Raw genomic sequence first — 126,432 nt, 5'->3', positions numbered from 1 at the left:
GTTGAGGCTGTGTTGGCAGTAGCGCTATAATGGGGGTAGTTGTCGTTCGGTGGCGGGCTCGGGAGGATGGAGTTTCCATTGGTCGGGGAGCAGCTGAGCTGAAGCCTCCGCAGGTACTCGGCGTGGACAGGTTTGTGGCTCTGCAGTACTTTGATGGCCTCTTCCACTGTGAACCATTCCCGCTTACGGCCTGCAGAGGGAGATAGACATCAATGCATGAGTTCCCCCAAATCTGATGCAATACTAAAGCCATAACATCTCTGTGTTCCACCAAATATACTAGTTTAATAAGCCCTACATAAACAAAGAGGCTACATGCTTTTTTGTGTTTCCAAAGTTACATTTTGAACAGTTTCAGAGCTATTTCTTCTAGTATTTGTCCTACAAAGGTCAAGGACATGATTAAGTTTTAAGTGTGAGTAACATGTTGATGTCTCCACTGCAACATAGGAGGAACTGTGTAATTAAATGTCAAGCTCAACCTAAATAAGATTAATTGAGGCAAAGTGAAGGTAGAATGTGCATGAACACACATAAATGTATTTGTCTGCACAAGAAAACACATACATGCACATACCAAAACATGTACATCCTCATTCAAATTTCAAAATGAGAACATAAGAAATTCACCCGGCTTTGCATCCTCCACCAATACATGGAGGATGCTCGCTGCTGAGCACATAAATTAAGGCTGGGTACTGGCGTCCAAGCTACTGACAGTTGATATACTGTATACTGCAGAGAAGCACCACTGCACTAAGATCTGTGGCCCAGATTTATAGGCACCTGTTGTCACTGCATACCCCAGTGCACATGTAGTCTCCATGCAGAACAGCAGCCTCCACATAAATAAAAATAAAGAGTTTTTTGTAAAGGGTGAACCAGCGTCTCAGCAGAGCACATATAGACACGCGCATACCACAGCAGCTGCATGTGCAAACATTGACGAGAAGGTGAAGAGAAACTCTACCTATGTTGACAGAGTCTTCCCAGGCCTCCAGGGTTTCTGTCACAGTCAACACATACACGTACGTCCGGTGCTTTCGGTCTTGGTTTTGCTTTGAGGAAGACCAGGAAAAGAATAATTAAAATTGAATATGTGAAAACAAAACGAAACCATAAACACACACAAATGCAATAACCTCGGTGAGAGAGTAGTATTTAGAACTGCATAGTTTTTGCATGCGTCTCAGTTTACCTAATGTCTGTGCATGTGTAAATGTAAACACAGAGATACTGACAAACTTAATTGAGTGATTTGTCATTGGATTAGCATCTGTTGGAGTCAATAATGAATTGTTATTAAACTACACCATTCAATGTAAAATACAGTACATATATACAATATATACATCCTTATGTGATAGGCTTACCTCAAACACACCAAGCAGGCGTCCTAGCTTACCCTTCACACCAGCCTGAGGAATGAAGAGAAAACATTAAAAAGGAGGTTTATTTCACTGCACAGTCAAGACGACAGATAACACTTCTGTGTTTAGAGTAGCTGTGGCCTTACAGCACAGTCAGCCGCAATGATGAAGAGAAGACAAAAACAATAGGAAAGCAATGTGCCAACCACAAACAAAACACTGAATATTGTGCATTACATCTCAGCGTTTTCAAGAAGTGCAGGTCCACCTCTATGTGCTGAACTCAACTGCAGCTCCTTGAGGCGTTCTCATCCAGACAATGCTTGGCAAACAATTACTCAAGCATGAAAATGTTCATGAACTGAACTGCAGAATATATCCACGTGTCAAGCCCGAGATATTTTTAGAGCTCATTTCTGTACTCTGTGGCCTTACAGCTTTTTCAATTTTTTAGACAGGCACCATTTGCAGTTATTAGTAATATCACTGAAACAAAATCTAAAAAAGAATTATTACAGAAATGTATTCAACAAACAGAAACAACAAACAGTTGTTTTATTAATTCAGATGCACTACGCAGGCTTCACGTTACTGCCAAGACATATGACATCTGTCCTTTCCCCTGCTCAGCATACTTCACAAGTGTCACTCTGTCCAACTGATGTGTCGTGCAGGCTGGGCTGCAGGGTCTGTGAATGCACAGGAATCCGACGAGGATCCAAGTTTAGACCTCTGACGGGGCTGAGAACACAAGGTTCTCAACCAGTGGGACCTCTGGAATACCAGTGAGCTCCTCAGCCACCCAGACGCTGACATGGTTCTTTAAGATTCTCGCCCTTAACAAGCGCAATGATGCAACCACGCGACTCATTTCAGCACTTGATTTTTTTTTTTTTTTAACTGGAAATGAACCCCGGCATTGGCACGAGAGAGTCACGCGTAACTCAGACGAGGGACAGATGTGAACGTGAGCCATTTTACGAGATTTCCAACACGTGCACACAAACAACCAGGTTTACCATTCTATGTGGAAATGTCTAGTGTGGGTATATATAGATATATAAACATGGTTTCTTTTAGAAAAGTCGTGACACTTGTAGCATCATGACAACTGCCTATTAAAATGCAAATGCTGAAACTGAAAATGAAATCTCTTGCAGTTTGAATGCAGACAATTGCAGAAACAGGGGACTTTTATAACAGAACAGCTGTAACACCAAGACATTTGCAAACAGGCTGTTTTAAATCCCTGTAATGTAATAAGAATGTGGTCTCTGGATGAGGATTATATCATTAACCCCAATAAAACACAGTATTATACAGCAAAATAAAATGTTGTTGCTGAGTACAACATCCTGTGCCTAGTCTCATCATTTGCTCATTTTGGAGTCAGTAATATGACAAAAATAAAATTAATTCATAGACTTATTCACCTCCTCGAAAACCTCTCGTACTGCAGCACCACATGGCTCCTCCTCTGGCTCCATCCCTCCTCCAGGGACAATCCACTGGTCCGGGTGTCGACTGCTGCTGACCAGCAGGACCTGTCAAAGAAAACACAACTTTAATTTCGGTTTTAGAGTTAAACCTGCTGTTTCAGGGGCATTTCTGCATCCCCAATTGCTAATTCAGATGTAACCCCTCTTTTCTGTGGCCTCAATTTGAAATAATCTACAGCCTCTTGACCCTTGACCCCTTATTCTTACTTACAGGATGCTAAATCTATCAATGTACATGTTTAATGTTTAAAGAGACTCTACAGTCTCTTTAAACATGTAAACAGACTCAAACAAGTGCACAGAAGCATTGGAAATAAAATACTAATCAGATTAATGCCATGTACACCAATTTTTGTAATATATTCTTTAAAATACAATAGATTTAACATATCACACAACTGTATAGCAGTGATCTGAGATAAGCAGAAGTTAACTAGCTAATTAAAAACAACAACACATTATTCCAGTCTAGTGATCAAACTCAATCTGATTCCGACATGAATCAAGCCACCACTGCATGGAAAACCAGGCATGAGTCACTCTGTGATGTGCACCCTGTGAATGTTTGAATTGCACTATGGTTGCAGTGTACTCTGATATTCACAGATGAAATGTGTCGGTGGCTTCTGTCAGTATTTATATAGCAGCCACAATGGACACGAGTACACCTGCTGTAAATAGCACCTATGAATGGAGCAAACACATTAACACATTGTTTTCAGTCCAGGATTTATTCTGTGCCCAAGAAGTGAATGTCAGGATACATGTATTGAAAAGAAACGCATGTTAAGCATCTTGTACAACAGATGGTGACATCTACCTCTGCCACCCATCCGATCATTATATCCAGTAATCTGCCACAGGAGTCAGGCTGTCACTTAATCCTAACTCAGCTTTTGTATAGCTTCCCTTGTAATGAGATTGTGGCTACACTAAGGGCCAAACCGATTCAATGGCATGTGCCTAGTGCAGGGACAGTGAGCGCTGTCAGCTGCCGTCTTCCTCACGTGCAACGACTCACCCGCAGCGGCCACCTTAGGTTAAGATGAAGGGCAAGAGATGCTATATGGAACAAATGTCAAGTATGAAAATGTGGATTAAGTGTGTGCACACTCAATAAACACATCCTGCAGATAAAACACTAAAAGAAAAACACACACACACGGAGCAGGTGTTAATCCTACACAACAGACGTATGTCTTATATAGTGTGCAATAAATGACATCTGTTGAAGAAAGGGATATTTACTCTGCTAGTGTGGGACATGACCATCTCCTCAGCCAAGAAATATGCAACCTCATAGCGTGCTTGAGTCAGCTCTTTGAGCAACAGGATGGCATTTGCCTGTGTGAATGTTTAATGTTGGTACTTTAAAACAACAACTACAGGGAAAAGATGGGAAATGTTGTGTCTTTACTTGGAACACTCTGGAGACCTTATTGATTTTGTTGTCTAGGAACATGTGTGTCACTTCTTGGGCTATTTCAGCGGTGCAAAGTGTTTGTGTTTCATGTGTATTTGGATTTCAGACTGCTACTACCCCCAGCCCTCACTGTCGGACTGTGTCTATGTGCTGAGCTGCAGCCAGCAAAGGCTTAAAGGCAGATCACTGGTGTAAACGTGTCCTAAGCTGACTGTGTGAGATGTATACAAAACAAAAGCCACAGTGCTTCCGGGGCAGAGAGGATAAAGCAGATTTCTGCTCCGCTTGTTCCATTTTCGTCTTTTTGTTGTGGCCCCAGAGGAACAGCTCGGACTTGTCCATCCTCACAACACAGAGCAGACTACATTTAGTTTGGTCTTTATGAATGGAGGAATGTAGAGCACTGAATCAACATATTACTAATTGTAAATAATTCTGATAGGAATACAGCTACATGGATACAGCAGGGGTGGGAGCCACAAAACAAAACCGACCCTGTAAGCTTCTTTTTTTTTTTAAGTGATGGATAAAGTTTAGCAACTACTACTTCAACCTTTTATCCATTACTTTAGCCATGTCAACGACTTTTATTATCCATTATTTCTTGTCATTTCTTTCTCTACTTTTTGCTTTGTCACCATTTATCCAGTGCTGTTCATTTCAGTTAACATACTGCTATTTGTTTTCAATTCTGCTCTACAATCTCTAGTATGGTGAACTACTAACTAACATAATAAGTAATATTCAGTTCTTCATTCTTTATGAATTTTCCTGTAATTAATGACAAACAAAAAAAGGCTAAGTTATGTTAATGCTTTCACCTCTAGCCTATGGGCTAAAACCAAAACAGAAAATCTCCCACTGTCTGGATATATAGGTCAGCAGTGAGCTGACAGCTGGAGTGTGAGCACAGAAAACCCACTTATATTTGGAAAGTGAGGCAGGGTGAAGGAGAAGCCCCAACACACACACACACACACACACACACACACACACACACACACACACACACACACACACACACACACACACACACACACACACACACACACACACACACACACACACACACACACACACACACACACCACCACCACTTCTCAGAGACCCCAATTTATGTACAATAAATCTCTGTACAATAAAAAACATTTTAGACAAATATCGGACACACCTGGCGTTAGCTGACAACTTCATTATTCAGAATCAATACAGAGTTTTCTAAGAACTAGCTTCAAGTCGTTGAGCAACATGACATAAACACGTTCATCATCATCATCAACATCATTCTTAGCTAAATTTCTGACATTGATGGTAAAAACATAGGCTATGATGGTAAGGCCTGTGGCGTGGCCTCCAACAGGGACAGCAGGCAGAAATATTCTAGAGGACATAAACACCTCCTCATCTCTAAGGAGAAACGCCAGTAGTTCATATGAGTTCAAATAAAAAAAAGCTCCAAATGCCAGCCCAGGCTGGCTGCCGAGAAGAGACAATGATAGTAAGTCTCCGATGTGAAAGAACAAGAGCACACAGGCAGAATCAATAACGCTAAGACAGTAACATAGTTGCTGCATTACACAGGAATCCGCAAATGACAGGAGTCATTAGGAGGAAAAGTGAGAGACAAACAGCTGGAGACAGTAAGAGAGATTTGAAATAATGAAAACTTGTTCCTGCCATTCCAGTTTGACATTATTTACAATCCGCTGCATCTTCAATACGAACAATTAGGTTCTAATCTGCCAAACACAGAGGCTAAGGCCAGAACAGCAGTTTCAATCAGAAATCATTTCTCTCACTCCACTGATGAGTGTGAGGGAGTGTGTGACACATTACCAAAACAAACAAAAACAAACAAGTTAATATTCCCATTTAGAAATTAGAATTATGAGTCAATTTAAACCTGCATCAAGTGATTTTTCCTACTTGTGGGAAGCAAAAACAAGCTGTGATCATACTATCACCTTACAAAGTTGATATAGTGAATCAATAGTTGTTTATTTACTTGGAGTAACATTACCATTATTTTAGAGTAGTGTTCATGTCCACCTGGCTGCTGCTAAATACTCCAGCTGAATGCCAAATTGCGTTTGTCTCCCTTTTTGCTGTGAGGCAGGTAGCATACAGTTGCATTTTAGAGCATTCATGCTGAAAACAGCTGCTTGCTGCTGCTGGAAACGACACAGATTAAAGCTGTCAACCAAACCAAAAAAATGTTAAAGTCGTCACACCAAAGCAAGAAAGTGGCAGACAGTAAAACTGTGTATAGTAGAGAGGAAGTTTCTATGTTACACATTCAATTGATTGATTTATTAATACAAAAACTACTGATTATAACTACAACTGGATTGTTCCTGAGCACCAATTATGAGAGAAAGTTCTGTGAAATGATTTCATAATCTGGTTTTTACTGCACTCTTCACATTATACAATATCATGGAGACAATTGAGTCAAGGAATATGCTAATTAAATCTATACAAAAAAAACAACAACAAAAAAACAGGGTATTTATTTAATTATGGGTTTCTACAACCTGTCACTGCACTGTTATGATGTCAAATATTTAAGGACACTCTCTTGGCACAGACCCCAAACAGCTCTTATACTGTTAAATTCAGCTTTTGCTGCTCTCCATCTGCACTGTCAGATTCCCACTTTCCCTGTTTAATTGCTGTCATATAGTACCTTACCCTGAGGGCTCAGCTTTCTCCTTTTCTCTCCGAAACAGTTCAGCAACATGTACAGCTCCTATTTCACCACAGTTGGTTCTCCTATATCTAGGAGCTGATTGTTTGAGTGTAGACATGTGTTTAAGGAGAGTATTGATAGCACCAAGGTGCATCTCTCCAGCTTCTTTAGGCAGAAAACTGGTCATGACCAGATTGATCATGACCAGCTTGGTTCTCTAACTGCAGGCACTGTCATTTCTGTGATTGCATGAACAGACATGCCCGTGAAAAGCCTGAAAATCTCAAGAGTGGTGGTCACACCTACACACTTGTGTTGTCACAATATTCTCAGAATGTCCTTTCCCTGTAATTATGAGCTGTAAGAAACAAATCACAGCATATAAACAGGTTCTTGGGAAAAACAGGTAGTCAATAGGAGCGCAATAGCACAGGTACAAATTTTTATAACAACTCATACAAACCTCTAATTATAACCAAGTCTAGAAAAATCTCATCCATGGTGCAACACATATGTAGAGGAGTGGATATGCTTCTGTGATCTTCTGCGTGTTGTACAGCCAAACACCAGAGGACCTGGTCACAGCACTCTGGGTCTGTTTAGTGACAACACACTGAGCAATTTTCACTGTAGACTGTGTTACCATTTGTTTATGCCACGCTCAAAGAAGAGGCTAAATTTAAACTGGTAAGAATATTCCATAATAACAGAGATATGGACGTTAGTTTTGGGCGTACAGCCTGGTCGATAAGCATTTGAACACAATTTAACTGTTTGGTATCTGTGTGCACCACTGCGAGTCTGAAATTAAACAATCAATGTGTAACTAAAGTGCAGGCTGTCAGCTTTATTTATTAAGGGTTTTTTCTAGAGGGGAGAAGAGGAAATGTAAAATTATGTTATAGGTCTGCTTGTACTTCTGTTTTTTTTTTTTTTTCTTTCCAAGAAGCATTGTGGATTATCAAGGAGGTCTTTAAAATTCAGTTGCGCTTCAATGAATTTTGAGGTGAGAACACACAACACTACATATGGAGCAGAAAGGGCACAGTGACCAACATGGAAACATCACCCTTAGAGTGAAGTATGGAGGGGGGAGCATCATGAGATGGGGCTTCTTTGCTACCTCTCGGCCAATGACACCTTGTCATTGAGTAGGGTAGAATGAACCTTGAGTTTATTAAGGTATCCTGTGGCTAAGGCACAGGCGAAAGCCAGGTGATGTAGCACAACAATGGCCCCCAAATCAAAGTAAATCTACTACAGAATGACTTCGAAGCCCAGATCTATGGCTGAGCTGAAGCAGTTCTCTAAGGAAGAGTGGACTCAAGTTCCCCCTGAAGTCGGTGCTGATCTAATCCACAGCTACAGACGGCGCTTCCCAGAGGTTTTTGGTGCCAAAGGTGGTTAAACCAGTTATGATAACACTGTTGTTACCACTTTTTCCAACCATGACTCTGTATATTCGATGGGTGTGTTCAATGGAGACATGCAAGACAACGATTGCTTGTCATTTTATCAGCTTAGGATATATTGTTTTTGTTGACATTTGTGACTTTGGTGAAGATCAGATCGTATTTCACCACCAATTTATGAGAAAACAGTACAATTTCTGACAGAAGTTGACTCACTGAGAGCTTCCCATATCTCACAGCTGTTTTTAACAAAGTTAAATATGTCTTCCGTATTGTAGATCACGGAGAAAAGTCTAAAGGAGAACAATATACTCCTCGTCTTTCGTTCCACATCCATTATTTACTTGTTGAAGGCTCCTTTAAATCCTCATCCCCAGGATTTCTACGCAGCTGCCCGCTCCAGGCCGGCGGGATGCAGCGCAGTCATGAATGGTCACCGTCTATTCGCGGATGCTTGCCGTGTTGTGACATTAAACGCGGTGATGTGACGCCACGTTTGAAAGATATATTTAGTTTGAGATGTGTGCCGTATCATTTTTTTACTCCTCACTCAACACAAGCCGGCGTTAACCCCGCTATTAACGGAGACGTTCAATGGAGCACCTCGCCCCCTGTGTGTTAGCTCATTTAAGCTAGCAACAAGCCAGCGGGAAGTGGAGTGTAGTTGTCTTCAAAATAAGAGTCGTACGTTCGCTGAATGAACAGTTTCCAATGGGTGCTCTTACTTGGGGCTTTTATTTAGAAAGTCGTAAACGTTAGCCGCGTGTTGCTAATCACAGTTAGCTCGACAACTGTCAGATTCGTCTTCTCCCTACGTGCTCCTGAAACTAGCCTAAACTGGATGGCCCCAGGCGCATCAGCAGCCGCAGCAACAGCACGGAAACACAAACTAAACCAGTGGTGTTGGGGGAAAACACAAGCACCGTGTGCACGCCAGCCACAAATCAAACGTCATGTGAATCATTAAAGGATATATGGTCGTGTTGCGTGAATGAACCGGGGGCTGACTAGGCCACAAAGTCCTGCACAGCCGCTGCACACTGCTCATTTAGTGCAGTTGTAAATAACGATGCACTGCGGGATTTTCTTTCTTACCTCTTCCTCGCGTTCGTTCTTGAAGCACAGACATGCAGCTCGTTTCTTGAAGCCCTCGCCGTCGTACGTCCTGGTCTGGTTCGGTTTGAGTTTCATCCTGGATTTGCTCTGCCTCCGTCAGATAGAACCGGCAAAAACACAGACGGTGTGTGTGTGGGGGGGGGGGGGGATCCGACGAGTTAACAGCGGGGCTGCCACATCGTAGCTGCTCTCTGCATCCAATAGACAGTCCGGAGAGGAGGAGGGAGTGTTGCTGGAGATATCCCAAGGTGCCCGTCAGATTTAATGTTGTCCTTGTAAAGTCGGTGCGTGGATGAAATGCGCACGTCAAAGCTCCAGATGCTGCCTGTGAGAGCTCCTGTCGGCTGTGTGTGTGTGCAATCCCGCAGGCTGAGATCTTATGTAGACTACAGCCTACACAGCACAGCCCTCTTCTGGCTCTGGATCAATTTGCGCATGGCCGCTGACTCAGTACAATGAACCGGCGTTTAACAGATCCACATCTCTCCAATGAGGCAGGAGTGAGCGCATTGGTTGGACAGGTCTCAGTGGGAGGGACTACAGCCAGGGTCAAAACAGTGCTGATAAACCAACTGGTGCAAACTAACAATATGTGCAAACTAACAATATGTGCAAACTAACAATATGTGCAAACTAACAATATGTGCAAACTAACAATATGTGCAATATGTGTAGGTAGACCTGTCAGCTTACAGGTGATACAGACTCCCCGTGTGCCATCACACTGTCAAAGTGAACATGGGCCACTTGAAACAGACATAGTTATTGCAATGATTTTGCACAGGATCACGTATTACAGTTCAGTAGTTCATGTTATAGTCACATTAAATGGGAAATTGGGAAATCAAACACCAACTCCCACCTTCTATTGAATTACCATCACAACTGAGATCATTTTCTGAGTGTTTTTGTCCTACTCAGCATTAAAAAAAAAAAAAGGGAAGATGCATTTAAGCATGTTTGAAAGTATGTTGAATGAGTTATCTGCAGTTTGTGAAAGCTTGGGTGTTTAAACTTAAGTCAGAGGTCTCTGTGTTGTAATGCAGTGTGATAGAGGGGAAAGCAGTGTGATTAAGCACCACTCCTGACTGCTCCCCCTGATTAAACACATTAAAGTAATATCTATCTCAAATCATATCTGCTGGTGTGACTGGGTTTATGTTAATGTAATATAACATAAGCTGAATGAATGATGCCACCCTCCCAATCTGTGATTACTCCATAGGTGGGGCTTTAGAAGCAGCTATTGCACCGAAGCCTGCTGTAACTTATTAACTAATTAAATAATGACGGCTGCCATTTAATTTCCACTTGCTATGAGTGGCGTTGAGCACAGCAGATAATTGAATGACAGTTTAATAATGATGTAGGAGCAATGCATGAGATATGATCAAATCTGAGTCCAGGTGCTTTAACGTCTCCCTTTACCCAAAGTTCACCTTTGATCTGCAGGCGTCACATGTTGTAACTCCCCAGATAACGCCAAGTGACCTCTAGGAGACAAAGACTGATCAAAGAATGACAGTGATCAAACTGGGTCAAAGAGTGAGACAATCCACTTGTTTCTGAAAAGTAAACAAATGTTGCTGCTATCTTGACTTGTATAGGATATGTGACATGTCAGAGCTGACTCTACACAATATTCATTTAATGTTCAAAATCAAATACACGGTATTTTATTTTAATAATGTTTTACTATTTGGAAAAGTAGAGCTACTAATATTTATATTTTGGGCACTCTTAATATGCACTGACTCTAATCTTTCACCCATGTACCATTTAACAGCGGTTTGGAGATTCCCGATGAGCTCACTGACTCAACCAAACTGTGCTTGAAGGTTTCTGCGTGTCAATAACCCTCATTTACAGATATTTCCCCCTTGTTGCACACACATCCTCGTAACTGCTCTGCAAATAGGTGATGAAATGAAATCGCTATATATGAAAGTCATGTTATTATTTTAGCAGTGATTGTCAGCTGCATCAGGTCGTCATAGGACTGGAAGTCATGCAGCATCATCATCTTGTTTTAGCAGTGTTATACTGGCATTACACTGATGTGGCTATGATCTGATTACTATAATATTACTTGCAACATATTACAAATGTTGTAAAACCATAGAAATCATGATAAAAACATGTATAAAACAACAGTATAGTTATGATGTTTGAGATATAAACTTCTAAGGGAACTAAAGAATCAAAAAATAACAATTACAATTCATTTACTGATGATGTAAGAGATAAGATTAAAAAAGAAAAATCACCGTATATAGTACTTTAATGTTGTTTGCTTGTAACACATGGCAAGTACTTTATAAATCGATTAAAATTAGAAAGTCACCCACTGAACTTAATCTTGCTTCCAATTATAACAACAGATGTTCCGACATACTATCTTCATGGCATCACCAGAAGTAAATACAGTTTTCTATCATCAAGCTTCTTGTGGTTGAAGTGCTTTTTCATTATCTTCGTTTGCAAATAAAGACAATTAAAGGCACCCTTTTAGCCAAGGTGTGATGAGAACAGAGGGATTCGATTTCTCCTGTCTCACGTCGAGACAGATGGAGTTGCTGAAGGAGCCGGAACTGAACGTCTGCGTATCACTGTCCTCACTTTATCCGCAGAGTCAGACGACATCTGCCTTCTGACAACACAGTGAGCTCAAACTACACATAAATGATAATAATACACAGAAACACTCACTCACAAATACATACATGTGTAGTTACTTACAGGTATGCACACGTATATACAGACATCCCACACAGAGCCTAATCTGTCTCTTCATTTGCTTGTGATCCCCTCTGTGTTTGCAGCCAACTCAGATTACGTGTATAAAATCCTGAGCTGATTAGCTCACCCGTAAGGCTCATCTTTGACCTCAGCACCGAGCCTTCAGACGTGAGGCATGTGAGGCAATGGATACTTGCCAGACAGGGAAAACTGGAGCCATAAAACTGAAATCCCAGTGTTAATGGTGTATCATTTATTTCCCTCTAAATGTACTTCATGAATAATCATGCAGTAGCTATGAGGCTAATTTTAGTTTTGACCATCTGTCTGTACAATTTCTAATATTAGCCGCTGAGGTTAAAATAGAGCTTTACTAAGGGCATAATTTGCAGATCCACTATGGTAAATAAAATAGGTCAGTTCATTCGGTGCAGGTGAATGTCTCCATGGGATAAAGTGAGGTCCTGACAGCTGGTCAAGGCTGCTAAGATGGATGTAAGCGGCTGTCATTGCTGAATATACAGCCTGTACCGCATCTGCCAATGGAGCTGTGCCCTTTGTAAAGGTGTGTCTTCATCAAGGTACTGTAGCAACAATGAGGTCAGAGAACCTGCTGCTAGTTTATTCAAAACCTCAATCTCAAGTTCACTGACTTTATATGACTTTAATATTAAGCTATATCCCTGGTACCTTGCCATCGTTAGGCAGTAAATGGAAATCCTCCATCCGTTGTAAACATCTAGTCCAGAATTATGCTAATGAAAATCTAATGAGCCACTATGATTTTTAAATTGTGATTACTGCTAAATCATTTATCTTTGTGTCAGTTACATCAATAACAAGTGGGAGCTGACTGTGCCAGTGCTTTGCACTTCTAAATGGGACAGTACAATACCCAACATGGCAGATCAGACCAGTCATCTTGAAAGCCCTGCATAAATTCAATCTGGATTACTTCTAAAGTGTGTGACTGTAGCCTATGTGTTTAATTAACATTATGGGTCGTGTCTGGATTCGATCTGGAGATAATTGCGAATAATGGGTTGGTTCCGGTACCAAGTGGGGTGGATGCGGTTTTACGAAATTGGACCAGGGCACGATTCTTTTGTGAACATAGCAAATAGTTGCTGACTTACACATGCAGCAGACGGGGTGCAACATTAGTAATTGGTTGGAGATGGGTTTTTGGTGCAGCATTGAGTTTCAACAAAAAGATGCTAAATGCTCCACTGTGTTTACCAGCTTTTCATTAACTTTGTCAGTGTGCCTTTCAATGCTGTGTAGGTGGTGTGGAGTGGGATTAGCAGAGCTTTTTCTCTAAACAGAGAAGCTGCAGGCCACAAAATAAGAGGAGTGAGCTGAAACATGCTGTGCTGCTATGGGGGAACTGTAGGGCTGGCAATAATGCTCTGTGGATGTGTCATCTGACTCATTGGTAATATAAAGATATTGATTAGTGCAGCTTTAATTTACTCACATAGTGCTGCTGGCATAACAGCTACAAAGTCTGTACTCAATATAGCTGCATATGTATAAAAGTCTAAAAGATCCTAACCTTTTTCCAGTCTGTGCCCCATGAGATCACAGTGGAAAACAGCTCACATCAACATCTCTCGTAGCAGTTTATATAACAGAATAAATACGAGGTCTCAAGGCTACACATGCGAGAATGACAGTAACAGGGTTGCGAGGGCTGAAGGGCACAATGGGTGATTGTTGGTGCACATTGAAGCCTGTTATTACGATAGCTGAACATAAAACAGACGCAACACAGGTAAACATCACTTAGGGACGAATTGCCTGGTGCAATCAACAGACAGAGAGAGATAGGGTGGGGTTGACAGAAAGGCAGCATTTCTTAATTCATATGTGTGTAACTCCTTTTTGGCCAGATCGAAACTGTAAAGTTTTAAGTATGATAAAAGACTTTACTATGTAGTTCTGCCGTTACTGCTGAGGATCTATGTGGGCAAGTGTTTCTCTTACAATGATGCCTCTGTCTAATTGAGGTAGAACAAAAAAAAAAAAAAAAAAACTCAGACACTCTGTAATCATGTGAGCATTAGGCTTTAAGGGGCATAAACAAACCCAGACAGTGACAGTGTGATTGCCCGATTGTGGGAAAGTTGTCTGAAACAGATCCCCAGAGGTGATGAGGACACACCGGCTGAAAAAGATGTCACTCACCCACAGGTTCAAACTCTAAATATGACTGTGGTGAAGCCTGTGGCAGGGATGAAGAAGAGGAAACTGACTTAAACATTATCTAAGAGAACGTGCCCTGCTCAAAGGAAAGTAAGTGATAACGCAGGACACTGAAAATGCTAACCTTCTTGATACTGTACTGCTCCAATGAGATAATCTTAGAGAAAACACTGGCCTTGCTTTTTTCTTTTTTTTTTTTTATAGAGGGAACAAACACCAGTGACAAAAATACAAATGTTTATTTCAAGAGAACATCATCAGTTGTATTGATACAAAAGCAAAGCCAGGAAAAACCTATGATAAGTCACCATGGGCCAGAAAACAGCCGGCCATGAGTGTGTTCAATAATATGTGACCCGACAGGCCTCGTTTTGTTTTGACCTCGTACTGAACTGAACTTCGTTAGAACCATTCATCGAATGTGTGGACCCTCAAATACCTACTTTATTTCCTGCCCTTACTGAATGTGGGCAGAACAAGTAATACAGAACACTTCAGTCCAACCAGACTGTCACAGATCCATCAGACTGTACATCACTGCACGTCCGGATATCGCTCTGAAACATCACTGATGAAGAAATTAAAGAAGAATCTATATCTGTCAATCCATGAATTTATTGTCGTATTCCTGTTTCTTCTGTTTGATGACTGGTTTTTTTTTTTTTTTTGGCCTGTGGTGAATTTGGCTCTACTTATCTTCATTTATAAGATAAACTGTGTCATGCTGATGTGTTTTCTGTTTGTGTATTCCTTTGTTGCTTTGTCATTTCAACATTGATTTCACCTCAGTTCAGAGTTCTTTTTCTCTGTTCCACACTTTATTTCTTGTTCCTACTCCTCACATACCCTGAGCATACACAACTCCATCTAAACTTCACTACTATTTATGAATAGCAGTAACATGAAATCTGAATTAAATGTCATTACAGTCCATGCAGTTTATAGATTGAACCTCAACCAACTGTCCTCTACTGGAAGTGAAGACTCATCAACTCCTGCTCCTCTTGACTTGACTACACCTACAATGTTTATTCATCTCAGTTGCAGTAAATACACTGCACCGTCGCTGTGACATGACATCACACAGCTATTCACACTGCAGCAGACATTTTCTATACGTCTGCTGCGTAAAGCCTTTACCTCATCCCCTCTCTGAAACGCGGCGCTGTTTTATGAATGAGCTGTTACGCAAGAAAAAGTGACCTGAATACAGACAAACAGGGAGCGAGTGAGGGGGGGGTGTGGTAGGGTTGGAAGGAGGACTGGGAGTGCAGCATGGTTGCAGCTCAAGTGACATCACTGTGTTGAGAAAGAAAAAAAAAAGTCCCACATCATATGATTCATTTTTGCTGTGGTTGTTTGCTAAATGACAACTGCTGTGAATTAGGTCACATTACATATAAATATGTGTTGTAGCTGCAGAAGGTATAATCATCGTAAAGACCCGATAATACGCCGATTCTGTGGTTAACTCAGCCAGACAGAGCCAAGGAAACAGGGTTTAGGTGCATGTGAAAATCTGCTACTCACCAACTCACAGGGCAATACTTGAACTTTGTCTGCAGTCTTACAAAGCAAATCCACTTAAGCTGACATCGTTGCCAGCAGCAGATTTTTCTCTCGTTACTGAGGCTGATCGGACTGTGGAAGGGAAAGTGTTGTGAATACAGTTGTTAAACAATGAGCTAAATAATGTTTTACAAATGATTTAAGCGCAGAGATGTTTCCAACAGATACCTACACATAGTCTAAACCTTTCTATGCCTGTTTTGTTATCTTTGACCCAAATCCCACCTTATCTCTGTGTGTCGAGCGCATTCTTGGTTTGCTGTTTGAGCGAAGCATGAAATATGTGGTGCTACTCATCAGTCCGAGTTTGTCTTTAATAGGTTTTATGTTATTTTGGAAACATATTAATCAACTCTTATGATGTTAAGGTGATAGTTTACAGAGATGCTGGTGCTACTGATGCTGAAGAGCTGAAATGTGTTGTTGGATACTGGCTATTGACACACAGTGTTCCATCTAATCTCTCCTTTCAAGCACAACTTGGTCAAACAGACAAGATATATTGAACCGTGAGTGCTAAAACATTATGATATTATTGATCAGCAACAGCCTAATATAGACTGGTCTCTGGACTTCCTCTTATACTGTCACCTGTCATTTGTCTGTGTGCAATCATGAATTTATTTTTAAATCTGGGCAGTGGTTTTACCTGCTCAGCCCCCATAAAGATGAAAAGTTAATTATTTACAATGAATTTGTTGGGCGAGGCTACCACCCTGCCTATACTGACTAACATCTGACGTGATCAGCTCAGTCATGACTATTTGTATCAGAAGACCAGGCCCCTGAACAAGTCCAGGCTGATTTCTGAGTATCTGTGTTGGCACGAAGAGGAAAAAAAGTGTTAGGAATGAGGGAGGAGGGTTCCTCCGCTGTGTTGTCAGTAAAAGTTCAGCAATCTTTACAGGACGTGCGGTTATTTCACTATAAAATGATGAGTGCGTTACAAACTGCTACTATTACTTACTACAGGGACAGTGTGGCACCACTGCACAGAACAAAAAAAAAAAAAACAACAACCCTACATTTATATCCAGAGGCCTTTTTCAGGCACATAAAAGCACACGTACTTACGCACACATATACAAACACATTGTTCCCCCCACTGGCTGTTGTAGAGAGAGGGAAGGGAAGTGATGCATGGACCAGGACAGCCTGTTCTCACTATGGATGAAAAACACACAGAAGAGGAATTCCCGTCTGATGACGCAAACAGGAGAAGGGAGATATGCTGTCCTGTAAAGTCTCTGTGTGTATAAAGCTATTGCAATCAGTGTTTCCAAATAGTGAGCATGAATCATTCATTGTAGATACTGTGTGTTACATTAATTGAATTACCAGAAAATGTGTAAGATTTACATCAATACTGGGACGTTTTTTAGTGTTTATTATTCTTCATTCCTCAGTATTTTTGGTTTTACAGCGCTACATCACTTGTCCCACTGCGCTGCTACATGTTTTAAAATGGACCTTCATGAATAATTTGGAGTGGACTCAAACTGGGGGACTAACCGCAATTCCAAATGAGGAAGATCATATGATGTGATCAAGCGCTCCAGATCTTAAAGGGACCTTGTGGTGAGGCCGTTTTCTCAACTGCTGTATTCAAGGTTAAAAATTAGTTTGACAAAAACAGTGCTTCTTATTTGCATTCACAACAAAACAAGCACTTCCTGCATTAGTATTCCACTGCAGCTGTGATATAATCCACCAAAATGCAGAAAGAGTCGCTCACAGACACTGAAAATAAGACTCAGGTCAGTCCAGGTACCAGCTGTGGTCAAAAGAGAGGAATACCTTTTAGGCTGATTTTATTTTTATGCATGAGAGAGTAAAAAGGATGGTTGCATAACATCAGGAAGCTTCAGGTGAGAGGGCTCTGACTGCAGTCCCCCTTTATCTGCAGAGGAGAGGAGAGGAGAGGAGAGGAGAGGAGGAGAGGAGAGGAGAGGAGAGGAGAGGAGAGGAGAGGAGAGGAGAGGAGAGGAGAGGAGAGGAGAGGAGAGGAGAGGAGAGGGAGGCAGAAGGACTCAGGGGTAAGAGAGGGAAAAAGAAAGAAAATGAGTGAGGGTAAGAAAGGCAATTAAAGGAAGGGAAAGTTAATAAAGGGGGAGGGATTTTGCAGAGAGGGAAGAAGGAAAGAAATTAGATTGTAAGAAAGAAGGAGACATGAGAGCAGGAATGGAAAGGAGATGATGAAGGAGAGAGAGAAGAGTAGTTTTTACTTTTCTAGGAAGAGGAGATGGTTTACTGCAGAATGAGTGAAATGAGAGGAGGGACAGACGAGGAGGAGGATGATGATAGGGGAAATAAACAGAGTAAAAGAAGAGGAAGAGAGGGAAAAAGGATAAGAGAAAGAAAGAAAAGTGGAAGTCAAAGGACAGGACACTAAAACAAACAGACATCAGCTCTCTAAACAAATTTCCACACACTCTCCACCCAGAAAACGGACCTGTTTCCCAATACTACCGACCCACACGGGTGTGTTATTTCAAATAAGTGCTGACGCCGATGACACGCGACATCCAAAACAGGATGTTTGTCGTAACCTGACGGCTCGACGTCACCATCATGTGATGAGAATGTTTTCACCTGCGGTCAGCAATCACAGCGAGAGATGATCTGCCCTGTCAGAGGAGCAGGGCTATGTTTAGGATGCAGCTCCGTGTCATCTGTGGCTGTAATTACTGTAGCTCTGTATTGTCATGTGCTTACATGATGCATTACACTGTTTTCATGCTGTTTGCAACACAGTCTTCAAGTGAATATCTGTTTACAATCTCCAGATGACTTGTACGTGTTAAATGGACTTTTACCAGCATAGAACCACATTATGATGTGTTATTTTTGCTTATTAACCCTGACTGGGGCACTGAAATGGACGCTTAAATATGTGTTGATTAAAGATTAAAGATTGTCTAATAGTCGATCATTAATCAGCATTTGACATGATGGCATTTTATACATAAATATTCAGATTTGTAAAAGTATTTCTTTAACTAATTTGTACTTGAAACAGCATTTAAGCAGAATTTGTGATATTCCAGGAAGGTGTCAGTATTTCTGTGACAGTGAAGGTCTCTCTTATGCTGCTGCCTCTTGTTCTATGTTCATTTTCTTTTCAGAGACGACCTCTGAGATTAGTTAATGTTTTCTCAAATATTGTAGATAACGTGGGGGAATTGTTTCCTGCAATTCTACTCCAACAATGGCTGCATACCAAGCTACATGACTCAGTGTTGTCATCTAAACCAAGCCATGATCACAGGCGGATACATGACAGATACAAGCTTTTAGGACAGGTGTCTCCTGCAGAAGGACAAACACTGTAGGCGTTGACCACGAGTCAAAGGATTTGTTTAAAGACTGTATTTGACACCTTAACTAATCGATTTAAGCCCAAAGGTAGAGCACATGCCAAAGTCTGAAGTTTGAAAATGAGCGATGAACTAATAGCAGCAAAGTGTCAGAAAGCTTATTTTTAGAAGGTTCCTCAGTTACAGTTTGCAGCTTGATTTGACTGTAGCACCATCTTGTGAAATGATAAAGAACAACAGGAGGAGAGGGCGTGGTGGATTATTTTTTATTCCGATATTATGCTGCACAGGTGTCGCTAACAATATTAACATAACGACGACTGTGTTGAGCCAGTCCGACGGAGACACCGCTTCCTAAGCGATTTTCAGTTATGTAAGGAAAGAAAGGACCATGGTCCAGTTGTATGTTGTACAGATCAGTTGAGGCAAACTTGGAATTTAGATTTTTCTGAATTAAATCTGATTTGCTTTGACTTGAATATACTCATTTAAACATTGGACTGTTTCATTTTCTGAATAAGGTCTTTATTCAAGTCAAACATCAAAGATTCCCAAATGTATTTCCCTTTATTCCTAATGTAAAGTGTGTGAATCTTTGGTTGTAATCATCTCCAAAGCTTCTTGCATTTGCACAGCAGTGAATCTCTAAATCATCGAATCTCTCTGTAAGCAAGAATAAGCTCATCTTTCTGTGTGACTCATGATGTTGTTAGCGTCAATGCCTCCCTAAGCTGGACACAAATGGTCCTAGTCTGTGTACGTCAAGTGTGTTGCAGGATTGCTTTACGTCATAGTATCCACGCAAAACTTAGAGGTTCCCTAGGAAAAACACATAAAAGGATGATATTTGTTGCACTATAACTTTAAAATGCATAAACCCTCACCTTTGGGAACAGAAATTCCACACAACATGAACCAGACGAGCCTCTACGTACTTACTCAACTGAGTTTATTTACAGAGTTTTTGAAGAGCCATTTATGCAAATGTACTGAAATTACTGACAGAACTCTTCTTCTTTTTTTTCTTTTTCTTTTTTACACATAGGGAACTTGATCTCTTAATATTTTGATCTAGATGCTTTGAAAATCCAGTGAGTGACTGTTTCTTATTTTAGATAACTGTCAATATATTAACCCACTTTTATTCCACCTTCCAGACTTGAGTAAATGCAGCGGTTAGAAACGTGATATTTCTGGGTGGCAAACAAACTCTAAGCAACACCAAGCCAGCGGTAAGAGCAAGAAAAGAGATCAAGAAGAGATGCTCAACAAAAAATAGTTTTACTACAACATAACATTACAGTCCTCCCTAAGATGAGCCATACAGAAGCAATGTGACGATGGAGGTCTAAGCTACTGGACGCTGAGCGCTTATAGCCACGATCTGACGCTGATCCCTCAAACGCATCAATACAGTATGTTTTAAAAGGACAGTTGAAGGATTTTTAGAGGCGTTTTCTACATGTCAAAGCAAATCCCAATTGAGAATTTGATTTGATTTCCTGTTGATTTGACTCTTGATTTCTAGCCAATAGAAAAAGTGTAATAGCGTCATGAGATCATTTAACTTTAAACACTTTTTTTTATTTTTAATATCACTTTTTCTGCTGCAACAATAACCCAATTTCCCCTCAATAATCACTGGAAATATCCTGCATAATCATAACAAATCAGTATCATAGAAAGAGCTGAAGCAGGTAAACATGGTGAAAAACAACTTTGATGAAGAAAAAAAAAAAAGCCTCAACTATTCCTTTAAAGAAAATTTAACACCTCAGCTTTCATGAACTCCCCATAAGGTGACTAGTCTGAACTGTCTTTAAAAAAAAGTTGAAACACTGAAAATAAAACAGAACAGGCAACATAGATAGCATGAACAGACATTAAAAGAAGGAAATTAAAAACCAAAACAGCTTAACTTCCTACACTCTTTAAAAAAAAAAAAAAAAAAAAGAAGTGTGTGGAACTGACGTGTTCACCCTCCCCAAACTGTCCAGAGTCTTTATTCTACTCCAAATTGTATAGATGATGAATGAATGAAACCAACTCTACATCCAGAGTTTCTCAGGAACTTTTAACATTTCATACTACAACCAGACAGACTGCTGGACCTGATCCTGAAAAACACTATTTTACATACAACAATGAGATTTTAGATGGTTATAGGTGCAGTTCTCATTACAGTGATACTAATCTGGCTAACAAACCAAGACCTTAAGCAGTAGTAAATAATATAAGAGCTATAATTACATCTGCTGTAGCCATATGTTGTTTAAGTACTGTGTATTCCCTACTAGCAAATTTGGCATCTGTGCAACAGGACTGAGATTGAGCCGCTTCAGTTGCCTGCAAATTAAAATGCACATTAGCATGTCACTAATTACACTTTTTTTTAATCTGACTGCTGAAGTTAGTTAATAGTTGAAGAAAGGTTTGTGGAAGCATTTCCCTGTGTGCAATTAATAAGCTAGTTTTTATGTCCAACTCGATAAATAAATCACCTTTTATGTGGCAAGTTTCCCCTGTGTTCAATCTTAAGTGCCCCATGTGCTCTTGAGGTGATGCTCATCTACAGCGGCTTCACCAACTAATAGTGCTGTGAAGTATTTGTATGCGCAGACACACAGGTGTGGAAATCAAACTAACCTTTTTTGTTGACTGTATGGGCTTATTTCCCACAAGTGCATCATATTCCCTAAAAGGAGTAAAGAGACATTTCATCATTCGCGTTCAGATTTGTTTGTCTGCTTACTACTAGTAGGGGGAAAAAACAACAGCTGTACGCTTTTATATGCTACAATAACAGAATGTCATCTCACAAAAAGACATACAGATGTGTTGACAAATGATGCATGTGTTAAAAGAAGGACAGCTTTAATAGATGTATATTTTGCAAACGTACCAGTATGTGCCTAGTTCAAGACAACATATTGCATGTCATTTTTAAGACTGTGGTGGGGAGGGTGTCGTTCTGTCCATGCACTTAAATAGCAACACAGGAAAAACAAAAGGCTAACACACATTTAACGCGTCTTAGAGAGGAAAATAAGTCACTCAGAGGTCTGCAGCAGTAAATCTTGTCATTTCTTTCAAATAGATTTTGGACTTATAATGTTTTGTTTTTTGTTTTTTTATCTCTTTTTTTGTGTCCGTTAAATTCAAATGTTGACAGAATAGGAGTACATTTTGTGGATCACATTCAGACGCCTCGTCTCTCTTCTTCTATACTTCGGTGTTGCCCGCGTAGAGCCTGGTCCATGTTCGGGCTGAGGGAGACACAAAGATAAAAGAGTTGTGGGAGGTGTACAGGTATCAAAATGGTGATAAGCATACACAGACATGCTAGATGCACAAACCGCAGGAACAAAAGCTTCCTAAAGTAAAGTAAAGAAATGTCATTTAACAGAATTAATAATGTGTAAATGTTAACATATACAGATTGCTTGTTTGATTCTACCAACAGTTCAAAATAGAGATTCAGAGGAATGAAACAGAGATACTCATTTTATAGGGTAGTTTGGGACATTTTTCCTTAGAAAAAAATGACTTCAATTATTGCTGCTCGGTTTTGGACTGTTGCTTGAACAAAACACATAACTCAAATATTAATTAGTAATAAAATAATTATTAATTGTAGACCAAAACCACAACACAAATTCAATTACATTTATAGGGCATTTTAGTTCACGGCACTGTTCTGAAGCTTTTTAGCACCAGTCTCAGACTGATTAAGACAAACCGATGTACAGAATTGTTAAATTACAGAATAAACTGTATCACTGAAAAGACTTGCCCAAAAGCTATATTTTAACAGATGTCTTTACAAGCAGTTAAAACCTGTATTGACCTGTGCACCATCAAAGCAAGTCGATTAGCTTCCTTGATTTTAATCATCCAGCACCAAAATGACCATGATACAAACAATTACAAATTCTTACAGAACCTCTTAGATTCTGTCAAAGTCATTTTTAATAAACTGACTTTAAAAGACTGACATTTAAATAAGACTGCAGACTTGGGAACTGCATCCATTCAAGGCTTATTGCCATATTTGTCTCCATTTCTAATCAGATCAGGTCACCAACCCAGTCTCACATACAAAGCTGCTGACAGACTTTATTTTCTCCAACAAGGTAAACTGCCACTCTTTAGAGCAAGACCTGAACGTTGATAATTTACAGAATTCAACATGTGGGTGGCAACTCAAAGGTCTCGAATTGAATGAATGGTTGATGCCATCTGGCAAAACGCCTCTCATACTGGAAATATGTGACATTTCAGTACAGCTGATCCTACACTTCTGTTAAACACTGTTCAGCTAAAACATGAATCTACTCATCACCTGTCTCAATGGCATGGCTTTCGTTTTTCTTCCACTGCTCTGCGACATCATTTGCCAGGGGATCATCTGGATTGGGAGCACTTAATAATGCCTGGATGGATAGCAACACTGTACGGATCTGCAGGGCTGGAGACCACTTATCTGCAAGACGAAAAAGGTTGGAGAAAGATGCCGGAAAAGACAAAATTAAAGTTTACAAGTCAAATTTAGCAAATGTGAAAAAAAAAACAAACAAAATCTATGTTAGGTTTATTGGTTTTAGTGCATAAAAATGAGCAAGCTGATCAGGAAAGGCTCTCTGGTCTATTTTCCGTGAGAAACTTCACGTTAACAGATCAGTGTACCTACAAATCACAGTCAGCCGCAATATGTCATTTAACACATCTAGCAATCCCCCTGTTGTTGTTGGGTCTGCTCTTCCCAAATAAACATCTCTTTGAGTCTGTTTACTTCAAAACTTGATTTTATGGCTGTAATCAAGTCTGCTTCCTGAGGCTTCGCCGGCTGCGCTCAGCCAATCTCATAGTGTAAAAAGGTCATTTCTCATCTTTTACTATACTCTGGTCATGAGCATAAAAACAATAACAATAAACCTATCCCTTAGACAGCTGGTGTGATACTAATTTAGCACCTGTGGATTATATAAACCTGTCTATCAGATGTAAAGAAAGTAAATGTATGGCTGCACTTGTTGATTTCATTTCCTAATTAAGAACTACTATTATATTTGTATGTTAACTTCCCAATGGTAATGTTAATTTCTATGTTCTATGTTGTCCTGTCTGGATATTCACCACCTGAACATACATCCAGAATATAAATAAGTTACATTTTTACAGGACTGTGGACTCCTACAGTCAAAGGTACTACTTTATATGCCTGTCAGAAATATTTTAGATGTCAACGTCAAGTCAAATGGTGCAGCTGACAGTACCAGTAATAACACTGAGATTATTCACTTTATTATATTCATGTTTTTGTTCGCCAGCCCACATTTAGACTCTAATAAGCTAAAAAGGCTCTTTGATGCATGTCTAGATACAGTCTCCAAGTGGCAGTCATAACAAATTAGCAATTATATTATCAATTATAACATCTGTGCTAAATGCGAATTTACAATTCTGCAACATGTAGACAAGGTAATTCTAAACAACCACGAATAAATATCACACATATACAATAACTCTATAACAACTGATTAATTACACCATGTTCCCTTACCTTTCAAAATGTCTAAACATATTCTTCCCAGTTTGTCGACATTGGGGTGGTAGATTTTGGTCATGAATCGCACTTTGGGAGCTGCCATGGGATACTCTTCTGGAAGAAATAGTTCAAGTTTAAATGTGCCTCCTTCAAAAGGAGAGTCTTGAGGCCCTGCAATGACCACATGGAAGTAACGTGCGTTCCCTTCATCAGGCGTAGCAGTGATCCCTGGAACAGGCTCTGCCATCAACCGCTGTGTCTCCTGAGTGTGGTTGGAAGGAGAAACACAAACAGTTTTGTTAACATTTCATTGTATTAAAAAATAGTGCTGCAGGGAGAACTGTGGAGGTGTCAGCAGTCAACACACTTTCAAGTATATAATGGATCAGAACGTACAATTTCACCCTGCTTAGTCACACATACACTTTCATCCTCACCCACATACGGACAAAACAACATTCCACAAGTTACTGTTTGTGACAGAAGCTAAAAGGCAGCTGAGCACTAGAGTATTTATCACATATCGTACAACAACTTACTTTGATTAAAACATACACAGAACCCCCCACCAATGCATACTGTGGTGTCTTCAATAAATTTAACAATTCAGGGGCTAAAACTAATAACTACTTCCATTACAAATAAACCTCCAAACTATTTTGTGAAATTATTATCAACTCGTTCGTGTGGATGGTGATAAAACAATCAAAAATGTCCACTATAGTTTCTTAAAGCAGCTTGTTTTGTTGGTCTTATTTCCAAAATCAAGAGGCATCATGTTTATTTTTATGAGTTTATTTACATATGACTGTCTAAATTTATTTAATTTAAGTGTTGGAAGCCATACATTTCTAGCATTAGTCACTTAAACATGACAAATAAGGATTAGTGACGTATGAAAACAGTTGCCAATAAATGTTCTGCCATTGCACAGTTTCAGCTTTAAAAAAGGCTTATGATCCATTCTTTATACACACTTGCTTAAATTATTACAGTCTAATAAATTTGACTTGTACTCCAAGAATCTTGACTTCTACTGCAAGTCATTAGCGTATTGTGCAACACTAAGGGAAACCAAAATCTAAAGGAGGAAGTGGAACATTTTTTTCATATTTCTGCATTAGATTAGTCAGGTGCACCGAAAACATCTGCAGTCAACAGGAAGAAACTGGTTTAATCTTGTAACAACTGTTTCTTCGTGTTGATCGGCACCCAACTTTAGGCTCCTATAATAAAACGATGAGTCGTGTTTTAACTATGTCAGCGTTATGTCGCTGGCTGCGAAACCGGCTCAACCTGAGAAATAGCTGCTGGATGTGGCGGAAAAGGGCGATCGCGCCCACCGCCGGGCCTGGCCCAGCGAAGTTGCGGTGAGGTTGAGGGAGGAGACCGCAGTACAACAGGCCTCACGTTACTGCCTCATTTCACGTTTCGTTTTCATGCAAAGAAAACAATACTAACGCGATGGCTTGATTGCAAGTGTTTAAATGTTTCTAACACACAAGGGCAGCGTTTCCCCCCCATCAGCGCCAGACATGTGTACAAATCACCCAACGCTACAGCAGCTAGCTTAGCTTACTTAGCGAAATCCATTCATATGGCGACTAGGAGAAATTGTCATAATTTGTCGGTTAACGCTAGAAATTAGCAACACGGGGGTGATACAACCACAATATAATACCGACAATAAATCCACTCGTATGAAATTTCAGCCACAGGTAGAGCAGAAGGGAGTAAACGGAAGTGGCAAACAAAACACTTGCAGACACGGAGCAGGGGCTAGCTCGATAAGAGCTAACGGAGCTAACCGTGCTAACGTCAAGCTACACGCTGGAAGGCAGCAAGTCTACTTTCATAATCGCATTATATTATTATATTCACAATACCCACACACGGGCTTATTAAAACGTACACATACTACCCGGTGAAAATTGTACCTTTATAATCCTACGAGGCAAACCGGCCATCTTGTGTTAGCTATTGTATTTTTAGCCGTGGACTCGCCTTCTCTTCGGGTCGGACTGACTGAGCTCCCGGGGCGGGGACAGATAACTCGCTCTTCCGGTGGCTTCAGATGACGTAAGAAACTATGATAACCATTTCTTTTCTTTCTTTTTTATTTTAGTGGTCTAAAATAAAATTAAATGTACAATTTGTGTATTTCTCTTTTATTATATCAGCATTTTACATTTCTAAATTAAAAACTGCAAGTTATAATTATCCTTTGTTGTTATATTATTACTCCTTTATCTAATGTGAACAAGTAAAAATGAATGTTATTTTTTATTTTCACCGTTTGTTGTAAATGTAATCTGCCTTTATTCATATTACATACTTGCCTAATTCAGTGTTTTTTGTTTTGATCTTCCTTTTAACATTAACACGTCTCACATGACAAAAATCAATGTCATTTGCTTTCTGTTTTCTCTTGTGAGAGTTTGTTCACTGGCATCAAATCTGATCTTTTCACAGTGCTTTAAAATCTACAGTGAAGAGCAGTGTCTGAGGTGGATGAATGAGGATACCTGAAAGTGTGTGCTCAGACCAACTTAATGAAACCGTACATGTATTTTCACGCAGTAAAGATAATTATCTGCATCTTGTGTTATGCAATATCACGCTACACAAGTGCGTTGCAGCTGCATTGGTGGTGTCTTCCAACCCACTAGGAAGGTGGCACTTTGTCTTCATTCTGTCTCTCAGATATAAGTCAGCATGTACACTAGAATACATTTATATTTACAACATTATGAATTATTAAAAGTGCATTTTATTTAGATTCACTAGTCTGCCCTCTCTTGGATGCATTTTTAATTTCTGCTGCAGGAACTCTGAAGATAGAAAGCATCTAGCAGCAGATTTTTGTTCACTTGTTAAATTTATTTTAAACTTTGGTTTGTTATTTTAAACTAAGCTAAATGCATCATTAAACACAAATAAATAGCTAAATAATATAATAATGCAGTGATACTAAAGACTCTGGATGTCCCATTGACAGTTTTAAAAAGAAATTTCTGATTAGCTTAATGGAGCCTTACTAGTTAGTATATAAAACTGAGTTATGGTGCCAACTGGCGCCAGTCTTTTATTACATAGATTTGTATTTGCAGGACAAATTAAGGCCCTTGAATGTAGTGCAGTAGATTTCTGCAGAATCACAATAAATAAAAAAAAATCTGTCAAGTATGTCTTCAAAGGTATATAAGTGACTCACAGACTTATGACAACCAAGTCAATATTTAACAGTTTATTATACATATTGTGATAATAACACAAAAAAAAAAAAACATAATTTGCAGTTTTGTGACCTTGCTCTTCAACTATCTGTCCTTAGGAGGATTCTTATTTCTGCGTCTTGTGTGGTACCTGAAAAAAGTTAAATAAACAAAAAAAGATAAATAAATCACATTTTTAAAGCTTTATTGTTATGAAAAGGTCCAAATACTTTCTGAGCCAAGTGTGTTTTCTTTTAGCTCGCCCTTACAATCACATGAACAAAAAATAATAACTATGACAAGCTACCATGTATCCTCATCTGTGTACTTACTGTCCAACTGGAAACCATCGGTGTTTGGTGGTGAAAAACATCTTGCTCAGCTCCTCGATAGTGGGCCCCTTTTTGTCCTTCAGCACCTCCTTGCTGAGGTGGGCTTTTAAAACCTGGTCATGGGTCTCAACTGGGTTGGTCAAGGGGTCTGGTCGTTCTATAGGCTGCAACAATTTACTATCATGAGCAAGGTCACCTCCTATACTTTTAAAATACTTAATTTCCAGAATCCCCGAAACTAGAAACTATCTTTCAATGGGATAAAATTGATAGCACTGGTCATAGTACTTCAAATATTTGCAACATCTTGTGACTTTATCTTGTACCAACAGTTTTGTAAATGTTCTTCAAAATAAGAGTTACAAACCTCATGTGACACTTCCTCGTGAATAGGCTTCTTTTAAGCATAAGCATATAGACCAAAGAGCTTATCTCAAAAAACAAAGATAGCTTGTGTCATGAAACAGCTGACATGTGGATAATCTCTTACCTGTGTAAACTCATAGGGAATGTCGACACTGGGATGGTAGCACACTATGGTTTTCCCATCTGAGGTCACACCGATTTCCACGTTACTATATCCAAATAATTTTCAGATTATTGGCCTGATTATTGGATCATAATTAAACAACAAACAACAAAAAAGCAGAAGATGGCACCTAACATCCTTGAGCCTGGATTACAAAACTGGACTGACTAAACCACACATATAATGAACATATATAAATAAATAGTAAAATGAAATCCTAACTATTACTTTGAAAGATAAATAGTAGCCCTGTAAATGTATATAATTTCCAGTTTTAAATTTACTTAAGCAATCTAGTTGACGTTCTATTTCTTCTGCATGTTAGTGCACAAATGTCACGTAACAAAGCAGCCTCGTTTGCACAATCTAATATTTATAAGATATAAACAACTACTTTATTTCAATGTATTAAACAATCGTGTAAAGTAAGTTTGATATTTACAAGTGTTTTCTTAACATATTTCCTATTTATTCATTCTTAGTTGTGTGTCTATAGCAGATATAGATGCACTTTATCTTATTTTCAGTACAGATAGTTTGAACATACCAGTTTGGGCCATCAAGTGAAGGACCACTGACACTGGACCTCTGCCGAACTGGCACCAAACATGCTGCAATAGAAAACAAACAAGTAAGAGACGGATATCATTCATTTATCACGATGGATGGGACGCATGGGCACATTTCACCATCTCATCTAGAGAATAAACTTCAATTTGAAAGCATGACAATCGCATTAATGTTATTTTTTATTACATCAGTGGTTGTTGTTGGATGTTCCCGTGTTCAACCTTTGTTTCTTTTCATTCAATAATAATAATGTACTCTGCCACATTTTTATCAATGAAATAAATATAAATACAAACAAATTTAACGCTAGCCAAATGTCAGTGCTCATCTACTGTATGCTCAAGGTTAGCTGCTGTTAGGTTTCGGTGCCACCTTAGCTGCATTTTTATTTTTGTAAACGATAAACTCTAAATAAAAATATAACCTCCAACAAATGCCTTGTTAAACAGGTGACAACAAAAACTTACTTTGTGTGTGTCGTAGCGTGTTGGCATTAGAAAGCCGCGTTAGCAGACTGTGTAGCTTACACAAGCGACCCGACGCCATGCTCAATTATTAAGGTGTGCGTCACTGTGATAGTTCCGTCTCTGCGCTGCGACTCACTCACATTAGTTCCACTGAACCAGCTACCGGCAGTTTTTAACTTTAAAGAGATTATGAATCAAAAGAAATCATATCAGTGTCTGCTGTTGTACAAAATAAAAATATAATCAAAAATGAGACATTTACTGTAAAACTAAAAGAAACATGGATGAAAACTAGCATAAGAAACCACTTATAAAACATTCAGACACCAAAACATACCACAAATTCATAATCTATTAAATATGTGTAGTTTAGCTTAAGTTCACATGAACATGAAAGTTTACATATTTTATAAATGTATTTATTAATTGATTACATTTTTAAGAGTATACATTTGTACACAGATTTTTGCACGGTGGTACTTACTCCTATTTCCTTTTACTTTTTAATTATTACCAGCCAGACATGATATATCACAATATAAATCAGTCTCTTGTGTAGTTCATGAGAAAATAGGATTAGCATATTACATTTGAAAATGTAAACAGAAAGGCAAATTGAAAAGGATATCAGAAGATATCAAAAATTCAAACACAGCAATTCAAATGCTGAATCACTGCTTCCACCAACAACATAAAAAAACTAATTCCTGGAAATATTCATTAACATGAATATTAGAAACATGGTCTTTTCTTAACACATCTTTGAATGTGCAAAGCCACCGTTATTTGACAACCTGATCAAACTTTATCATTTTCAGGTGTTTGAGCCACAGTATGCACTATTCATTTCATCATGAAACAAAGCTTGGCGCTGTGAGGGACACAGCAACAAACAGCTCGATGTGCTTCCAGATAAGCTCAGTTTATTCAGGCCTACATGTTGTTGTTGCATCCAGAGCATTGCTAAGAGACTTCCATTTCTGCCGTTGCTGCACTGCTGGATGCTTGAGATCCTGTGTTCACCACCAAGCGCTCTCGACTGCCAAACACCTCAGCAACTGAAGGCAAACACAGCAACATGTGAGTATCATTAAATTAACAACTACCTTATTGTTAAGCATTGTATATTCTGCATTTGCTTAGCAGGAAATGTATTCACACGACAGTAATCAACAAATTGAATAGGAAAAAAAATTGTTGTTAAGTATTAATCAAGTGTAAATTAAATTTATACCTGCTGCAACATCACTTATATTCCAAACCCTCAAGCCATCCTTCTGTCCCCCAAAAGTGTAGACGAAGGGCAGATCAGGGCAACATGAAGCACAGAACAGCACTCCCTGTTCACAGGTGACAAAAAACATAGTTATAACACCTTTAACAACTACAAACGTCATAATGTTGGTGAAGTAACTCCACCATGGAGTGATACCCTTCAGTCCTCAGTGATAGGGTGATCTTACCATCTTCATATCCCGTGAGTGCACCAGGTTCGGTTTGTTGCCCAAAATGTCCCAAATCTTAACGTGTTTGTCTGCTGATGAAGTTACCAGACATCCTTTAATCTGGCTGCTAAGGGCCAAACCTGCAGAAATATTTAGACACAAGTTTGAATGGCACAGGCCATTTCATCCGTTTCCTAAACCTGCACCTGCTGCATTTTGATGCAAGTGAAAGTCATAAACATGCTACGACTGACAAGCAAGTCAGCTAAAAACACTGTTAATAGCTATAAGTGTAAATTGGAAATTACAAAGTTTAATAAAAGCTGATGGTTGTTTAAATGTAGAGTTAAACATGAGTTTTACAAAATACTGTGTTTGTGTAGTATAGGACTATACTACTACTACTACTACTACTGCTACTACTACTACTGCTACTACTACTACTACTAATACTACTACTACTACTACTACTACACTAAATGATGTCAAAAACACTGAAAACAAGCCAGTCATGACTTTACCCACATTTCTTTATGAGCTCTGCAACGCAAAACCACAACCTCATCCTTCCTAGGTGACTCACAATCTACAGCCTCAACACTTCCTCACACTACAGAAGAATAAGTGTTAAAACATTTGTGATGTCTGATTTATGATCTGCTGCTCTGATGGAAGGACTGCACATGCAGACAAAGTTATACTTGTGAGAACATTCTTTGACATAATGCTGTCCTCAGCCTTTTACCCTATCTTTAACTACCACTACTAATACATCTAACCCCAACACTTATCTTAAAACCTCTTCTTAAAAGTATTAACTGTAAAAAAATTTGTGGAGACACACACACACACACACACACACACACACACACACACACACACACACACACACACACACACAAGCACACCTGCCTACCCACCTGACACTTCTTCATCGTGTGCTCTCAGTGTGAAAACAGGTTTATCTGAGCGAGCATCCAGGCAATAGACAAAACCATCCTCTGTGCTGGCCTAAAATATATACACACACACATACACACACAGAGAAAAAAAAAACAAATGCATTAGCTAGATTCATAATTGTTTTTTACAACCATTAAGCAGCTTTTCACTCTGGCTGCACTTTTGTATAATTATTGTTACCCCTCAACCAATAAATGAAAAACACTGTACCAGATGCCTGCAACATGTGGTGCAGGGAAAAGAGATTTTCCTGCAAACACACTGGAGGTATTCCTATAAAACAAATACGCTGGTTTACATGAGTAACCCACAGTTCCATATGTACACACCAGAAAGTTGCAGGGTGAAAAATGGTTCCAGAGCAGACGCTCCACCTGACCGCTAAACCTCCAGGTCCGATAGCTGTTGTCTGGACTGCGGCAGTCGTACAGGATAGCTGTCCTGAAAAGAGACTATGTTAATCTCCAACCCTCTGTAAAACTTTATTTACAACCTGAAGGACACTTACTTGTCATATGATCCTGATAGCAGAGTCTGTGCCTCAAACGGGTGGAATGATAACGTCTGAACCTGAAAGACAAATGAGACCGTTTTCTAGAAGCTGAAGTCTGTAAACACTGGATATGTAATAACTGTATACACTGTGAATTACATTTAGACTTGTGATTTAAGTCACTGTATACCTTATCAGTGTGTCTGTGCAGAGTTGTGGCTGGTTTGCCTTGAGAAATATCCCACAATATAACTGTCTCATCTGCTGAGCCACTGGCCAACACATTCCTAAGTAAGAGAAAGCATATTCACTTTGCTGTACTCTGATATTGGGATGTAGAAAATCTCGTTATAACAAGTTAGGATTGAACAAAAACATCAGTTTAACACTCCCCTGCTCTACACTGAATACTGACCTGACCAGTTTGTTCCAGGATAAATCCAGCACTGCATCAGTGTGGCCCTCAACTGGCTCTGCTGTTGCCCCCTGATGTGAACAAGAACAAACAGGCAGGTATTTATGATGTCCAAAAACAGCAATATACCACAGGTGTACAGAGAATAACTGTACAGAAAAAAGGGCTGGCACCTTTTTGCTCTTTTTTTTCTTCTTGGAGGCTTTTTTGCTCCCCAGTGAGAAAGCTGGCTCTAAACAGTCCACCACGTCCAGGTCCCACACATCTATCTGAGGAGTCATGTTGCCCACCGCAGCATAGTTCGCTGCAGAAAAGACACACAAAGCAGAACGAAGCCAGGTAAGGGTGGTTTCTTTTGCATTAGATACATCTTAGAACTTCTGTTGTCAGTAATTCATTATTGTCAAGTGATCTGCAGGCTGATTGACGAATGGAGTCACTGATGTTTGGTTTCTCAACACACAACACATTCTGATCAATTTCCTTACCTGTTCCTTCTCCGGGGCTGGGGTCAAAGTCGAGCCACTCCACACAAAGTGGGTAAGCTGGCAGCAGAATGTCATGATGAACATACAGAGAGTCCTCCTCAGAGTTATAAACTGTAAAGTAAGAAATCGCAAAATATATTTTAAAGAATTTGTGATAACTGTCCGGGCCGAAGAGTCACAGTAATTCTAATTTCTGACATGCACACCTTTTATAAATTTAGCGTATACAAAAATCTGTGTCAGAATAACAGAATTACAACAGAAGATATTTTCCCAATGTTTAAGAAATTCTCAAAATCATTTTATCATGTTACATATGAAAATACTCACCATAGATCTCCAGATTGCAACAGTCCTTCTCTGCCCTTCCTGCCAGGATGAGGTTGTCACTGGGCTTGATTTGGAAATCTTCTCGTTCATACTGGTCCTAGATTGTAGTGATTGTTTTTGGTTTCAGTCCAACTTTTGCTAAATTGTGTAGATTATTCTTCTACAAATTTAATGTCACATTTCATAATAAGCATTTGGTACTTGAAGCAGACCCACAGTTAATCTATGATCACTGAGTACTCACTGTATCTTTGAGGGTGATATAAGGATCCTCCTCATTAGAGCTGAACACAGTGAGCCCGGCCAGACTGTCGCCAAGGTTAGCGGTCACTAAATCAAACAAGGACAAACAGTAAATGCAGGGTCAGTCTGAACAAACTCTCAGTGAAGCTAACATTGACAAAAAAATTTGTTTTGTCAGAAGTTCCCAAAGAACTGTGCACAAACATCCTCACCTATATCCTCTTCATCATATTTATCCAGGCCGTATTCTGCTAGCTCATCTTCCTCCTTTCCTTCTTCATTCTCATTCTTTGGACCTTCAGCAACATCAGCTGTAGCATCACTGGCACTCTCTCCCTCAGGAGCCATTGTTTCATTATCCTCTTCTTCATCCTCAGCTGCTAGGTCTCTGATAAACCACAGGAAATTAAAAACAGCACTGAATCAGCGTCAGATATTTAACAAAGATTATTTAATATAAGGCTATGACTGATTATTATCTGTATTAATCTATGTGCCATTTATTTTCTTGGTTTGTCTAATAAACAGTCTGTAACTGTATATTTGCATGTAGGGAAGGAAAAAGCAAATTCTCACATTTGAAAACTGGAACCAATTGATCAAGTAAATACCTTCCACGCTAAAAAATAGTGAAGGCTAAACCTTGGAATTAATCTACTTAATGGAACGAATTGAGAAGGTTGTCTTATGTAGTCTTAAAAACAAATTCTACAATGAAATGTAATATATACAATATAACATGATACATTCACAGAGTGAAGAGTTCATTTTTTGTTCCCCAGCACTGAAAGGATTTTAGGAAGGGATCTCTGGAAGCCCTGTGTTCCAAGAAAACCCTATAGGCTCATGAATGTTGTTTTAAGACAAAGTTGAATCTATCCTTTCCTGATATTAAAATACACTGACAATGATAAGGGGTCAAACACAGAAGAGCACAGACTGAGGTTATGTGTGTGTTTTTGATACCAACATACCCCAATTCTTCTTTTGCTTCAGTTATGATGCGCTGAAGCTCCTCCTGAGTCAACTCAACCTGAAGTGAAACAAAAGTCAAATGTCTGAAACAAACTAATAACCTGATATCTGACTACTATTGTTAATTCTTATATTCATATTTGGTTAAATGTCTAAATTCACATTGCGAAACACTGTAAAATTGAAATATTACGAGCATCAGACTAGTGAACACAGAAAAGTTTGACTCGTCATTGTATTTGGAAATCTAATGAGCAATAACTCACATGTTTATATAATTATCTCATTGACCTATCCAGAACATCTGTCTTCAATAAGACACTAATTATTCTACCAGTTTACAGGTCTTTAAAGACAGTTCATTATCCACTGTCTTTAATGAAACAGTTTCTTAATTATACCTTCTTGAATAAAGAACAGCATCTGTGAAATCCTGTACTACCTCACCATCAAATAGACATGAAAGCCAAACGTGACATATTAAACTGTGGTCATTTAAACACCACGCTCGTTCCTGCCATGTTGACAGATTAGCCGCCGGAGGCTAACGTTAGCTAGCATGTTACTTACTTTGTCAGGGGTTTTCTTGGCCACGCCTCGCTTCACCCACCCGACACAAGTGATCTGGGAACTCATTCTGAAGAAACAATGTAGTTGCTCGATTAAATACAATAAAACCTCTCAACTACTAGTCCAGACTACTTCAGGTACGCACACAGTTGGAGTACATGCGAGTTAAATGGGTCCTGTGTCGCATCTTGATGGCGTCATCAGAGCGTTGGAGAATCTGCCTGATTAAAATTATAGACGCACACTAGAAACACAAGAGTGATGGAGAAAGCTGTAAACATCGCTTGTTGACTTATGTGACTTATTTTTATTTTCTTAAAAAAAAAAAAAAAAACAATGGCACATTTTAATTGGATTCACCTTTCTGCAGCCAGTTAACATCCTATGTGTTAACATCATTCCTTGAAAAAAGATTTTTCTTATCTAAAATTCTTCTAATGTTGATGACCTGCAGGTGGCTGGTCCTGTCAGGGTCTGTCATGTCACCCTAAGCATGATTATCAGCTGATAATCAGCAGTGTGGGAGGAGATATTGGTGGACAAACCTGTCGAGCAGCAGTCTGTCGAACATATTCAATAACCAGTTGTTGTTATTAACTGTATAGTCTGTGTTTTACTCATACTGTTCTGCGCTCCTTGTGAATTGTTCAGAGCTTCCTCTCCAGTTTCTTCCTGTAGGTGCAGTAGAGCCTAGACAGCTTTGATCGCCTGTGGTTTATTGCTGGGGAAACACTGTCTGTCTCTGTGGGCAGATTAACCTCCACACATGTTAAAGTACTCTGCCGTGCGGTTTATTACACCACTGACATTCAGACAATTGATCAAGAGAAACAAACACTGGCACTAGCTGCAGTAAAATGTTTGTTGTGTGTTTTTTTTTAATACAACCTTTTTATGTGCTTCAGTAATAATCAGTGCTGGTGAACTAACTAAACAGGTAGTTTAACTGCTACTCGTTTTTATGTAGGTAGTTCAACTACATTCATATTTACATAGCAATTCAAGTTAAATTACTGTAAACTACTTTTAATTTCAATGTCTTTTTGTTTACACAGCAACTTATTTGAGAGATTCTACTTGGTTTGCTGACTTCCAAGAGGTACTTACAGATGCAGCACGCTGTATTTACATCAGAACAGCAAGGACAGAGAAAGACAAACTAAATAAAACATACAATTTAAAAGCTTTTATATAAAACTATTCACATACAATGTACAAAAACTATGCATCAGACCTGGCTGTATATGATACTGTTTATATACAAGTGGTACCATTGTTTAAATCATAAGGTGAAGCAGAGGTGTTGGTCATGCTAGGAATGACACAGGAGAAGATTAAATGAATGTATAACCTACATGACAAGAAATACCATGCGATCAAAACGTGCAGTGCAGTGGTCATGGCACAGGATAAAACAAGGCAACAACAGTAGAAATAAATAAACACATAAAGAAATGACATTCATATAATCAACTAAGCCACTAATTAACCCATTCAGTTATTAAACTTCATTCGGTTTAACAATTACAAGTAACATTGCATTCTTGATATATGTTTTTTTTTATCTGTGTCAGTTGAATTTTCACCCAAATGAAACTGTTTCTAAAGCTTATACAGTGTCACCCGAGGTACATTTAATTTGTGTGACATTGTGATACGTTTTGATGAAAGATGGAAGTGGAAAAAAATCACTTACCAACATTAAAAAAGTTTTAAATGTTTTGTATGTAATAATACTGCTATGTCATGACAGCATTTCACCAAAACAATTGTCCAGCAGTGCAGCTCCTGAAATGTAGTTCACTGGTCAGAGTGAGACACTGATAGTGCCACTAATGCAGGCTGATAAGCAAGTGAAATTTGATATACAGCATACACTATGAAAACAAATGTTTGTCAAACACAAATCCCAACGTAAGGTCTACAAGAGCCCCATTTTAGTGACCAATTAAAAAATATTAAATAAAATGTAACACAGCTTTATAAATACAGCTTACAGTATAGTGTGGATATAATAATAAAACCATGATGTGTAATTTATTATATGTCTGTCAGTATAAAATACTGTGAGTTTTAGGACTCAGTTTAAGATTTCGCGTCTTAATTTTAAAGACATGTATGGCTGCTCTCCTGTGTACATGATCCTGATCGCTGTCTGAGATCCTTATAATGGTCTTACTAAAGGTGAGCAAGCGTTTACTCTGCCTGTTAGTGAATATCTAATTTAGATGTGATAAATTCTTATCAACTCTGACCATAACCCCAAAAACAAGTTGACCTAGTGCCGATGTAAGGTAGTGCAAAGAACTGCTGTATCAACTGGTCGTCCCACTATTAGTTTCTTCACTGGTGCTTTCAGCCTAACACACTGAGAGGGTCCAGAGTGTGAGTATAATAGCAGTTTCTTCAGCCCCATTAAGAAATGCAGAAGTCCTCTTTCCTACTAGTTTCTAGTTCCCTAACAAGTCCGTATTTTTGTCAGTTTCTTCACAAGGTATTGATTTGTGATTTAACAGGAGTGGAGAGGCATTATATTCCTGTTAGAAATCAAGGTCCATCCCCTCCTTTGACACGTCGTCCTCCGTGTTCTTGGTCGTCTCATCATCATCCAACTTCATATGTTTTGTCACCAGCTTGAGGTTGGTCTCATGGAGGATTTTTTGGGTCAAGTATTTCTCCCGTTTGATCTGTTCTTTGACAGAATATGGGACGTCAGGGATCACGTAGGACAGGATGAACTTGGTAAAGTAAACAATGTGCTGTGAAGAGAAGAAACATCACAATTAATATATTTTAGTAATGAATGTTAGTGTCAGGAAGATTTACTTTAATTTTTATACCCACCTCTACAACTATTATAAAAGCCATTTTGGCAGCAATCACATGCCAGTAGTAGACATTGTACTCATACTGCCTGGGGTGCCCTGGGGGATACCGGAAATCGCGATACCTAAAAAAGAAAAACACTATTTTCTTCAGAATACAAACATTGTTTGTGACCCAACTGCTCCATAAATTGCCACCTTCAGCATTTCTCCAGTCTGCATTGTCCCAACAAAGCTCAGCATATCACACACTGATGGGCCAATCTTTATACCTGCAGGTGGTGATGTTGTAAGACTCCTGGGGCATGCTATCCTCTGTGAAATCACTGGTATTGAAAATAGACAGGGAGCTGTTGATGTAGCCCTGCATGGTGTGATTTGCATGTCCTCCATATGGGTACACAGAGAAAGACCAGTAGTAGACCAACCGCGGAATCATGTCGGAGGTAAACGCCATGATCATGGCCTGTGGAAACACACGGGCACAACAGTTTCATGTCAGGAAAAACTTTGCATAAATGTAAATAATGACTTTTTAATACTTTTAGCAGCCTGATATGATATAACTACAGTGAGTCACTGCTTAAACAGATAAGTAAATGTCCTGCCAGAGATCCTGCTTTTCATGTTTTTAAAGTGAGGTGTAGATTCAAATATATGGTCATTTTTAAGGCTGCAGTTTAAAAAAGTAGAATTAACTGTGTTGTATTAGATTGCACTAATCTAATACAGCAATCCTAATGACTAATATTAGAGGTAAACAGTAAGTTACATTTGTGGCAACAGCCAAGATGGTGATGCCTTGTAGAATTGGCTGCCAGGCCCCTATGTCCTGGGCCTTCTCTGGCACAATGCGACGAAACTGAGTAAGAATTTTCCAAGCATCGACGCGAATCTCAAAAAGATTGTTGACCAAAGCCAGGGCCGGGGCCAGAGGGAAGGAGGCCACAAACAGGGTCACAAAGCCAAACTGGATGACTGAAAGACAAGACAAATTCCCTCATACACATTCTTAATTACTACTTCTTCACTAAATTAAAAACAAAGATTAAATATTTCTTGTTTCTCTGTTTAGTAATCCTGGTATCTTAACACTAGCTTGAGGCAAGTTTGTGCAAATGTAAATATGGCTCTTCAGAAGACTTTTGTCCACCTACCCATTTCAAGATATTCATAGAAAAGTCCTAGGTTTGAAAAGGGCTGGAGGCGGTAGTCCTGTTCCCAGCGAGGAATCGTACTTTCTGCATCCCCCCGTTTGCAGTGACGTAAAATCAAATTCTTCACCCACCTATGGACAATGTTATAATGACACTGACTCTGAATAACGTGTACTGTCATGGTGACATGCTGTTATTGTGTTAATGTTACTTCTTTATATGTGACAATGAATAGGTTTCAGATTGTGCTTACGGTAGCAAGACCTCCTGGATGTTGTTCCAAATGGCTTTTCCACCCATGATAATAGACAGCTGAGTTGTCAACTCAAACAGGCAACCACCAGGATCACACTGCGGAAACAAGACAAAGATCAAGAGTCAGAACAACAAGTGTCCACTGTGCTGGTGGACATGTAACGGCTAAATAGATAATTAGTTACCTCTTCGTTCCGGTATCGTCCAAGATAAACAGGGTTTCCAGGATAGCCAACTGATTTCCCTTTTGCGAAGGCGATGTAGAAACAGGAGGAGTAATAGTTGACAAACTGAAAAAGGAACATCTTCAGGGTCAAGCTGTTTTCATAGTCAGTCTTGGTCCGGGGCAGTTCTGTTATTGTAAGTAAGATAGGAAAGGTTTGGGATTAAATCATGTTCCAGTCAGGAAATGGCAGAATAACAATTAAAACTCACCAAAGTTAGTGATCCAGATGGCGACTCGCTCATAGAGAATATTAAGAATCATAATTATAACAAAGTTGATGAGGGAGGCTGTGACAGTTGTGGCCATCTGAGGCGTCACATACTCCTTTAGTGGCTCTAACGTCTTCAGGTCCTGATTTCTGAGGCTGGTTGAGAAGGCGAAGAAAACAGCCAAGCGGTAGACCATGACGGCCACAATGGAAGCCACGATCAACAGAATCTAAACAAAACAGTCCAACGATACCGTAAGTGGATAATGCCCTACTTTTACAGATCTCTGAATAACATCCTAATTATTTCCAGGACGTTTCCTGTTAAGAATATGAATTAGGTAAAACTGAGACAGTGTACAGTACACTTCCATTTAATTATTACAATTCCAACTGTACATTAAATATAACCTAAAAATATGTTATGTGATAGCAAGCAAACACTTCACTATATATGAAGAGTTGTGTTTCCAATAATTAATGAATAAACAATTAACATTTACATTAGATTTAGGACCTTTTCAAATAATGAGCGTGCTACCTATATATTTATTTACATTACCCAGAATAGGACAGTCCCGATTCCTATTGACACCCGAACACATCGTCCACAGGCGGTATAGGGCACTTTTTCTTTCATCTACATCAAAAACAAACAATATAAAATACAGGGCTTTAACAGCAAAACTGCAAGGGTTGAATCTTTATACTCTTCATGGTTCGTTTACATCACAGAAAAATATTCTCGCTACAGTGTATATAATGATTTCCACAATGAATGAATTAGAATTCAGTTAAAAAGAGTCTTTGTGTGTGTTTTACCCCTGTAATCGGGTTTTTCCTCTCATAGATGCACTTGGCTTCATACTCTGGACGAAGCGGCTCTTCCTGCTCCAGGAATTCCACAGTGTCCCACTCGTACTCCAGCCGTGCCTGGTAACGCTTCCAGAACTCCAGGAACAGAGTCACTACAGAACAGGAGAAGGGTAACAAAAAGAAATTGAGAAACTATATTCACAGTATTGTTTAGATCTTCCTCTATAAATGGGTACTTTAATCCAAATCCAAAGTGTTTACAAAATTCAATGTAAGGAGCAAAGCGACAGTTGTGTGTGCACTGTGAGCATTTTTAAATAAACATACTACCAAAATGTTCAAGAATTTTTTTAAAGAATGACAATTGATATCTACAACTTACCCCAGATTGACATGAAAACTGCAAACACCAGAGTGCCAAAGTTATCAAATATGCAAAGTTTCTAAGAGAAGGGGAGAAAAAACAAACAAGGATGTCACAGTTGGCCAAGTTTCATCCCCTGCGGAAAAAGCTGAAAGGTCACCTGTTGCTGTGCCACTGCAGAATACTGCATTTATATGTAAACCCAGTAACTGTGTTGTGTACTGGTGCTTTCAGTTTTAATACTATATGGAAATAGTATACCACTCACTTTTGAAGCTTCACAAGTGCTGTTCAGCCTCCAGTAGTTGCAGAACTTGTCACACTGTGGACACATCACTATCTGTCCTCCAATCTCAGGGTCACACACCTCTTTGCTGCAGAGAACAAACACTGGAGTCTATAAAATGCAGCATTGGTAAAGAAATAATTGTGCAGCAGAGATGTTTACCAAAGTTAATTGTCCTTCATAAATAAACAAGATACTAATATGTTCATTATTGTGACAAAATAATCTTCACTTAAGGCCCACTTGCTATCTTTGTTTACGTTTTTTAACCATATTTCAGGGTCTTCGTCAGTGCTTAGTTTTCATGGAGACAGCTCATGTAATACCCAGGTTGGATAATTACAAATGAGCAAGAATTTATACTTTACACTGAAATAAATAATGACATGTAACAAAGTAAATAAGTAAATATACAATGAGCTGTAAACTACATACCTCCATGTGCTGGTTTCTTGAGTCTTATATCCATAAATGAAGCAACCCAGTCCCACAACAGCAGCCAGAGCGAGCATATATGTGTAGAAACCTAACCAGGCAAAGTATATGCCAATCTTCTCCCCATAATACTTCCTGTGCAAAAAATGCAATTGTTTTTAAAATCATGAATGTGGTTCTGTTGCTCCTGTTTACATGTACACAAATCCCACACACAGCATTTTATTGACAGTACACAGTGCAAAACACTAAACCAGCGCCAACACAAAACAGTAAAACTAATAGTACTTTAATTTCATTTTGTGGAAAGTTAAGAAAAGCTTGTGTTCACCTTATGAGGTCAAGTGGCTGCATCTTGTAGAAGCTTTTCGGATGAGCCCACTCATTATAGAGCAGAAATCTTTCATTGGGGCAGGCATCGTCTTTAGACTTGACATTGAACCTGCACTAAAACAGTAAACACACAAGAACATCTTACCATACTGCAATGTACCTGATATAGCAAATTTACACAGGCAGTAGAGGACAGTGCTACTTACATCATGGAGGGGATATGCAGCTTTGTACACACCACCATCCAGAAGTTTGTTGATGCCAAACTTCTTTATGTTTCCTCTTAATTCATATGGAGCACGACTCAGGATGTAATATGCCTGAAAGAAGATAAAGATCTTTACATTTTTATGGTTATATCAATGCTACTAACCTTATCATACAATCACTATGTGAGTGCGGCACAGATAAGATGGTTTCGAAACGCTCCTCTAGAGCTGCTCTTTCTATGTTCATAAAGTCAACTGTTGCTTTTGCTGTATTACTTTAATCTAATATAATTCTCAATAATTAACTAATAAAGGGTTTCTTTGGGGGTTTTATTTGTGACAACTTGCCATCCTGCTCCTCATGGCTGGAGTGAAGAAGAGATCCTTATCCTTTATGTAGAAAAACTCCTCCTGGGCTTTCTCAAAGGGGGCGGTGAAGTACTCGGCCTCTTTGCTGATCAGCTTCTCGCTGGGGTAGAAGTGCTTGGTGATGCAGGAGAGAAAGTGCCACGGGGAGGTGCGGGAGGACAGATCGTTGGGCTGGATGGGCACCTTGATGTGCAGGACCTCGGCGTAGGTGCACAGCACGTCCCATGGCATGTGGACTTTCACAAACATAAGTTTGTCATCTAGTACCTGCAGAGCACAAAGATAGTTGAGTTGAAGTAAAACAGAGAGAAACATCATCTTGCAAAGATGCGTTGAGTCTACTCCACTTACAGATTTTGTGGCCTCCAGCTCCAGTCCCATACTCATCAGACTGGCCTCGAAGAACTCTCGCCGTCTCTACAGAGAAAATCCAGAAAAGTGTTTCAGTAAATTTATTATTTTAATTCTCTGCCCTCCTTTCTGGCCAATTAAATAAATGTATCAGACATAGTCAATTACGTGTCAAACAGTAATCATCTGGAATAATATGTCATGTAGTAATTTAGTATGTAAAGCAGCTGTGTTTAGTTTTTTTCAGTCATGAGCACATTGTCACCATAATGGCCTTTGTGTGACCCAAATTCATATATGCTGTTGTTTATGGATATACTTAAATCTAATATTAGAGGTGTTTTTTTCCATTTCCATTTGAATAACAATGCCTTCATTTACACGTTATAACATCCATCAAGGAAAACACTCAGCATGTCTAAGCAGGTTCTTGCTGGTGACATATCACAGTTAAATCCTGGATACACTAGAACTTTAACCAGCTGTTCAAAAAAGGGAAAATGAAGCTAAAATAAATAACATAATTAAAGCTCCCTTGTCCAACTGCCTTTTCAATAATTTAGTTATTTGGAGTGAATACAAATTTTTGTGTGACATTATTTTTACATTGCTCCACTAATGATTTTCTATGAAGGACTAAATGAATAATTTAGATAAATGTGACACTAATATATTTATATGTTAATAAACATATTAATGTGCAGTTATTTTAGCATCACTATATTTACCAAACACTGTGTGAACTGAACCACACCCTTCAAGCAGTCAGAGCAGAGAAAGGTTTTGCAACACCTGTTTGAAATCACTTTGCTTTTAAGGGAGTGTTGTACTCCGAACTGGATTTATTTTCGTTTTAAATGATTATGAACAAGATATTGCCTGAGCCTCAGAGGCTCTGTGGCAAAGAGGCTCCGACTGAGCTCCGATTTGCAACGGCTATTTCTTACAGAGAACTGGCTGAAACTGGTTGATCAGGTTTTACAGATGTAGCCTTTGCATACACCCATTACATCCATTCACAGCTGTTGCTGCAGAAGAAATAACTTAAAACCTCTTTTCTTTTTTTACCCATTAAAGGATCAACTTTTGCCATATGTTGCTATATCCCAGTTTCTACTACGTACAAATGAATAATTTCTGGTTCTAACCTCAAAAGGTTAAATCTAGTTGAAAACCACTTGAGGGTTATAGTTGCAACACTGCAGGAAACAAACTCATCTGTAGCTCACATCCTTCACAATAAACCTATTGTGAAAGATACAGGTAGGAACAAACAACATACCTGGATATGTCAGTTCATGTCTACGTTAGTGTATTTACATCCCTGCACTGATCCTTGTAAATTAGATTTGTTTTCAAACGTAGATGTAGGTAAATATTAAATATTTATTTTATTAATAGCAGTAATAAAAGTAGAATCAAATTACTGTGAATTGTGTGGCAATAATAAGGCTAGACAGAGAGAGCTTATATGAAGAAACTTATGACCAGACTAATCCCATACAGGCAGTGTATGTTCAGCTGTCCAATTTCCTGAATAAGGAAAGCTTAAAGCCGTGTCATCATGAGTTATTAATTTAATGAAACAGACTTCCATGCTGGTGCAAATAAAAACTCCCTTTACAAATAAGAAGAGTCAATACCAAACATACAATGTACATCAATAGTGTCATGAATATGATTGGATAAAAGTGTTTCCCACGCACATTTGAGTAAACATAACTTAAAATTTTTATTTTATGCTTATTTAAAACTACACTATATTTTTATTATGGTATTCCATTATGTATATTTTCCTTTTGAGCAGTAAGTTCTTTGAATCTTATCCATTAAATAAAATTACTAGCTCCCAAATATAACTGTAAAAAGTCAATATTTCATTTTAATCATTCTGATGTAGTAATTTATTGTTATAACAGTGCCAGTTGAGGCTGGTGATCTGGGGCATTGACTCTGTACTTGCACTGTACGTAGTTCATCTGTGGAGCTTTATTGACTGTCACCCCCTTTTCTTTCAATCCACATTTCCTGTCATCTACCTACTGTATGTCATCTAGTAAAATTATATATTATAGAGTGGATGATTACTTCGTATACTGTTATACATGAGCATTTACAATCCTTAACCATCTTAATAATATAGAAAAATGAGAAACCTACCTTGCGCCTCTGAGACATATGTCTTTTATCAAACTCCTTCTTGTCCTCATCCTCGTAGACCAAGATAAAGTCAATCCGTCTAATGCCATCATTAAAGAATAAGGAGTCGGGCCTGTTATTAAACTCTGCCTGTGGGCAAAAACAAAGTTGGTTGGTTAACTCTACAGCATGGAATTCATATACCTCTTCCTCCATAATATCATACATGCTGAGCAGAAAGAGGAGAAAAAAGTCTGTGTGTGGAAAGTCTGTGCAGATACCAGATACTCTTAAATACTGACCTTGACCAGCCTATTTTACTAGTGATGAGGGATATGCAGGAGAAGTGGGAAGAGTCAACAAACATTATGACACCCGCCCTTCATCCCTCTCTCTCTCTCTCTAACTCACACAAACTTTTGACATCACTAAGAATATCAATACAGCTCTTTCAAGCATGTGTAACTACTTGCACAATTTTTCACCGCCTGCTAACTTTAATTCAGTGGACTACACTACAGAACTTATTTTACCTTCTAGGTAGGCTAGACTCTGATATCAGCGTCATTACAACTATCTGTGTCATTCTCCTCCCGTATAACTTAGATTTCATTAGGATGTTGCTAGTTGGCACCAACAGAGCTGTGTAAAAACTCACCAATTGTGTTTTGAGTAATTTTGATCCTTCTTTAATAGTATGATATGTTGGTAAAAACTCCTCAGGGTAAACTGTAAAAAGAAAGAACAGAAGAAATATTTAAATAAACTGCAGATCGGAGGAATATTGACTTGAGCCTGCCTGACACACTGGCAGCCTTATAGTTATGTGGTAATAATAACAAATATTTCTTTGTGAGATTTTCTTTAGGTAGCAGAAAGATAATGCAGAACAGCAAATATTATTTTCATGCACATTTTTACATGCATAACAAATATATATTTGTAGTTATTAATGATTCCAGTGACACTAAATTATTTTATTTTAATTTGATGTAATCATCTGTAATGATTCATTCTAATAATAAAGACATATAAGGCCACTTTGAAGTTAATCCCTACAGCAGCAAACGTTTATTACATATTAACAGTTTGTCAGTGAAGATTTTCAGTCATCCACATGAAATTATCTGGATGTTGAGTCATGGCAACTGGACTTCCTTCTTGTTAGGTTGAAACTACTCCTCTAAGTAACTCCTACAGTTTGAAGATAGTTGGTTAGATCCCACATATTGATGCTTCAGTTTGGTTTCACTCCACCCCTTGGCCTGAATAGACTCATTAGGTGAAGCAATGGAAGGGGAGATTGTGAAGGGTGCGATAGTCACATCTCTGCCAACCCCTCTTATCACCTAAAGTGGGTCGCTTGCACATGCATGGCTTCCCTCACCCGCTCATTCTGCTCCAGAAAAAAAAACAACAACAACGGTACAGTGGAGTCCCAGGTCCAACACAAAAAACTTTCGGAGAAGCTAAAAAGGATTTTTAGAAAACACAGCATACCTGTCTATTTCAATCCCACTAACACACTCAGGCAGAGACTCATTCAACCCAAAGACCGGACTCTAAAACCACACGATGAACAATATAGTGTATGAGGTCTGGTACAGTGAGAAATGCTGCATAGGAAGAGTAACACCTCAGGACCTGAATCAGCTGTGTACCTCAGTATAAGGGTGAAGGACATTAATTCGAGGACAGTGATATCACATATAGGACAGAGAAGACAAGTGGTTTGAGAAAGGGTTGAGGGAAGCCTTCCATGTTCAAATATAACCCTTATAGCCATTGTGTATATTTTTATTAAAAGCACATGAACAAAAATAGCACTATGATAATTAAAAGAGCAACATGACCATGAATGATAAAATATGTTAATTTATTGGTGGCATTTCTAATGTTATGTAGAACGTAAAAGTAAAAGTAAAAAAAAACTAGCACTGTTAGATTTGTAATATTTCCATTAACTAGCACCACTAACATAGTAAACACAACATTATATAAACCGTATGTATACAACATAAACTGTAACCATCTGCAAAACCAGTCCAAAGGTTTTAACTGCTCACCTTGAAGTTAACAGCCTGTTTCCAAAATGTCATGCTGTTCTCGCTGCTGTTTTACAGCCTGCAAAATAGCCCACTCACCACAATCGTACATTAGTCTACGGTACAAGAAGAGAATGAGGTCTCCGTCTCCTGTGGGGCGGTCGACACTCTGCTCCGCACTGTTTCCCCATTGATTAAGAAATAGACATTCACACCACGAACCACATCAGATCAATACGACACTGTTTCCACTGATGCCTCCTGATAATAATACAAGTCCTCTGTCCTCTTTTTGGATTTTACAAAACAGATGACAGCAATATGGAAAGTCCTGCAAGCTTTCCATATAAAGTGGAGCATGATGAAAAAAATAACTGAAGCCAGATGTTGTTTTGAAAACACTGGCCATGGTAACACCCTGGGAACTGGAGAATCACTGCTCTTCAAATAAACCGGATTATCTTACTACTGAATCAACTATCAAGAACTGCTCTTCAAGCTGTCACATGCTGTGTTTGTACGTGTTTAAGCTGTTTGTTGCTGACTGGAGTCACCACTTGAGTCTGTAAAATTAATACGGCACCCGCTGCTGAATCATTGCAAGACACATGATTGCAAAACGGCTACCATGTACCCTGAGTCAGTAAGTATGACTCTTTTGAAAAGCATGTTAAAATGATGCCCACACGTCAGAAACCACCCAGCGTTCACTTCCCTTCTAGAGTAGCTACATCCTCTAACAATAAATTAAAGGAAGACTCGACAGATCACATCAGAAACAACTGTGCCAAACTGCATTCTTTAGATTTTTTTTATCAGATTAAAGAGCATGGTGCGCACTTCAGTGCTCACATTCAAGCACTTAAAACTCTTCAGGTTAACTATAAGCCACAGCCATGAGTCCTGCTCAACATCTGACAGAGGGCAAGGTGTTATTTACAAGATCAGCCCATGAATATTGGAAATGTAGCTGTTTCCTAACATAGACTGATCTACAGTAACCCATTAGAAGCATGTTAAGATAGACATCAGGGCCACTGCACCAGCTGCAGTTTTGAGTAGGTGTCAGATGACTGTAACTTCCGGTCTAACCATGACAGATTATTGTGCACAAACTAATTTTGAATACACAAGCTGTGCCAGTCAACAGTGAGCTGTTGAGGTTCAAACATAAAGCACGCTGCATTTAACAGTACACGTTGTGAAACTGTGCAAAAGGTGGTGTCTATATGATCAGGGCTTTTACATAGCCTAAATATAACTGATGAGTAGTAACGATAACCCAAAGCAACAATAACACGACAAGACACATAGAAGTTTAAGGATTGAGAATTTGTATTTCCTATAAGCTATAAAAGCCGTGACTGACAGCTGTACACACAGGTTTCCAACACTGACTGTTGCTGCATGTGCTTCAGAGATGAAAATCAGGAATGTCAGACACGCAAAGAACTAAAGAGAGTATTTGTTTAACCGATAAAAATATTTTCTAATACCTGTAATCTATTGTTTATAAAACTGAGGTTAAAATGTTTGTGCAGCACAATGTTATTAAACCTGTGTTAAATAAACTGCAGTCAAGATTTCATTTACTCTTCATCTAGCTATCCTTCTATAGAGTTATTTCTAATTATATATTGGGTTATTTAAGTTCATTTTAACAAGCCTACTTTAGGTTCCTTTAACTGCAGCATATGTTTAGGTTAACTTTAATAGTTTAATTTAGTCTTTTAAAGCATTGACTGCCCAATCTGAGGACTAACAGTGATGAATGAGGTGTTGGAAACTTTCCCAGAGCTTATTTGGCCTAATATGACTTTTCCCAAGTATCACAAGGACATGGACAAAATCCAGACATGTGCCTGTGACAACAACAACAACAACAACAACAACAACAAATGGTGCTGCCAAAAACAAAGTCGTCCTCTCACCAACTTCCTCGTCTATCATATCCAGCCGCACATCTCCGTCAAACTCGTCTGTGTCACCCACGGACTCCATCTCGAGAATGTCGTTTTCGCCCGTGTTCATGGTCGTTGTCTCCTTTTCACATCACCATGAGCAAAGAAAAACTCAGAGTAACAGCAAACTCCCACATCAGAGGGTTTAACACGGAGGTTTCGACGCGCAGTCCTGCATTAATCTCACCATCACCAAGTTTTCTTCAAGCTGAGACTTGTGAGAAGTTGGACGGGTGGGGTCGGAGGCGGAGGACGAGGAGGGTCCTCCACAAATGACACATCCAGTTACGCCCATTTTTAAATTATCCCCGCAGCTCCCAAGTGGCATCTACTGTATGAGAGATTAAATCCTATAATAGTTTGGGATTTACAGCCTATATAGTATAGTAACTATCTATTAGACTACTTGAACAAACAGAGAGCTGTGAACTTTTACTGCAGCAAAACTCATTATAATGAAAGAAACTGCATTTAATCCACATCAAATTTATAGTAATGATTATTTGTGTGATGTTAATACAGTGCATACTAGGTTTCAGTCCAAGCAGTCTAAGAAATAGCCTACTGACTCATTTAGAAGCTACCTAAGGTGGAAATTGTTTTAAATTTACATCAAACTTAGGATATAATATTTTTGTGATGTAACTACAGAAATCAGTCCAAAACAACTTTAATCTATTTAGCATGAAAACATACTTGAGTATGCAGGCGTATATTTAGAGGAGTGTATAAATCATCTAAGCCCCTTAGAAAGAATAAAACATTTAGCTTAAATAGATACTAATTATCCCCACCTGAATGTTCATTTAGAGTTTCCCTGTTAATGTGATAACACTTTATTCTTAATCTAATCATTTAATTAATCAATTAAAGTTTTGTGCTAGTGCTAGGAACTATTTAACAGTGCGGCTCAGCGGGTAGGGGAAGGAAAACGTGAACGGAACACCCCGGACGTATTTCCTCCAATAACAAGCTTGCTAGCTCATAGCGGCTAAGTGCATTGTTTGGGCTAGCCATTCCAAGTATGTAAAATACTATTTGATAATTATTTGGAAGTGGGTTAAATTGATTTTTTTTTTAGCTTAGTTAAACACAAATGCCATAATGGCTAACACTCATGTTTTTATTAGGTTACTTGAAAGAGCACGCAAATGATTCTGCATAGTGTTAGCTAACGTGGTTGACTGTCAGGCTATTTAGCAGCTGCGATGTTAGCTTGCCAGCGACTTTGAATCATTGATGGACAACATGTCGTGAGATCGACCAGACTTTTTATTTAGTAGCCAGATAGGAAGTTAAACTACCAGCACTTGACTAAAAGGAGTTCAGCTACATTTTTCAACAGGTTCTGTCCGCGAAACGTTTTGTCTCCAGGTAAGCTAACATCCAATGACCAAAATAATATTTAGAAAAGTTGAACATGACAGTTTGGTGGAAGGACCCAGATCATTTACTTGGATAAGTAGAAATAGCAAAGAGAAAAATTATTGTGTTACTAGTAAAATACCAGCATTCCACATTTGAATTCAGACATCAAACATCAAAATACACTCATACAACAGTAAAAGTACTTCTTATGCAGACTGGCCCATTTCGAAATAATGTACATTAATTACTAGAGTATAATTGTTGCAATAATGTGTATCACTACATTGGTGCAGATTGTAAAGGTGCAGTTACTTTCAACTCCTTCATATACTGCACATATCTTAGTATAAGTAGTAGTATTATTATTATGAAGATTGTCACAAAGATTCATACAAGTTTAAATCGTGACAGTATTTATTCCCAAAGGAAAAAACGAGCAATTGATATTAGTTGTGTGTTTGCACTTTGCTACATCCCTGACATATGTATATGACATAAGGGATTCAACTTGCAGGAATTTCTACCAGCAAATTAATTATTTGAAAAAAACAAAACAAACTTTGCTGCAACACGAAGTTCTACAGAGTTTAATGTTGGTTTATTGTTCTGTTTTACTTACAGATCAGCACATACTGCATATTTACAGAATGAAGATGTTCTCAGTGTCCCACAAGACGGTCTTTGTAGTGGACCACTGTCCCTACATGGCCGAGTCAAGTCGCCAGCAGGTAGAATGTGATGTTCTCACAAAGACTCGAGCACAAGGGGTGATTCCTTTGGCTCCCGTGTCCAAGTCCCTGTGGACCTGTGCTGTAGAGTGCTCCATGGAGTACTGCCGAATCCTCTATGACATTTATCCGGTGGACAAACTGGTTGGTTTTATTTATTTATTTTATTTTGTCTTTTATTTTTCAGCTCAAGCTGTCTCATATATTCTGCCCCCTCTTTATTTCACAGGTTAATTACATTGTAAGCGATTCAGAGTTCCACATGTTAAATAGCTGGAGGCGGGAAGAGCAGAGCACTCATGAGGTAATCCACTATGTATTGAAGCTTAATAAGTCGTTGTCTTACTGTATTAGATTGCAAAATTTCCTGTTTATCATTTTGGAGAAATGCAACATTTCTAACGAACATACAGGACCGCATTTTAACACTTTATAAGAATTGGACTTGCGGTATGATGATGCAGTTTCTTCCCCTCTCTGGCAGCTCATGTCAGCTTTGGCAGCTGTTGGGCCACCTAACCCACGCGAGGACCCAGAGTGTTGCAGCATCCTGCACGGCCTGGTTGCTGCAGTGGAGTCATTATGCAAGATCACAGAGTTGCAGCATGAGAGGCGCACCGCACTGATGGATACAGCTGAGAGAGTAGCCAATAGGGGACGAATTATATGTCTAACTAATGCTAAAAGGTAAATACTGCCGTATACATGCTGGGAGATCAACACTCATTCATTAAATAGAGGAAGGTGTTATCGAAAGGAGACTATTTATTTAGCTGATATTTATAACTAAAGTCCTTTAAACCCGTTAAATCACTTTTTGTGTTTTCTCACACAGTGATACTCATGTGCGCATGTTGGAAGACTACATCCAGGAAACCATTTTGGACCAAAACAAGCTAGCAGCAGGTTCAGACAGGTCAGTAGAAGATGATGTCCTGAGAAACTGACTGAGACGTGTGTGAAATAGAAACACATAGGCTGAAATACAGTATTGATAATTCTCTCATCTTACAATGTCACAAAGAAGACATGACATACTGTACAGAGAAGCAGCACCCTTGGGTAGATAATAAATGACTTATGCTTTTATTTTCTAACTCTCTCGCTCTATTATCCTTCAGGCTGATGGCCATCCAGCAGTGTGAGCTGGTTTTACTTCACATCTACCCACAGGGAGAGGACACACTGGTGTCTGACCGACCGAAGAAAGAGGTGGGTGGTGGCAAGAGGCTCAGAACTCAACCCTCTAAAAGTCACCGTCAACACACAAAACCTACTGCAAGATTTTAAACACCACAGCAAATCACTACGTCACAGCTGTTATTTTGTTATTTCTCACTGTATTTTTCTCTTGCTTTGTCAGATTTCTCCTCTGCTCACCAGTGAGGTTCACAGTGTTCGTGCTGGGAGGCACCTGGCCACCAAACTCAACATTCTGGTTCAGCAGCACTTTGACTTGGCCTCCACCACCATAACAAACATCCCCATGAAGGTAAGGGACTTCCTGCTGTTTAGTCTGACCTTGCACATGCCTTGTCAAATAAAAACTCACATAAACTTAAAAAAAAAAATATATATATATTTTTGTTTTGTTTTGTTTGTTTTTTTGTTCACTAGTATAGAAATGCTGTCATATGTAGAATGCAGTGCACCACTTCCTCTTTTTTTTACTTGAGTGACTGCTTTGTTTTTATTATGTTCACATTTTTCTTCGTGCTTGCTAAATCTTTATTTGTGAGCTCTTCCTCACCTATAAAGACAAACTTGACAGTCTCATCTTTTTGGTTGTCTCATCTGCATGTTGATATGACTGTGAACCTGCTGCTGGTTTCATGCTGTATTTTCTGTTTTGCTAGCCCACATTAAATGTTTGCGAACAGGTTAGTACTCTGATCACACACACATGCAAGTGAGGAAGGGGCAAAGTTTACACCATGTAGTGTGCTGTGTATATATTTTAAGCTATATTTGCTGCAAACATGCTCATAGTTTCATGAAATAATTATCATGTGACAGTTGGTCTGCAGATTTTCTGAGGAGGCTCCAGTGAAGGACAGGCAACTCTAGTCTCACGTGGACAATCGGGGAATGCACAATTTGTGTTTTGTTGAAAAAGTGCAAAGAATGCAAACCTGAAATTAACTTTGTTTAATGAAATGATGATGATAAATGATGTAATAACTTTACTGACTCAATATTATTATAAATAAAAATTACAATAAAATTAACAGTATTTAAGTGTTTAAAGTGCGAACTCTGCATTCAACCTGTTTTATGTCCATACATCTGACACCAGTGTTGCCTCTTCTGAGCTATTAAAAAAGTGTCAGTGTCTGTCAGGTGTTTTCACCTTAAAAGTTCAAGTCCAAACTTTCCCTTGGTCTCTGTGTCCCCCATCAGTTCCCACTCACTCTCCTTTTAGTGTTTTGGTGTGATCCATTGTGCTGTCTGGATAATTAGTTTTTAAAACATCTTTTATATGTTTTAACTTGATTCCACCTATAGCTGAAATTTGTTAAATACAAAGTTTGTGAATAGAAATTGTATTTTGACATCAGTTGTCGCCAGGTTTTGAATACATAAAGCAGTTTTTAAGTGTAGGATCAGTAAAATGTATTGTGTAAGTTAAAGTACATTTACACTCTGATGTGAATTTAAAAGAAAAAATCAAGTCATCTAGTTATTTTTCCTTTTACTTTGTTCATTATCATTTATCCTTTGGGACATGAAATCAGCAGTGTTAAAATGTGTTAATGTCTGTATGTGAGTTTACATGTTCACGCTGACTTGTATTTGTTATCATATCTGTGGATGGACAGGAAGAGCAGCACGCCAACACATCAGCCAATTATGATGTTGAGCTCCTGCATCACAGAGACGCTCACCTGGAGTTCTTTAAAAGTGGTGGGTACATATGTGGGTAAAAAATGGAGTTGGGCAGTTTATTGACTCTTTTAAATGGTGGCTCATTATAAGATTTACTGGTAAAAGCTGCAGATATACTGTACAAAATTAAGATGCTCAAATGATCTGGGGAAAAATAGTCTACTTTTATAACGCTCAAAGTGACCTTCACATTATTTAATAACCAGTGTTGTGAAAGTTTTAAGTTTTTATTGATATTCAGAGTCTTTTATTATCAAATGAATGTCATGTTGTGCAGGGGACTTGCATATGGCAGGCACCAGCACTCGAGAAAATGGACTCAAAGAGACAGTTACACTGAAATGGTGCACCCCACGGACCAACAGCATAGGTGAGAATAGTCAGCTTAAGTTCCTATTATCATTTAATGCATTATTTTATTGTATATATTATTTATATTATTTCTTAGTTGTTAAATGACAACAGAAAATATTCTTGTTGGTATCAAGGTTCTGTTGAGATTTATAATCTAATTGAATGTATGTAATTTTTTTTTTTTTCCCCATGTCAGAGCTGCATTACTGTACAGGAGCCTATCGCATCTCCCCCACAGATGTTAACAGTCGTCCATCGTCATGTTTGACAAACTTTCTCCTCAATGGTAACTTTGATTAAAATCTATATTAGAACTAATAAATCCCCGTTTTTTAAATCTACTTTTAGTTTACCTATATTTCTAGTCTATTTGTCTTGGTTCATCTTGCATCTTGTGATCCTCCATTCTCTTAAATCACTTGTAAATGTAATTGGGACAATCAGTGTTGCAACAGTTTGACTTGTTGGTTGTTTACACCTCTAACTCACTGACCACAGGTCGATCGGTGCTGCTGGAGCAGCCAAGGAAGTCTGGGTCAAAGGTCATCAGTCACATGCTTAGCAGCCATGGTGGTGAGATCTTCCTGCATGTGCTCAACAGCAACCGCTCCACCCTTGAAGACCCACCCTCCATCAGCGAGGGCTGTGGTGGCCGTGTGACTGATTATCGCATCACGGTCAGTTCAACTCACATCGAGTGTTTAACAACTAGCAAGCGTGTTTATTAAAGTGGTTGGGGTACTGACAGGTTTTGTTTTCCTCAGGATTTCGGTGAATTCATGAGGGAGAACCGGCTCACCCCAGTCTCAGAGTCTTCTCATGATCCCTCTGGGAAGCTACCAGCTGAGAGGGCCAAAGCACAGCTAGAACGACACACTCGATACTGGCCCATGATCATCTCCCAGACCACCATCTTCAACATGCAGGCAGTGAGCAGCATGCACATAGTTCAATCCTGTTTACTTCTGTCCAATATTTCTGTCTTCTAAGAGATGTTTCCATCACTCTTCAGCTTGTTGTTGCCTGACAAACACCTGAGCTTATCTGAGAATGTGCTGTTTATTATGTTGACCTATGTTACCATCCTTCAGCTCAGTCTTTTGTCTCAATGTTTTTCGTCAACTAGGTGGTTCCTCTCGCTAACCTGATAGTGAAGGAGACTCTGACGGAGGAGGATGTTCTGACCTGCCAGAAGACTGTTTACAACCTGGTGGACATGGAGAGAAAGAACGACCCTCTTCCTATCTCCACCGTGGGATCTAGAGGCAAAGGCCCCAAGAGGTATTTACTTTTCTTCTTTGTCTTCCGTTCTTTGGTGGCGAGCAGAAATGAGCATTAACACCACATATTTTGATCGTAAACAGAGTGACCAGAGTTGCTCATTCTTCTGCATGCTTCTCATTTTCAGGGATGAACAGTATCGCATAATGTGGAATGAGCTGGAAACATTAGTGAAAACTCACGCCGGAGCCTCTGACAGACACCAGCGAGTTCTGGACTGTATCATTGCCTGCCGCAGCAAACCTCCAGAGGAGGAAGAACGGAAAAAGAGAGGGAGGAAGAGAGAAGAGAGGGAAGACAGAGCCGAGAAAAACGGAAGCAAAGACGCAGACGACAAAAGCTGGCAGGACTCAGAGAGGTCAGTGATGCTTGGATGTGTATAGAGTACGTATTCTGGACATGTAAATAATAATCATTGCAGGGCGAAACTGTCTTTCTGGATAATTAACTTACTGCATATTTTTAAATCTGAAGGCTGAAGGGTTTACTAGATAAAGAAGATCAGGAGTCAGAGGTGATCAAGGATTCCCCGGACTCACCAGAACCACTCAACAAGAAGCCTCGTCTTTCCACAGAGGAGGTTCAGCCTCCAGAGAGAGCAAAAGGTACCAAACAACATCACACTTTGTTTAGCATCGTCATTCACACACTGCTATGAGCATGTGAACAATTTAATTAATTTATTTTAATAAAATGTTTGTTTATTGATGACTTTTTGTGCTAGGCCCCCCTTTGTACATGCATTTTTACCTGCGTTCCTTGTCTTCCTGTTTCTGCAGGTCCTGTCTCACTCCTCACAATGTGGACCAATCGCATCACTGCAGTCAATTCCAGGAAGCACCAAGAGTTTTTTGGAAGAGCGGGCTCGGTCAACAACAAGTTTGAGTTGTACCAGCATCTGAAAGATGAGAATGGGTGTGTGTGAATTATCTTTCAGCTGCCTCTTTAAGGGTGCAGCATTCCTCCCACACTCTGTCTAAATAACTTTGTGGATGTCTGAACTCTGTACATGTACTCAGAAACCTCTCATGTAGATGCAGCACTAATCACATTACTTCTGTACTGTATATTAGTGTTAACATTTTTCTTTTTTACAGGATGGATGTTCATGAAAACGGCAAAGCCTCCAGATGATGTCTCCATGGACACATCACCCAGCCTTTCACAGGATGAGATTGTGGATCAGTGTTTTTCAGATATGGATAAAAGAAGGACGTTGAAATAAACAGTGAAGTCAAATGGGAAATTTATACATTTTATACCTATGATTTTGTAGATAATGCTGTTCACATATTGTGTAATGCAATAAATGCTGTCAATAGAAAACGTTGCTGGCTTATTCATGTGATATTGACCATATACCTGCCCTTAAGAGGATCATAGAAACTTTTTTCAGTGGTAAAATCAAGTCTAAATAATTATTTTTTATCATGCTTCAAATCAGGTTTTTTATATTTTTATTTTATATTATTGTTATATTGTTGAAATACCATGTTATGGATGATGATGCCACCTCACCTTGTCCATAGGTTTCCATTCCATAGGCCACAATATGCTTCACTGTGTTTTGGAGGAAGGTAAGAGGAGGCATGGCACCACTTAGACATGAGCCTTAGTTTTAGGACTGTGTATTTGATGAAAGGAGGATGTAGTATACAGTTTGTGAGCAGTAGAGGGAGCAGGAGGATCAAGAGAGTCCTCAGCTGCTGGTCTAACTGGAAGTCACACTTGGGTTTAGTGTAGCTGTAGTGAGGCCAGTGTGCTCAAATACAAGTGTGTTGTCATTTCAGGGACTAAGGGTATAAGAAAAGACTCCTCAAACTACACTGTCTGCAGGGAAACCTGCAGGGTTGTTGTTGCACTGTTGGCATGAATATTGTATCCTCATGAGATGATCTGACAGATGTTGTTTTTCTTTCAATGATGCTTCTTTGAACATAGCTGATAGGACAGAAAAGATTTGGATGTTCTTAGACAAGGAAAGCAGACACCATTAGCCATTAGTTAGTCCATTTTCATTAATATATAATCCTACGCCTTTTAAATGCCTGCTACAAAGTGAGAGTTCCAACATCAGGAATCATATGAAGAGAATGAGAGAGATGCTACTCTAGATACTGGACTTGTGATATCAAGTTATCTGTCAAAAGAATCTAAAGCGGCAGGCTTCGAGGACAAAGCTGGTGTAAGCATTGTTGGTCCAGGCAGTGTCAGCTGACCCGTTCATGTGGTCAGTGACTCGCTCTGAGTTGTTACATTTAGCCGAGACATCACATCCTGATTAATTCTAGATGGAGCTGGGGACAGATGTTGGACTGTCTCAGTTTTCGGAGCTATTGATAACTGCTCGATCATTAGTTATGAGGTTGGTGACACATCTGGAAACAGCTGAGTGGACGGTGTCTTTGATGGTGATGGCGGTGACTGTACTGTTACTGTTCAGCAGAGAGAGGGGCGTAATTATAATTCTCTGTTAGAGGTGGATGAGAAACAGATGGGACGTTATGTGGTGTTGGTTTGTCAGTAGTCTGCTGGCTAAAGATGAAACAATGCAGTTAAATGATGAAAAAAAATAGAACAGAAAGTTAGTATTACTATTAAAATGACTAAACCCATTACTACTGTCACTGTTACATTATTTGACACAACCTTAATAAGCTCAAGGAATAACAACCCTGAGGCTCATCTGAACATTTCCTTATTCTAACTTGGTAATTACAGTCGAAATGAGTTAAAATCAACGCAGCAATAGACAAATTTCAGGGCATTTAGGAACCAAACATCCCTCCAAAGTTGTGAAGAGCAACATAAATAAATGTTGAGGAGCCCCTTCCTTTAATGGGTGTCTGTAGAACTGAGAGTGTCTTTTGGATTTATATTCATCAGGAGGTCAGAAACAGGACTCCAATTAATACTAATATTGCTCTGTATCTGCTGGATGTCCAGTATGATAACATCTCAGGCCAAATGTCAGTTAATGCAGGTTTAAGCCATTTTTCATTGTGTGTGTTACATGCTATGTATTTCTTTGTAAGCCTCAAATTAACATGCAACTCTCACATAGTCATTTGTTTTCCATGGCATCCATGCTTCTCATTTTCCATCATTACATTAGCCCATATGTTCTTCCATTCATGCATCCATTGAGCACCATTCAGCTGTGGTCTGCCTTTCAAACAGGGTCAAGTCATTCAAACATATGACCTGAATGACTAAGTGAGCAGAACAATCCCGTACAGTCATATAGAAGTCAGCAGCAGCAGACTAACCGTGTGAGCTCACTGTGTGCCGACTTTCTGAGTCAGTGTGGTCGGCTCTGTAAGATTCAGTCCAGAGGGGGGTTTCCTTCTGGCGAGGTCGGAGGGTCAGACGACTGGCGAGCGAATCTCAGTCGACGGCCTCATGTGTCAGTGTGGAAGTGACACTGTAAGAGGCTGGGGTCAGCTGCAGTGCAGGGTAGCTCCTGTGTGGTATGGATAGTAACAATGTTAAGAGAGTGCTGGTAGGAAAATGATGCCCGTCTAACAAGGTGTCAACAACATTTCTGACTAATACAGGCAGAAATTCTGCAGAAAATAATTCTGTGGTCCACAAATACTCAGAAATAATCTTAGTAAAGTAAATTTTAATTAGTTGATGTATTGAATTTTTCTCCTGCTGTATATTTTTTTATTAATTGCTTGTGCTTTATGTTCTTAATGTTATTTTATTACGTTCGAATGCTGTTGTGTTATTGTACATGTATTTATTTGTATTATTTAAATGTATTATTTGCCACAGAAGCTCAACAGTCCTGTCCAGAGGTGGCTTCATTCAAAATAAAGGATTTTCTTTAACAGCAAGAGGTTCCACTTTTTTCCACGAATCTGCCATTTGTTTCTCAGATCGTCGCCGTCTGTTTCAAATTCCATCGTTGATTTATTATGACACACTCATTGGGACGATCCTGTCAGGTGTCAAAGATCTGAAGACTTATGCAAGACATAACTTAATCTGGTTATCCTAACAATGCTCTCTTCTAACTACAGATGCCCTGGAGCTAACACAGGAGACCCCAGTATCTCTGAAATCTCGTGGATTGACATTTTGGCCTGCATGCTGCTACATGCATGTTGTATTTTTACGTGTTTTGTATCTATCCATACATCGATATTTTACACCTCCTACTGGGAGACATACTGTATCATTCTATACATATGCACTTGACATCCATCATTAATGATTCCTAAAAATTCCTAAATCCTATATCCACCCAAAAGAAAAGAGCAGCTACTTGTTGACCTAAACTGACTTTACATCTGCAGATACGGTGTCATGATTGCTGGCGCCAAAAATGTGCTTCAACGCACCAACACCCAGCTAATAACTCATCCTCAGCGACATCACCTTAGCAAGTCAACTAGTACATTAAACTAATTAGCTTACTTTATTTGTAGGGCCTATCCTCTCACCCTTTTAACCACCATTAGTTCACCTTCTTACCTTGGTGAGTCTTTGTCCGTCACTGTTTTGTTGCTGCCTTGTTGCCTAAACACAGTCAAGTGGGTCCAAGTGCTGTCTCCATCAGTCGGGAATAGCTGAGGGGAAAAGTAAAGCAGTGAAAGAGCAACCTTTGTGGTCTGCAGATGTTTTTACAACATTTTGTATTATTTTTATCCATTTAGAATTAAGAATTGGACAATTATAAAACACACAGGTAAACGTTGTAGCTTATACAAATCATTCATACACACACTGACATGGCATAATGTTAAAAACACAATCACTGGAGGAAGAACAACAACAACAACTACTTGATTAACCTCAAAATACCTCAACAGAAAAAACTAGACTTACAGGATTTAAAGGTACAGCCTCGGGCACTGTACCTATTTGTTACCTGTCACTTAAAGGACTTATTTACAGTTTTTAAAAGGCTCTAAAAATAGGTCAGATAAGTTTTTAGTTATTTTTCAAGTTAAAATATTAATGCTCGTTCAGGCACAGAGCCATGCTACATAAATATTAAATTGAGTTCACAGTTTGTTAAACATGTAAAATTAGCTGCGTTCAAATTTTAAACCTTGCTTTAAGGAAATAATAAAGAGAATTGTATTAATAATAAAAAATATTTGCCAAATAGGCAACTTAATATATAATATTATCATAAAGAAATAGCAGCTAAGTACCTAAAAGCAAAGCAACAAAAAACAACAAGTTGATACACGTTGAGGAGGAGATCTAAGAGTGGCTGTGACATTTCACAGTCTGACACCAACATCACGCAGTTAAACTGTCAAAAATTATGACACAATAGTAATAATGTCCAGGCAGCATTCTGGCTGCCAACAGTGCTGGTGAGAGCAGTGTGATTAAACCAGTAAGAAATGATACGATAAGATAAGATAGAACTTATTACCCATGGTACAAGGTACAGGCACGGTGAAAATCTTAACTGGTCTATTCAGCCGGGTTAAAAAGTAAAAGTTAGGTGTAAAAGACGTCTCCGCTGCAGAGGAGACTGACGTGGCAGCGAGAATGGTCCTTGACTGAATCACCTGGTAAAAGCTGCAAGTGCAGATGAGCATGCCTTGATCACATGTAATAACAAATAAAAAAACCTTAAGCGTAAACTTAGTGAAAACATGTCGGACTTTGCAGTTTGGCATAAAGGGTTAAATCTACAACCAGTCGCCCCTACAACCTCAGGATAAGTAGCCGTGCCTCCACCTCGCTGCTGTCACAGTTGCCTTTGAGGATCTCCAATTTTTACCTTTAACATCTTCTGAAGGGCCAAACAGGTAATATGAAAATACACCTTTTTATTAACGATTATTCCTACAGGGCTGCACCTTCACGTCAGCAGAAAAAGTCTAATTTGGTGTGTTTGTTGTTCTTGTAGCTACTGTGGAAGCTTTACACACTATTACTTCTATATTAGCATGTAACTGATCCGTATGACTTTACTGACGTCATATCAGTTAGTTTTACTGTATAATAAAAGAAAAGTATCTTTTTATTGAACTTCTGATGTTAGTTGGAGTTAAGTATTTTGGGTGTGATTCTTTTAGGTCTAACAACAGAAGATCAAATCAGTGCTGCTTTCGCAATAAACACAATTTGAATCATTTTTACACAATGCTGGTAAATATCAGCTTTTTTGAAACTTATTAAAACATTGTGCACAACAATATTTACAAAAGTAATTTAGCATCATGCATGTGTAGGCATGCCTATGCTTGTGCAAGTATTTCTGACTATGAATATACAGCTATATAAAGATCGTGTGTGTGTGAGGCTGCAGTCAACATAAAGTAGCAGCAACAGGAGAAAATGATTGTGTTGAAAGTTTTTTTTAAGTGTATTAAATAACAGTGTGTTAAAAAAGTATGTACAAATGTAAAATGTAAAATTAAATTTAGTGAAAGGCACATAATGACTTGTTGAATCAAAACATTAACTTTATGCATTAGATGTGCAAAATGTAGCATTACGTCTTTTAAAGTGAACTTATGTAACATTCGTTGACAGCAACAACTGTGCCCCCGAGTAACAAATATAGACTTACATTACACTAGACAACATAGGCACTGGAAGGTAGCAGTCATATCACATCTCTATGTGTTTCTAATAGAAAACAAGTACTGACTTAGCTTTACAAAGCATGCATCAAATATGTACTAATCTGTACATTGCATTGCACAAACCATAATCTAATATCTGTCCTAATTTGTTTGCAGGAATTGAAAATGGCAGTAAATTGGCTAGGACTGCTGTCCATAGGAGTGTTTTACATGATTGTACTGGGCACAGGCATCTGGGCATCCAGGAAGTCAAAACATGAGGAGAAGAAGTGCACAGGGAAGCGCAGTGAAGTTGCAATGGTTGGAGGAAGGAATCTGAACATCTGGGTCAGCATCTTTACTATGACAGGTACAGTCACAGCAGTACTTCAATAAAGGAATTTTATTTTGAAATCGCTCAATGTACAATAGATGGGCTTGGTTTCTTTTTCTTTTTCTTTTTCTTATGATTGCTTATATCTTTGCAGCCACTTGGGTGGGAGGAGGCTATATTTTGGGTAATGCTGAGGTGGTCTATGATCCAACAAAGGGGCTGGTGTGGGCCATCGGCCCAATTGGCTACACCATGAACATGATTTTAGGTGAGTGATTTCCAACTAAAGCGCTTCGACAGAACACGGTGAGAGAAGGAAGGGGCCTATTAGCTGAGTGTACGTTCATCATTTAAGGTTGAGACTTGTTCAGATGTTTCTGTTTGTGTGACTGTAGGTGGACTTTTCTTTGTCAAACCTGTTCGGTCGAAGAATTATGTCACCCTTATGGATCCATTTCAAGAGAAATATGGCAACACTGTAGCTGCTGTTCTCTTCATTCCCGCCCTCCTGGGAGATATCTTGTGGATAGGATGTATTCTTGGTGCACTGGGTAAGTCAGAAACACAACTTTAAATGAGAATTTCTCTCATAATCTACTAGTGAAAAACTGCAAAATACAGGAAACAAATATTTTACCTTAAGTATGATACAAGGTCAAGCAGCCCACTGATATTAAATGAATGCACTGTATATTCAGTATAAGCTAAATAAATCTATCTAGTATTATGCCTCACTCTGACAGTGGGTGTGTGGTTACAGGAGGGACAGTAAGTGTGGTCATAGATATATCACCTGCACTGGCTGTAGGTGTCTCTGCTGCTGTGGCGATTCTGTACACATTGATGGGAGGACTGTACTCTGTGGCCTATACGGATGTCATCCAACTCGGCTTCGTGTTTGTTGGCTTGGTATGAGCATTGTACTTTTGTGTTTACGTGCAATTTCTGAGCTAAGCAGCATGACTCTAGGATCTGTCTGTTGGTCTGTTTAACCTCTTCAGTTCAGGCCAAAATATCTCACTCACCAGCATTCTCCTTTAAGCACTACCTTTTCCTCTATATGACTGATATACTGTATTTCTAACTGTATCCTATTTTCTTTGTTATTTCAGTGGTTCTGTGTGCCTTTCATCCTGACAAGCCCTTCTTCTGCTAACTTCACTTTAACTGCAGTGACTAAGCTGCACCAGGAGCCATGGCTTGGCAAGCTGGAGTTGGAAGATGCGGGACGCTGGATAGATGACATACTGCTTTTAGTAAGGGATCCACAAGAAAATAACACTAAGATCTATTCAGCAATAAATATCAATAAAGAATACATTGTGATGACATCACCTGGACATGTCTGCTTTGAGCACGAATGTCCCTACATTATCTAAGTCCTAAATGATCCTTATTTATTTATTCTTCTTCAAGGCCATTTCAGGGATCTGCTACCAGGTTTTCTACCAGAGAGTCTTGTCCTGTGCCTCTGATACCCAAGCTAAGATTACCTGCTATGCAGGGGCAGTTCTATGCCCAGTCCTTGCCATCCCATCACTCATCACTGGCGCAGTGGCGGCATCTATCAGTAAGTAGACTTAACTATTATCTCACTGCAGCCATAGCAGTTGATTTTTTTCTATACAACAGCGATGCTTAAATCCTGCTCATAGCATAGTCATTTGTTTTAATTAGTTGTGCTAATGTCTGTCAGATTGGAACCAAACAACCTATGGTTCACCCAGTCCATACGAACAGGGCCAAGCTGGTATGATATTGCCAATTGCCCTTCAGCATCTTTGCCCTTTCTACGTCTCACTCTTCGGTATGGGAGCACTCGCTGCTGCCGTCATGTCATCCGTTGACTCTGCTCTTCTGTCAGCCTCCTCCCAAATGGGCCGAAACATCTTCAAAAATATCATCTACAAACAGGTAAGACTTTACATCACTGAATACACGGGACACGTGAAGGAACGTTAAATAAATAGCTGTCACTATTCAAATACAGGTTTGTCATGTAACTGGATTTCTTATGTTTTAGGCATCAGAAACAGCTGTTCTCATGGTGGTTAAAGTGTCAGTTGTCCTCTGTGGACTGATGGGAGCTGGCCTGGCTTTGACAACAAGGTCCGTTTACCTGCTCTGGATCGTCGGGGCAGACCTTGTGTATTCAATGTTGACTCCCCAAGTAACTTGCACCTTTTTCTTATCCCGATGGGTAAACAAGTATGGGGCCTGTTCCGGCTTTGTATTGGCTATAGCTCTCAGAGCTCTGGTTGGGGAACCTGCGATAGGCCTTCCAGACGTGTTGCCCCTGCCATGGGACAAGATAATGGAGGACGGACACAGACATCGCTTGTTCCCTTTTCGCACAGCGATCATGCTCATCACCACCGGGGCTATTTTACTTGTATCACACTTTGCTGTGTGGCTGTCGGAGAAGAGGCTGGTTAAAGGAAAACGTGATCCTGATCCTAAAAAGGACACATACATGCATTACATGGCCCCAGTCCTCACAGACGTGGAGGAAAGTGAGAGACTGAAGAAAGAACATGCTCACTTTTCCTCCTAAGGAAGCAAAGAAGACAAGGAGAAACGCTAAATAAACTTGTATTACATAAATAGAACAAAACACTGCTGTAACAATTTTTGGTTGTGTGTAGTCACTATCTTTCTATGTCTTACTTTCTTTCATATGAAGTGGTCATCTAATATGACTAAGTGACATTTAACCATCTTGAATCATGAGACAAAGCAGCTCTTGTGTGTTTTATATACATACACATTTTAAAAAGTCAAGTGACTTTCTTGCAGCAAATAAAATAAAATAAAAAAATTATGTTTTATAAAAACTAACCTTAAATGAATACTTCAGTGTGCAGACAGAGCGAAGCCTCAACTGAAGGAAGACAATTTGTGTCAAGCATTACACTACACTAAAATATCAGTTCACTCAAAGAGCAAAATAGTAACATGGTGTCTACTTCTTTGTTAGAAAGTTAAAACAGAAATTGTTAACAGTGATGTTGCCGCAAAACAGCGCATCATCTCTATCCTATTCAGGTGGAGGCAGAAATGTATTTGGGTGAATTTAACCTTAAAACTAGCTGATATTACCAGTTAATATATTGTCTGTGAATATTCTGACAAAGGACCACAATGGCCAAACGACTTGTTGCACTGCAATAAGAAACTGTACAATCATTTGACACATCAGTCGTCATTTGTGCGTTTGAATGTGCATTTTAAAAGTCACTTCTTGCCGGAATATTTTACCGCACTTTAAACACTGGAAAGACTTTTTGTTCGAATGGATCTTCACGTGTCTCTTCTGCGCTTTGAGAGTGTGAAATGATTTCGGACACACCAAACACCTGTAAGGACTCTCTCCTGTATGCTGCCGCATGTGAACTGTCAGTAGGCACTTTGCTATGAAACCCCTCCCACAGTGTTTGCACGTGTAAGGCCGCTCGCCCGTGTGAAACCTCATGTGGAGCCTCAACTCCCCGGAGGAGAGAAAAGCCTTCCCACACTCTGTACACAGATAGTTCTTTTCCCCTCGGTGCATCCGCATGTGTCTCGCCAAATGCTGGATGGAAGTCTTTCCACAAATGTGGCATTTATAGCGCCTTTCCCCTGTGTGTATGCGAATGTGTGATTTGAAGATATATGAAGACCTGAAGCCTCGGCCACAGTGTGAACACAAATACGGCATCTCTCCCGTGTGAATCCGGCAGTGTACTTTCAGGGACTCTCGGGTGGAGTACTTCTTCTCACACTTGTCACACCGAAACGGCATCGTGTGTGTTTTTATGTGTTTGTTCAGGGTTGACACACTCTTAAAGACCTTCCCACAGTACTCACAAGTGTTTGTTGCGCTCCTCATCTGAGGAGTGCACTTGTCAGTGTTGACTCCCTGAAGGACGTCGTGTTTCCTGGATTCTTTAGAGGTAACAGGACTGGGCTCCTGGGCCAGATGCTCTTTTCTGATATGCTGCAGAAGACCTGACACTTGGCTGTCAGAGTAGGGACACAAAGAGCAGGTCTGATGTCCTAAAAGTCTATCATTGTCTGAATCTGAAAGAGAAAATGAGGAGATTCACTCACAGTATTACAAATATGAAAGTTTAGTTGCACTTATAGTTTCTGGCAAGATTTTAGATTTCCAGTGTAAATTCCCTCATTATTAGATTTAAATGATAAAAATTAAAACATGAAAAAATTCATATTATTATGAAAATTCACTGGAGGCTGTCATACTTAAGCAGTCCGCAGCGGTCAAATCATCACTTTGATCTGCTTTCAGCTTCAGGTCATATCTTTCGCTACAGGCCTCCAGAGTCTCCAGTTTATTGTCACTTTGATTCTCCTCATCTGGCTCTTTATCCTCACTATAATCGAATTGCTCATCCGCTTTGTCATTTGAAGACTCTTCCTGCTGCTCACAAGCAAGTGGGGCCAGGTTTGCTCTGGTAGGAAGTGATAGTATCGGCAGGAATATATTTTGGGCCCAAGAGTCACCTGAGTAGAAAAAATTAAAAACAAAGATATGAATAACATGCTATAGCTACTGAACCAAATATAAATAGGATACAGTGCACTTCAGCCCATTTTCCTGAGTCAAAATATTTTTGCTCATGTTTAATGAACAAACTTAGAAGAAAGTGTGTGCTGTGACAAACAGTATAAAGATATTTTCCTCCTTTCCTGTTCACTCGCTCAGCATGTCTTTACCATGTAGCAGTGAAACACCAACTCAGAAGTCATATTTGATTTCTGTAAATCTCTGGACGTTGGCCTAGAGAGATTATTTTACTAAGTTGTTTTAGTCTTAGACTTTGTAGTAGACGACTCACAGTTGTTTGTGTTTCCTGACCAATGTTCGTGAAACAGCATTAGTGCCTTCAGTTGATGTGGTTCCAAAACTAGTTGTCCACATTGTTCCATGACAGAGGGAGCAGTGCTGAGCCACTCTGCAGTCTGAAAAGTGTATTAGAAAACAGATAATAACCATGTAAAGTACAGCAGCATCATCTTTCAACTCTGTATTTCTTAGTATCAGCTAGTCTGAAAAACCCTACTGTGCAAATGTGTTAACAAATGTAACTGTTTAATAATTAATAATATACCTTACCTGTTTAATATCTGGGATTGGCAACAGGACATCCAGTCTCGAGATTAATTTCCAAACCAATGCGTGCAATGTGGCTTGATATTGTTGGCCATAGTGGAGTTGAAAGACCTCCTGAGGAAAAGGATGATCATCAACATCCCATCATCATCATTTGCTTACAGAAATATTAATGCCTTAATAAATCACAAGTTGCATTAGTGCAGCGTATTATCAGATACTGTTATAACAGTGATTAGTATATCTGACCTTGAAAAACATTTTTCTCTCCTCCGGGTCCTCGAGCAAAGTCTGAACAACTTCCACAAAGTTGCACTTTGAATTTTCCAACTCCTAATAATTAGTGTCAGAAGATAATAAACATGTCAAATCAGCAAATCATCTATTATAAGTCTATTAATGTCTTTTTTAATACTATATGTAATTTAATTTGGTAAATAACATGGGCAGAGAAGCACATGTGGTCAATAAATAAGTGACAAACTAAATACATTTTCCTAGAAAATAGTATAAAGATCTGTGACTGCCATGTGGCCTAACAATACTGTGCCTGCTGAAGGGCAGTTGCAAGGAAATGTCAATAAAACATCAGGAGGAGATCTGCATGGGCTGAATTTGTTCTCGAGGGAATAAATAACCAATTAAAGAATTGAATTGCAGTCGTGATGATGGAAGAACATGGGCGCTATCCTGGGTGTCTTATGGAAGAAGATCGCTGCCTCGACAAAGCAGGGTAAGTGAAAAGAGGTCTTGCCTATGGACCCCTACTGGAGGTAGGCCACAGCCGGGATTGGAACCCCGGTCTGCCGCATGAAAGATGATGAAGAGTGTCAACAATAACATATTTTTCTGCAGACTTACCTCCTGATCACACCAAGAGTTAATTGTGAGGTCTTCAATGACCTTGAGGTGGGGCTGGATGTTCTGCAGGTTGGCTGTGCTTTCACTGCGACACAACTCCAACACAAGCTGAAAAAGACAGTGACAGGGATTTACAAGTGTGGTTGAATTAGGTAGCATTTGTTCTGGTTTAAATAATAGGGCTTACCAACATTGAAAACATGACTCTTCTTCCTATTTTAAATATGACTAAAATGTAGCATGCCTCTTACCCTTGCTCTTAGTCTGAGCAGGAGCTGTACTTTCTCTCTGGGTGTCAGCAGCTCTGGAGCCAGCTCTGTCACCAGCCTCACCAGCTCCTCCACCTTTCTGTAATGCACCACGTTACAGCACTGCACCACTTGCCAGGCAAAGGCACACATCAGGCGCAGCGTTGGGACCAGGAGACACAACGACGATAGAGACAAGTGGCAACCTGCAACTGGGATAAAACAGTATGAAATTACAGATTTAAAATTAAAAGCAACTTAGATAGGACTGTACTTCTGCAGGTTCTACAAATCTGACATGGTCCAAACCCAGTGTGGATGAATAAATACATTTGCAAACACAATCATTCAACTATCTGCTTTGTTCTTAGTGACAGTTAATATTATGTTAATTACATCAGAATAACTCAGCAAACGGCAGATCATGAAAGCTGTAATCTCCTTAAAAAAAACAGCATGACATGCTTTTTTTTACCCGGGTCTTTCAGAATTTCAGAGAGGTCATGCTGTGATGTCTGCAGAGATGCAGGGGCTGAATTCATGGCTTCAGCTTCTTGTTCAGTCTCAATCTTAGGCTTTCGATGACCAAGGACTTTATCCATAATGGTAAACCATCTGCTTTTTTGCTTTTTAGAGTCCTTCTGTACCTTGATCCTTTCATACTTTCGTTTCAGGAGTCTTATCTTCGACCTGCACTGGCTGGTGGTCTTATCGAAGCCCTGAGTGGCGAGCTCCGAGCTCAGCTGGGCAAACACTCTCTCATTTCTCTGCGTAGATCTAAGCTGCTCCTGAATCCTCTCGTCTGACCATTGGGTGAGCAGCACTTTGACTTCATCTGATGTCCAAATAGTGCGCAGCATGTCTGTTGAAAGCAATACAACCTTGTTAATCCAGTGACAGCTCTCATGAGATGCACAAAAACATGAGGTTTAAAACAACATACCACTGGCACGCTCATGTTCTGGGGATTTAGCTAGTGTCAACGCTGCACATGAATCCACCTCTGTAGAAGACTCTCGATCAGGGCAAAGGACACTATCCATAATAGCAAACCAGTCACTTTTCATATCAACATGTGGTTCTACTTCCTTGATTTGCTTGTATTCCTCTTTAAGATTATTCACTTTAAGACTGCATTGATGTGGTGTCTTGTTGAATCCAACCAGAGCAAGCTCATTGCTGAGGTACGTGAAGACCTGATTGTGTGTTGCTGTGTTGAGAAGCTGACTCTGAATATTTGGTTGTGCCCAAAGTGTTATAAGCACCTGGACTTCATCGTGCAACCACTGGGTTTCTTCTGCAAAAACAAAAGCAAAATAAATAAACAAAACACAATTTTTAAAAAAGGCTGCAAAAGTAATAGTGATATTTAATGTTGAATATTATTAATGGCCTGATTTTTTAAATATTCACTTCACTACACTTAATTAAAACTTTGCATTAAATACATAACGCTTTGAAAGATAACAGACACTGTTCTCTCTGGTGTCCTATGGCCCAGCAACATCAGCTTCTTCTACACAGAATGAAACAATTCAGTTATTCACTCACCATTTGTGTCCACATCTACGACAAAGGGTGACTGACTGTGCGGTAACGGCGCTGCTATTTTTGAACGTTTGCCTGCTGCAGCCTGGGAACTGAGGATATCATCCATAATGGCAAACCACACAGTTGTCCGGCTGCTGTTGCTCCCACTCCTGTGACCGCTTTTAATCCTCTTGTACTCCTGCTTCAGTTTTTTGATCTTCTCCCTGCACTTCTTTGGTGCTTTGTTGAATCCCAGTGAGGCCAGATTGGCACTGAGACGCGTGTAAACTTTATTATTCCTCACGTTGAGGAGAAGCTCTTCTTGAACAGTGGGATTCGCCCAAAGCGTCAGCAAGGCTTGGACCTCCCTGTTTGACCAACAGCACAGAGGTGTATCTGTAAGAAAAAAGATCAGAACATATGAAGCCATAAATCTAGAAAATTATTTGGAGAAACAGTGTTAATAAAGACCAGTGTTGAATGTATGCATCCTTTTAAAGTTAGATGCCTTTGGCTACTTACCTTTGACTGATGTTTGCACTGCAGTGGAGGTAACTGTGGTGCTTGTTGATGGACCATCAATATCCTCCAGCTGAATGGAGTAGAAATATGGGTCTTGTGGGTTTTCTGTGCGGTACCGTGACGAGGTGAGCACAGTGCATGGCATAAAGGTGTTGCTGCAACTTTCAGGAAAGTCTTTTGTGGTGGGTGAATCTGCAAGAGAAACATACCTGGATAATGTGTAGGAGGTGCTGCAAATATTTACAATCAAAAGATAATGGAGAATAAAAGCAAATGACCTGTTTCCACGTCTGAAATCGTGAGCTCCAGTATCATGTTGGATGACTGCCCTCTGTTGTCTGTTGTTGCCGGTCTTTCGCTCATGATAGTGTCCAAGGCGTCGTACCACCAGATGGTCTTTCTAGTAGCTCCACTTGTCTCTGTGTGCATTTTAATTTTCCTGTACTCTTGTTTCAGCTTCTTTATCTTCTGTCTGCACTGTTTTGCTGAGCGGCTCATCCCCAATGCAGCCAGCCTACCCGACACTTCCCTGTACACTTTCTCATTTCTCACTGATACCTGCAGGTCCTGCTGGATTTTCTCCTCTGACCACACGGCAATAAGAGCCCGAGTCTCTTCATAAGACCAGTTCACCATTGGTTCCATTGTCTTCCTGTTCTGTTTGCTCTTAAACCCAGAACCACTAACAACACACTGTGGATGTGAAGTGTTTGGACTTTTTTTTTTTTTATTGTCAAAATGGCGCTCCTTCCTCTTAGCGTTGCAATGACGTCACGCTATTTGAGCCAATCACGTGTCTGTCGCCTAGATACGGCTCGGCTCGAAGATGTGGCCAGAGCTCTGAAGACCCGTCACGGTGCGTGTCGGGGCCGAGCCGTGCCGTGCCGTGCCGTGCCAGTGGAAATGGGCTTTCATATGCTGCATTAGTCAGGCAAAATGCGCTTTAAAGTTAAAAAAAGGTAAAACGTTGGCTAATTTTTATTGCTACATCGATATAACGTAACAAATGTGTAAGAAGTTAGGCTACATACAGTTACTAGCTAGCTACATGAGTATTTATATGCAATAGCTAGCTAGCCGGTTCTACCTCAACCAGCTCCTAATACAACATAATCAGACATTTAAAATAATCAAACTCACATTACACTTTCTGTATGAGTTTACTTTTGACACATCAAGCACATTTTGCTAAAAAAAAGTTCTTCCACTGCTGTTGACTAAACATATCTCTGTCTCTAAGTCCCATTTCAGGGCTCATGATGGGTTAACTGGACAACATGAGGAGGATAATAAACCAGTAAGACAGCAGTCCTTTGCTGTGTGTATTTATTTTTCTACAAAATGTGAAAAACAGAAAAGATTTGGAACAGTACATCACTGAATGGCTTGTACACACGGCGGCTCACAATACAAGTGGGCTAATTGTTAAGTAGGATTCACAACACGATCTCATCACACATTTGCATCATGTTAAATGGTTATTGTGTCAAACTAAGATTACAATTAACAACGTTGTTCTTGCGTTAATTCAACACGATCAGAGGAACAAAGCTGCAACTACTGCTGTAAAAATAAATCCTAAAAAATCACAAACGTGTTTAATGTAAAACAAAAGCAGTGTAGTTGCTTACAATATTCAGTTAGGGTTACATAAAATGTGTGAGGTGATGGTGGCTTTGGATCACCACGATTCCCACAAGTATACAGTAACAAAGGTAACTGTTCCCTAATCACACTACAACAGACATGATCTAGTCACATGCACTGAAATGTTTGATTTTTTACATGATGTCCATCAGTTTAATGTTTGCTATACTAACATAGCTTCTTGAAAAGTATTTAATATTTTTTCAACTTTTAAATGCCATCAGTTTATCTGTTATGTTACGGATATCAATAATTATTAAAACGTTCAACTAACTACAAATCTGTCTACTATCTACAAATGTCCCCTAATTATATGGAAATACAGTACCCATATACAAATGATGGACTTTATTAAATGCTAGATTGCTTGGGTAACAACTGCAGCCAACTAATACCTAATATAATACAAAATATAACTCAAGTTGGTAGTCTTCAATTCAATGATCAGACAGACATTATTCTGATATCATTCAAAATGTTTTCACTCCCCACGCCACAATCCCTCCTACAATGAAACAAGTGACATTTTTTAAATTTACATTGTTCAAAGGGTCTTCTACAGAGTTTAATTACACTGGTGATCAGTACCACCCCTGATCAAAGGTATTTACTAAAATATATTTCTTTGACTAATAATCATCACTCCCCTCTTCTTCATCATCATACTTCCTCTTCAGGGAGTGCTTCTTGTGCTTACCCCTGTGTCTCCGTTTACCAGAGAAGTCAGGATTATCTTCCCTTGTATGCAACTGTTCATGCTTCTTCAGAAGGCCGGAAACAGAGAATCCCTTCCCACACGTGTCACATGTCCAGGGCTTCTTGCATGTGTGAGTCCTTTTGTGGACATTAAGATGGGATGCCAGCTTATAGGTCTTCCCGCACACATCGCAGCTGAAGGGTCGCTCGTTGGTGTGTAACCGAATATGAACCTTCAGATTTCCAACCTGGGTAAAAGTCTTCTCACACAGTGAGCACCGGTAGGGTCTCTCTCTGGTGTGGATCCTCAGGTGAACTCTCAGACAATACTTACTGGAGAACTTCTTTTGGCAGATAGGACACGGGATCTTCGTTTTGGGCATGTGGTCTTGCTGATGCCTCTTTAGATCGGACAAATAGACAAAGGTCTTTCCACACTGGGAGCAGAGATACTGGCGGTCGCCGATGTGGTAGCCCATGTGTCTCTTCAACAAGCTGGGGACGAGGAATCTCTTCCCGCAGCGCTCACACATGTGAGGACGATCTCTGGTGTGCCAGCGCTCGTGGTTTGACAGCTTGAAAGCCGTCGGAAAGCTTTTGTTGCAGTGCTTGCAGGGGAACGTCATCTGGCTTGTGTGGCACTCCATGTGTCTTTTGAAGTAGGTGGACTGCGTGAAGCCCTTGTTGCAGATGTTGCAGTAGAAGGGCTTCTGGCCGGTGTGACCGAGCATGTGCTTTGACAAGCTTTGTAGTTTGGTGAAACACTTGCCGCATTGACCGCAAGCAAAAGGGCGCGCCGTGCTGTGGGTCTTCAGGTGATTGTTGAGGAATGCCTGCGTTCTGAAACTTTTGTTGCATGCTGAGCAAATGAAAGGCTTCTCTCCAGTGTGAATGCGCTCATGGTCCAGCAGCTTGGACTGATAAGGGAAGCTCTTATCACAAACACTGCATGTGAATCTGTCAGCTGGAGGTCTGATTTGCTTCTTTCTACGTATGCTTGGCTTCATGTCATCTGCTGCCGTCAGCCTCATTGGAGGGAGTGGTGGCAGGGCTGGGAGTGAAAGCGTGTTAGTGGCAATCTGTGACACCCACTGATGCAACGTGACTCGCTGAGAATGGGGCTTCTGGCCATCTTTTGTTCCTGCACTACCTACATTCTGTAAAGTGGGAACAGTTTTGGCTGGCACTTGAACTACCCGGAAAGGGATTGATTTCAAAGGAAGTTGCTGGGGCTCTGTTTTCTTTGGTGCTGCTAGTGCACCATCTTCCTCTGTGTTTTGTACAGGCGTGGACATCTGCTGCTGTGTAGAACTTTTGTCTTGACCCAGATTCTCCTTCTGAGGTGTTGCCACTACACTCTTTTCATTTGCAGCACTGCCATCGACTGTTTTATCAATGTATTGCCCTGTTTGTGATCTAGTAGCAAGGTTTGGCGAGCTGTGTGGGTCATCTGACATCACTCCCAAGTCTTCATTGTCACTGAAGGAGGCTGGGCTTGTTTCATTGAGGGTGACTTCTAATGGTTTTGGTGATTCTGGTGGCGGCGGCGGCGGCGGCGGCTCTACTGGTTTGGGCCGGTAAGCGAGTGAAGAAAGCACACAGTCGCCCACAGAAGACGAGATCGTTGCTGAACAAAAAGAAAACCAATCAATTTGTTTGTTTCTCGTATTTAGTACTTTTATAAACTTGTAATTTATTATAGACATTACACAAAGACAGACATCACAACCTAGAATTTACCTTTAACACCAAGGAGTCCTTTGGCCTGCTGGTGTAAGAGAAGAGTCTTCAGGTCGCCAGGATCAGGGATGAAGCCTCCACAGGCCTCAAGAACAGTAGGGTCCGCTGAGATCATGGCACCAAGCTGAGATTGAGAGGCAGGAAAATGAGCACAATTTAATTATGATTACTACCCTACTATATTATAAGACTGGCCCTGGCTGTAGATGCATATATAAATAATGTAAGGAAAATGAAAAATGTATTAAAAACATTTTAAAGTCAGACCTTGTTAAAATGCATATGCAGGTGCAAATCTGTAATTTTAATGAATGGTTCCTGTGGGCAGAATGTGTCACATAAGCCATTAAATGTGCATACCTGGGAGAGATTGGGAACAGGAAGAAGCTGCTCTAGCTTGCACACCAGGCCTGCAGTCAGAGCCTGTAGTGCTGTGTCAAACTTGGTTCCATACTGAACAGGAAACACTTCCTGTAGAGACAAAAATATGTTAACCTCACTGTGACTCTGGGGAGGGACCAACACATCAAACGGATAGATATACTGATTTGCTGTGTAGGATCTCCATTGTGTTTTAACGCAAATTCATTCACAGTATAGTTGTTGTCATTTATTTATATTTTTATTTGCAGGAAACAGAGCTAGTGTGACATTTTATCATGGTCATCACTACTAACAGATGACATTACCAGACTGCTGAGCTTCCTTAATAACATCTAAATGAGCAGCAAGCATATCTTTACATCAAAAAATGGCTTTATGTGTTGACTATGACAATTTATGACTGCATTAGGCAGATGTGGATACCTGGAAGAACCGCTTCCTCTCAGCAGAGTTTTTAAGCAGATTCTGGACGAGCACCATAAAGTTTGTTTGACACTTCTCCACTTCTGTGTCCTTCTGTAACACAGGGAATACTGAAAGTCAGATTTGTGGCCAACATTAAGATTTGACTCTATCCCAAAGATTTTAACATGGTTCAACTATGTTTTGTCAGGATAAAAAGTCTGCAGTCTTACCACTAAAGATGAAGACACTTTCAACTTATTTATGAGTGTCTGAATAGCCCGGGAATCAGGTGGGCCATCTCTGTGAAGCAAATCCAAAATGATCTACAGTCCAAGAGGAGACACAGATTATAGCCAGCAGAAATACAAACTTGGCAAAACATAAACTTTGTGAATAAATCCTGCTGTATCCTCTCAACTAATGAACATATAGTATAATATCAGCATTATTTAAGCCAAAATATATTTTTCTCAAATGCAATAGCATACAGTTCTGCACAATAAATGAGGTTTTCACCTTTTGCTAAAATAGATTATAGTATAGTTATAGTATCAAATGCTATTTTTGTTCTTGATCTATGTGACTGAAAACAGTTCATGATAGGGTGAACACCTGCTTGAGCAACTTTAAAAAAATAATTTGGACTGGATGTGATTTTGGAAATCACACAGCATCACAGACTCAGTGGGATAGAGGCAAAAAAATGTCTTTTTTTCATGGACATATTTCACGTAGCGTTAACCTCTGTAAGTATGGATCATTGATTGGGTTTATTTCTATCTACTTAAATGCACAGTTTTTTCTAACTGCTGCTTAGTGGCACACACAATGTATGAAAACAAACTCTCACCCTTGCCCTCAACCCCAAGAGGAGCTGGGCAGTCTGTTTGAAACTCATGAGCTCGGGAACAGTCTGTGTCACCATGGTCACAAACTCCTCCACTTTCCCATATTGCTTAACGTTGCGCTGCCGTATGACCTGCCATATGTATGAGTATGTCAGCTGCAGAGGGGAGGTCATCAAGCGAAGGGATGCAAGGGGAAGGGCACGTCCTGTGCAGGAGATGGAAAAAAGTTTACATTAGGTTCCAAATGACACCAGCTAATACCAACATGAACAAAATGAAAAAGCTTTCTCCTGTAAGTTTCCCCTCCATCAGTGATCCCCTTATGCACGTAGAGCCACATGCTGCTGTAGGGGGCGCTGCAGCGCTCGGTGCGCGCTGAAGAAGATTTGAAAAAGGTGCACGTCTGCGTGTGCATGTGCAGTTGTCAACGGAATGAGCGCCAAACTACAACACGAGTTAGAGTCAAACTTTGAGTAGATGGTGTAGGTAGTAAGATGTTACTGTAGAATCCACTGCAGGTTTTATTACACGATGTAACGACCGATGAGTGTATCCAGAGGACCTGACTTCATTTGAAAGAAAGGCGCCTGGACAGTCCTTGCAAAAGCTTGTTAGCTGAGGTTAGCCAACTACCAGACATCGTCCAAAAATAACTTTACAGACGATGTGACATGAATGTTGGCGAACGATTAAGACCAAGCAACCTGATGACTGCAACAGATGGCTCAAACTACGTTGCTTCTTATTTGACCACCGATCTCGGCGGCGGCTACCGTTAGCTTGCTAATGTTAGCTTAGCAACGTACCTGTATTATCAGACCGTTTCTCCATTCTGGGCAGACGATACTTCGCTAATTCATGAGTTAATCAAGCCAGTGCACCAAATGGGCTAACAATGATGCGGTGTAGCCCGAAATATATGGTTAAAACGTATTTATCCGTCTTCCTATCGAGCGTCAAGCCAGGAAGAATAATGGCGACCGCCTAGCAGCGGCTTTCCAAAACAAAAGTCTGTGTGTTTCCGGCGGATGTTTCTATATAAAATAAAAGCACCGTCTTTTGTAAACTTAAGAAAACAATAGTGATGTTAAAATTTTATAACAACATGATTTTGTCAGGGTCTTAATAATATATGCGCCAAATTTAGGGCTTTGGTCTATATACTTATTTTTTCCACATGTGCAAATTCTGTTTTAAAAGCAGTCAACAGCAGAACAGTAGTCAAATATCCAGTAAGATCAATAGAGTTAAGTTTATCAGTGCTGCTCAAGTATTGTTCAGTGTTGCATGACATTCACAAACACCATATTACACAGACTTATGACAAAAACATTTTACTGATGTTATTATTATTCTCTGTGCAATCAACAAGCATGGCAATGCAACAAATCCCGCCAGTGAATATTGGTTTTGCAGCAATTAGGGAGGCTTGAGTAAAATACCTGCCAGTGTTTTGCATGAATGTATGATCTGTTTTGTTTTTGTCAGAAATCCTCATGAGTTAAAAAGTCAAAATACAGTATTTCACTTCATAAATGAAGAACAGAGACCCATGTTAATGTCTTTGAGAGGATGAATGGTTTGCTGCTATTATATTTTATCTGAATAGGTCTCAAAGAAACATTCAGACATTGATGTTTTACTGTTTTGCCAACAAATAAAACAAATAAAATGTGCCTTCATATATTTTAAATTGTTGACAAATAGTATCAGATTGTACATTGACAGCATATCTCTGTTCCTGCAGGGTGTAGACAAAATAAACATTTTATAAAATTATGTATAATACTACAAAACTGCAAGTAGAGAAGGAGGCTAAAATCTGTGCCTGTATTGTATGGGAGATTCATGCAAAACAAGTTGAGAAGACATTGTGACAAATGGCAGAGAAACAGCGATCACAAGTCAAAATGAAGCAACAATCTATGAGACATGTTTACAAGGGGTGACAAATCCATCTATTGGCCAAGTTAATATAACCCACTGATATAGAAGTATGTGATAATGAATTCAGAGTAAAGTATTGTATTTTCCTTGAGTGTTCACAGCATTTTTCTTACCTTCTTTACATTCTTGACTGGAATGAGTAGCATTAAAAATACATTCTTATAGGAAATGTTGATTAAATGAGTGATTTAACTTGCAACAAAATAACTTAAATGATTCACACAAGGTACAAATTCATGTTTTTACAGAATAAAAAAAATTTAAATCATACAAACTGGTCACCAAGAAGACAATAAATACAACATATGTTGTACACCTTTCAAACAACAGGAAAACATTTTATTAAGGATATATCTTTCCATATTCCACTGATGTGTTTTGGAAGTAAATCCTTCGAATACAGAAAATTGTTATTGAAATACTAACCATCCTCTGTGGATGAGGCTACAAAGCCTGTGGTCAGGGAAGATTCTTAGCCTGTTGATTCATAGGGATCTGTCGACATCAGTCGTGCTTGTAACTGGCATTTCCTCCAGCCTACGGCCAGCTCTTTTGTGACGAGAACAAGCCCTCCTTATGCTTCTCACTGAGCTCATCCGTCCATCTATCTACCCCTATGTCCCTCACTTTCCCTCGACTATCTGTCCTGTCTCTCGCTCCCTCTCTTTGACACATAGTACGAGAGCATTCACACTCAGGGAGTCATTTTCTCATGACTGAACATGATTGACTCAGTGAATAAGGCATTAAAATCTCTAACAAACTTGCTGTGGCCGAGCAGCAGCTATAGATCACTGGGCAACAGCTCTGAGATACAATGACAGGATTCAAAGTGCCTCTGGCAATTGCTATCTGCCATCTGGTCAGATCTTTGATACACAAAGCAGGACACTTGTTGAACTGCTCAGCGTGTTGTTTGTGAGTAGCATGTTTGCAATTTGTGACAGATCACAGATCATAATAATGTCAACAAGAAGTATAAAACTAGCTGAAGTAGGTCAAATGCAGCTTTTTCGGCCACTTCTGAAGCGTTCGATTTAATAAAAGCGATATTGTTGGAAATGTACACCCCTAATGCGTTTCAGAAGAAGTCAGAATACAGGAGCAGGTTGGGATTCAGTGTGTTGACTCAGTTGCAGTTTCTCAAACCAACAAGCTAATTACAACAGTCCCATTTCAGAATGAAACAACGTTCTTCAAACTTGTGATTTGAGGCTCAGGCAAACTTTTAATTGCAGCTCAAAACTAGAGCACAGGAACAGTCTGAATGGCAGCAGTTCAGATGGGCAGGATGGATAATAAATCAATATGGTCTGGTCGGAACAGGCCAGCCAAGTGATGTTAAACTGAGGCCAAGTGGAAACAATTAATGCACTTCTCCATCCATTTTGGCAGCTAACCAGTCTCTTTGGGTGGTGAGGCCATAGAAGTGCCTTGAGGCATAGATTTTCGCCACACACCCATCTTCACCGCAGGTGAGTTTTCTCTCACGGTGCAGGTCCGTGCGCTCGGATAAGTGAAAGCAGAGAAAGAGTGTGAGGATACACTCATTTATCCAGCAGGCTCCTGAGCAACCCGAAGAGTGAGTCGTTACGTGGCTGTCTGAATTTTCCGTCGCTCTTAATCGTGCTTCATCCACTTTCATGTTCAAGGATCTCCTCCCCCGCTGGCTGAGAGTCAGCAGCGTGGGCGAGTGTTTGAAGTGGGATGGAGATAGACACAGTTGGGATCATGTCAGAAGGTGTCATTTGGCTGTTTTCAGTGCTGCACATTGGTAAACGCCTCCCAGACTTCACCTGAAAATGGTTTAAAAAAGTACAGAAAATCACACTCCCAGCCTGAGCAGTGCTCGTCTATCTTGTTTTCTATGATGAGCAGATCTCCAAAGCGGATGTCATTACTTTAGGTAATAACAGAGCCTAGGATTACTATTAAATAATTGATGAGGAGTTGTTAACTTTACAAGAACTGGCTTCCTGGAAGTGCTCACTAAAATGAGGGAGCATTATCAAGCAGGCTTTATTAGGCTGACCCACTGAGACCAAAAGGCACAAAAGTCATTTCAGCTGATTGAAAATTTAGTATCAAGAACATTTGATTAGTGGAGGCTTTGGTTTCTCATATTGCACATATCACAAAAAACAAGCTAACCACTAGTGTTTGGTTTATGATGTATACTCAGGATGTCTTCCATCCTGAATAACAAATTATGAAATAGCTCCCAGCAGAATTTTTATCCTTGAAGTGGCGGAAACAGTGCTGAAAATGGCCAGTTTGAAATGGAAGTAAGTGCTCAGTGTGGTATAGAAAATGCTCTAGTGCTGTTGCCATTATTGACCTTTTATACATACAAGCAATTATCTGCCTGAATACTGTGACTGCTGTGTTTCATTTCTCGCAGTGAAACATAGATTTGTGCTTTTAGGCAGCAAAGCTTTGAGCCAAATGCTTAAAAAGCTCCTAATGTTTATTTGAAACTTCATTTATATGTTGCACATAGGATTAAAAAGGACACTCAGATAGTTTGCGTACTTACCAGCCACACTATGAGAATAACGCACGCTATGAAGGGGATGAGAACCAGAAGCAGAGGTGTTCTCTTCCACCAGCTATGCTGACGATTCTCCTCTTGACCCCCTGGAACAAAATGGGATGTGATTTGAAATTTTACCGACACTTGAGGGAGTGCAGTTCTACTGGTAATTTACTGAAACAATGGTTGTGTTTTTACTCTAAATATTCTGCTTAGTTCCCCTGCGTGGTGTCATACAATATCAAAACGAAACTGGCAGGCTTTTACTTTTAACTTTGATCATATGGTTCTTTTAACTACATTAACTGTCTGTATGTCTAAGGTCATTATCTGGTTCCTGTCCACAGCGGTTGACTCGACCCCAAATCAATATCTGACCACTAACAGACCACTAAGCTGCTTTAGTTTTTAAGACACACATTAAAAATTTAAAATGACATAACATTTAAATGAATGGTGCACCTGGTGTTTGATGTGGATTGAGGCAGGGTGGCGGCTTGCACGAGAAGCCGGATGTTCCTTGAGCAGCAGCGTGCAGGACATCTTTGATGTAGTCAAAGTAAAGACCAGACATTAAGCTCTCCTCCTGGTAGTGACACTGGAAGACCTGCATCGCTGTTTCCTGTGAGATCAGTTAGGCGACAAGCAATGATGAAATAACTCAATTAAACAAAGTAATGTAAAAAACAGTCTTTCTGAAGTTGCAGATTACCTACCAGTTCCTCATGGTCAAATGTAAAGCGTAAACTTTTAAGCATTGCAATGAAGACAAAGATGTTTTCCTTGTTGGACGAGATGGCACCAAACATATCGGACAGCTTCCGAAGACTTTGCTCCAAAGGATAGATATTTAACACCATCCAGCACGTGCCAGCCTAGAAATAGAAAGCATGAATGAAGTCTTGTGTCTATTTACTGTTTCATATTATTTTTGTTTTCACAGCTTCATACCTACCACTTCTCTGGGAATGTAACTAACAGGAATCTCATAATCAGAGGGAATATTCTGCTTCTACAGTGGAGATAATGAAGAGAGAGTATGAGAAAGATTTTTACAACGTAACATCAGCAATAGAGTCTCAGAGAGATGAAGCTCATGGTACAGCAATATATGGAACTGAAGTGTCTCACCAATAACGCCAGCTTGCTCACATCATCAGTTATTGGGGTCCCAAATTTTCCAGAGCAGAGATTCAAACTTAAGAACAGACTCAAGAGGAGACAAGGTGCTTTCAAGATCTGTAGGACAACAAAGGAAAAACATACAAATGTCTCCTGTACATGTTAACAATGAAGTTATTTTATTCACATCTGGAATAATCTGGTAAAATCTGGTTGACCAGAAGAACACTAAAACACACTGTGCCTCACTTATAATAACTGTAGTGCATATACTGTATGTAGTATGATGATGTACTGCTACTACTCAAACTGTGCAATTCAATTTACAGTACACTGCATTCACTTTCTTCAATCAGTACATTAACATTTAATCATTTGGCAGAACGTTTCATCCAAAGTAACTTACAAATTAGGTATATTTTATTTTCATTCATTCATTTTTATATGACAGCATTGGATATCGTTTATTATTATTCATATATTAAACAATTTAACCCTGGCCTCTGAGAATTGTTTTAACATGACAGGAAATTATCAGCAGATAAATTGACAATAAATCTACAGCTCCACTCCAAAATACAAACTATATGGACAGTGGATGCATTTTACATCTAACAGAAAAGAAGCTCACAGAACGTTCAAGTGGAGCCTGTAATCAGTCTTTCAAGAGTACATTAAACAGTAAATCTTTTTAACTGCAAAACACACAAAAAAATATGAAACGTGATGAACGATTGGACTTCAAAGTAGCCAGTGAGACAGGCAGGAATGCCTTTGCATCAAAGGAATTTTCATTCTCGTAAAATATTTACTAGCAGCAGAATGAAGAGAGAATGCACTCGGACGTCTGGGGCGACATGTGCTAATATTCCTATTTATCAGTCAATATATTGATATATTTGAATGAAAACAAGATGTGTCCCTCTTGAAACTGTGCAAAAACACGAGTTCATGCAAAGCTCAGAAAACATAAAAATACAACTCAGCTGAGCAAAAGATTTATTATTATTTTATTTTAAATACCATAGGAACACAATTCAATAAAAGTATTTCTACTTTTAATTTAAACTTTTTCCCAACTGAAAAACAGGCTACATGTTAGTGCTGAGAAAGGTGTTAAGTAAAAAGGACCCAGAATAAAGGATCTCACTGGAAACAGATATTCAGCTATTTAACAAGCACACGAGTGGAACATAGCTGCATCACTGCATCAATCTATACACATTTACAAAAACAATTAGAACAATAAGCTGAGTAAACAACGTTAAAAATGCCAACATACTACTTACTTTCTTCCTCATATGGAGCAAGAATCCGAGATTGCTCAAATCCAGTTCATGAGAGTCTGTGATTTCAGTTCAAAGACAGAGCTCATCTGTGTGTGTGTGTGTGTGTGTGTGTGTGTGTGTGCTGTCCAAGCATGGAGTGAAACTTGAGGATGGGCTGGCAATCTGCTTTCACTGGTGAAGTCTTTTGACGTGGTGGAGAGTCCGCCTACAGGCTGAGTCACTGTGTCACACACTGACGCTGTCTGAGACTTTTTCCATAAACTCCCACGTATCAATTTGTGCGTTAGGAGAAAGTGGGCGCTTGTTCTCTCGAGGGAATATTTCGCTTAGAATATGTCAAGGTTATTCCCCAAGCTGTTGTTTCTGCAGAGAAAATAAAAGGAAAGGACGTCTTTGTAATGTGTAGGGTTTGGGTCCCTAAATGTGTAGATTAGATATTAGTCTTTTTTCCAATTATTTTTGCATTTTTAATTATTAAAATCTATTTGTATATTTTATTACTAATGATTTGTTCTGTGTTTTGCTTGAGTGTGTGGAGCTGTTCAGAAGCTCTCCATTGATTCCAAATACCAAATCAATACCAATCACAAAGTTTAAAAACAACAAGAAATGTGAAGTAGTGTGTTTTTTCAGAAATGCACATGTGAGATCATATTTTTGCGTTATGTGTCACAGATGAGTACCCACACGTTTCATTTTGGTGTGATGAAATGACCTCGCTTTGTTCAATGGAGTTGGAAGTAAAAACGTGACAGGCAGACGCTGCTGAGCTGAGTCAGATCATGTAAAGCGGGTCACATCTAAATATAACCCAGACGGCTCAGGACCCTGCAAAACAAAAACAAACAGGCTGCGAGGAACTGGAGTGCTCAAGGGCACACATTGAGATCAACAGGTGAGACGAGCTGATAAGACTACCACGACATGCCACTTCTTTTTGTTGTGTAATCTCAGATTTAACACATTTCTAATGTACTCGCGTAGACGATGCAGTTTTAAACCAGAAGCCCTTTGCTGATAAAGAAGTTGCATGCTCTGGACACAGCCCTGAGTAAATGCAGATGTTAACATGTTCTAAGCCACCTGTTTGTGTAGCTTATAACATGTTTCATGACGTGTGTGTACGGAGAGACATGAATCCATGCTTGTTATTTTGTTCCTTGATAAATAGAAATGGAGGACGCTGAGCAGGAGGGGATAACTGAGGATCTGATCGAGTTTGCCATTCGAGAGAGCATTCAGGACGCCTACAAGCTGTCATGTTCAGCACAAACAAACAGGTAAGGATCAAAAGGACTCAGTTTATCTTTAATTAATAATTATTCAATTATTCAAGAGTAAAACCTTTAACCTGACTCACTATTCCACTTTGGTTCATTAGAAAGGACTCGAATAGTGAAGACTTTATGAAGATAATGGCAGCTATTCACAAAGGTAAGTTCAAATTTAAATCATTTAGCGTATGAATATGTGCATGTGGTGTTGGGTAAACTGTAATGGGCAACATTAATTAAAGCTACATAAGGCAGAAGCATCTGCAAATAAATATAAATGTTTGTTTTTGTGGTGTAGGTGCATAAACCCGATGTTATCTACAGATATTACAAATGGTTCCCTGTGTGTTTGCTCTATGGGTGCCGGTTGTTTCTGCACAGGTGATGTGTATGCTCTGCAGGAGCTGTCTGGTTGTGTGTCTGCCTTCAGAGAGAGTGACAGCAGGGGCCTGCTGCCTCTGCACGCAGCAGCTGTACAGCGCCAGCAAGAGATCCTGCATGTGGTGCTGCAAGGTGAGAGCTCAGCGCAAGTCGGAGGCGGAGTTCATCTAGCATCTGCAACTTAGTGAAAACCATTAAGATTCATGCACGTTTTAGTCTGTGGAGCAGATCGTTAACATACCCTTGATGGTGTGTTTGTAGTAGTGGTGACATCCACAGACCTGACCCTGGAGGAACAGACGGAGGACGGGGACATCGCTCTGACTCTGGCAGCGGAGGCCGGCCTGGTGGAGAATGTCAGGATGCTGCTGCAGCACGGAGCTTCACCACACAACACCAACAGCAGGAATGAATCCCCTCTGCTCTTAGGTAACACATATACACACTGTCAGCACAATGCAGACGACTCACACAGTCAGCCACACAGGAACTTACTACTCCTCCATTAACAGAATATACCTGTTTATTGTTATTAATGTGAATTTGTTCTATGTTCATACAGTTGATCATCTGTAAATCCTTTACTAAGTCATCATTTCAGGATGCTGATACACTAAACTAAGATGGTGAACATGATAAGCATTAGGCTCCCTGCTCAATCAGCTCATAAATAATCCTTTTACTGTTTTCTACATTTGGTAGCGGTGAGACAGAGCTCGTACGACATGGTCTCAACCCTCATCATGGCTGGGGCTTTTGTGCAGCAGGTGTGTCTCACTAAGTGGACGGCCACCCATGAAGCTGCAAAGGTGAGCAGCTCGGTATCAATCAAGGCTAAAGCACGAAAAAATCATAACCTCTGACATACAAAACATCGTTTGCTCTAATTTCTTACATCAGACGGGTTGCCCAGCGGTTCTGATGTTGCTGCTTCGACATGGAGCCAAAGTGGATGCTCGAGACGGACATGGGGTGACTCCTCTGGGGATAGCAGCTGAACATGGCAACACTGAAGCTTTGGATATACTCATACAGCATGGTAAAAACACTGCTGTACCTACTTCAGGGATTAATGTCAGCCATATATAAATAACATACTGTGTTGTTTCTGTGTTTCCTGAAATGTCGTTGCGTCATGAATAACTGCATTAGTTTGCAGTAGCCTGTGTTGTATTTTCCCCTACTCTCCACTAGGTGGTGAAGTGAATGCCCAGGCCAGCAATGGAGACACTGTCTTGTATGATGCATCTGGATCTGGAAACCTGGACTGTATCAAGCTGCTCCTGCAGCATGGAGCCAACCCAAATGTGGCAAGCTATGCCTGCCAACTGCCCATCCACAGAGCTGCTTATGAAGGACACATACTGTGAGTGTTTTGAATCTGCCTGACATCAACCGGTCATCCTGACACACTAAATATGGCAATATAGTTCTGCCAAAAGCTTGTTAGTTGAGAGATCTTTAAAACAAATATACAAAACAAAGTATAACAAGTAGCTCCAGATAAATTAACATTCTTTTCTTCCCGATTTGCAGCCAAATTGATCAAACTGTGGACTGAAACAAGTCTCTCTCTCTCTCTCTCCACCTCACAACTCTGCAGTGCTTTCGCTACAGTCCTTTCCACAAAGAGCCTTCTGTTATCACTGCTTCTCAGTCGCTTAAACCACAATCTAATGGATGTTTTTGTCAATGTCCTGTTTTCTTCTTTGAGCATTTGTTTCTCACGATCTCTGTCCTTCACTCTCTTCCTGTTTGTGTCTTTATCTCCTGCACTCTCTCTCTGCCTGTAGCGCCTTGAGGACTCTCATCCCCATCACCACAAAGAGAGCTATCCGTCTCTCAGGGCAGAGCCCCGTCCACTCAGCAGCTGATGGGGGACAGGTGGAGTGTCTGGAACTACTTATCCAGAAAGGATATGATGTCAACGCCCTGCTAGGCACACACATCTCTGGTACGGCAGAGCTTGATGTACATACCGTATATTTATAGGGTACTATAATCATAAAACCAGCATTATTGGTTTCAAATCTTCAATTTATTCCTAGAACTTTATGGTTTAAACTGGCTTAATGCAACTTGCCCATTGATGTTTTGTAAATCTTGTTGCAGAGAACTACGGGGACCTCAGAAAAACTGCTCTGTACTTTGCTGTTTCTAACAGTGACGTGACCTGTGCTGAGATGTTGCTGGCAGCTGGAGCGAAAACCAACCTGGACCCTCTACAGTGCATTCTGGTCGCAATACGAGCTGAAAGGTTTGGGACGGGCACAAATGCATGTGTGTGTTTCATCCGTCATAGTGACCTCATGTGATCATGGCTACTTTGACCTTTCTGTTCAGGTATGAGCTGGTGCAGCTGTTGTTGTCCTATGGAGCGGAGGTGAACTGTTACTTCAGAGTGATCTGCAACACAGTGTTCCCCACGGCCCTGCAGTACTGCCTGAAAGACCAGGTCATGCTGAGACTGCTGCTAAACGGTGGATATCAAGCTCACACGTACGTCCGGAAAACAAAGAGTGTTAACATATTTGATTCTTGTGAAATAGAAAAGTTGGCATTTAAACATCTAATCTATGCAACCATGTCCTTGGCAGGTGTTTCCACTGTTGCCACGTTAACGGTATGGAACTAGATTGTACCTGGACTGACCTCCACAACCAAGCCTACCGTATTTACAGTCAACCTAACGTTATCTCAGTAAGAGCCAACGCACACACAGCAGTCTGTTCACGATTCCCTGAGCGGATCGACTTTAAATAATTAAATAATATATAAGTTAATCCCTTCGTGGATCACTCCTTTTTTTTGTTTCTTTTAGTTCTGTGACTTTGTGTCGGTGTCCTGGCTGACACATCTGGTTGGCCGTGTCGTGAAGATGCTCCTGGATTACGTCAGTCACGTTAACATCTGTCCCAACCTCAGACGCATACTGAAGAGGACGCCTGAGTGGGATGAGATTTCCGACATACTGAGTAAAACTGAACGGAGAAACACACAGTAAAGCAGTTACAAATGATTTCAGAGGTTACACGTCTATTTCTGTGTCCTCAGGCAGGCCCAGGTCTCTGCAGCACTTGTGCCGACTGGTGATCAGAGGTAACATGAGCCTCAGGATACTGAATGACCCGGATAGCATGGCTGCTGTCTCCTTTCCTCCGAGACTCAAGAACTACCTGACCTTCAGAGAGCACCACCTCTCCTCTATGTGAAATACACTTTATTTATACCTCTATGATTGAAACGGTCAATACGACTAAGCACTAGTCACTCTTAAACTTTAGCCAATGAAAATATATTTTATATTTAACATGTGAAGTTTTATTTCTTAATAGCTAGAGGCCTTTTTCTGTAATGTGCAACTATGACTTGGAGCCATTTTATCACCACTATATATGTTAGAATATATTGTAACTTTTGTAAAATTGCAAAGTTTCAGTGTTACTGTCATGTCAGTTGCTTCTTCCCTTTGTATTTAGTTACAATAATATTAATGTTGTTTGCATTGCAAACATATAAATCTTCATATGGCCACTACTAATACAAATAAAATATGCTTGTACAACGTATGAAATTGATTTGAAATCACCTGTAGGTCAATGTGTTTTCACCAATTAGTCAAGTTAATGTTTTGTGTTTTATAATAAAAAAATACTAAAAGAAATTGTTTGCAACCTTGAGGATTAAGTATAACCATAAATCTCCACTTGTCAGATGAATAAACAGTTATAAAATAGTTTAAAGCCATTAATAACTCCAACATAATTCATGACCTTCCTTTTTTTCCTCTGTGCCAGACTCGGAGGGATGACGATGATTTGTTTGCATTCTAAAACCACCAGCTGAGTAAATCTGCTCTCAGCCAGAAAACAACAACATCAGAAATCCTGTGATGCAACAGCTATATTTATCTCCTCAAAATGATTAAATTCTGAAACCTGATTTAGTATAACTGCAGACTAGTTTATTGACATCTTTCTGATACACATTTGTAATCCATTTGAAAAGCCAAGTGAGGTGAATTATTTCACACTTCTTCTTCTTTTCCTTTCGGCTGTTGCCCCAGCAAATCATCTGCCTCCATTTCACCTCATCCTCTGAATCCTCTTTCAACACACCAACTAACTTCATGTCCTCTCTCAGTACATCCACAAGTCTCCGTTAGACCTCCTGCCTGGCAGCTCCAACCTCAGCCTATGTTTACCGATATGGTGACAATCTCTCCTCTGAACACGTCCAAACCACCTCAACAATCACTCAATTAAAAAAAGGTTTGCAATAAAACATTGGTGATTCACCTGAGATATGTTCTGACTGCTTATTTTTTCATTCTGTGTACCTGTTGGTCTATTTTGGCCTTATACAAAACCACTCAGGCCTTGGGGACTGACTGCTATGTATGACAGGCCACACACAGTCTCTGAGCTCACACACTTTTTGTGGCTCTGTCTCTCAGATCAGTGCCTCCCAAAAAAAGACGCTGCATCATGGGGCCCACGCGTTGCGACGTTCCCCTGTGATCCCGCTCTTAAGGCCTAAGCAGCAGCTGCAGAGATTAGAACAGGGGAGGACAGTGAGACACACACAAAGACTCTCCCCGACATCAGAAGCACCTTGAAGACCGATTACGAACGACTTTATTGGAAAAGATCTCAACTGGACTTTAAAGTTCAAATGATCCCTTTCAACCTTGGATCTCCAGCAACATTACTGTGGACTTTGAACCAACATCACCACTTCGAGCTGATTCTGGCTGCTCCGTGCTGATCACACTTTGGCTATGAGTTATTTTGGATATCGTCGGGAGCTGAGTAAGTATGAAGACGTTGATGAGGATGAGCTTTTGGCTTCCCTCAGCCCAGAGGAGCTGGCTGAGTTGGAAAAGGAGCTGGCGGACATCGATCCAGATGCCAATGTGCCCATTGGACTCCGGCAGAGAGACCAGACAGACAAGACCCCGACAGGGACCTTCAGCAGAGAGGCCCTCATGAAGTACTGGGAAAATGAGACACGCAGATTGCTGGAGGATGAGATTTGTGGAGGAAGCCCCAAACCGGTCAGTTGATTTGCTCAGCATGTGTAAAATGTAAGGTAAACGTAGCTTATTGATAAGATGGAACTTAACATAAGTAGTAGAGGAAGGAAAAACATAACAAATAACTAATTCCTATAGAGCTATGCAAACCCATCTGTGTTAGTTTCGCTTAAAAATGTATATTTTCATATTGTGAAGTAACAAAAACGGAAATTATAATACTGTATTTCAAATACTGGATAACTACAGGATGAAGAACAACAGGAGGAGTGTGTGACAGAGGAAAACAGTGAAGCAGAGGTTGAAAAAGATGATGAAAACGAGAAAGAACAGAACAAGTATGAAAAGAATAAAGAAGAGGAGAAAGAACAGGAGAATGAAGATGAGGATGAAGAGGATGAGGATGAGAGTGAGGAAGAGGAGGAAGCTGTGACAGAAGATGAAGAAGATGAGGAGGAGGAGGAGGAGGAGGAGGAGGAGGAAGAAGAAGAACAAGAACAAGATAACAGATCAAAACCTGAACCCCTAAAGGATTGTGGTCAGCAGACATCTTGGGCAGACGCCCCGAGGTTACTAAAACCTCCGAGGGTGGAGCCCATGAGACTGACTCCTCCGCCTCCACCCGCAGACACCAACACGACCGGAAACCCGACTGTTGTTGATGAAGCTCTGCAACAGGTTCTCAGCAACAACCCTGAACTCACAGAGGTTAATCTCAACAACATTGACGACATCTCGCAGGTACAAACATCTACACGTCGCAGAGAGCAGATGATAGGTTTTTATTTTTTGTAGAAGGTAATACTTTAGTCCTGCAATAGAAAGGCCAAAACCATCAAACCTAACCCTAACCTTGGCTAGCATCCTGATCTTTTCTGTTGAGTAATATTTGATTGTGTGCCAGCTTATTTTTAGAAACAGACATCTTACCATGGTTACACAATGGAGGGCATATTTGTTTTACTTATGTTTATAAATGAGGGAGGGGTACACAATCCAAATGACTTTCTGTAATATTTCATGCCAAGATGTACTCATATAGTGTTTTTTACTTCTTAGGAAACCCTCATCAGATTTGCAGAAGCACTAAGGTCCAACACACATGTGCGAGTCTTTAGCCTCGCGAACACTCACGCTGACGACCCCGTGGCTCTGGCCATCGCTAAGATGCTGAAGGAGAACTCGTCCATCATTAGTCTGAATATAGAATCCAACTATGTGACTGGGAAGGGTGTGATGGCGCTGGTTCAAGCGCTTCCAGGAAACAACACCCTGACAGAGCTTCGGTTCCACAACCAGAGACACATGTGCGGAGGACAGGTCAGTGGTCATCTCTCACCTCTGGTTTGTTTCATCAAACAAAAACGTCTTTGTGCAGATGAGCATCGTTTCTTATGGCAACAAACTCTTACAGGTGGAGATGGAAATGGTAAAGATACTGAGAGAAAACTACACCTTGATCAAGTTGGGTTACCAGTTCAACCTGCCGGGCCCCAGGATGAGCATGACAGGGATCCTCACCAGGAACCAGGACCGCCAGAGACAGAAACGCCTGCAGGAACAAAGGCAGCAGCAGGGCCTGACAGAGGGAGCAGTAAACCCCCGGACATCTGCACTAGTATGAAACGTTGACAAATTGACATCGTGCTTGTGTTAAAGCTCACTTCTCCCTAGAAAATATGTGTCTTGATTCATATATTTGTTTCTCCTTGTCTTTGTGTCCAGAGAGGTACACCCAGTCCATCACCCTACAGCTCACCCAGATCCTCACCTTGGTCCTCGCCAAAACTCCCCCGGAACGACCTGGCTAAAAAACAGACTCCTCCTGCTCCATCTCCTCCTCCGCCTCCACCACCTCCTCCTCCCCCACCACCTCCTCCGCCGCCACCTCCATCGCAGCGCGAGAAGAAGAAGCCCACCAGGATGATTGCCGAGGTCATCAAAGCGCAGGAGACGGGCAGCAAGCAGGCGACAAAGACAAAGGGGAAAAGAAAGGGCAAAAAGGGGAAGTCGGAGAAAGATGAGACGAGCAGCATCCTGAAGGAGCTGAAGAACGCGCTGAGGCCTGTGTCGGTGGAGAGGAGAGGCGAGGAGAGCAGCAGGCCCTCCACGCCAATGAGGTCAGCCCATGACCAGCTGATGGAGTCCATCCGAAACAGCAGTCTCCGCAACCTGAAAAGGGTGAGTGGGAGGATTTGTATGCTAGGGACCTTTAATTCTCTTTATTCTTCTTTATCATTTCCAATCATAACTGTGGTGTTGTCTCCCAAATGCAGTATCAGATGGAATATATTTAGAAACGTACAGAGTGGCAAAACCATCCTCTGAGCAGTGTACTTAATGCAAGTACACTGCCCATTTAAGCGAGGATGACACAGAGTCAGTGATGTCTGAGTCATCTCTGTGGCTGACATGAGTCCACACTACACCATCCACCACTGTGATATGATCCCAATGTTTTTGCAGACACAGGGACACAGAGAGATACAAGGACCAACATATGGCCACTAAAAATGGCATCCAAGCCAGACAAGTTTTCTCACACAGAGGAGGAAGATCAACTGACACAGATAACGAAAGACGAGACAAACAAGTAAAAGAACGGGCACCGTTACTGTAAATAAGTCTGAACCTGGCTCCTGCGTCATTTTTTTTTTTTTTGAGCGCTCGCCACTCGTCGAGAGCATTACTTTGGCTGAGGCTTTAGCACAGCTTGTTACATTGTTAGAGTGGAAAATCAGAGCTGCCCTCAGATGATGGGGTCTCCTAGCTGTGAAATTCCTGCCACTTAGTGCACGTATTTATAGAAGCTGTGCACTGGAGCGCTGATAAAGACAGATACGTTACCACAGCATGTGCATACAATATAACAAACTTACTAAGATTTCATTTCATTTAAGTGTCCTGAAGATGTGGGTGTGATGTGTTTGGGTGAAAACTTATTTAAATCTTTCAAATTTGATAGAGAAGTGATAAGTGAGAAAGCTACTTCCTTGTAATTGTGGCTCATAACAATCACTAACTAACATTTTCCAGGTGGAAGTCCCACGTTATCTACAATAGGGCAGCAGAACTAAAAGACGTCAGCTGCTGTGGAAATCTGCAAAATGATGACAGAGTGACCAACGATGATGAAGACACAAGGTGAAACATGTTGGGATGAGGAGGCAAAAACTGAAATCTTACTCGTGGAAGCTAAATATACTGGAAATTTGCACTGTAATAGAAGCTTTACATTTTGACAATGTTTAAGTGTTCGTGTTTGTATTTCCATTTTGAAATGAGTGGACTGAACTCTTCACTGTTTTCTAATTCACCGTTTTTCCTGTAAAACTGTAAATATCTGTTTCTGGTTTCCAAATATAGCGATTTGGAGTTTACGATACTACTCATCAAAGTTTGTGAGTTTTCTTTTTCTTTGGTAAGCGGATGATTTAGAAGAGAAGGGTCAAGCTGTTATGCAGAAACACAAGAGCACAAGCAGCTACTGTTTTTTATCAGTGCGTCAGCTCGCTGGTCAAGAACCACTGATGCATTTTCCCACTCTGACACATTCACAATACACCCACTACAGTTAGCACGTATCAGAGAAGGGCTTTTGCGCACTTTGTTTGGACAATTTACACTACATGACAAGTGAAGGGGAAGAATAAACCCTCGCTATAACGTCACAAAAGAGACACCAGCTTTAAATAAATATCACAGGGTGAAATAAATAGCTGTGAACTATACAACGCGTCCAACTTTTGTAAGAAGAAATGAAAAGTGTAATTCGTAACAGTAAACTCACAGGTTTTGGTGCTATAGCCTCACTTGGTGTGGTATGACCAGTGGATTAGGATGGATGTTAACAAACATGAGGTGATTAACTGCTTAACTGAGACCGTTTTAATAGTCAGCTGCCAAATCCAAAAGAAGAAAGAAGACTGAAGAATGAACGGTTGATTTTTCATCTCTTGAGATTGATTTCTTTCCACTACATAGTTAGTCAAATGATTATGTGGTTATTTTCAGGATGGAAAGAGATTTTCATTCTCTACGGGAAAAAGTACAAACGTTGAGGGTGCAGGATTTTGTTTAGCTTTAATAATTTATTCTTAAAAATATCTATTTTGTACTTACTACCCAGTTGCATAACTACATATGTGTTTGTGTGTGTTGATGGGGGCCTCTATGGAAGCACCATGTCCATGTAGCACTGCCTCACTAGTGGAAAGTGCCATACCTGCTCTGATCCTTCTCATAAGCTCTGCAGCAGAGAACTGATATGGGGTCAGTGTGGTGTCAGCTGATGTGGACATAAACTAAAAATAAATATAGCACAAGCATAGAATTGTGGTCATTGTGTTTGTCACACACCCTTATCTCCCACTGTGAGATAAGAGGTCAGTTCTTTCAGGGACAATACTAGGAAAGATATTATTGCTCACTTTCTCTTTATCCTGGAGCACAGTGACACAGACACACAGCCTACATTTTCCTTCTCTTTTGGGGAAACTGGTAATTAATGGAAAACACGTTTTTACCGAGCTTTACTTCTGCCTTCTCCGTCACTTGCCCAGCTTTCATTTCTGCCTGGCTCAGTGGGTGAAATGGTAGCAGTACAGGGCGTGATAATCCTCAGCTGTTACTAGATCTGTCCAACTCCCTGTCTCGCTGTCTATTGTAGGTGATGAGGCTTGTGTTCATCCCTCCCTACACACACACACACAGGCAAACAGATGCAAATACTCATATTACATGCCTGACAGACGGGATTGTTGTTCTTACACACAACAAACTCATATCTTTGCCTTAATAATTCAAATCTATAAAGCTGTATCGATGTAATAACAAAACAATTGACATAACTCAAAAATGCATAAATAAACCAGTAGTTTCAGAGGAACTAAAAACCTTATATTTCCACACTGATGCATCCTCAAACCCTTGACGACAGGCTGTGATGGTAAAAGAAGCTCAAATACCAAAGTATGTAAATATCAACCTTTTATTGGAGTGTACAATGTAAGAATCCATTATTTATCCTGCCACTCTGACAGGTCTTGGCATCCATAGCATCTTATTAACCAAGTTAGCTACAGAGGCTAACATCAGGGAAAACATGGCAAGGTTTTAAATTCCCCAAAAAGTATCTTGATATTGACAGAAGAGGCAAGTTCTTAACATCGAACAAGTAGCAATTTATCTCTTAAAGGCAGAAATAAACATTTGTTTTTCTGCTAACTCACAAATAGAAAAAAAAGGCATCTGGATACATTTCAACAGATTAAGGAACTTTTCTTTACTGGATGTTTTGGCTGTGCTGCAGACCGATGGGTTAGACTGGAATGCTGAATGCTACATTTTCAAGTCTAGCCGCTGAGTGATGTTTTGCAACGTTCTTGAGGCTTTCTTAAGGATAACTCTTTAAATAAAATGCCATTACATGTTTTTTAATATGCCACAGAGCTAGGCTGGCTTCATGATAATGTGCTTTTGGGAAATAACGTTTCCTATCTGCAACAAAAGACACGCAACAAGTCTGGTAGAATGACCAATTAAGTCGCATAAATTAGGAAACTGACTAATGTTCTATATTTAATTATTAAAATTTACTAATGATGAGATTGTGGAGATAATATGGCTGCCACAGAGGACAAAATAGTTAACAGTTAGCAGCTCTAAGAACAGATTTAAAGAAACAAAGATCTGACATAGACTCAACTTAAGTTGAAAATGTTGTTTTCTTCAACGTTTCTTTCGAATCAGCCATGATGGACTTTCTGTAAAGATTGAGTAACACCGTGGAAGAACAGCAGCTATTACTGAGAAATGATTTTGTTTAGTTAATATTTGGTCATTGTAGGGAATAACTGATCATTAAGCTCCTTATATCAGTGATTCCTATGTTACACACCTGATTGTGTATCAATGAAGAAAGAAATAAGTATACTTGTTTGAATAATGCCATAAATCTAATGTTTGTCCCTATACTGTGTCAGCTTTTACAGTCTATGAGAGGAAGAATACTACTTTAGCCCACTGGTTCTGTACAGTAACTTAGCATATGGACCCAATATAAGCATCAGGTGTGTAAAACTAAATGTCTTTAGTCCTCAAGCTTTACACAATGAATTACCTGATTCCAACAAACAGGCATTTATTAACACTCAGTTTTCTACTGAAATAAAAATAAATAAAAACTGTATGTGTAGTGTTTCAGTGACAAAAAAAAAAAAAAAACAATTCAAAAAGATAGCATTGCAGGCTACCTCCATATATGTACTGTTTGTAGTGTGGGTTGTTAATAGTTAAAATGCTTACTGTCTAAATGTATTTTGCGTCGTTAGTTAAAGTATGCATGTTCCATAATGTTACAGACCTGAAAATGTCCTGTATGCATGCAGCGAGTCTCCTCTTTCAATCTGTGCAAAAATATAACAAGACTCAAACTCTGGAGCAAATTTACAGTCCACAGCAAATGAAGCTAAATAGTCCAAAAAGAGATTTTTTTTTTACCTTCTTTGCTTTAAGAAAATATGAGTGCTAAACTAGGATCATCTGAATAAGTAAAAATAAACTACAGAGCAATAGGGTATGAAAATAGTTTAGTCTTTTTTTTCCCCTCCTGACAAACAATGATGATCAGACTGATGAAGAACTAGGGGCAACTAGTTTTGTAAGCCCTCACTTCAATCACTGACCCAAAAAAAAAAAAAAAAACCCAAAAGACATTCAACTCTGAGGTTCAAGAGAGAACTTCATGTGAAATTACACACTAATCTGGGAACACGGGAGAGTGACGGGGAAGGAACATGTGTGATGGGATGCTGCGTGACAGATGGATGTGATAGACAAGAAGGAGAAAGATATGAAGAGAAATGGAGACAACATAAAATGAGAGATGCGACATATTGATATCAAGACACAGACAGAGCCAACGGGAACACAGACATGTTGAAGCTAAAGAAACGAGAAACTAAGATAAGAGAATGACAAACATTTACAGATTAAATGAGGTATTGCACAGATTAATAAAAAAAAAAAAAGCAAAAAGGCAACAAAAATATACAGCAATGATAGAACATTTACATTTATAATTCTGAAATTAAAGATTCCTTTTTAGAAAGACAAGAACAATTTTAGTGTCATAATCATCCAAGAAAAAAAAAAAAAAATCACTAGTCTTCCCATTCATCCTCATCCTCAAAGTCCTCATCATCTTCATCATCATCATCCTCATCTGTGGAAGAGAAGATGTTCATATAAAGACGGCTGAAATTATGCTATTACAGGAATTCAAATACTACAATACAGAGAACTGTTTTCACACAATGTATTTTCCCGAAGCTTCCACTTCCAGATCAAACCCGTGTGTTTTCAGTTTTCTCTGTTTTCAGAATATATTTTAAGAACTGCTTTTAAGAGAGAAACATTTTCTCCAGTGAGAGGCTTCAAATGGAAAACAAGAATCACAAGGTTTGTTTTGAGACTCATGAGGAAGTGGTGAAAGTCTAATTTATATTTTAGCAACAGTGTGTCATCTGACACATCGAGAAAATGACGCAAAGTCTAGAGTCTTAATGTCAACGTAGACGCATTGAGTGCCTGCTCCTGCTCTATTTTTAATATCTGAGGAGTCAGGGCAAAACTTCTCCAAGTATCTGTGCAGCACAATTCAATTATAAGGGAGATTCCTAGAATTATTGTGAAATAAACTACTACAAAATCCTCTCTTAGCTTTATTCGAGATGTTTGTTTAGGTTATTAATGACATTTACCTCTTGTTTATACACAGGCTAAACATAGTAAAGGTTCCAATGATGTGTTTGACAATTACAGATTTATGTAATGTCCTGCCTTTCTTAGTCATGTTACACTTTTTACAATATAGTAAATTGAATAATTTAGGGTTTTGAGCTGGCTGCTTTAAAATTTTTCAATTACTTAAAAAAAAATAATAATAATAATTTGTTGACATTATAAAGAATACTAATTGAGAAGGTGGTAAACGTGTCTCTGTTTGTACCTGAAGAGTGAATAGCCTTGCTCCTTTTCTGCATCACCTCCATCAGGGCCCCTACAATGCCTGCTGAAGGAGCAGGAGTGGAAGGAGTTGACTCTGTGTTGTCATCTCTCTGTAAAAGCGACAGTAGGATCAGCATCAGTTTAAGGTGTAGGACACGTAGGTGGAGTTTAGGGAGGTGAGTTGTGTGTGATGAGTTAATACTGACCGATTTAAGTTGGATTCCTTGTCGGATTTGGTCCAGAAGTGCGTCTCTGCCGGTGCTGGTTGCTGGCCGCTCCTTCTGCTCCACCTTCTTCAGCTGGGTGCCTTCTCTTATCTGACTCAGCAGTGCCGACTTCCCAGTATCTCCTCCGTTAGCCTCTGACAGTGGCGGAGGAGCAGGGGGTGGAGGGCCGGGAGGCGGTGGAGGAGGAGGGGGAGGAGGTGGTCCTCCTGTACTGGATGAAGTTGAAGATGAGGAAAGAGGAGGTGGGGGGGGAGGCGGCACAGGAATCGAGGCATGAGATGGTGGAGGGGGAGGCGGACAAATGCCTCGGCTTGGAGGTGGGGGCGGTGGAGCGGACATGCCGGGTCGGGATGGAGGGGGGGGGGGGGGTGCCGAGACGGGAGCTCTGGAAGGGGTAGGAGGCGGTGGAGCACCTCGCCCGCGGGCAGGGGGGGGAGGAGGGGCTGTGTTGTGATGTGGTGGTGGGGGAGGAGGGCCTCCTCTGGATGGAGGGGGTGGAGGAGCTGGAGAGAGAAAAGAACAATTCAAAATGATAAAATAAACTTCCAACCATCACATAATTCACATAAATAAAATATATTCACATTTCATTGTGTATGAATTGTTTTCATGTAGGAAAGTTTGGGAGATGAGGACACATCACAATGTGACTCACAGCATCTGTCCCAAATGTTTCAGTTCCCCAATTCTTGTTGGTACCAAGCCATGCAGTTATAAAGTTAATCAACAGGGGGCAGCCTTTTCCTGTGGAACCACTGTTCATTCTGTTACAGACTGGAAATGAATTCATCAACTGTTTTTTTCCCATAGCATTAATGAGATGTTAGCAAGTTGAAATTGGAGCTCAAACCTCATTACAACTTTTTAAGAAGCAGATATTTATTCAGAAACATGCTTTTTAATTCTGGACGTAGTGCTGCTACGACCTGCTGCAAAGATCACATGCCGAGTTAATAATAAGTGGAGTTTTACAACAGTTGCCAAGCTTCATATAAAAGTTAGACAGAAGTAGCACAAAGGTTTTCCATAAAATTTCAATACACAACAATAATTTGAAATTAGGGAAATCTGTCTATGATGACCAAACAGCCTGGTGTGTCTGAAGTTATGGTCGTCATGGCTCAGAGTCAGGTAATGACAGAATATCCAGGTCAAGTACAGTCCAGTATAAAATTGCAAACTCTGAAACACTGAACTAACTGCAAAGACGTCACACAGGTTGAATTCATATTGTAACTCTACATGCACACAGTCATGAGCTGTCACAGCAGGTCATGCATAGAAACCTACCACTCCACCTGGGCGGACCTGGGGACAAAACCACCACACTAGTTAGACTGTCTAAAATGGTCAATTTACTGTTTAAAACTCATTTCACTGTCCTGGAAAACTGTACATATAACACATTTAACACTGGACTCACAGTTTATCTCACAATGAAAGGGTGGGTGCTGCTAAATGACTCAAATCACAGCCACTAGTGTCAGTTTCGAAGGTTTTGTTCAGGGTGGACCACAATCTGAATTCCCAGCTGCCTCACCTTGTCTCCGTAACTCATTTTTGACCGCCTCTACTCCTCCTTTCTTCTCGATGAAGTCATAGATGACCTTAGAGGTCTCCTTGTCTTTAAGCTGAGCCTCAGAGATGCCGCAGAAATCAAACAGGTACTTCAGCTCTGGATCCAAGTTATTCAGCTGGAAAGAAAACACAGAAGCCGACAAGCCAGTCAGTGTGTGTGGGTCTATTTTAACTGATGAAGGATGCACTATACATACAGACTATCATGTAACTATTGGATTTCATATCAGTGACAACCACAAGTGAACAGCAACAAATAGCATCTAATTAAGCACAAGTACGTGGGAAACAATCAACTTGTTATCAAGCACATTTACTTGTGTGTGTGTGTGTTTTAATCTGTATTAATAGATTTATGGTTTTGGTTCAGTTTAGTGAGGATTAGGAGGAACTCCAATGGTTGATCTGTGAAACAGTGACTATGAGAGAAGTAATCTCTTCAAATCATTTCACTGATTTATGAAGAGGATATAAATCAAAACACAAGACAATGTCTGAAGTCGTGCGCCACCTGGTGGTGGTGTGGGGAAGCACTGTGACGCTGACACCAAGGAAGAAAAACATTAACACAGATTTGAACATAAATTTAAACATGTGAGATGAATTCTCCTTAAAATAGTCTCTAAAAGCCACAAATAAAGTTTATCTTGCTTAATTGTATATGTTTCCTGTTTATGGGTAGTTTTTAGGTTGTGTGACAACTGATTTAGGAAAAACCACAACCAAAAAGCTTCTAAGCTATAAAATATCTGCCTAGCTCATTTGTACCTCAGCTTTAAGCCTGTGGATTTGTGAGGTGAGCAAGCTTTGTTCAAATGACATCCCCCATTCAAATCAAGTCCTTGAAAGCATTCACTTATGAAACCAAATCATCTGAAATTCGTCTCTTTCATTTACAGACAGACTAAGTCCTATGACCTGCATGATCTCTTACTCATCATCCAGAATCCATCATAATTACTGATGATGCTTTTTGGGATCGCGTCCATGGATTATGCAGATGCATGTTGACTCTGTTCTCTCCAAATACCGCCTTGTGTAACTCTCCATTAGAGTTGAACATGCAGTTCGTCCTAATATTTTAGAGCTGGTATTACATTTCTGTCTGGAAGATGGATGTCTTGACTGCCAAACAAATAAATGTATGGTTTCATCTGTTCTAAGAAGGTGCATAGAGTCACATACTCCAACATCTGTAGACGGCGCAGCATATAGAGGAGTTCAAACATTAACATAAATTAATGTGAGTTCTACTCACGTCAAAGCCTGTGTTTGGATCCCATCCTACGTGACCAATATGCCTGTAAGAAAAGCAAAAAATAAGAGGGGATGTAAAATCCTGAAATAGTCAAAAAGGAGACTGAGACTGAAGAGTTACAATAAACTGTGTTGAATATATTTCAATAAAAAAGGAGACAGAGGGTGATTAGCTGTTTACTAAAAACATTAGCATAGCACAACATGTGGTTTCTAGGCCAGGCTGAACATTCCCACTATGTGAACTGCTACTGACCTCATTCCTCAAAGATCAGATTTTTCTGTATCATTAATCTTTCCCATAAACCATAGGATCAGATTTAGAGTAAAGACAGCTTAGAGTAGTACGTTCTCTAGATTCAGCAGCACTTAGAGATATGTAAAAGAGGGAGGAGTCAAACTTTTGGTCAATATGTCATATGGGAAGCACATACACATTCATTAACATGTACTCTTAATACTCATTTTTAACTCACTGTCACAACTTGTCTACAGAGGCATACACATCAAAGATTCAGAAATTTTTATTTGTCTTTCTTATTTCATGCATTTGAATTAAATCCCAAAACAACAAACCAGCACACTGGCTGATATAAACTGTCTCTCAGTGTATTGAACAGTGTATCTGAAATAAACACAGTGACCATCGTAGGGACATTTGACTCACTGGAAGTTGCTCGGAGTGCCGATATCTGCCTTAGTCAACTTCTTCTTCTTTCCCTTGTTCCTTTTTTCTTTCTTGGGGAAGGCGGAGTGCACAATGTTGTTCACCTGAGAGTTGTTATGATACGCTGGACGCTGAACACTGTTGATCTCTGGGTGTTTGATGTCGACTGTGGCAATGTGTAGTGTAGGACCTGAAAAATAATGGAGGCAATAGTGAAGTTACAATTTATACAACACTGAATACATGAAAAATGACTTTGACTCCATGAAAACCCAAGTGTTTATTTGTTTGTTTTGGGGGGGGGGGGGGCAATTTCCTTTTTCCTATCAAACAATTTGTGTTTAACAAAAGCAAGAAAGAAAAATTCTATTCAGGTTTTGGGTTGTAAAAGTGGCTAAGCAAATGTTTTTACCATAAACCTACAATGTCCCTGAGACATGAAGGTTTGTCAAACTTGGTGCCCTCTTTTATAAACATTTATTCTGCACTTCAATTAATTCTGAACTGAGTTTACTTTAGCAGATGATGTAGGCCTCAAACTGTCTTTATAAACTGATATTTTTGGATACAGGCGATTCTGTATCCCATAATTCCACATAGTAATATGAACTACAAACAATAATAATAATAATAATAATAATAATCATCATCATCAATCAATAGCGATGAGGTGATACCAGCAGCTGCTCCGCCATAGCATGCAGCCCTGACTTTAGGTCCACTGTTTGTAATAATCAGTGTTGCAGATTCATGTATTCAGCACACAACAAGAGACATTTTTCATGTTTCTCTTTCTTTTCTTTTTCCACTAGTGTCATTATTCATCATCCTTGCTATTGTGTCACGTACGTGCAGCATGTACCTTTAACACTCACGCTACAGCGACTTTTAGGAGTTTTGCTGGGCGAGGGCGAGGCTGACCGACTGCGTTGCCTTCTCACCCTATCCCAAATGCACCCACCATCTCTTGCCCTGCAGGTGGTCATACTGACATCAACAAGCATTTTTCCTACAATGTTCCGAGCTCGTTCTTCTGGGCAAATTGAGAGCCGAGCAGTTGGAACGGCGAGAGATGGATACAGTTCATCCTGAGGGAGAACCAGGCAGTGTAGAGAAGACAGGCAAGCACTAGGGCCCAAACCTCCACCTCCTATAGAGGTACTTCCTCCACCAACATCGCAATTGAGTTCCTCAGAGGGAGCAGACAGGAAGGTGGTACAGAACATCATTGTAGCTGATAGCTGGACATGAGCAGTGAGGTATAACAAGCTCAGAAGAATGACTTGAATGCAGATCTGCTGTTCACGCAGGTCTTTATTATCAGTCAAGAAAGACAGAAACGTAACAGGTGGAGGCAGCTTCCCAAAAGCACAACTTCCTCTTAAACTTGACTTTGTAAGCTGCTAGAAAGAACAATCTGCTTGCTTCAAAACAGATTCCAGTCTTCTCAAGTTTCCTCCTTGATAACCTCAAAGCCAAGATCGTTCCAAGGTTTCCAAGACACTAGCACAGACAATAAGAGAACTGATGACAGACTTGGTGTAACGGTGCACATTTACTGAATTAAAATCCTCATTTGGTGAAGCTTACATGCATACTGTCTAAGCTGTGAAGGCAGACATCCAGCAATGCCATCCGAAGAGAAAAGAGCCAGCCAACAGCCAAAGTTTATTCTTCGTCCTACATTCCTTCCATTAGTACAGCAGTTTTCCTCTATGCAGACTGTTCACCAAATTCCAGTTTGTCTTGTGTATCTCACTAGCTTAGTTCTCCACGATTTATATCCATTTTACAAGCATTTTCTATACCCTGATCCTCCATCTCAGCAGGACACACTGTTGGATTATCATGCCAGCATTGGCTCCCTGTGATCATTTCTCCACCCTCCTACACTGCTATCCTCTCTCATTCTTTGCAAAACACATGCATGGACCTAATCCCAGCAAGTTATTCTGGATTTAGAGTTGGATTTTACGTAACCATCAAAACCCAGCCATGGCATAATCCCACATTAATCTCTGTGGTTTCTAAAACATGGTGAATCTGCAGGGTGAGAGAAAGACAGAGCAACAGGGACAAAGTCAAAGAGAGAGAATGGAAACTATGCAGATTAAAAACAGAGGGTACATGGGTACAAATAATGAGAACGGGAAAGACAAAGGTCTGCAGGAGAAAGGGGCAGAACAGAAAGAAAGACTGGAGTTGATGGGACAAAACGATGATGCAGTAATGGAAGTGAAAGTGAGACAGATGGAGAGGATGTGGGAGGATAACTTCCTTTGGAGCTTAACCAAAACACACATATTCAGAAACTGAAACCAGGCATGACAAATCTAAGATAGAAAAATTGAAGGCTGGCAGCATGTCACTCACACACACGCACGCACACAGATTTTAAATAAAGATTTGACCTTTAAATATTCCTTCCTAGCTAGTGATTTCAAAAACAGATACAGAAACAAACACACAGTCAAAACCCAGAGTTAAATCGCTATGGGTCCAAATTATTTACTGTAAAACTCTGAGTTACAAAGCAAAACATCTACAGGCCCTGTGTCATTAAGCTGCTTTGAAAGAGAGCATCAGCTAAACATGTAAATGTGTCATCTGTGTCAGAAAGACCTCTGCACACACACATACCAACACACACACAAAGACTGACAGATATATTAATAAGCCAGCTGGGTCAAATTATGCTGCCTGTCAGTCCAAAACTAGTTCATCTTCTGTCTCTACTGTCTTAAACTAGGCTGTGTGTCTTGTGCCGTATGTCCAAGAACAAATGTGTGCAAATCCACAAATGTTTTCCATCTGTTTAGTCACAAAAGCATACTAAGTGGCATGGTGAGACCACGAAGGGCATGTTGTTCACAGATAAAGACTGTAATTTTATTTTAGGATACCCATACTATTCCAGTTATTTTGACTTGCCTGAAACTTAAAAATTACAGACAAATGGTTATTTGTATAAGTATGAAACTTGCTTTGTCTACAACTGGATAAACTATGCTGTTTTAAACCTAATCTTTTAAAAACACAATCCATTAAAGAGTGAAGATGGAGGATTAGAAGCACAACAGGCAATAGCTGTGCCCCAATTCCATATCATGTAGCCTTTCATTGTAGGGCATCAGTGTCCGGCCTCAGCACACGTCTAAACCAAGAGTGTGTAGCATTAGTTTCATCCTTGTTTTGTTTTGCTTTTATGAATGTGTATATGCAAGAACATAATATGGAGTCCCCTGACTATTTCTGGAGTTATCAGCAGGAAATAATAAAAAACATACCATTTGGAGGGTCACGTCTCTTCTCTGTGAACACAAACAAATGAAATCATTACAATCCTGTGCTAAGTAGTGGGTGAGTGAGTTAGTGAGAAGCAAATGTGACAGTGCAGAAGCACAAAGAGAAGCAGGTTTACTGGGTTATAAAGGCAGGGCTTGACAGGATTGTGCATGTGCTGCACAGAAAAGGTTATCTGGAAAGATTACTAAGCAAATGTGCGTTTAAGAGATGCAAATCAAATGCTCTTACACACACACACACACACACACACACACACACACACACACACACACACACACACACACCAATACTGCAATCTACACATGAACTGAACTCTCTAGAGGACGACGTCACTTATTCTCTCATATCTTACCAGAAGATATGACACTAATAAACACACACTTGAGTTTGCCAGTGGTTGAAGGTCAAACAGAAGAAGCTTTGCAGACCAGATTAGGCACCTGATGCAGAGGACTGAAGGGGAAAAGATGAAAGTGAAGAATCCATGTGAAAGGTCAGGAAATGACCCGCAGAGGAGGAAGAAGGAAGACAGATAGTCTTAATCAAGCAGGCGATGACAGACATTAAGGAAAAAGTGACAATAATACGTTTAAGAATTCATCTGTACGACTTTGTTTTCAACTGAATCCTCCGTTTGTTCAGATGAGCACAAACATTTACGCCTTGTTTTCTTAGACAGAGACATAAGATAGAAGGCGAAGATAGAAGTTTTTCTAGTCCCAAAGAATGATTGTTGTTTATCTTTTAATACATTTTAACTCTAAAACTCATCACAATATTGTGACTGCTAGGGCAAAAAAACCCTCACAGCTGATCATTAACATCTTTTGCTCATTTTAATCTGAAACTGTAGTGCCCCCCTTGGGCCAGTCAACAGAATTTTTCATATCGTGTCTGTTGTGATGCATCACAGTGATGTGAACATGATGATTATAATTCATAAAACTGGATCAGAATTTTTATCTTATTTATTTCCACAGTAGCACCTGAATGCCCGGAGGTGTGGGAGAGTTTGAAGACTGACAGGTTTGAAAATGGTGTTACCAACGGTTCAAAGAACTGTGACAAGTTCGCAGGTGATCAGGAGAGGAGGCAGAGAAGTAAGTAAACAGACCCAGGCAAAAAATGTTATCATTTCAGTACATGACTGGTTCAAGCAAACTCACAGGACAAATGATGTCCATGTATGTAAAATTAAACTTTTTTGCCCAGTTCTTAGGTTAAGCACTGTAAAAAATGACTGGTTTAGAAATGAATTTGGACTTGTGTTCACACTAGCTAATCTAGAGAACTTTTTTCCCCAAGACATCACACAAAACAAAGTAAAGGCACAAGTCTTTTAAAAATGTTGTGCCTCTTGCTTCTTTCATCTTTTGCAAACTTTGTTGAAACAAGTTTAAATAATGTTGTGAACACAAGATAAGAATGTGTTAAACGTCATTTTTTTCAGTGTGTTAGGTCAGTAGGTAGATTTGTAGGTCAACAGCAGCAGGTTGGTACCAGTTTTCCTCTGTCTTCTCCCCACTAACTCTGACAATTGGCTTCGGAAACGCCTGCTCTCCTCCTCATCGGCAAAATTCAGACCCACTTGGCATGTCTGTAAACACAAACACAAACAGGTTTTGCTGAACAAAATAATGTCCATAAATAAACCCTTAACACGTCTAACTGGCTGTGAATCTAAATCTACATTCAACCTACAAGCCTCAGTGCGTATATGTCAATGCAGGTGTGTAGTGTTATATGGCAGACAAGAGAGCTTTGTTCAACATAAGCAACAGAGTCCGATGGGTTAAAATTTTACTTTGGTGCCCAGGTGATTTTTTTTTTTTTTAAAGTGGAAAAATTATATATTGAATTACAGGTTTCTTTGATAAAAGTGGTGTCTTTTTCCTGTGGTAGTTCATGAATTGTATAAAATGTTTCTCATGATAGCTCGGCTGAGGCTTTATCAACAACATAAGTAGTAGTACATAGTTGAAATGTTGTAGTGAGAGAGCAACTCACATCTCCAGGAAACGTGATGAAGTACGGTTTGGGGGAACTGATGCTGAAGTTGTTGTACAGTTCCTGTTCAAACTTTATCTTACATTCCTGTGGAAAAACACACGTGCAGTGTTAAATAAAGACAAAGAACGATTACCCACCAGTTAGTACACCATACTACAAATGATATAGGTCTTTAATGAGCTGTGTGTCTATAAAATACAAGTAACGACTATTGAACACCACTGATATACACTGTGTTCAGACCAATGACCTGGTCTTATGCCAGCAGTAGCTGTGACAGTGAAAAACCACTAAGATGCAATTATATTGAAATGTTCATACCCTGATGTCAAAGACCCTGATGAAATAGGATCTTTGGGGGTTGTCTTTGACCAGACAGGCCACACCACAGCATTTCTTGTTCCAGCTGGAGTTCCTGTCGGCCGTGAACACCTGGACCACTGCTGAAGACAATGTCTGGGGACAAGGCAAAGAAAGAGAGTCATACTTATACCGTGCTGCTTAATGGACAGTTAGTGAGCAGTGTTTTAAGTAACCGATCTACAAGCTGCATGAAGAGACAGAAAAAAAAAATCCATATTATAAACAGAGCGTATAAACAGGTTTTTCCTATAAAACTAATGAAACTGACTCACAGTACTGTGGGCTGGTACAGTAGAACTGAAGTAGTCTTTAAGATTTCTGTGAACTAATTTCATCTGTTTAAATGTGTTAAGCATCTGCAAAACTCAAGATCTGTGTTTAATCTACAGCAGCAGTACACAGGGTACGGTGACAATAAAAGGATGGACTTCCTGTTTGCTTTAAACAGTGCAGCATGACAATTATTCTGCCAGCCCACGCAAAATGTTTAACTACCTCGCCTCAATCAGGGACTAGTGGGTTCTTTCCAAATCTTAAATTAGACATCCCTGCCTCTTCAGTGCCAGATCCTCCAGCATTCTAATTTGCAAAAATGATCAATTATATATCAATGTGTGGCACAGAGCACAAATCTAAACCTACAAGAATTTATCAGAACTATTACAAATCTGACTTGACCACAGATTATGAATATGTAGCCACTTGGATGTGGCATAGATTTTTACCAACTAATGTGTCAATGTCAATTTCTTTAGCATATGGACATGACTAAGAAAATTAATGAAATGATTTTCCAAATGATGTCTCTGCTGTTGTCCCATCCAGAGGAAGTCACCAAGAATGCAACCTGCTCTCCAGAACAGACACAAACTGGATTTTCTCTTGTTATGTATTAACAAGCAATCACTAAAGCATTATAAAGTCTATAGTCTATATGAAGCTGAGACAAAACACAGAGCCAATGTTATATACTGTTTTATGTTGCTCCATTTTAGATTTGAGATCAACTACAGTACAACTTTGTTTAAACATCAATGACATTAGGAGATATTCCTGTCCCTAGTCCCAATATTGATACTAGCAACAACCAGTGTTTGCTTACAGAATTACTAAAGACTGCACACAGCTTAAGTAGCAGGCTCAAGTTCAGTACAATAAACTCCTAGATCTTATGAAGTACTACTCATAACCAGATATTTTTTGGTGAAGGAAAAACAACCAAGAAACAAATACTGAAACTACATCAGTGCAGCTAAAATCCAGGTAAAGTTCTTGACTAATCAGTGTTTCAAGGTGTACAGTCACTGCTGCAGACTAAATGCAAGGAACTCCAGAAAACTGTACCGAAAGATACCATGATACAAAAAAGGAATGCAACATGCAAGATGGTGCAGGTGCAGCAAGAGATCTTTAATATAATTGAGATGTCCTAATTGTCTTTTCATAGCATCACGCTAACATCTGTGCTATTTATTGTTTGCATTGTTTTCTTTCATATTTCAGACAGTTGGTCACTATAGTTGAAATGTTATGACACCATAAAAAGTTCATTGTGTTTTTTTTTCTTTTTTTGGAACAATATTGTTTTGTTTCAAGTAAAAATAAAAGCTACGTAAGATAAGTTACACCACTAGCTGTCCAACCACACACAGAGAGTAACATCTGTGGTGACAGTTACCACCTCACAGAACCAAGACAAGCTGTGAGACAAACAAAGCTAAATGTACAACTTCTATCTCAATTAATGTAGAAGAAAATGCACAAAATCAGACTAATGTTCAGACTCCCATCACTATATCAACCTAGGAGCTTTCCAACACACCCACTTCTCCCAGGACACTAAAATGTAGGTCACTGGTATCTTTGGTGAACACTGAAAAGGCAGTGTAACCTATTTATTTTTAAACTTATAAAATTTAGTTATGGTACATGTATTTTATTTCAGGTTTCAAAATCAGAACTTCAACTTTCAGTTTCACATTTTTGTTATTAATTACTTTCTTTGCATTAACCGCAGGTATGTGTACTCTTCTAAAATAGTGTGTTATCTGTATGTTACTGATGTTTTGGTCATCTAAAATTAATAAATTCTACTTTGTGGGTCCTGTAGAACTTTGGCTTTTGACCAGAACAACAATGTTTGTAGCCCATCTAATGACATGAATGTAAATTAAATATTACAGCTATCATCAGGACTTGGCAATGGTGTCCTAAGTACAACTGTTAGTAATGTAACGCAGCCATGTTTAGTAATATTAAACTGCAGACAACACAGCCTACATGTGATAACAGTTCAGTCTGTACAGTACAGTCTGTTTATAACCTAGCAGTATGAATTACACCACAGAGCATCTCATCATTAGTGTACTCCCCATCAGACCTTGCTGCATTTATCAATATTATGGAGCTGTAAAGTTCCATATCCAACTGTCCCCTTAGAGCATAAACAGACATTAAAATATGCCTTCACAGAGAAACTGTCTTTCAGCACTGCATGAAGATGATATTGTATTGTAAACACAAACACTGAATCGGTTGGTAGTGCGACTGTTGTGTTAAATATCTAACAATTTAGATTTTAGATCAAAACTGTCTATGATCCATAGAATAATATGCATTGTGCTTTAATGACACAATTTCTCTAACAGTGGCTCTAACAGTGTCCAAGCTCTCAGGCCCTAGGGTTTCATCTGCACATGGCATGCTGATAGTTCCTGACAGGGCCAAAGGCTGCAGGAAGCACAGCTCTATCTATGGTGTCATCAAAACCCAGTAGAAATGTTTGCTCACTACTACAAAGGCATTTTCTCTCTATCTAATGTGGTTGTTCTCAAATGCACCCAGTTTCATGCAGACCTGAGCTGTAATGGTCACCGATCCACCACAAAGACACAAACACAATCTCTGTTCACACAGACAGAGCTAAGAGATAAGGAAGCACTAGACCCTGTTCTTATACATTTTATCAACATAAACCTGAATGCTACAGTGCTGCACCTTAACCCTTATACAGTTTAGGCTTCCATGGAAGAAAATATAATATCAAAAGTAAGAAAACATTAAAGTAAGTAGTGTAGTGTGAAGCACTACTACCTTGTATGATCACAAGCAAGAATCACACCGTCACCGGACGGGTGTAGTAAAAAGCAGCATGTAAAAGTTACAAGTGGAAGAAACAGAAATGTAATAATGATAAATGAATAAAAACAGTAGCAGGTGTAAATAAGGACATAAATAGATGGGAGAGGCACAGCACAAATAAATTCTAAATATATGTTCACACTCAACCATTTCTTTAAGCAAGATGCTTAGCCCTATGTCCTTGTTGCTTTGTACAGAAGAAAGTTGTAGCTGACATTTGAATTTGAATCTTGTCCATCAACTACTTGGTCAAGCTGTTCCGTCTTGGCACAAATTGGGCAAAATTACACCTCTTCACAAGATCTCATGGAGGGGAAGCAAGTGAAAGGTGAGAAGTGGGAAGCCACAGAAGGGGCTGACGCAGAGCCGGAGAGAAGAGGGAGAAAATGAGATGTAAAGAATGAGGGAACTGAAGTATAGTAAGAAAAAAAATAAGTGAAGAAACGGATGCTGAAAGGTTGAAGAAGGATCTGAAAGAGCATTAAAAATATGAATGGCATGTAAGAAAAAAGGTGAGACTACAAAAATGAAAGGACGGAAAGTAAACAAGAAAAGGGGAGAAGAGGGAAAAAAGAGGAGTCACGTTCCACTTCTCCAGCACAAATCACCAGAGGAGGCCGACCATGGGACTTCCTGTAGGAGAGGACTGCTGATTAGGCAGTCTGCACACACTCGCAGACATACACACACAAAACACACAGTGTGTACTGGATGCCTTCCACCTTTTGCCCAGTCAGACAGTGTTGCTGATGGTTAAAACCGCACAAGGAATAGCAATGAGTGAAACCAATGAGTAAGACCACTGTGTGTGTACCTGTATGTCCCTTTCTTTATGAATGTAAATGACAACATTTGGCAAGCTGGTTGTAATACTTGTATGGTTTCCAAGTTGTGATTGAAAGTGTTGTGTAAAGGTTGCCCTTTGCATCACTACTGAACACAAAATCTCACTCTATCCCACCTTAGTCCTAACCCTAAATACAGTCAAACAGGCAAGGAGGGCTCTGTTAGTCAGTTTAGTTCATCAATTCAGATGCACAGAATTAGCCAAGGGATGTGCATCACAGTACAAAGAAACTAAATAAATGTGACTGTGATTCTTCCATTTTTCTGCATAATGAGTACATTACACAATACACAATTGCTCGGTCAGGCACTAAATCACTGGTGGGTATTCTAATTAGATTGGTCAGGGAAACAAACACGGTATCTGTCTGTCTCTCTGCATGCAAAAATGTGTACAGACACAGAAGAGTGTAGGACTGTGAGGAATGTTCCTCGTCTCAATCACATGTTGAGTGACAAAACTCCAAACATGCCAGAACAATGGCGTCACTGGAAATGAAGTCACACCCCAGAAACCTGTGTTATAACGCAAATGAAAGAGGCAGGGCATCCCACCATGCGATCACATACTCTATCATGGGACAGGAAATGTACTTTCCAAAGCAAACATGCACGCGCATGCACGCGCACACACACACACACACACACACGCACGCACGGGCGAAAACACACACACAGGTAACTCACACACCAAGGGCATGACCGGTTCACTGAAATGAGGTGAGCTCTGTTTACAGAGGAAGAAGATTTTGTCTGTACCTCAAGCACACCATCAACACCTTCACTATACACAATTAGAGGAAACTATGACAACTATGGGGAAGTAACCTGAGAACAACCTGTTCTGAAGTCTATAATATGAAGGAGCAATGATTATTCTTCACATTTGCCTCACTTGCATGGTAAACGCACCGGCTCTCTAAGTGTCCACTAAACTTTAGTATGATACATGAACACAATTAACTTATTAACGGTTGAACTTAATTAGATAATTAACACCTTGACATCGAAACACCTTATCTGTAAAGGTAATCAATAACAGGTACATTCTCTACAGCTGATATCACTGAGTGAACAAAGCTACTAAACAAACATAAGTTAAAGATCACACTAATTTTTAAATCAAGCAGGATACTGAACTAAATACATTTTAATTGACTCGTCATAGTTGGACAAGGAGTAGGAAACTTGCTACAGTCCAACCACTGTGACACACACACCTTGTTATGGAAATAGCCTGATCGAGCAGCAGCTACAGTAGAAGACCCAATAGTGCATTAAAACTTGAGGTGATACAACATTTATGGAGCACAAAATTAATACAATGGGACAAGGGGTCACAATAAGACACTCTTAATAACACTGCGGAAGAAACCACTTACATGTTACATTACAGTAAGTGCATAAATGGTTCCATTACAGTCCAATGCCCCTATTTCATTTGGTAAAACAATTATAATCTGATGTGAAATTGCTAGTCACTAGTTAAATGCTGGCAATATTTGACTGTGGTGAGCCACAATAAATAGACAGGACTCTGTGGTAGGCAAACACCCACTGGTCTGATGGGCCAATATTACTTTTCCCTCTGTATTGGCTGTGGGGATGTTTGCCTAATAAGAAAAGGGAGAAAGAAAACCTGCCCTGCAAGATGATAAAGAGAAAATCAAACAGTGAAGCAGCATGAGGATTAACTTCAGATAGTGGTGATGCAGCCTCAATTAAAACTGTGACTAGATCTGTTGGGTCTGGGGCTTCCTACTGACATGAGGAGGACATAAAATGAGTCAGCTGAATGCTAAACACGTTACGTAATATCAGTCTATCTCACAATATTTAGTCGTGACACTGCACTGGTGATACTGACTGCAGTCCCACTGGTACAGCAGGCTACTCCTACTGCTTTCTCGTTTAGCTAGTCAGCGCTTGTTCTCAGCCAAGTGTGGTCGGCACATTCTTGTCGGTGGACACACTTCCCGAAAAACAACCAAAGGTTCAGCTGCATTATGTAATGCCACCGTTCCTTTGCCCCTGCGTTTTTCCAGCTGATGGCTTTCACAGCTCCCCCAAAAACTTGGCCCCACTGAGCTCGGTGCGGTTTGGCTAAGGTGACGGAGGAATGTCGGGATTTCCTGGGTGACTTCAGGTGCGCCGGAGGAGGCCGAGGGCTGGGACGAAACTTGCCCGAACGTCAACGGTCCCAAACGGGACGTTGACAACAGCTTCTCGCTCTCACCTCACCCTCTGGCTGTCAAAACAAACCAACCTCTTCGCACAAGTGTCAAATGTTTCCCCCCAAGTAAAAACACAATCTTACAAGTCACAACATAAAACTGTAGGCCACATACAGGAGCTAGCTTTATCTCCCATATCAGGAGCAAACGGCTCCACTTAGCTCTATTAGCCTTTTCCCTTAGCCAGCTATCAGACAACTATTTAATGGAGAAAACTTACGATGCATTTCTTGCCAAGGTGGTTGAAAAGGCACTCATTTTCCTGCTTTGTCAGTAAGGTCGAACCAACATTTGTCGGCCGCCGTTGAGGCGGATTTCCACTCATTATAGGTGATGAGTTTCTGATAAAGCACCGACTCTAACTCGTTATATGAAATCCGAAAAGGTACATAAACAATCCCTCGGTCATCTGTGGCCTTCCTCCGACCCCCCTCGCACCGGTTCGGTTTATCCCGGGCGCTGGCAAGACTGGGCAGCCAAAAAATGTCCGTCGCTTAGGAGTTCAGTGTGATATCCAGCTGCTATTAACAGGACAAAAAAAACAGGGACAAAAGTGTGGCGACGGAGTGAAGACAGAAAAGGGTAAAAACTTTCCTGGGAAGTAAAAGCGCCAGAGAGCTCCGAGCCAGATCCATCCAACATGGCAGTGCTGGGACGAGTCCACTTTCTGGATATGGGGGCGACACCATTCCCAACTGTGTCCCATAGACACGCCAAGATACAAGCTTGACAGGGAAAACAGTGAGAGGCGTATGTGTAAGAACGGTTAATATTCAAGTGTGTGTTGTAAAGATAAAATTAACTGGAGGAGTAAGTTCATCTTTAGGACGTTTACACTTCCCAGCACACTCTCCTTAGAGATGGTTTGGTCCTGTCCGCCCGTGGCTTTTTCTGACAGGAATGTGTGTGAGTGCAGAATGGGAGGAGATAAGAGGAAGATAATGTTATAATGCTCCTTGTGAAAGGAATAACTTAATTAGAAATTAATGCAAAGCTAAGCCTACACTTAAAATATCACCTTGAGTCTAAATAGGTGCCATAGAAATGCTAATTGCTCTCTGATAATAATATAAATGCCCATTTTAATTCTTACAGTGAAAGAGGTCAGGACCTGGTTTATCTAACTCCCTGGAATAATCAATGATTTGCCCCCATGGCCTGAAATATCTTTAAGATTATGCAAAGCCCCTTTTTTCTTTCATTGCAGGCAAACTATAAGCAGCATATAAATAAAATGAATTAAAATTAAGACTGCTCCAGTTGCTCTACATTGCCTCAGGGGTGACATTGTAACACTAACAGTCTCACACATGCTTCAAAGTTTTCATTTCAGGTTCTCCAGAATGCTCAAATGCTGCAACCTCGACCTCAGAGAGAAACAACCTATTGTTCCCACTGTATGACACACAGTGTGTAAATATTACATACATATCTAGTAATGTTTAAAGGTCAAAATAAATAGAACTACTCTTAAACATGGATATTTAGCAGCAGTTATTTGGTGCAAAGCTCCTTTTCTTGAAACAAGGACAACATACATGGCTCCTACATGTTTTAACAGTACACCGAAGGGTATTTGTAATATATTGCAACATGCTCAGTCAAGCTCAAAGAGGGTGTTGTTTGCAGATATTGTAAAGTGAAAAAAAGAAAACACTTTCCTTTGTGAGTCATTTTATTATTGTCTACTTTAGCGGTACTCTTCTAATACTTATATAATAAATAAATCCTTGCAGAGTCCTCATACATAAAGTAGTTTTATGTCACGTATCAGAAGCAGACTTTAAGTTACAAAGTGTGTTGTGAATTGCTTCTAATCAGAATGAAAACAAAAAACTACTAATTTTGTTGTGATGTTGTTTATGTGTGTGGATGATGAAGAAAATAAATTGTGCATCATGATTCACACAGTGCTTGAACACTTATGGAACTCTCCATAAATGTTATGACCCAAAGTACAACTCATCTGACCACGATTGAAATAGTTTTATTATGTTTTATTACAAATGTGGCTACACTGTCAGTTTTTAGTCTTTCACTATAAAAAAAATGTTTTTTTCTTTCCAATGCTTTGTTTTGATCAGAGCAAAATACCTTTATTGTTTCACTTTAGTTGTGTAAAAAATGACTGAGTGATACTAATAGAAAATGAAGACGTGTTCATGTGTAGGTGTGAACTTGGTCAGACTACATGTGAGTAAGTCATGTAGAGTAAAGAAAGTTTCTGTGCAGTTTACCACTCCTCAAATGTCACTAGTAACACCTGACGCACACATGATGCTGCACATTAATTAAACACAGCATTCATTCTGTTTGATCATGTTATTACAGATTTGGTGTACTAGGTGAATTGCTGTGAAATTCTTGATATATTTGCAACATATAAACTCTGAAACTACATTCCAGACTGAAAAACATCAACATATTGCTTTGCAACCAAAGGGTGGATTGCTGGACTCATGCAGATTGCCACACAGTCACATAAGCTGAGGAATACTAAGTTGGCATATTGATAAAGCACTTAAAGTTACAGTTAAATTAGTTGCAAGGAGTCATTGTTAACTCCAATCCCATAAGCTGAAAGGGATTATGAAAACCTTAATTTCCACCAGGTTTAGGCAAATTCCCTGCTCTTCAACAGAGTCTTGTTGAACTTGAAAAACCCGAGCGGCAGGCAGAGAAACACCTCGGGATACTCTGCACTACTCCACCTAGCCTTGATTTAGTGAGGTGTACCGGTGTTAGAAATGACTCATCATGAATAAGTGCTTATAAGTGCACTTCTGTTCTTCAAGCAAGGAAACCTTTAAAAATAGGCTTTTTCAGAGCAGTGAATGAAAAAGAGAACAAAGCAGATGGACAGAGAATGTGAAATAAGAGAAAAACAAAGCAAGTCATACAAAGCTAGAAAACCTGGAAATGTCTTTGCTGAGAAAAGAACTATTCACTGGGAACTTGCATTGTGTTTCACTATGATGCTGATGGTGTGAGCTGGTTAACTTTGACGATAACTACGCCAGTTGTACTTTCCATGGTACAAACCCCTAATGCCACTTACATCAACTATCTTCCCAGCTTTCCAGTGAATAAAAGAGAACTGAGATGGCTTCAGTTCCCTTTGGTATATGAACATGACTGTCATCACATAGGTATGTGGTTATTAAAGTGAGGAAGTAAATTTTGCATCCATTCATGTATTGAGAGCAATGTAGAGGCTCTGTTCATAGACAATCAGTGACATTATACTGCTTGGTATGCACTTACTCACAGAACAGATACTGTTTCCAACAGGAAATGTGTGAGGTGGACAAACCCTCCTCCTAAAAAATACATTCCTATGCAACTAAACTGCAAATGGGATGACGTTTTTGGGTGGAGAAAATCATCTTTTGATACTAGGAAGAGCAGAATATTTAAATCATGATCATCAAAAGAGTTTGGAAAAATCAGGACTTATATTTACCTACCCACCAACCAAAGCTTAAGCAAAGGTGCTGTTTCAGAGTTTCATTACTCTTTGGTGTCCTATTCACCTGAGAATTTCAATTGTAAATTAAATGCATGGAAGGAAGACCTCGACACATAACAATGGGAGAATGGGAATCAGTTTGTTCTGAGGCACAAAGACAACCACCTAATTCTGGACTTAGATTCTCATAGTATAATTGGCCAAGGATTATGTCACTTCAGTTAAAACCGTTATGGGAGGAGGTCAGCAAAGCAATAGAATAGAAAAGATTATTATAAAAAGCATACTGATCAACTGTAGCTTTGGGTTTATTCCCAAAACACTGTAATTTTGCCCAAACTCAACAAATAGTTACATATATGTGTCTTGTACACGTCAAGAAAGTGATTGCAATGTTCTGAACGCAAAGTAACAGACAAACTGCCAAACACTGGGTTTGTGTGTGTTTAAATATGACACTTTGTGTTTGTAATATTTCATGTGTGTATATTTCATGAGAAGTCTTGCTGCAGGGGGAAAACATGCTGGGACTACCCAAACATTCATTTGACCCACTTCTCACACCAAAAGGGAACTGGGAGAGAATGAGGGAAGAGGACAGCATGAATATTATATTTTCAATTCTGGATTAAGACACCCCTCCCAGGCCTCCCTATTAATATTTAATATAGTTAGCCTCTTTGTCTTTGTCTTTTCAGCATGTTCGACCATGTCGATTTTGGGAAATGCCAAAGTGGTTTCATCTTAGCAGAAATACTGTACATTCAAACAGGCTCTGTGGTAAGTTGACATTAGGAAATATCTTGCTTGTCTACCCAACAGCTCAAAACCCAAAGAAATTTAGGTTACAAAGCAAAATCTCTCAATTTCACATCCCCAGAAGGTGAAACCAAATGCGGTTTTGCTTGCAAATAGCCACAACAAGTAATTAATTAAGATCAAAATAGTGACTGAATCATTTGTGATTAACTGACATATTAGTAGCTGGAGCCTGTGAGAAGTGGTAATGAGGAAACCTAGTCTGGCTTTAAATGGAACCACAAGCTCATTTCAGCATTAGCTGTTTTCATGTGATGATAATTTAGTCCAGTCATAACTGTACTGCATTTGTTGATCAATACATCTTATCCACAAGATGGCAGCATTACATTTATACTGTTGATGCTGAGTATAGTGCACTCAACCCATTGGTTTCTGCATCAAATTACATTTACACACAGTGTACAACATAACACCTGCCCCATGCTATTCTGCTTAAAGCTACATGGAAATAAAAGTGGGACAACGATGAGTGATGAGTTAGCGGTTACTGCCCATCTGTTGGAGCCGTTATCAAAGGGTTTTAACAATGGAGGCTGCTGTGTTACATTGTCACTGTAAAGCATTTGTGTACATGTACACAAAGCGTGTGGCTTCTTCTTCTTCTTCTTAAAAAAATGAGCAAATTTATCTCCGTCAGTCAGTGTAAATGAATAATTTGGATTTATTATCTGATTTAACATCTGATGTTGTTACCATGTTCACATGTTAAAGCTGGAAATAATTTACAAATAGGAATACTATTATATAGGAACACTATTATATTACATAATATACTATGATATAAAACACTTGTTTTATTCTGGAATAGTTAGTTAACCATACTGAGCCAGAGTCAATCTAATCTAATCTAATCTAATCTAATCTAATCTAATCTAATCTAATCTAATCTAATCTAATCTAATCTAATCTAATCTATTAGATTATTCATCTATTTTGTATCTGGCTTTAACAGAGTACAGCATGTACAGGTCTTTTATTTTAGACTTTATATAGAGAAATGTCCCTCATCTTTATAAGAAATGTCCAAACTTACACACACACACACACACACACACACACACACACACACACACACACACACACACACACACACACACACACTCCACAGATACCTTCATCACCCTCCTAAAAACAACTTGCAGGGACAAAGGTGTCAGCCCCACTGTCCGTATTATGACACTAACTTGTGAATCAGCCACCACCATTTGGTTTTACATGTACCTGACCAGACTTATAAACACATTATTAAAATATCTCAGACAATGTGCAATTATTTCTGACATGGAGGTGAAAGTTCTATAATTAATTCTGTTTTAGCTGTTGTCTGTAAACTTCACTGTGTGTGTAAGACGTCATTAGAAGAAATGCTGTTATTAATACTCCTCTTTTGACAACTTGGTGTCAGACTTTCCTGTCTCCTAACTGTAGGGGGAATGTAGTGATACTTTAGCTTGTATAACAGACAATTTGTGTACTAGACCATCCTGTCACCCAAAGGAAATAGTATTCAAACACTATCTTAGAATAACTTTTGTTTATTTACCATTTCAACAACAGTCTGAACTCCATACTGATCCTTTACAGTGTTCTATACAATATGAAGGAGGTGCACACTCCATAACCTCACACCCAGGTGTGCCTTCCTCCTCCTCCTCCTCCTCCTCCTCCACCTCCAACTTGGCACACGACGAGCAGAACAAGACGTTCTCCTGAGACAAACAGCTGAGAGCCCTCCGTTCCTCTCCTCCTGTTTTATTCTTCTCGATGTCTGCCCTTCCTGTTAGCATCATTTTCATGAGGACACACTCACTGTCAACAACTCCTATGGCGAGGTGGTTCTGGTTCTTCTGAAGGCATGCCCAGGTATTGGTTCTTTTCTTTTTTTTTTTTCGTTGAGTCCATTTTAAAATAGGATGTTGTGATTTTTATATGTCACTGTGGTCTCATCTTGATTTGATGCCCACCCAATAAAAGTTGGAGTGTTAAATATTTGCAGAGTTGATTTTCAGAGGAAATTGTTATTCTGTGTTAGAATTATTTGAGAGAGTTGATCGCACCAGTGTTGATTTAACTCTTTCGAGATGAAATTATACTCAATAGACGCCCATGAATTTCAGTTCCTTAGTTGGACATGTCAGCATCATGATCCAAGTGTTGTGCAGTAGAAGTGAAAACTGTACATATGCCTTGTCACATTTAGTATCTATATTAAAGAACAAAAAAACTTATCATATCATATTCAGCACTATCATATGTGAATGCAGCACTATTCTGCGCTGTTCAGTGTTTCTTTTCGACCACAGAGTTGCTCCAGTATTTTTTATTTCTTTTTTTCAATCAGGTGAAAGGATGGTTTCAGACACACAGAGGAACAGAAGCTGTTTGCTGCCATTTGTCTTATTCAGCCAGTCAATCCTTTTCTTCACTATTTTAAACGCTTCTCTGCCTGTTCTTACATTAACTGACCTGAGAACGCCAAAAGCCTTAACCTCTCCTGCTGGTGACGAAAACACGATACAAGCCCTTATTCTACCAGCTGCGATCCTAAATTCATCCACCACTACACAGTTATCAGACAACTTTTCTCTTACTGCTATAATTCCATCTTCATTGTCAAAGCTTCCTGCAAATCTGATGTCATGCACTTGTCCCTGCAAGTATGTAACTCTGTCCCTCAACGTTGTTGCATCTCCTTTGCACAAAAATCTTCAGCATCTTCTGTCAAATATGTCTCTGCATCTAGTTTCTTCTGAAAAAGTTCCTCTTCAATCTTCTAAAGGTCCTAAACTTCCATCTCTAAACTCATCAGCCTCAACTTTACTTCCAAATGGTTTGTCACCTTCTCTACCTCAAACCATTTCAAACAAGCTACCCTCTCCTGTTTCAACGTCATCTTTCATTTCTAAAACATCACTACTACCTCTTGCCAAACCTGTACCCATCTCTGTCTTTAACGAATCATCACCTCTTCCAAAAGAAACACGGTTTCACCAGTCCAGGCGCCCTCCACTTCCCTCTCTCCCGCACACCACAGCTCCCTTGTTTAAGAACCAGCCCTTTATTGTTAGTTGGAACATCCCTGATCTGGTGTGTCAGAGGTACAACATCTCACTGGACACCTCGCCCTTTAAAGGAGTGGCCACACCTGCTAAGGTAAAGAGAAAGAACATTTGAATATGTTCTCCAAGACATTTGATTGACATTCAAATCACAGCTGCAAAACATATGTTGTAATCCAGTTGTGAAATTTGATATATCACCTTCTGAATCGCTGGTGATAAACTCATTTACCTAAAAATGTGTAATGCAAGAACTGTCTAATCTACTGGAAGGCAGTTGCTGTTTAATCTTTGCTGTAGATGTTCTTTTGCTGGAGGTAATAAAGATGTTCCATTATGTTACTGCTGCAGGTCCCAGGCCAGTTCCTGTCACTGTTCTATACAGACCGTCTGGGTCTTTACCCACATGTAAACCTGACGAGTAGAAAACAGTTCTATGGTGGCATCCCTCAGAGAAGTAACCTGAAAGTCAGTATGAACAAAGCCAGAGCAGATATTAATTACTACATCCCATCCAGGTGTGTGAATGTAAACGTTTTGTCACCTCTTATCACATATGTACAGCAGATGTGACCATCATCGCCACCCTGCCCTTCTCATGTCTTTGTCTCCTCTTGTTCTAGGACCAGCAGAGGCTTGGCTGTGATAGACTGGGAAGAATGGCGCCCCCTATGGGACAGAAACTGGGGAATGAAGAAAATCTATCAGACTTTATCTGTGAACCATGTCATGCAGAGAAACCGCTCCCTTACAGTGCAGCAGGCCACAGAAAAAGCCAAACAACAGTTCCAGGTCAGAATTATGAAACAATTATCTAAATAGAAATATGAATTTAGATTTGTGCATCTAATTTATATTGATACATAGCTGTTCTTTTGTAGGTCGCAGCCAGAAGTTTCATGTCAGGGATGTTGGCGATGGGCAGAAGTATGAGACCCAACTACCTCTGGGGCTTCTACATGTTTCCTAACTGCTATAACAATGGCTGGTTGGAACCAGACTACACAGGCCAGTGCTCCAAGGAGGTGAGGAGGCAGAATAATGAATTGCTGTGGCTGTGGGAGTCCAGCACTGCCCTCTACCCATCTGTCTATCTGCAGGTTAGTTAGAAGGCCTAATTCCTCACTTTATTTCCAGACTTCTGTTTTTTTCCTGAATTCTTTCACTGTTTCAGACCTCTCTGGCAGACAACCCTAGAGCTGCACTGATGGTGAGAAACCGTGTCCAGGAAGCTTTGAGAGTATCCGCCCTGCCCGGATGGAGTGTCACAGCGCCTGTGTTCGTTTACACTCGGCCAGTCTTTGTTGACCAGAACAGACGCTTCCTCAGCCAGGTACATAAGAGTAATTTCAATGCTCAGTTGTTTCTTACATTCCTCATTCACAGATGTATTGTGCAGCATGAGTTTTTGACCCGGTGATGTAAGAAGACGTCAATAATTAAATCCACCATTTAAACTGAGTGCATCTTTTGGACCAACGCATCAACTGACCAGATTAGATACATCTTAGGTTACTTCTTCACCTCTGTAGTGAGATGTTTTCAGGAGTTTGGTTTCTTTGGTGTAACGACACCCTGCTCAGGTGGTAACCCTCACCTGGGCATGCATTTCGTATCCTCTGTTCTTACCTTGTATGGTGTGTGTATTTATACAGCGGATCTACACGGGTGTGGAAACACCTGCGCTCCATTAATGCACACAAGACCAATTGTCTCATGTACAGAAGCATTATTGAACATTTTTATTCATGTGTGTTCAGGGAGATCTGGTGAGGACCATTGGGGAGAGTGCAGCACTGGGAGCATCTGGTTCAGTGCTATGGGGGGCCAGTGCAGACTATGATGACCAGGTAACATCACACCATACACTTCTACCAGACTGCTGAAAGATGTGACAGGGTAGTGATGGCAGGAAGTCTGTGTCCATGAACACAGACAAAGAGTTTCATTTAGTTAATACCGGAGTCTGCTCATGAATGCTTCTGACTGATAATACCTGCTGATGGATTGTGGTGGTTGGCACTGCAACGATATTAGCTCATCCATGACAGGGAAGCCAGGATTAGCTGGATGACAGTGGCTTTCACTGGATGCTTAAAGTCAACAGACCTGATGTAACGTTGATAGATATTCTTACAGTTAGAGTACTGTTCAGTACATTATTATATAGCTGTTTTATTGTATTGTATTTTCAGTATCCATCTGTACGTAATTATCTTCATCTGCTTTTAATTCAGCTCATGAAATTCTCTATAGACTGACCTCAGCTCAAGTGGCTTAATTTACCATCTTTATATCTTATGTCTTTATTTTTAATGGACAGATATGAAAGTGATATCAGAGGTTTATGTACTCTTGAGTACTTTTCCATTCTCTTTCCTTCCTCAGACCTCTTGTGAAGCCCTCTCATCCTACCTCTCTTCCACTGTCAATACTTACATCACTAATGTCACCGCAGCAGCTCAGCTCTGCAGCAACTTCCTGTGTCGAGGGAACGGCCGCTGTGTCCGCAAAAATTACAACTCCAGTCACTACCTCCATCTAAACCCTGAGAATTTTAGGATTGTTCGTGTTCAGAGCCGCCACTTTGCTCTTGGAAGGCCAACGTTTGCAGACCTGAAGACACTAAGCAGGAGGTTCACCTGTCAGTGCTACAAAGGGCTGAACTGCACTCCAAGGACAAAGAGAGAGCTGGCCAAGGCCCTAAATTTTAGTGTGAAGCAAGGGTTATACCAAAAATCCCACACTATGCATAAAACTGTGTTGGACGATTTGCAACAAACCAGTATTAGTAAGGACAATATTAAGAAGCACTTGAAAGTTTAACTTTGTTTTTAAATATTTCCAGAGATTTCTGACCATATTTTCTTTTTGTAACACAGAGACACAGTCAACCGACACAGTCGACTAGAACCCTAAGGCTGGACAATGAAACCGAGGTGATCAAAGGGCCTTTTTGTGTATTTCGCCCGCAGCTTCATTTGCATTGCAAGTGATTAAAATGAAAAGACGGCAGGCTTTGCTCAGTTGCAGCACAAAAACAACATGTATTACACTATTGCTCCCTATCACTAATACACTCGCTGCCATTCATTGACTATATTTTTTTAGTGTCATTTCATGTTTCATGTACAAAGATTAAAAGGACTAAGGAGGAATCATATATAAAGAGCCTCCGTACTGTGACTGCTAACAGAATATGTTATGTTGCATGATGTTGCCAAAGAACAGGGCTACCTACGGTTGGGTCTCATAATCTCAGATCAAACTTGGATGAAACACCAACAAAGCCTGTGCTTTAACGAAAACGTAACATCTGTCTGTGACAATCCTATTCACACCCGACATTTGTATGTGATTTGCCTGTTTATTTAAATAAATAAAAAGACGACAGGGTTGTTTCTGTGTTGAGAAGAAGGGAGGGAATTCATTTTTTTTTCAGAAACATTTGTAATATGCAGTCTCACAATATTTAAAATTTACTTAATTCAATCAATTTAGTCATTGGGTTACATTATTTTTAAAAGGTGCAGTGCTGTTGTTAACACACCAAGAGATGTGTTTACTTCTTTCTTTTTGCTAAAACTAGCTGCCTGTTGCAGGCTTTGCAAGACTGTTTTAAGAACTCGAACGCGTAAATGTGCTGAAAAACTCACACAACGAGTTTGAAAAGCTGAATGGCAGCAGTGTCCAAGCTAAAAGTCACCAGGCTACTGACTACCTTTTTATTATTACCTGCATTAAGCTTGATTCAATCTTAATGTCGATTAGTATACCTTTACCAGTTAATGACCTAATGCATTATAAAAGTTTAAGATGTTGAAACAGTAAACGTGCGTTGGAGAAGGTCTACTTGTATTATTTCCTGTTTCCTGCATGACACTGTGTTTTCAGGTTTGCACACAGCAGTCATATACTAATGATCAAGAGTCCTAATAGGTCTTTATGGAAGAGTTAGTGTAGGTTGCTTCCATTTTGAAGCTATGACTGTAGCTCATTTGTGTGTTCACTCAGGTTTCTCAGTGTGTGTGAAGTGTGTCTAAACTGTGTGCATTTGCTTGCGCCACAGTGATCTGTGGTTTTAAGTTCACATATTGTGCACCCCATTAGAATCACTTATAGACTGGCCACAAATTGATGTGCACATATGTATATTTTGTTTTTATATCATTTCATATTATATTGGTTATAACGGATATATGGATGTCAGTAACATGTTGCTAAAGCAACGTGCAGCATATAGCATACAGTATTCAAGCATAACACATAGACAATGCAACCAACCACACACAAACACACACAGAGACTTTAAGCACTTTCTCAGAGCACAGAGAGCTACAGTAAAACATGTCCATACAGGTTAAAAGGCATGTAAGCTTTTTGTTGAACTTCCTCCTTTCTTGTTTAATTTGTGTAATTTTTCACAATACAAGGAAGCAGTAAGGAGAGATAAATAGCTTTTGTCCGTAATAGG

General features: G+C 39.8%; 14 protein-coding genes across 15 annotated transcripts in view; 5 read left to right on the top strand and 9 right to left on the bottom strand.

Annotated features, from left to right (window-relative positions):
• nudt4b (nudix (nucleoside diphosphate linked moiety X)-type motif 4b) overlaps positions 1-9,956 on the bottom strand; it is a 12,766-nt gene extending 2,810 nt beyond the window's left edge. The window contains exons 1-5 of the mRNA XM_026361129.1: positions 9,489-9,956; positions 2,804-2,914; positions 1,374-1,418; positions 971-1,058; positions 1-190 (exon numbers count right to left, since the gene is read on the bottom strand). The exon at positions 1-190 is cut by the window's left edge and continues 2,810 nt beyond it. Of these exons, the coding sequence (XP_026216914.1) occupies positions 1-190; positions 971-1,058; positions 1,374-1,418; positions 2,804-2,914; positions 9,489-9,584 (530 nt within the window). The 5' untranslated portion in view covers positions 9,585-9,956. The remainder of the gene's footprint in view (positions 191-970; positions 1,059-1,373; positions 1,419-2,803; positions 2,915-9,488) is intronic.
• Positions 9,957-20,901: 10,945 nt separating this feature from the next.
• ube2nb (ubiquitin-conjugating enzyme E2Nb) lies at positions 20,902-26,922 on the bottom strand. The gene is made up of 4 exons (XM_026361130.1): positions 26,825-26,922; positions 24,903-25,149; positions 23,682-23,822; positions 20,902-22,605 (listed from the first exon to the last, which is right to left on the bottom strand). The coding sequence occupies exons 1-4, from the start codon at positions 26,852-26,854 to the stop codon at positions 22,562-22,564; spliced, it is 462 nt and encodes a 153-aa protein (XP_026216915.1). The 5' UTR covers positions 26,855-26,922; the 3' UTR covers positions 20,902-22,561.
• A 1,197-nt stretch (positions 26,923-28,119) lies between these two features.
• mrpl42 (mitochondrial ribosomal protein L42) lies at positions 28,120-30,157 on the bottom strand. The gene is made up of 5 exons (XM_026361131.1): positions 30,001-30,157; positions 29,511-29,574; positions 28,925-29,009; positions 28,435-28,598; positions 28,120-28,253 (listed from the first exon to the last, which is right to left on the bottom strand). The coding sequence occupies exons 1-5, from the start codon at positions 30,077-30,079 to the stop codon at positions 28,208-28,210; spliced, it is 438 nt and encodes a 145-aa protein (XP_026216916.1). The 5' UTR covers positions 30,080-30,157; the 3' UTR covers positions 28,120-28,207.
• A 249-nt stretch (positions 30,158-30,406) lies between these two features.
• pwp1 (PWP1 homolog, endonuclein) lies at positions 30,407-36,097 on the bottom strand. Its single transcript, XM_026361124.1, has 15 exons — positions 35,923-36,097; positions 35,352-35,410; positions 34,590-34,765; positions 34,379-34,464; positions 34,135-34,231; positions 33,805-33,915; positions 33,490-33,620; positions 33,317-33,387; positions 33,092-33,188; positions 32,917-32,978; positions 32,738-32,849; positions 32,366-32,456; positions 31,464-31,585; positions 31,235-31,340; positions 30,407-31,058 (listed from the first exon to the last, which is right to left on the bottom strand). Exons 1-15 carry the CDS (start codon positions 35,986-35,988, stop codon positions 30,964-30,966), a joined length of 1,482 nt encoding a protein of 493 aa, XP_026216909.1. The 5' UTR covers positions 35,989-36,097; the 3' UTR covers positions 30,407-30,963.
• A 996-nt stretch (positions 36,098-37,093) lies between these two features.
• Positions 37,094-50,133, bottom strand: ano6 (anoctamin 6). The gene is made up of 20 exons (XM_026361119.1): positions 49,872-50,133; positions 46,554-46,624; positions 45,917-46,045; positions 43,757-43,822; positions 43,385-43,672; positions 43,034-43,147; positions 42,826-42,941; positions 42,495-42,629; positions 42,042-42,147; positions 41,792-41,852; positions 41,416-41,561; positions 41,156-41,233; positions 40,595-40,823; positions 40,345-40,511; positions 40,158-40,255; positions 39,905-40,035; positions 39,520-39,725; positions 39,020-39,213; positions 38,767-38,872; positions 37,094-38,681 (listed from the first exon to the last, which is right to left on the bottom strand). The coding sequence occupies exons 1-20, from the start codon at positions 49,969-49,971 to the stop codon at positions 38,463-38,465; spliced, it is 2,760 nt and encodes a 919-aa protein (XP_026216904.1). The 5' UTR covers positions 49,972-50,133; the 3' UTR covers positions 37,094-38,462.
• Positions 50,134-50,847: 714 nt separating this feature from the next.
• Positions 50,848-57,834, top strand: ints13 (integrator complex subunit 13). Its single transcript, XM_026361121.1, has 17 exons — positions 50,848-51,275; positions 51,891-52,141; positions 52,227-52,301; positions 52,482-52,684; positions 52,833-52,913; positions 53,119-53,209; positions 53,361-53,489; positions 54,817-54,901; positions 55,161-55,253; positions 55,434-55,523; positions 55,736-55,914; positions 56,002-56,166; positions 56,364-56,518; positions 56,646-56,876; positions 56,993-57,123; positions 57,298-57,433; positions 57,616-57,834. The coding sequence occupies exons 2-17, from the start codon at positions 51,917-51,919 to the stop codon at positions 57,650-57,652; spliced, it is 2,106 nt and encodes a 701-aa protein (XP_026216906.1). The 5' UTR covers positions 50,848-51,275; positions 51,891-51,916; the 3' UTR covers positions 57,653-57,834.
• Positions 57,835-61,856: 4,022 nt separating this feature from the next.
• LOC113162879 (high affinity choline transporter 1-like) lies at positions 61,857-65,971 on the top strand. 2 transcript variants are annotated; one of them, XM_026361123.1, is made up of 9 exons: positions 61,857-62,298; positions 63,238-63,430; positions 63,549-63,662; positions 63,790-63,945; positions 64,203-64,303; positions 64,507-64,650; positions 64,811-64,964; positions 65,091-65,308; positions 65,418-65,971. In XM_026361123.1, exons 2-9 carry the CDS (start codon positions 63,247-63,249, stop codon positions 65,946-65,948), a joined length of 1,602 nt encoding a protein of 533 aa, XP_026216908.1. In that variant the 5' UTR covers positions 61,857-62,298; positions 63,238-63,246; the 3' UTR covers positions 65,949-65,971. The 2 variants fall into 2 exon arrangements, with proteins under 2 accessions (XP_026216908.1, XP_026216907.1); XM_026361122.1 differs by having other exon boundaries at positions 64,155-64,303.
• Positions 65,972-66,586: 615 nt separating this feature from the next.
• LOC113162875 lies at positions 66,587-72,385 on the bottom strand. Its single transcript, XM_026361118.1, has 12 exons — positions 71,947-72,385; positions 71,669-71,860; positions 71,168-71,542; positions 70,560-70,913; positions 70,092-70,478; positions 69,620-69,828; positions 69,369-69,476; positions 68,757-68,840; positions 68,511-68,621; positions 68,233-68,356; positions 67,637-67,897; positions 66,587-67,453 (listed from the first exon to the last, which is right to left on the bottom strand). The coding sequence occupies exons 1-12, from the start codon at positions 72,311-72,313 to the stop codon at positions 66,597-66,599; spliced, it is 3,429 nt and encodes a 1,142-aa protein (XP_026216903.1). The 5' UTR covers positions 72,314-72,385; the 3' UTR covers positions 66,587-66,596.
• Positions 72,386-73,855: 1,470 nt separating this feature from the next.
• On the bottom strand, positions 73,856-78,396 carry si:dkey-14d8.1 (zinc finger protein 629). Its single transcript, XM_026364348.1, has 7 exons — positions 78,195-78,396; positions 77,391-77,593; positions 76,771-76,863; positions 76,559-76,651; positions 76,112-76,222; positions 75,752-75,875; positions 73,856-75,638 (listed from the first exon to the last, which is right to left on the bottom strand). Exons 1-7 carry the CDS (start codon positions 78,217-78,219, stop codon positions 73,945-73,947), a joined length of 2,343 nt encoding a protein of 780 aa, XP_026220133.1. The 5' UTR covers positions 78,220-78,396; the 3' UTR covers positions 73,856-73,944.
• A 355-nt stretch (positions 78,397-78,751) lies between these two features.
• LOC113164670 lies at positions 78,752-85,054 on the bottom strand. The gene is made up of 8 exons (XM_026364064.1): positions 84,967-85,054; positions 84,280-84,642; positions 83,000-83,107; positions 82,824-82,880; positions 82,585-82,743; positions 82,331-82,490; positions 81,872-81,972; positions 78,752-81,131 (listed from the first exon to the last, which is right to left on the bottom strand). The coding sequence occupies exons 2-8, from the start codon at positions 84,289-84,291 to the stop codon at positions 80,967-80,969; spliced, it is 762 nt and encodes a 253-aa protein (XP_026219849.1). The 5' UTR covers positions 84,292-84,642; positions 84,967-85,054; the 3' UTR covers positions 78,752-80,966.
• A 47-nt stretch (positions 85,055-85,101) lies between these two features.
• On the top strand, positions 85,102-90,352 carry asb15b (ankyrin repeat and SOCS box containing 15b). Its single transcript, XM_026364062.1, has 14 exons — positions 85,102-85,174; positions 85,451-85,559; positions 85,661-85,713; positions 85,935-86,066; positions 86,196-86,363; positions 86,637-86,743; positions 86,835-86,973; positions 87,129-87,300; positions 87,728-87,888; positions 88,047-88,191; positions 88,278-88,433; positions 88,532-88,634; positions 88,756-88,909; positions 88,989-90,352. The coding sequence occupies exons 2-14, from the start codon at positions 85,453-85,455 to the stop codon at positions 89,144-89,146; spliced, it is 1,755 nt and encodes a 584-aa protein (XP_026219847.1). The 5' UTR covers positions 85,102-85,174; positions 85,451-85,452; the 3' UTR covers positions 89,147-90,352.
• A 135-nt stretch (positions 90,353-90,487) lies between these two features.
• On the top strand, positions 90,488-94,366 carry lmod2b (leiomodin 2 (cardiac) b). The gene is made up of 6 exons (XM_026364063.1): positions 90,488-90,990; positions 91,219-91,710; positions 92,029-92,289; positions 92,384-92,587; positions 92,695-93,150; positions 94,006-94,366. The coding sequence occupies exons 1-6, from the start codon at positions 90,715-90,717 to the stop codon at positions 94,030-94,032; spliced, it is 1,716 nt and encodes a 571-aa protein (XP_026219848.1). The 5' UTR covers positions 90,488-90,714; the 3' UTR covers positions 94,033-94,366.
• Positions 94,367-95,941: 1,575 nt separating this feature from the next.
• LOC113163628 (neural Wiskott-Aldrich syndrome protein-like) lies at positions 95,942-115,264 on the bottom strand. Its single transcript, XM_026362390.1, has 11 exons — positions 114,829-115,264; positions 108,346-108,480; positions 108,022-108,108; positions 107,515-107,611; positions 105,996-106,019; positions 102,709-102,898; positions 102,043-102,085; positions 100,747-100,900; positions 99,186-99,709; positions 98,981-99,089; positions 95,942-98,194 (listed from the first exon to the last, which is right to left on the bottom strand). The coding sequence occupies exons 1-11, from the start codon at positions 114,931-114,933 to the stop codon at positions 98,133-98,135; spliced, it is 1,530 nt and encodes a 509-aa protein (XP_026218175.1). The 5' UTR covers positions 114,934-115,264; the 3' UTR covers positions 95,942-98,132.
• A 4,916-nt stretch (positions 115,265-120,180) lies between these two features.
• Positions 120,181-124,877, top strand: LOC113162851 (hyaluronidase PH-20-like). Its single transcript, XM_026361087.1, has 10 exons — positions 120,181-120,186; positions 120,684-120,762; positions 121,877-122,052; positions 122,310-122,476; positions 122,582-122,750; positions 122,840-123,058; positions 123,133-123,291; positions 123,719-123,808; positions 124,347-124,684; positions 124,841-124,877. The coding sequence occupies exons 1-10, from the start codon at positions 120,181-120,183 to the stop codon at positions 124,875-124,877; spliced, it is 1,440 nt and encodes a 479-aa protein (XP_026216872.1).
• Positions 124,878-126,432: the final 1,555 nt, after the last annotated feature.

Source organism: Anabas testudineus, chromosome 23 (assembly GCF_900324465.2).
Source record: "Anabas testudineus chromosome 23, fAnaTes1.2, whole genome shotgun sequence".
NCBI lineage: Eukaryota > Metazoa > Chordata > Actinopteri > Anabantiformes > Anabantidae > Anabas > Anabas testudineus.
Note: the sequence above shows the minus strand (reverse complement) of the source record. Positions and strands in the feature narration are given on the sequence as shown.

What these genes read in the sequence shown, in the direction of transcription:
- ube2nb (XM_026361130.1), bottom strand. Translation starts at nt 26,854, where the DNA reads ATGGCCGGTTTGCCTCGTAGGATTATAAAG. An exon ending in TGCCTCGTAGGATTATAAAG is followed by an intron (nt 25,150 to 26,824) that starts GTACAATTTTCA and finishes AACCACACTCAG; the next exon opens with GAGACACAGCGGTTGATGGC. An exon ending in ATGTTTAGACATTTTGAAAG is followed by an intron (nt 23,823 to 24,902) that starts GTAAGGGAACAT and finishes TTCGTCTTGCAG; the next exon opens with ATAAGTGGTCTCCAGCCCTG.
- mrpl42 (XM_026361131.1), bottom strand. Translation starts at nt 30,079, where the DNA reads ATGGCGTCGGGTCGCTTGTGTAAGCTACACAGTCTGCTAACGCGGCTT. An exon ending in TTCCCTATGAGTTTACACAG is followed by an intron (nt 28,599 to 28,924) that starts GTAAGAGATTAT and finishes AAATTGTTGCAG; the next exon opens with CCTATAGAACGACCAGACCC. An exon ending in CGATGGTTTCCAGTTGGACA is followed by an intron (nt 28,254 to 28,434) that starts GTAAGTACACAG and finishes AACTTTTTTCAG; the next exon opens with GTACCACACAAGACGCAGAA.
- pwp1 (XM_026361124.1), bottom strand. Translation starts at nt 35,988, where the DNA reads ATGAGTTCCCAGATCACTTGTGTCGGGTGGGTGAAGCGAGGCGTGGCC. An exon ending in ATATGATGAAGAGGATATAG is followed by an intron (nt 34,465 to 34,589) that starts GTGAGGATGTTT and finishes TGTTTGATTTAG; the next exon opens with TGACCGCTAACCTTGGCGAC. An exon ending in TGCACAGACACACTGATAAG is followed by an intron (nt 32,979 to 33,091) that starts GTATACAGTGAC and finishes TTTGTCTTTCAG; the next exon opens with GTTCAGACGTTATCATTCCA.
- ano6 (XM_026361119.1), bottom strand. Translation starts at nt 49,971, where the DNA reads ATGAACACGGGCGAAAACGACATTCTCGAGATGGAGTCCGTGGGTGAC. An exon ending in CTATGAATATCTTGAAATGG is followed by an intron (nt 39,726 to 39,904) that starts GTAGGTGGACAA and finishes CTTGTCTTTCAG; the next exon opens with TCATCCAGTTTGGCTTTGTG. An exon ending in TACAACATCACCACCTGCAG is followed by an intron (nt 38,873 to 39,019) that starts GTATAAAGATTG and finishes TTTCTTTTTTAG; the next exon opens with GTATCGCGATTTCCGGTATC.
- ints13 (XM_026361121.1), top strand. Translation starts at nt 51,917, where the DNA reads ATGAAGATGTTCTCAGTGTCCCACAAGACGGTCTTTGTAGTGGACCAC. An exon ending in GACAAACTTTCTCCTCAATG is followed by an intron (nt 55,524 to 55,735) that starts GTAACTTTGATT and finishes CACTGACCACAG; the next exon opens with GTCGATCGGTGCTGCTGGAG. An exon ending in GCCTCCAGAGAGAGCAAAAG is followed by an intron (nt 57,124 to 57,297) that starts GTACCAAACAAC and finishes CTGTTTCTGCAG; the next exon opens with GTCCTGTCTCACTCCTCACA.
- LOC113162879 (XM_026361122.1), top strand. Translation starts at nt 63,247, where the DNA reads ATGGCAGTAAATTGGCTAGGACTGCTGTCCATAGGAGTGTTTTACATG. An exon ending in CAGCATCTTTACTATGACAG is followed by an intron (nt 63,431 to 63,548) that starts GTACAGTCACAG and finishes ATATCTTTGCAG; the next exon opens with CCACTTGGGTGGGAGGAGGC. An exon ending in CACCATGAACATGATTTTAG is followed by an intron (nt 63,663 to 63,789) that starts GTGAGTGATTTC and finishes GTGTGACTGTAG; the next exon opens with GTGGACTTTTCTTTGTCAAA.
- LOC113162875 (XM_026361118.1), bottom strand. Translation starts at nt 72,313, where the DNA reads ATGGAACCAATGGTGAACTGGTCTTATGAAGAGACTCGGGCTCTTATT. An exon ending in GATTTCAGACGTGGAAACAG is followed by an intron (nt 71,861 to 71,946) that starts GTCATTTGCTTT and finishes TTTCTCTTGCAG; the next exon opens with ATTCACCCACCACAAAAGAC. An exon ending in GACCGCTGCGGACTGCTTAA is followed by an intron (nt 67,454 to 67,636) that starts GTATGACAGCCT and finishes TTTCTCTTTCAG; the next exon opens with ATTCAGACAATGATAGACTT.
- si:dkey-14d8.1 (XM_026364348.1), bottom strand. Translation starts at nt 78,219, where the DNA reads ATGGAGAAACGGTCTGATAATACAG. An exon ending in AGAGGAAGCGGTTCTTCCAG is followed by an intron (nt 76,223 to 76,558) that starts GTATCCACATCT and finishes TTGTCTCTACAG; the next exon opens with GAAGTGTTTCCTGTTCAGTA. An exon ending in CTGTTCCCAATCTCTCCCAG is followed by an intron (nt 75,876 to 76,111) that starts GTATGCACATTT and finishes TCTCAATCTCAG; the next exon opens with CTTGGTGCCATGATCTCAGC.
- LOC113164670 (XM_026364064.1), bottom strand. An exon ending in GTTACATTCCCAGAGAAGTG is followed by an intron (nt 82,744 to 82,823) that starts GTAGGTATGAAG and finishes TTCTATTTCTAG; the next exon opens with GCTGGCACGTGCTGGATGGT. An exon ending in CATTTGACCATGAGGAACTG is followed by an intron (nt 82,491 to 82,584) that starts GTAGGTAATCTG and finishes CTGATCTCACAG; the next exon opens with GAAACAGCGATGCAGGTCTT.
- asb15b (XM_026364062.1), top strand. Translation starts at nt 85,453, where the DNA reads ATGGAGGACGCTGAGCAGGAGGGGATAACTGAGGATCTGATCGAGTTT. An exon ending in CCACCCATGAAGCTGCAAAG is followed by an intron (nt 86,744 to 86,834) that starts GTGAGCAGCTCG and finishes TTCTTACATCAG; the next exon opens with ACGGGTTGCCCAGCGGTTCT. An exon ending in GCTTATGAAGGACACATACT is followed by an intron (nt 87,301 to 87,727) that starts GTGAGTGTTTTG and finishes CTCTGCCTGTAG; the next exon opens with CGCCTTGAGGACTCTCATCC.
- lmod2b (XM_026364063.1), top strand. Translation starts at nt 90,715, where the DNA reads ATGAGTTATTTTGGATATCGTCGGGAGCTGAGTAAGTATGAAGACGTT. An exon ending in ACCCCCGGACATCTGCACTA is followed by an intron (nt 92,588 to 92,694) that starts GTATGAAACGTT and finishes CTTTGTGTCCAG; the next exon opens with AGAGGTACACCCAGTCCATC. An exon ending in GTCTCCGCAACCTGAAAAGG is followed by an intron (nt 93,151 to 94,005) that starts GTGAGTGGGAGG and finishes AACATTTTCCAG; the next exon opens with GTGGAAGTCCCACGTTATCT.
- LOC113163628 (XM_026362390.1), bottom strand. Translation starts at nt 114,933, where the DNA reads ATGAGTGGAAATCCGCCTCAACGGCGGCCGACAAATGTTGGTTCGACC. An exon ending in GAGAAGACAGAGGAAAACTG is followed by an intron (nt 106,020 to 107,514) that starts GTACCAACCTGC and finishes TTGTGTTCACAG; the next exon opens with AGAAGAGACGTGACCCTCCA. An exon ending in ATCCAAACACAGGCTTTGAC is followed by an intron (nt 100,901 to 102,042) that starts GTGAGTAGAACT and finishes TTTTCTTTCCAG; the next exon opens with CTGAATAACTTGGATCCAGA.
- LOC113162851 (XM_026361087.1), top strand. An exon ending in ACCCATCTGTCTATCTGCAG is followed by an intron (nt 123,059 to 123,132) that starts GTTAGTTAGAAG and finishes TCACTGTTTCAG; the next exon opens with ACCTCTCTGGCAGACAACCC. An exon ending in ACAGACGCTTCCTCAGCCAG is followed by an intron (nt 123,292 to 123,718) that starts GTACATAAGAGT and finishes ATGTGTGTTCAG; the next exon opens with GGAGATCTGGTGAGGACCAT.